Source organism: Callospermophilus lateralis, chromosome 7 (genome assembly GCF_048772815.1).
Source record: "Callospermophilus lateralis isolate mCalLat2 chromosome 7, mCalLat2.hap1, whole genome shotgun sequence".
Lineage (NCBI taxonomy): Eukaryota > Metazoa > Chordata > Mammalia > Rodentia > Sciuridae > Callospermophilus > Callospermophilus lateralis.
In genome coordinates, this window is record NC_135311.1 from 5,980,711 (window position 1) to 6,122,678 (window position 141,968).

The following is a 141,968-nucleotide window of genomic DNA, read 5'->3' on the forward strand; positions in this document are numbered from 1 at the left end:
AAGCCGTGCAGGGGCACTGGGGACCTGCCTGTGACCTTCAGGAAAGCTCTTTGGGTCGGGTGGGAACAGAAGCCAGACTGCGGCCATGGGGGGAGGGAGTAGGCGGGGAGGAAATGGAGGCATTAGGTGGAGACAGTTCTTTCTACAAGTTTGGCAGAAAAAAGAAAAAATAGGGCGTAACTCAAAAGGGCAGTTGTGTGTGTGTGTGTGTGTGTGTGTGTGTGTGTGTGTACAGAGGGACCCAAGTGAGCAGAGCAGGTTGGGAAGGAGTGAGGGTGGACAATGTCCAGAGACTGGGGAGGTGACCATATCCCTGGGCAGTGGAGGAGGAGGAGGAGGAGGAGGAGACCATATCCCTGGGCATGAAGGAGGAGGAGGAGGAGGAGGAGGAGGAGGAGGAGGAGGAGGAGGAGAGCACAGCCCTGGGCAGTGGAGGCCAGGCGATTGCAGAGAGCACGGGAAGGGCAGCCTTGCAGAGGTGTGGAAGTCACTTCCTCCTGGGGGCCCACCCTGACTACCTCTTTCTCTCCAAATCCGGGGTCAGTATCCATCCTCCGTGCTCCCATAATTGTCTGTACTTCCTCAATGAACTTGAATGAAATGGCCGCCAACGAAACCGTCTGTTCATTGGCCCCCTCTCTGCATCCCTGCTTGGCTGCTGAGCGTCCCTGAAGGCAGGACTTGGATCTTGGCCTGTTGCTATCTTTAAGCACTTAGCACAAAACCTGGCACATGCCGCACATGAACATGGAGATGAGAGTCAGTCAGGGTCCTTGTTAAGCATGCGTTAGATTGAGTGCAGATTAGCTGGTTCAGGATCCCAGACTTCAGGAACTGGTTGTGTCACCTGGTCTCTTTCTCTTTTAAACCTGCTGGCGAAGGAGGAAATTCTAGAGGACCACATGGCTCTCCTGTCCGCAGAGTCCAGCATGGCTGCCAATGGTGACGGCTGTTCTTCCTCTGTTTTCTTTGGGAAGCAACTCCTTTCCTCTCTGTCCATTTTGCTGATGTCCTGAAGTTGCAGACTAGCCCAGCCACTCCCAGACCCACACCTACTGGGATCTGGCATAGTGACAGCCGGGAAACCCCCTTTCCATATTTAATGCTCTGGCTCGGCACCAATGCCATCTTGTCCATGCAGCCTTGGTTTAGAAGTTCTGAGCCCTGGGTTTAGTTTGGCTTATGCCCTTCTCTGTGTTCTGACTAAAGTAAGTGATTCTGCCACCCTCAGATTTGATTGCCTCTGAAAACCAAACTACTCATACCTCCTCTTCCTCCTCCTCTCTCCCCTCCTCCTCCTCCTCTCCCCCTCCTCCTCCTCCTCCTCTCCCTCCTCCTCCTCTCCCTCCTCCTCCTCCTCCTCCTCCTCCTCCTCCCCCTCCTCCTCCCCCTCCTCCTCCCTCACCTCCTCCCCCTCCTCCCCCTCCTTCCCCTCCTCCTCCTCCTCCTCCTCCTCCTCCTCCAGTATTGGGGATTGAACCCGGGGATGCTCTACCGCCCCTTTTAGATTTTATTCTGAGACAGGGCCCTGTGGTTGCCAGGCTGCCCTTGAACTCACCATCCTCCCAGGAGCCGGGACCCCAGCTTCCTTTCCAGGCAGTAAAAATGCTTTGGACTCTTGGGGGCAGGTGTGTGAAAGAAACCCAAAGTCAACTCCTTTCCTCCAGTCCCCAGAGGCCCAGGACAGTCCCCCACGTTGCCCAGCCAAGTCCCGAGTCACTCCAGAGTGACTCTGGCTGTGCCTGTGAAGTGGCCCTTCTCCTGTGATGGACAGGCGACCCTCCCGCAGCTGCTCCCGAGCGCCCCCTGGAGACGCCCTCGCCCACCTTTCTTCGCACCTTCACGTTGGTGGACCTGGGCTCCGTGCAGAAAGCTGGCTCTGACCTGGGGTCTCCGGCAGCCGCTGTCCCTTCAGGTGGGCAGCTGAAGATCCGCCGAGGACCTGGGATGGACTCCTAGATTTCCGGGACTTCTCTGTGGCCCTCCCTCTCGGGTTCTCTTTTCCCCAAGTGCCTCTCTCTCCTTCTCTGGTGTTTCTGGCTGCCCCTGCGCATCGTCCACTCTCTTGGCTTCTGCTTCCCCTGGCTGAGGTGTGGAAAAGCAAGGGTGCTCCCGAGGCCACGCAACCTTGGTGCCAAGCCTGACGAGGAGCGCTCGGGACCCCGCTGCGCCCTCCGGAACGCACAGCGACGTCCCTGCGCCGCACACCGCAGGGTGAGAGGGCGTGACAAGTTGGACTTTTCCCCCAAAACGGCAGTGATTTAATATTAGAAAAACTACAAATGACTCTCACCAACAGATTAGAGGGTAAACGCCACAGGATCATCTTAAACAGAAGCAGCAAAAACTTTTGATAAAATCCAACACAAATTTATGCTTTAACATGAAACATCCTTAGTAGCTAGGGATATAAGGTCATTATTATTATGACAAAGGACAATCTATGAGGAACCTGCAGAAAACAATATCTTAATGGAGAAACATTATTATTAGAAGCATTGATTTTAAATACAGGAGGAAAACAAGGATGCCCACTTCTCAATATGTATTGGAGGTTCTAGCTTGTCCAGTGAGACAAGAAAAGTAAAGGCACATATTTTATTTTTTAAAATGTTTTATTTTTTTAGGAGGGCATACCAGGGATTGAACTCAGGGACACTCAACCACTGAGCCACATCCCCAGCCCTATTTTGTATTTTATTTAGAGACAGGGTCTCACTGAGTTGCTTAGGGCCTCTCTAGGCTGGCTTTGAACTTTGAATCCTCCTGCCTCAGCCTCCTGAGCTGCTGGGGTTACAGGCATGCACCACCGCACCCAGCACAATGTTTCTTTACATAGGAAAAAAAAAAAAAAAAAAAAAGAAAGAATGTATAAATTATTGGAAATACCTATCACAATGAAGGTAGCTGGATGTATAAAAAGCAAGTATACCAGAATAAATGGCATTTCTGTTTTCTGTGAACAAACAACAAAAGTAATTTTAAAATATACCATTTACAAGAGCAGTTGTGGCTCAGTGGCCGAGCGCTTGCTTTGCAGGTGTGAGGCACCGAGTTCAATCCTCAGCAACACATAAAAATAAATAAAGGTATTATGTCCATCTATAACTAAAAATATGTGTATAAAAATAAAATATCTAGTAATAAGCCCAACAAATAAAAAGCTTAGTTTGTATTGGCGGAAGTAATTGAACCTTATTGTAACTTTGTCTTTTTGTTTGTTTGTTTGTTGTGCCACCAGGGATTGAACCCAGGAACACTCTACCACCGAGTTACATCCAACTCTTTTTATTTTTTACTTTCAGACAGGGCCTCCCTAAGTTCCCAGTCTGGCTTTGGACTTGCAATCCTCCCCGAACAGCCTCCTGAGTAGCTGGGATTTCAGGCACAGCCATCATGCCTGGCAGAACCTTATTGAAACTCTTTAAGGAACATCTAAAATGAACAGGAAAAGTGCCATGTTCATGGATAGGAAGATGTAATAAAAAGAGAGTCATTTGTCTCAAAATTGACCTCGTAATTGTGGAACAGTTCCAATTAGAATTCCCACAGGTCTTGACAGGCACAGGGCAGGCTGGACCCAAGATTTTTTTTTTTTTTAATTTTTAAATTTTTAATTTATTTTTTATTTATATATTCTTTATTTCTTACATACATGACAATAGTGGAATGCATTACAATCATAATTATCCATTCACAACACAATTTTTTGTAACTCTATTATAAAGTATGTTCATGCCAAATTCTGCCATTATCCAAGATTTATAAAGAAGAAAAGCTAAAAAAGGAAAGTGAGAAGTGTTGCATTAGTAGAAAACATGTAGCACTGGCCTAGGGATAGACAATTTGACCAATAAAATACAATCAAGACCTCAAAAAAGAAGCTGGTGCACATGCAAATGCCGCAGTCTCTGGCTGGGCACAAATCACGAGTCTCCACACAGCTTGTAGATTCAAACAGCAATTCTTTATTCCCGAACTCACACCGGCCGTCTACAAACACGTTCTGGGGGAATCCAGGTTCTCTGCCCAAATCCAATCCGCCCAAATCCACTCCTGCCTAAATCCACCCCGCATGGGCTTCTGTCTCTCAAAATATACTGTCTGACCTTAAGCACTCAAGAGGAACTCAGCAGCAGGATACGCCCTATTCCAAAAGAGGAACACCCTAATCTCCTATTACTAAACCACCCTATTCTAAAGGGGAAACACCCTACTCTCCTATTATGCTAAACTGCCCTATTCTAAAGGGGGAACACCCTAAACACGGATCCTGCCCTGGTCCTTGAGCAAGGTCACCTTTCAGAAGTCCTTCCACTAGACAGCATGGGAGTAAGCTGGCAAGGAATTTGTCATACCTACTTGGCTGATGGCTCCCAGCATCTCCCCCCTTCTGATTAATTAAACAACAAGTAATGTGGCTTAAGGACCGTGCCTGGTAGGTTGTCCAGTTCAACATATGGCTCTTACCCGTCATTGGAAAACTGACCTTTAGGCGTCAGCCTCCTGTCTTAGGTTGATACCAATGCAACTGGATCATACCCGTCACTGACTACCGGTCCAGCATACAGCCATACTTGTGGATAGGTCTATGCACCAGTGGGGGGGTGAGGTTCTTTGCCTCACCTCTGTTGGCCCCCAAATTTGGCCTTGGTGCCAGTGGGGGAGTGAGGTTAATGTGGCTTAAGGACCGCGCCTGGTAGGTTGTCCAATTCAACATATGGTTCTTACCCGTCATGGGAAAACTGACCTTTAGGCAACTGACCTTTAGGCGTCAGCCTCCTGTCTTAGGATGATACCATTGCAATTGGATCATACCCGTCACTGACTGCCGGTCCAGCATATAGCCATTGGCCCCCAAATTTAGACCATCACTAGCAGAAGGGAGGAGGATACAGAAATGCCACGACACCAAGCCAATTGACAGTTCCTTTGGAAAAATTGCATCATTGGTGACACCATCAGCAAAGATCACTGGTGACACCATCAGCAAAGATATGCCAGCATTACCACAATTTGCTGCACTAAACGTAGTTACATAGTCCAAGCAAGTTCTGTAAGCAGTTCAAAGGGGAGGAATCTATCAATCTGTCCGTCTCCTCCCAAAGTCCGTTTCCTCCCAAAGTAAGTTGACTCCTTGATTGAGCATACTTGTTGAGTTATATTTATTGGGATGAAGATAGGAATTCTGGCAATGATGCTAAAAAGACATTAACCTGAAAAGAATTATTAAATATAATGAAAAGGAAAGGTGAAAGTAAACAAACAGATCTGTTAACCTACTTAAAAAACAATCCTTAACAGCTGTTTACCTAATTTAAATTAAGCCATTTAAATCACGTGAATAAAAAAAAAATAATAATAATTTGGATCCATTTTCTCATGAGCGCTCCTCATATATGAAATACGCACACACAGACATACAACACAAAACACAAATGTGCAAACAAACGTACAACACATAAGATAATAATAAAGGCCTTGTAGCTTTACCTAGGTGAAATCTCCATTGCAATGTTTAAAAACTCTATAGTCAAAAAAAAATAAAACTGATCAGAAAAACATTAACCTAGGTTTGTGTGAGCTCAAAAAATAAAAATAGAACCTTATGATGTGGGAAAAATGCAATAATAAAATAGATATTGAAAAAAGCATCCTTGTTAATCACTGTTGCAGATGTAAGAATGGCCAAGCTGGAGTTCTGGATATCAGCTGTTATGGATTTGAGTCAAATCATCTTCTTTTCGATTCGTAGAAATTGCTTTTGTTAGTCTTTCTGGAATCCAAATCGGCTGCTGTTCTCCCTGTGGAAACACACAAACAGAGCCCCGACTCCAGACAATCACTGGGTCTGGACCTTTCCATTGTCCTGTTAGAATATCTTTCCAAAGAACTTTAGGCTTATGCACATTTTTTGGATACATATGCCTTTCCGCAGCACTAAGTCCTGATGAATCCAAATTTAAAAAGTTTAGAGTAAAAAGCGTTATTTTAAGTTTATCTTTGGGGGATATATACCCCTTTCCAATTCCCTCTTTTTGTTTTAGTAAGTACGTTTTAATAGTTTGATGAGCTCTTTCAACTATGCCTTGTCCCTGTGGATTGTATGGAATTCCTGTTATATGAGTAATACCAAATGATGAGCAAAATTGTTTAAAAGAGGTAGAGGTATAGCCAGGACCGTTATCGGTTTTTAACTGTTTAGGAACACCCACAGTGGCAAAATTTTGTAAGCAATGAGCTATAACATCTTTAGTTTTTTCTCCGGCATGAAGGGAGCCCATCAAAAATCCGGAAGAAGTATCAATTGTAACATGTAAATATTTTAATTTTCCAAATTCTGGCAAGTGTGTGACGTCCATCTGCCAAATATGGTTAGGTATCAGTCCTCTAGGATTGACTCCAAGATTAACTTGTGGTAAAAAGGTCACACAATTTTGACATTGTTTTATTATATGTCTGGCTTGTTCCTTAGTTATTTTAAAACGCTTTTGTAAAGTATTAGCATTAACATGGAATTTTTTATGAACATTCGTAGCTTCTTCTAGTGTAGAGAAAATATGTATGTCATGTGTAGTTTTATCTGCTAAATCATTGCCCAAACTAAGGGCTCCAGGCAATCCTGTATGTGCTCTAATATGTCCTATAAAGAATGGATCTTTTGTGTCCCAGATTAGACTTTGTATAGTGGAAAACAAAGAGAAAACAGTAGAAGAAGGGGAAATCCTACCAGCATCTTCAAGAGATACTATAGCATTAACTACATACTGACTATCAGAAAATAAATTAAATACAGAATCTTTAAACATTAAAAAGGCTTGTAATACTGCATTAAGCTCTACCTTTTGAGCTGATTGTTTGGGTACTAAAAATGTAAAAGTTTGATCAGGGGTAACTACTGCTGTTGTACCATTATTTGACCCATCAGTGAATATATTTGGAGCATTCATGATAGGGGTTTTTCTTGTCATTTTTGGAAAAACTACAGGATGCTTAGACCAAAAAGACAACAAAGGATTAGATGGTAAGTGATTATCAAATGAAACATTAGATTTACACATGATTATTGCCCAAGTATTTAACTCATTAGCTAACTCATCAATTTGATCCATAGTATATGGAGTAATAATTTTATTGGGAGAAATTCCAAACACTCCCTTCGCTGCTTTTATTCCTTTGAGTATTAATTGTCCTACAGCCTCAGGATACCTAGTAAGAATAGTGTTAGGAGAATAAGATAAATGTATCCACAATAATGGACCTTCTTGCCAAAATACTCCTGTAGGAATATTTTTTGTTGGTAGTACAATAAATAATAAAGGCAAACTTATATCAATTCTATCCAAATGTATATTTTCCATATATGTTTCAATAATTTTCAATGCCTTTCTTGATTCAGGAGTTAACATGCGAGGTGAGTTTGGATCTGATGGACCTTTTAGAATATCAAATAAAGGTCCCAACTCTCCTGTTGGTATGCCTAGATAAGGCCTTATCCAATTTATGTCTCCCAATAACTTTTGAAAGTCGTTAAGTGACTTGAGTTGATCTACTCGTATTTGAATTTTTGGTGGACGGACCATGGTTGAGGATAATAGAACTCCTAAATAATTAATTGGAAAATTTAATTGTACTTTATCTATTGCTATCTCTAGATTATAATTTTTTAATAAGTTTGTAAGTGTGGCATAACATTCCAGCAATATGTTTTTATCTTTATGTGCCAATAATACATCATCCATATAGTGAAATATTTGTAGTTCAGGATTTTGATTTCTAAGTGGCTGGATTGCTTTATTAACATATATTTGACACATAGTTGGACTGTTAGCCATCCCTTGAGGGAGTACTTTCCATTCATATCTCTGATCAGGACCTTCATGATTTAATGCAGGGATAGTAAATGCAAAACGTGGACTATCCTCGGGATGAATTGGAATTGAAAAAAAACAATCTTTAATATCTATGGCTAAAACATGCCAGGTTTTTGGCAAAGCAGACAATTGAGGAATCCCTGATTGAGCAGGTCCCATAATAACCATCTCATTATTAATGGCTCTTAAATCTTGCAATAATCTCCATTTACCAGATTTCTTTTTAATGACAAAAATGGGAGTATTATGGGGAGATATGGAAGGTTGTATATGTCCTTCCGCTAATTGTTGTTTGACCAGATCATGGGCTACTTGTATCTTTTCTTTAGTCAGGGGCCACTGAGGAACCCACACTGGTCTTTCTGATTTCCAAGTAATTTTGATTGTCTCAGTGGCCCTTTCTGAAAATCCAACCCATGTCTGTCTGTTCCTTGATCTATTTGAATTGGTGCTGCTATACCTTGTCCTTGTTTTCCTAATCTTTTTTCTTTCCTAAAACCTTGTCTAGCCCTAGTAGTGGGCGCATTAGGATTGATGTTATTTGTTAACGTCAAACCTAATTGATCTAGGACATCTCGTCCCCATAAATTTATAGGAAGATGATCCAATACATAGGGCTGTATAGTTCCCTCACAACCTTCAGGATCCTTCCAATCTAATATCATTGCACTTCTATGGGGATTAGTCGCCACTCCTAGGCCTCGAAGCGTTTGAGTGGCTTGTTGTAATGGCCAATGTTTTGGCCATTCCTTACTAGATATGATGCTAAGGTCTGCACCTGTGTCCAGTAGCCCATTAAAGTCGTGTCCTTGAATATTTAGTTTTAACATTGGGCGAGAATCTAAATTTAAAGACAACATAGCCCAATCTACACCTGTGGAGCCTAATCCCCTGGAACCTCTTTTTACACTATGACTAGGAAATTTATTATGTAGGCTGGGTATTATTAACAACTGTGCTATTCTGTCTCCAGGTGAAATTACTGATATACCTCTTGGAGAACTAGCTATAATTTTTATTTCACCTACATAATCGGGATCAATTACCCCGGGACTTATCATAAGTCCTTTTAATGTAGATGAACTACGTCCCAATAATAAGCCTACTGTCCCTTGGGGAAGAGGTCCTTTTATTCCTGTGGGAATGATTTGAATTCCCATCTCTGGAGTTAGTACTGCTCTGGCAGAGGCGCAGATGTCCAACCCTGCGCTCCCTCGGGTTTGTCTGATGAGGGATTTAATGGACAATGTGTCCTGGGCACTACTCTGATGGTGTTGCTGGGTTCCTCCACTGCCCCGTATATTTGTGGTTGTGGGCCCCGGAGCATTGGGCCCGGCTGTCCGTTTTTTGGCAACGGAGCCTGATGCCTTTCTCCACGGTATCGTGGGTAAATACCTGGTCCTTTTCCGTTTTTTGGTAAGGGAGTACCCTCTATGGTAGTTTGAGAACGGCATTCATTAGCCCAATGTCTCCCTCTACGGCATCGTGGGCAAATACCCGGTATTCTATTTCTTTGATACCTAGTTTTGTTAAATCCTCCTCCTATGGGGCAACTCCTTTTAAAATGTCCTGTTTGTTCACAATCATAGCATGTTTTTGGCCTGGTATCTAAAGCCTGTTGTACTGCAGCTGCCAAGACTTGCCCTTGTTCATTAATATCTCTACATAATTTAATATATGTGTTTAAATCTTCATGTCTCCATGGTCTAATAACCTCTCTGCAGCAACGATTTGCTTGGTCATAAGCCAGTTGTTTTATTAATGGCATTGCTTGTTCCGTATCCCCAAAAATTTTGGCAGCCGTTTGAATTAGCCTATCTACAAAGTCAGCGTAAGGTTCATTAGCTCTCTGTATTACCTTAGATAGCTGACCTTGTAAATCTCCATGTCCTTGTAAAGTCTTCCATGCCCTAACTGCCATTTATTTTTAGGACAGAGTTGGGGAAGGATGAACATTTCAATAAATTGAACTGGGACAATTGTGTATTCGTATAGAAAAATAGAAAATTCTATCTCTACCTTAGTTCATGTGCAAAAATGAATTCTAAATGGATTGTAGACTTGAATGTGAAAGGCAAATCTTCAAAACTTTTAGAAAAAACAAGCCAGGTGCAGTGGCACACGCCTGTAATCCCAGCAGCTCAGGAGGCTGAGACAGGAGGATCTCAAGTTCAAAGCCAGCCTCAGCAATGGTGAGGCACTAAAGAGTGAGACCCTGTCTCTAAATAAAATACAAAATAGGGCTGGGGATGTGGTTCAGTGGTTGAGTGCCCCTTGAGTTCAATCCCCAGCACCCAAACCATCAAGCCCCGAACCAAAAAAAAAAAAACTTTTAGAAAAGACAGAAGAATGGCGCTAGGGTTGTGGCTCAGTGGAGCTAGCACCTGTGATTCTCAACACCACATAAAATTTAAAAAAAGTATTGAGTCCAAATGCAACTAAAAAATAAATATTAAAAAAAAAGACAGAAGAATGTTGGTGATTTCAGAGGAGCATAAGGTTCGCTAAGGGAAAAAGTGTTAGCTGAGAAAGAAAAGATTGAATTAAAACGACCCTCTCTTTGAATATTTATATAAAGGAAAATAAATTCAAATCTATTCAAAAACCGGGAGAAGATATTTGCAATAATAGAACTAACAAAAGATCAGGAAAGGGGGCAATAACTTTGGACAGTGGTTCCATCCAGCCCACCACCCATTTTCACACTGCTGCAAGCTACGAAGGCTGTATTTTGAGATAGTTATAGACTCACCTGCGGACGGTAGGGAACAGCGCAGAGATGCCAGGGACACTCCGTTCCCCTTGTGGTAACATTTTGCAAAATAGTATCACAGCTAAAAGATCGATGTGGATACAGTTAAGATACAGACATGTTATTTTATATCTTCTGTTTTTCTCAGACCCACAGGAACATTTTTTTATAATTCCATTTTTATTTATCTGTAATGGTTTGAAGCATGTCTTCGTACACCTTTTAAGTGGTTGCTGTAAATGTCACGTGATACAGGCTGAATCTTGCTGATTTTACAGTTTGAATCATAGAGACCTCACGTCCCTTTTGGTCCCGTTACCTTTCCCTGTTTGTAATTGATATTAAATATTTCCTTATGTATGTTTAGAATCACATCAGAAATGATTCTTGCATCAACTGTGAAACGGAATCTAGAGAGCTCAAGAGGAGCAGGAGAGCTCATTGTCTGCCCGTTTTTCCCCTGGTGCTTTCGGAGGCTGGTGCTTTCGGAGGCTCCCCCGTGTCATTTCCTGGTTGGAGAACTTCCTTTGGCCATTCTTCTGGGTTGTTCTGCCGGTGACAGGTTCTTGTTTTCCTTCATCACAGAATGTCTTGATTTCCCCTTAATTCCTAGGGGAGGTTTGCACTCCATTTACAGGGCTCTTTCAACACTGGAGACATTCTGCTCCGTTTCCGCCCAGCCCGCCCTGGTTTACCATGAGACCTCACCGCCACTCAAGTCGTTTCCTCTTCTAGGTAAGGAGTTGTTGGTCTCTGACTGTGTTCAAGGGTCCCCCCACCCCCGCCTGGTCCTTGGTATTCAGAAATGTGATCATGAATGGCCTCGGGCTGTTGGGTGCACTACCTCTAAAGACTCTGAGCCACTCAGGTTGTGGCTTCTCTTCTCCTGTTCCACTTTGCAGTGGTGACCGGTTCTTTCGTCTGCCCTCTCCATTCTGCGGTCAAATTTATCAACTGAGCTTTTCCTTTTGGCTCTCGTGGGTTTCAATTTGAAAATATCCATTTTTAGGGGCTGGGGAGGTGGCTCAAGCGGTAGCGCGCTCGCCTGGCCTGCGTGCGGCCCGGGTTCGATCCTCAGCACCACATACAAACAGAGATGTTGTGTCCACCGAGAACTAGAAAATAAATATTTAAAATAAAATAAAATAAAAAGGGCCTTGACAACTTGAGAGAGGAAAAGAAAATCCCAGGAACATCAAGCCCTATTAAAAAAAAAATATCCATTTTTAAAATAATCTTTTTTTTTTTTTTTTTTTGGCTGAGACTCTGTGTCTCTGCCAAGTGTCCCCATTTTCCGTTTGAGGGTGCAGTGATTGCTCACTGAGGCGTGTCCTCACGGCAGCCCTGAGATCCTTGTCAGTTCATCTGACGTCCGTGTCATCTTGGCTTTGGCCGGGATCGACTGTCGCTTCCCATTCCGTGGAGCCTTCCCTGTTCTGGGTGTGATGGGAGTGTCAGTGGGGGTCTGGACTTTCTCTTGGGAGATTCTGTCCCCGCTGGCTTTCTGGACACTGCCCCTGGGGGAGGACAGAGGCACTGTCACCTAGCTGCCAGGGGAAGACCCAAGTCCGGCCCCTGCTTAGTCTCCCAAGGAGGGGGGGGCTCCTTGCCCCTCTGGCTCTGGCCTCCATCACACCCTGGCTGGTGTCTTGCTGTCCCTGGGGAAAGCCGTGACTCTTCGCTGGGCTCCCAGTGGGGAGGGGCCGGGTTCTCATTCCCGCTAGGCTGGGTGGACGCGCAGGCCTCCCAGGGGTCTTCGCCCCCAGGCAGGATGGTGGTGGGACAGTCCTGAGGGGAAGAGATGCCCGGCTGGCTTCTTGGCCTTGTGACACCAGAATTGAGGATGGGATGTTGGAGTGACTCGTCTAGACTAGGAGGGCAGAAGTCGAGGCTCCCCACCCTGTTCGTGCCAGCCTGTGTGGAGACGGAGGTCACTGTGTGTGGGCGGTGGTGGTGGGGATCCTGGGGATTGAAACTCAGGGGCGCTCGCCCACTGAGCTACATCCCCACCCCTTCCTTTTAAAATTTATTTTGAGATGGCCCTAAGTGGCCCGGGCTGGCTTCCAACTTGCAATCCTTCTGCCTCTGCCTCCCCAGTTGTCAGGATCACAGGCCTGTGCTGTTGTCCATCGTGAAGTTCTCTGTCTTGCTGGGCTGTGTCTTTCTGGTCCTTTGGATAGTGAAAGCAGACTTTTGTTGTGGTCGTCTTTGCCTGTCCGTGTTTCTCGGCTGCCAGTTCTGAGTCTGGGATTTATAGGAAACTGCAGGGAGCTCATCTCGACATTGTACTTTAGTCCCAAGGTCTCTTAGCAGGTCTGCCTCCTTGGCCTCTCAGAGTGTTATGATTTACACGCAACATCCAGTGTTTTTAGTTGTATTCATCAGAATGAATAGAAAAAAATCACATCTATTCCGTCTTCCCAGAGTAGAACTTCTCAGAACGATTTTTACAAAGTGGTTAAAAAAGTAGCAAAGACTGGGAATGTAGCTCAGTGGTAAGAGTGTTGGCTTAACATGCACGAAGCCCTGGATTTGATCACCAGGAAAAAATATAATTATGGCCAGGTGGCATGGTGCATATCTATCATCTCAGCTGCTCAGGAGGCTGAGGCAGGAAGATCACAAGGTTGAGGTGAGCCTGAGCAACTTAGTGAGTCTCTATCTCAAAATAAGATATGGAAAGGGCTGGGCGTGTAGCTCTGTGATAGAGTGCCCTGGGCTGAATCCCCAGTTCTGGAAAAGAAGGGGAAGGAGAGGAAGAAGGGGAGTGGAGGAGGAGGAGGAGGAGGAGGAGGGGGAGGACTAGGACGGGAAGGAAGGGGAGGAGGAGAAGAAAAGACTATTTCATGGCACATGATAATCATGACATTGAAATTTCAGTACCCTTGAGGCCTTTTGGCACAGCCTTACCTTGGTCACACACTGCCAGTGGCTGCTTTCGGACTGTAACAGCAGAATGAAGTCGCTTCCTGGCCCTTCTAGAAATTTGCCAGTGCCTGGCTTATGATCTAGGATATTTTTTTAAAAAAGGAAACAAGGACAAAAAAAAAAAAAAAAAAAAAAAACCTCCTGAAAATCATGGAGAAAAGAGACCACTTGGTAGAAAGATTGGCAAGAGCTAGAAACAGTCTTGTTGTAGATGAGGATGCATGACAGCCCTGGATCCTTGGGCTGTGACCTCTCCCGTTGCTTATGGTGGGGTGGCTATTAGTGACACCTGCAGTTTTGCCCCATCTGTTTCCAGTCCCGTCGGCCACCCCTCTCTACTGACTATCAGGGCCTTGCCCACCCTACTAGAACACTCAGCCACAGGCTGAAAGGCCACAGATACACTGTCTGTCCAGCTGCGTTGCTATAACAAAATGCCTTAGACTGGGTGGTTTGTTTTTAGTTGTATTTATCAGAATGAATAGAAAAAATCATATCATCTCTCCAGTTGTGGAGTCTGGGACAATCAAGGACACGAGCCAGCAGACTGGGTTTCTGGCGAGGGCCTGTCCCATTCAAGTGCCTCCCACATGGCAAAAGGACTAACAGACCCCCTCAAGCCCTTGTATACAGAGCTGAGCCCATTTGTCAATAGTCGCCCCTCTTAGCCCCCTTGCACTGTAGCTGAGTTTCAACCTGAGTTGGGGGACACAGACACTCGCAGTGCTATTACCCAAGCATGAGTAGTTTTGTTTTTAATAGGGCCCCTCAACTTGTTGTATGCCTTTGATCAATTTCCAGAGCCCTGAAATGATTGTTTTTGACAATTTTGTCAAGTTTTATCATTGTTTTATGGGGAGGGATTTGATATATTTTATAGTAAGTTTTTTTTTTTTTTTTTTTTTTGGCAGGGGGTAATGGGGATTAAATCCATGGGCTTTTAACTACTGACCCACATACACAGACCACCACCCCCATTTTAAAAAATATTTTATTTAGAGACAGTTTCTTGCTAAATGGCTTAGGGCTTCGCTACGTTGCTGAAGCTGGCTTTGAACTTGTGGTCCTCCTGCCTCAGCCTCCTGAGTTACTGGGATCAACGCGGTGCGCCCCTGTGCCCAGCTCCCAGCCCTTTTAATTTTTATTTTGAAACAGTGTCTCACTAAATGGTCCAGGTTGACTTCAAACTTGTGGTCCTCCTGCCTCAGCCTCCCAAGCCGTTGAGATTACAGGCGTGGGCCACCATGTGGCTAGATTGAAGGGTTAAAGGAAACTTCTAGAAGCAGACAGGAAGCAGGAAGCGCTGTCCTGGGTGGTCCAGGTGTGAGAAGATAATGTCCCTCACACCTTCTCCGGGGCCGTCCCAAGCATGCCCAGCACACCCTCAGTGCCGGACCCTGGACCTGCTGCCCTCGGCTGGGGGCCTCTTCTCCCAGGTGCCTCCTGGGCTTGCTCTCTCACTTCCTGTGGGCTCTGTTCAACTGTCACCGCCTCAGGACTGTCCCTGAGGCAGCACCCACCTTGGGCACTCTGCATCTTTCTCCTTGTCGTGTGTTGCCACCCGATGTCATTAATGCCCCTCTGCTTAGTGAGCCGAGGGACACCTGTGTCTGTTAGCATTTGTGGGGCCAGTGAACGTGGGCCTCCTGACCCACAGGGGAAGTACAGGGGTCTGACCTGGATGGCAGAAGCAGGAGGGGGAAGCAGATGAGGGTCCAACTGTCACCGCTAAATGCTCAGGACGCTGCTCCCCGATGATGTTTCTGCAGGTCAGGTGGGCAGGGGTCAGGTGGGCAGGGGTCAGGGTGGGCAGGGTCAGGGTGTCGGCAGTGAGCAGACTCCAGGCTTCCCGCTAGGAGGCTGCCACTGTTGGTGGGCACTGGTGAGGCAGAACTTCTCCCGCTGGGTGCAGGGGGACTAGAGGGGTCCTCCCCAAGGCCTCTGGCCACTGACCTTCACACGTCCTTGTCTTCTGTCTGCAGGTGATTCTGGGGCAGGCACAGCTCCTAGAGCACTGGATCAGCTGGTGGAAATGTCCCAGAACAAAGGAACGGGGTAATTAGCAGCTGTTGATTGATCTGGGCATGAGGGTGACCGTGCTTGTAGTGACAATAGAAGTTAATTAAAATCGGCTGGTTTGGCAGCTATTGAGATCCGCCTTGATCTCTGATGCTCCATGTGGCCTCCTGTGCTACCAACAGGGCCTGAAATTCGAGGCTTGTTTTTGGGCGGTGGGATGATGATTATGTCGATTTCCCTCTGAAACTTATTTTCACAAACTGTCAGAATGGGCTTGTTATATTTATCCCTTAAATCATTAGGGAGTAATAATTAGACCAAAAATGGTCTTGAGTGTTTCTGTACTACTAATTATTTTTAGCTTGAAGCCGCTGCTGATCATTGGTTTTGGGGGGTCAGGATGTAGAGCTGTCTTAGGAGATTCTAAATAAAAGGGCGCCTTATGTGCTTGGCCAGAGGAGGAGGATTTTCAGCGCGTGGCTGAGGCTGGTGGCAGGTTAGCAGGGAGGTAGGATGCAGGGGAGCAGGGAGATTTGCTTTGGGTCTCACTGGCTGGCAACAGTAGCTATCTTCCATCTGAGGCTCCTTTTCATTGTTTCACTGTGTGAACTTATTTAATCCCTGCAGCAGGTTCCATTGCCCTTCTCCCCTGCAGACGGGCCCATCAGGCAGCTCACCCAAAGTTAAATAGCCAGTCAGTTCTAGAACAGGACTGGAGGCTGTGCAGGACTCTAGAACCCACGTTTTGAACCACTCTCCATACTGCTTCTGTTTCTTAAGCGTCTACTATGCTCTGTCCAAACAGATACTTGCCCAACAAAATCCTTACTTCAAGGCAGGTGCCATCATGACACAGAAGGGGACACAAAGCCCAGAGAGTTTTGGATTTGCTCCGTGTCTTTCCTTGGACCACTCACTCGGCGTAGGTTTACTGAGAGCTTCGTCTGTTCCAGGCCTTTCTTAGGCTGGTGCTGCCAGCCGTGGAGGTGATTGTTAGAAGACAAATGCCGCTCTGGTTCTGATGTGTGTATTTTGGGAAGAGACCTACAAGAAAAACGAAAATATCAGATGTTGTCAGAATTAAAATAAGATGGTGTCATGGGGACTAAGGAGGCCCTTCTTTCGATAGTACTTAGGGAGGGCCCCTCGGTAGGGAAAAGTCGGAGCCAGCCATGGAAAGCCAAGAGGAAGGCGAGAGCATGCAGAGGGGAGGCCAGTGGGGAGGAGGATGGGGCAGAGTGGAGGGCCACGCTGGAGGCCGAGGTCTATTTCTAAGTATAATGGACAGATGCTGAGAAATGAACTGAGGGGTGCGTTGTGCTCTGAATTTTGCTTGTAAAAGACTGTGTTTGCTGATAACTATATTGTGGGGCGAGCGGAGGGCAGCGGGGGCCATGTTTGGAGCCTGTGGCTATCATCCTGATAAAGATGGCGGTGGCTAGTCCACAGGATGGTGGGCAGGGACGGAGAGTGTGTGGCTCCCGGTGGCCCTGGGGAGGAGCTGGCTGGGCTGCTGGTGACTTGCTGTGAAGAGGTGGGAGGGGATGGACGTGTCCTGAAGGACTCAGGAGGGAGCGGACACCAGGACCTGGCAGCTTGGGGTGGGTCCGTTTGGGACATGCCACGCGCGTGTGCGCTGCTTCTCCTGTGCAGTGGCCGTCTCCACATGGGAACAGAAGGGATTCGGGGAATGATGAGGCTGGAGCTCCAACTTTGAGGGTCCATGGTGAGTCCTTGGTACCCAAGGTCATGGAACTGGGACCCCCAGGAGAGAAGGGATATGGGGAAGAGACCACGTCTTGGGAAGTGCCAGTCTTTTGTAACAAAATGCCTGAGAAAATCAACTTAGAGGAGGGAAAATTTATTTTGGCTCCTGGTTTCAGAGATTTCAGGCCGCGTTGGCTTGCTAGAGTCCTGTACCGAGACAGAGCATCATGGCAGAGCCGCTTACCTCATGGTGGGGAGGGAGGGAGGGAGGGAGGGAGAGAAGGAGGGAGAGAGGGAGAGAGAGAGAAAGAGATGGGATGTCCCCAAAGGCACATGTACTTAAGGCCCTGTCCCCAGAGGCGGTTTACAGGGCTCACAGGGCTCTGACCTCATCAGCGGGTGGGACCTTTGGTGCCTTCATCATTGGATGACTGTTGGGAGGGAGGACTAGTTGGAGGAAGTCGGTCCCTGGAGGTGTGCCTGGAGGGTTTATCTCATCTTTGTCCCTTCCCCTCTTTCTGCTTTCCAGCCGAGGAGAGCTGTCCGCTTTCCTCCCAGTCCCTTCCACCGTGATGATCTGCCTGGCTTCAGGTCCAGAGCCAGGGAGCTGCCCGCCAGGGACTAAAACCTCTGTAACAGTGACCACAATGAACCCCTCCTTCTCCACGTGGTGTCAGGTACTTTGGTAACGGGGACAAAAAGATGGCTTACCGGGCTAGATGGAATACTGCCACTAAATCCAGATCGCAGAAGTGACCCCTGGGTCCTGTGACATGGGCAGTAGTAGAGAGAGATGTGGCGTCCAGTTAGGGGCTTTTGAAGCACAGATAACAGAGCACTTTTGTTTCCAGGTGAAAAAGGACCCGGAGAGAGAGACGAGAATGGACGAGAGGGAGGGCGGCCTGCAAAGGGGATGTCCTTGGCAAGGCAGGATGCGGGGCCAGAGCTGCTGCAGGAGCAGGTCCAGGGTGGCCAGGGGCAGGCAGGCTGGCCAGGAGGGCATGTGGGGGCTTGGCGTTAGGGAGGCTAAGACGGGAGGGACGACCTTGGCTGCAAGTCCCCCCCCCCAGGCTGAGTGGGGAGGATGGCAGGAGAGGAGGGGGTGAGAAACGTGCACTTGGTGAGAGAGAGAGAGAGGGAGAGAGAGAGAGAGAGAGAGAGAGAGAGAGAGAGACAGGGGGAGAGAGAGACAGGGGGAGAGAGAGACAGAGGGAGAGACAGGGGGAGAGAGAGGGAGAGAGAGAGGGAGAGAGAGAGGGAGAGAGAGAGAGGGAGAGAGAGAGAGACAGAGGGAGAGACAGGGGGAGAGAGAGGGAGAGAGACAGGGGAGAGAGAGGGAGAGAGAGAGGGAGAGGGAGAAGGAGAGAGAGAGGGAAGGAGGCAGAGGGGGAGAGGGAGAGGGAGAAGGTAGGCTCAGCGGGGCCTTCATGGGTGTGTGGTGGGAGTGTCCCTGGCTGAGGGAAAAGGGGGCGGCAGGTTGGGTTGAACCAGGGGTGGGGGGGTTACCCGGTGGAGAACAACAGAGAGAAGAAATCCAGGATTTTGTTGCTCAGGGGTGTGGCGGCCGCTGGCCTCTAGGCTTTTCTGTTTCCGCCCTGAGGAGCCATTCCTCTCTCTCTCCCCCTTCCTTTCTCTGAGAGTGGTGGCAGGGTCCCTCCAGTCACCTTGTTTGGGGAGAGCTGCGGAGGGGCCTGGCAGCAGACCTGGCACCCCCTCCCTGTTTCTGAGCATCCTTTCCTCGTCTTGGCCTGGCGCCCTTCGAGGACCGAGTGGCAGGTGCAACTTCTCAAAAGCCAGCTAAGGTCCAGGTCAGCACAGGGGCTGGGGCTGCTCTGTCTCCCTCAGGGCGCTTCCTCTCTCCCTCCCAGGCTTCGGGAGTCTTCTGGGGGAGAGACTGCCTGCCGTGACCCCATGACCTCCTCTACTCCCGGCCCACTCAGGGTCACCCCCCTCCCGGCCTTATCCCCTGCTGACCCTTTTCTCTTCCTCTAGGCACTTGCTTCCAAATGAGGACCCAGAGGCTGAGAAGTGACAGGAGTATTTTCTGGGCCCATCTTGGGCTACCTGAGGCCAGGCGCGTGGTCCTCCTTCTAGGGCTTGATCTTCGCTTCCAGCCAGGACACAGCTCGTCCCTTGAGACCGAGGGCAGCCCTCCCTTCAGGTCCCGGGGAAAGGAGGTGAGCAAACTATAGAAGGGCCATCGGGCAAATGGCCTTTGGGCAAGTGACCCAAACATCATTTGGGTCCCCAGAGGGTGGAGCCTGGATGCCGTTTGGTGTGGGGTGAGGTTTTCAGGACCCCTGCATAGACCGTGGTGGAAGGCTGCAAGCCGCCCTGGTCAACAGTGGATTTCCAGTGTGACGTAGAGGCCATGAGGTCATCGTGCCTCTGCTGTCTGCTTCGTTTTTACAGTGACACCACTTTCAGGCCAGAGTAACCTGTACTCTGACGAGCCGAGGACTCGCGGTTTGGCTTTGTGTTGGGAGACAGCAGGTCTACGGACCACCTGTGACAAGGGCTCAAGTGGCAGGGTGGAGGTTGGAGTGACATGCGACGTCAACCCAGGGAGGAGCCGCCTGGGGACTGGAAGTGCACCCTGCACTGTGGACAGTCTGCACTTGGGTCGTCTAGAGATTCCTCAGTCACCTCAGGCTCGAAGTGCACTCAGCCAGGGCTCCTGTGCCCGGCGCTGGGTGCCCCACCCCCTCTCTCCCTCCTACTGGCCGGGTGCTGAGGATTGGACCAGGTGGGCTTCTGGGCTGTGCTCATGTTCGTTGATTTTGGCCCAGTCGGCCACTGTCCCTGTGCAGTCCTGTGTAGCCTGGATGACCTCTGACCTAGCCCTTCATTCTGGAGAAAGGTGAGACGTCTCTCACCCTGCAGGCATCAGAGACAGGAGATTCCTGTCTTGCAGCCTCTGGGACCTCTGCAGAGAGTGGCCTGGTCGGCTCCCTCCAGTCTCGGGCTTTCAGTCTAAGCCCTTTTCTGCATCTGCCCTGAGTAAAGCCATGGCTTGAGCATTGTTTTCACAATCAGGTTCTGGACCCCCAGGATCCCAAGAGGGACGTCAACTGCTGCCCTAAGGCTGAGTTCTCTGGGGTGGGGGTGGGGGGGCAGGATTCCCTTTCCTGCTCATGCCAGAGCCCCTCAGCTACCGTCAGTTTCATGTGCTTTGAGCTTTGTTTAATATTTTGTTGGAAAAGGGTTCTGCAATAAAAGCAAACCAGAATAGTGATGAAGGTCAGAGCACCGGACTCAGGCCCTTGTGGTGTACTGTTCCTGTAAATCCGGACATCTCTTGGGGCCTGGAAATGAAGAGGTGCCTTCTTTGCCCTACCCCTTCTCAAGATGGGGGTTAGGTGAAAGGATGCTTTGGGGGTTCAGGAGAAGTAGAAATGAAGACCTGAAAAGGTGGAGTGAGAGGCCCCTTACACACACACACACACACACACGCACACACACACACACTTTGGGAGATGCTTTTCCAAGAAAAGTGCAGGGCCCAGTGGTGAGGGAGCGCCCCCCTGAGGGCGCTTAGGTCACTGCAGGAAGAGGCCGCTGCTCGCCTGGGGAGGAGCAGCCAGGGGTCAGGAGCTTCCAACTAGGGTTATTGGAAGGCAGCCCCCCAAGAAGATGAGCCCCTGTCCCAGAAAGCAGCCCAGTCGACCAGGGGGGCCTGAGTGTGCCCCTCTGTGGCCACTGGCAGGGGATGCTTACCATTTGGGTGGACTTTGAGAAAGCCCAAGAAGTGACTCAGAAAAGTGGGTGATTTCCCTCCCTTTGTGAATGAGAAAAGCAAGGCTCAGGAGGTGGGAGGACCCTCCTTCATTTCATAGCAGGGAGACAGCGTCGCTGTGGACAGAACCCAGGAGGACTTGGTGGGAGAACATTTAATGTCTGCAAGCAATCCAGGGTCTGAGCGCCGAACAGGACGGCAGGAGCCGACCCAGGGAAACGCCAGAGAAGTGGGGTTTGACAGGCTGCCCTGCCCTACCCTGCCCTGCCCTGCTCTGCCGGGACTTTTTTTTTTTTTTTTTTTTTTTTGTGTGTGTGTGTGTGTGTGGTCATTGTTTTCTTTTGTTTTTGATACCAGGGATGGAACCCAGGGGCACTTAACCACTGAGCCACATCCCCAACTTTTTTTTTAAAAAAAAATTTTATTCCCTTTAAAAAGCATTTTTTTAGGGACAGGGAGGGTCTCACTGAGTTGCTTAAGTTGTTGAGGCTGGCCTCAAACTTGTGGTACTCCTGCCTCAGCCTCTGGAATCCCTGGGATTACAGGCGTGTGCCTTTGTCCTCGGCTCCCCGTCTGCGTCTTAACCTCCGTCTCTCTAACTGAAATTCCCAAGAGTCAAGTGAACACAATTTTCTATCCCCAATAGAATTTCCCATTAGAGGATGTAAAATCCCAGTAATTATTTTAACAACAAAAATAAGGCCTCCTCCTTGCTCTTGCTTTGCCTCCCCCTTTCCCACCTGACCATCTCTTCTTTTCCGGAGGCAGGGGATTAGCAGGAACTAGCAGACTTATTGGGGAGCTGGTCTGCAGCCGAGGGCTTTCCCTGTGACCCCAGCTCCTTGCCTCCCTCCTTTGTGCTACCGGGAGCCACTAAGGTTTCATTTTTTTTTGAGACGTGGGGGATGAGGATGGGACCCAGGGGCTCCTAACCACCGAGCCACATCCTTAACCATCTGGTGTCTCATTTTTATAAAGGGTCTCACTGAGTTGCTTAGGGCCGTGCTCAGTTGCTGAGGCTGGTGATCCTCCTGCGCCACTGGGATCACAGGTGTGTGCCACTGTGGCCGGCTTGTTGTGTTTTGCAGACATTTCAAGTGCATGTCAAGGGGTTCACTGACTCCTCAGAGGGGTCACTGGTGCTTAGAATTCAGTGGTAGCTGCCTCATATCTACTCCCACCCTTGGGGTCCTGGCATGGCCACTTCCTGGGCCTGGATTCAGTGGGCCTAGCATCCCTTTAGATGAAACACACCAGAGTTACCCAAGGGATTGGGTAGCCGGCTGAGGGTCCAATTCTATTCCAATCCCACATCCTTAAGTTTGAAGAATGTAAGTACCGGGGTACACCCAGCACGATCCCTCTCCCGTCTGCCTGCCCTCACGTCCCTCAGTGGACAAGGCCTGTGTGTGCCCAGCGTTGACGAGATTCCCATTTTGCCTTTACTTCCAGCTCACCTCTCAAAACGAGTAGAAATTCCTTGGTCACGTCTTCAGTTCTCCAAGTTGGCGTGAACGTTTTAATGGAACACAGGGAGCTCCCATTAGGTTGGAAACCTGAGGAAGCCTGTGTACCTTTTCCTGTCTCTTCCTTTCACCATAGGAGCCGCCCTAACAGATTCTGGAGGATGAAAGGGCCCAAGGCCTCGTTTTCCAGATGTTCCATAGAGAATCAGATAAAAAACATTGAGCTAGTGAGCTTCCATCTTGGCAAGTAAACACTGACATGTTTCACGCTTTGGGGGCGATGGACACTTTTTTCTGTTTACACCACCCCACCCCTCCCTGCCCTCTAACACTGCCGCAGTGAGATTGAGAAACCGAGTCCACGGGCTCTGGGCCATACAAACCCTGTTCAGGACATACGTGTGTACATTCAAGAAGAGTGTTTTGTTTCTCCTGCCTTCCTACTACAGAGAAGAAAGTCCTTTTTTCTATGATATGGCCTTTTTAAGGTCATAAAAGGAATATATTAGGTTTGCCAAGAAAAATGGAAGATTCTCATAGGGCTGGTGTCTCACGATCCACAGTAGCTGGACACATCTACTTGATGTCAAGTGAACATGAACCCATTATGTCTTTAAATAAGTTTATTAGAGCCAAACTATTTAAATAATTTTATTTGTTTCATCCTTTGGTAGATGAGAAAAATACATTACAAAATACATTATACAGAGGACAGCTCACAGTACACATTACTAAAAACACAATCTACATTCCAGCCAGGGCTGGTAATAAATTCAGAAGAAAGCCACGGAGGCCCTGAAAACCAGATTTCAGCTCTATGGAATGAATTTTCCCCTTAGGTCCCCTCTTTATCTCAACCTCAGCATGTATTAGCACCCCTAATCAGGTGGGTGTGGGCAGAGTTGGAGCAGCATTGAATGGGATTGGTGGACTCTCCATCCACCTAAAGCAGCAAGACATTAGAATCCCTGGGGATGGAGTGGGGGAGGGGAGAAGGGCCCAGTTAAAACTGCTGTGTCTGAAAGCATCACAGGACTCCTCGGCCTCCTACAGGTTCCCAGGCAGCCGTCCCAGATCTGGGTTTCCTCAGACCTGGGTCTTTCTTAGCTGTTTCTGGCCTCTGTTGTTTCAATCTTTACCCACTCTGTGGGCACAGTCAGCCCCCAAAAGCTGCCTCTGCCCCAAAGCAAGCTTCCTGACAGGGAGACACAGGCAGCACCCGCCATATGCAAAGTCATGTCCAAACTCTTACAACAGCAGTACATACAGCACAGCACCACCTGCTCCAGCCCCGCGGACTCCCCCCACCTTCCTCCTGGCCCAGCAGTTCCTCACGCCTGGGGTAAGGACACAGGTCATGGAACAACACACCTCAGAGCTAACCATTTCTAGTAGGACCAGCATCTTACAAGAATGACTTGAAGGGGTCCACAATTCTCCAAGTCAGCCAAACTTACTTCAAGAGCCATCTCTCTTCTACACCCCCAAAGCAAGCAGGAGACAGGAGGAAGGTGAGCAGAGCTTACCACTGATCACAATCCAGGGCCAGTCAGAAGCCACCTTCTGGGAGGGAGAGGAGCCAAAGCACACTGCAGAGTCGTAGCTAGACAGCGACTGGCTGTGACTAGAAAAGACCACGTACACACGAGGGCCTGCGCCCCAGCCCACTCAGCTCTCATAAAGGGTTTCTATGAAGCAGCCTCTTGAGCCTCCACATTTTCTGTTTCTTAGAAATCTGAAAAGTCTCTGAAACGAATCAGGTTCATCATGCCAGCCTGCTACACTGTAAGTCAGCAGAGGCCTTCGGGAAACCTAGGGGTGGGCCAGGTGGGGCTTCAGCACAGCCTCATGGCTACCAAAGCACAGTGGACCTGGCACCCCTCCCCCACCTCCCAAGCAGTTAGGGGATGGGGGTGGGGTGGGATGTGGGAACAAAAATAAAGATGAGTCAAGACCAGCATCTTCAAATTAACAAACTGTAATTGTTTTCCCAAAGATACATTTTTTTTCATACACATCCATCATACACTGTAACCAAAAAAAGCAGTGTACATGAAATAAGAGAAAATAAATTAAAAATCCATAGCATAGGTAAGGAGGCTCTAGTCTGGAGCACAGCTGAGTTTCCAGCAATGTAAGGAGGCTCGAGAGTTTCTTTATAAGAATGCCTGCTAGCAAGGGTTCCAGCAAGGTGGTTGTTGGTCTGTAGTCAGTCTTGAGTACTTGAAACAGTTCTGTTTGTTTTTTTGTTTTTTTCCTTAGCGTTTAGAATAGCCATCATTGTCCTGCAATAGGCAGAGCTATCACGTCCAGGAAAAATGAGGGAGGGAACCACAGAGGCAGCGTGAGATCCAAATACAGCATTCAAAGGTATTGGTCCAGTGGTGCCTGGGGGAGGAGGAGGGGTGACTCCAGGGTTAGCCATCTTCCTTTGGGGGTGTGTACCAGCCTGCAAAGAAACACACCAGGTCAGCGAGGCCCAGGCCCGGAGCGCCCTCCCTATCCCAGTCACCGTGGACATCTGCAGCGTCTCCAGGCAAGAAGGTCCTAGGGAGGCTGCCAGGTGCGAGAACAGAGGTGCAGGGAAGCGGAGGCTGCCTACCTGGAGGTTGTAAGGAAAGGGAGAGTGAAGAGCCCAACCTGAGTGGTGAAGAGTCTTTCAAAGGGTGGTCAGGAAGAGGGCAGCACCAAGACTGCCCACGACACCACCTCCAGGCCTTCTCTGGAGAGCGGGCAGGTGTGGGTGAGTGGGTGAAAGGCTCAGAAACCCAGAGGGACCTTGCTACGGGCCGAGTGAGAACCTGGGGTTGCCCAGCATCAGAGCTCCGGTTCCGGCTCTGGCCTCACCGTTTTTTTCGTGGATCTGCACCAAGGACTTGTAGGACTGCTGTGCTCTCGTCAGACTGTACTGAGACTGGGGAGAGAAGCCACCCGATCAGGCCACGCCAGCAGTGGCTCACTGCCCCTCCCCTTCCACAGGCGGCCACCCGAGGCCCAAGAAGCCCGGCTGCCAGCGCGGTACCCTGGTAGCATGCTAAGGACCTCTGTCTGAGAGGTCCCTTGGGGACACAATCCCACAGCCTTCCCTTTCCTGACCTGAGCCCCCAAACCCTGAGGACACCCCTCAGCTAAGGCCCTGCTCTGTTCCCATTGTGGCCACCCCAGGCCCTCTCCTCCAACATGGCAGCCCAGGGACTGTGTCCCCTTTGCCCTCAGCCTTGGCCACGATGCACTCGGCCCCAGCCAGCCTGCCAGCCCAGGCCCCTTACTTTGTTGGCTCCAAACTGCACTCGCGCTTTCCCCTTCACCAGTGTGGCACTGATCTGCATGATCACTGACTCTATGGAGTAGGCACTGCTCCAGCCCTGGGGACAGGAGGGACAAAGCGAGCGAGTCAGGACAGGGCTCCTGGAGATACCTTCCACTTCTTCTCCAGGCAGTAGTGCCTCTCTACGGAAGTGCCCGTGCCCTTCCCTCCCAGGACAGCCACTACCGGGCAGGGTAACAGGGCCACAGACGCCTGTGCCCAGGCCGGGATGGGGAGGAAGCTCAGCTGTCGGGCCCCACCCAGGCTCTTGGGCCAACAGTGAAAGGGCCTCACCTGCTTGGTGAGAAGTTCCATGCAGATGGCACCTCCGCCCAGAACATACCTGCATGAGAAAGGTCGGTCAGTCAGGCCTGGCAAGAGCTTCCAGTCCCTGCTTCACCCTCTGCCTCGGGAGCTGCCCTCTCCCTGACCCAGCCACTCACCCTCCAGAGAGGACTGGAGACACAACCCTGACGAACGGTGGGTCAAAGGGAAAGTTATCCTGAGAAAGACAGAGGCAGTGTTCAGGGAAGGAGACCGGCATCCTCACAAGACTTAGGCAGACAGGGAACTCAGGCCAGGGAGGGAGAGCTGGGGGAAGGCTTACCTTAAAGGAAAAATTAAGTAGGATGAAATCAGCTCCTTCCTTCTCTTTGAGGATTTGGAGATCATTGTGCAAAGCGCTGTCCTGGTCAACTCTGCGAAACAAGTCTGGGCTCAAACCCTTGTCCCAGTGCAGAGCCTCACAAGGGCTCCCCACCAACCCCCTCCTCTCCTGCTCCCCGGCCGGCCCCAGATACACATACCACTGCCCACACCCACTTCTGGGGACCCTGCAACCAACATGCTGGTGGGACTGCCCAGACATCACCAGGTGTTCCACCCACCCCGCTCCCGACTCCCCAGTCCCCACTCACTTGAGGAGTTTGACATTCCAATCGTATAGACTGTCATTCACGAGTTCAACTGCATAGTTTCCTAGAAAAGGGGAAGGGAAGTGTCAGTAGGACAGTACAGGTGGGGAGGGGTCCCTCAGATTGCTCCCTCTCACAAACCGAGGGAAAAAGACCAAAGGTCCAGGTCTGCTCTAGATGAATGCACACCCAAGCCAAGCCACTGGTTTTGAGGCGCTCCGTTCCTGACCGCAAGTTTGTCAATACTATGTACCCCAGAACCTTGGGGCTTTCTGCACCATATCATATCATATCCCATATCCACCCTGAGGAGAAACTCCCGTGCAAGCCCCTCTCTGGAGCAAACTCACCGCCTTTGAAACTCTGTGATCGGTATATATCCCTGAGCTCCTTCATCAGCCGGTCAGTGGCCTGCACCGAGCCAGACACTGCACCCTGTGAGGGAGAAACAACAGGATATTCTCTGGTCCCACAGTCTGGAAACACACGTTACACCTCCACTGCTTGCCCAGGGCTTGGAGGACGATTAGATGCGAGCAGCTCCCTGTGCTGTGAGCTGCGGCCTACCACTCCCCAGGTAGTGCCCACCTCCCTCGTGCCCCGCCGCTCCCTACAAGGCACGTACATTTAAGTAATCTTGCCTCTGGTTCTTTTTGATCTTCTCTAGGATGGCCAGGTTTTCTTTTCCGATGCCATCGTCTTCGGATTTCTTGCCCTCAGCTGGCTCTTCCTCTTTCATTTCATAGTGATCTAGGTCTTCCGTGTCCTGGGCAGAGTGGGAGGGAGGGGAACAGAGGGGAAAGGGAGAAGGCTGTGAATGAGGACTGTCACCTTCCCAGTCCCACCACTCAACACCCCCCTCGCTTCCGGAACAGTTCCCAGCCCTACCCCTCCACCCTGTGAAGGACAGAAAATTTTTTCTCTTCTCCAGTTCTACAGCCACAGAGCTAAGGTAAGGACCTACGAAGACTTGACTTTTGCTCCCCAGGACAACCCTGCTTGACCTGCCCCAAAACTTCCCCCTGAAGGCAGAATCTCGTTCCCAATTCCTAGCAGAATGACTTTGGCCCGACACTGTCACTGAAAGTTCATGATTCATCAGGTGAACTGATGTACCCAGGAGTCCTTAGGGCCTCAGGTCCAGAGGAGAATCTGGGATTTTTTCTCCTCCTCTCCCTATAAATGTAGGGCTTGAGTCAGGTTTGCAGAGGCACCTACTAACAAGATGGAAATGAGAAAGGGGGTCCGGAGAGGAAGGCGGCTGAAGTCAAGAACAGAATCAGCTCTTTATTCAACCTATTCTAAGTGAACAAGTAGTTCACTATTCACAGGGGGAGGAGGCCAGGAGTTAGCCTTTCAGTCAGGTGTTCAGGGTGTGGTACACAGGGCTGTCCACCGTCTGGGAAGAGTAAATTTCATGTGTCACTAGCTATCTGTCAGTCTTAAGACCCTTACAACTCACAGAACTTGGGACATTAAGCCAATGCTCTGAAACAAAGTGATCAGTGTCTTACCTGGCAGAACATACTGACCTCCTGATTATTACAGTACCAGCTAACATCTACTTAATGCTTATTTCACACCAGATCATTTCATCCTCACAACCATTATTGAACGTTATTCAATCGCTGTCTCCATTTTACAAATGAGGAGGCTTAAGTCTAGTAAGATATTAATTCTCATGCCCAAAGTCATAGAACTCTTGGCAGAGCTAAGCATTAGATCAAGTTCTATCTGGATCTGAAACTCAAATTCTTAACCATTATGCTGTATTCTGCAAAAGCATCCATGTTTTTAAAGAATATATTAGGTAAGTTACTTAGTACTTACCATATACTTTATATGCAATATTTTACTTAATCTTAAGACAATCATATGCAGTATGTTTTATAATCCCATCTAGCTTGGTGAGATTAGGTGTACCTCCCTAGTTAGGACAGCCAGGATGCAGCTCAGTCTGTCAGCCTCCAACGCCATCTGAAATTAACTTGAGTATTTATCTGCACCTGATTGCCTTCTGAGGGGGGATACGGTGCCTGTTTCCTCTACTACACTGGTCATTCCCCCTGGTCAGTACATTGTTTCTCTCTCCCTAGTTCTAGACTGGAGCTCTGTTTATGGTGGATGATGAGTGCTGCTGACAGCAACAGCTTCCTGCCAACACCACCTCAGGTTGCAAGCCTACCTCAGGCATCTCCTCGTCTTCATCTTCTGAAGATACTTCTTCCTGTGTGCACTGCAGTGGGGAGGGGAGGGAGATGAGATCAGAGCCCCAGTGACTGTGGAGTGCAGCCTCTGACCTACTCCCCTAAGCCTCCCGGTCTGGAAGCTATACACTCGCCCCGTCTCTCCAACAGCCAGAGTCAGTGGAAGCAAGAGCCGGGATGACTTCCCTATCAGCCCATCATTTTCCTCCTACCATATGCCAAGGAATAAAAAAAAGAAAAATGGCTCTTCTTGTCACCCACCTTGCAAACCCCACTTAATTTTCCTAAGAACCCTGCTTTTATTTGATCTTTTCTAGACTGATACTGCATTCTTGGCTTGAAAGAAAGGGCCTGGGTCCCCAGTGGCCACCAACTGCTACTTCTAAGGTAATGGTAAAATTCCCACTCCTTCTCAACCTCAGGGATGGCAACAGATGCCAGAGAGGGGGGTTCGATAGGAGAGATGAAGCTACTAGTGTTCCACTCAGCTAGATTCCCATCTAGAGAAAAAAAGAGGCTGAAAGTCACATGTGTGTGTATTTGGGGGTGGGTGGGGATGGGGAGAGGCTACTGCAGATCCGTCTCAGTTAACATGGACTTATTGAGTGCTCTCTGTGGCACAACTCTGTACAACAGCCTAAAGCCCTTTAGCTGCTCACCTGCTCTGCTGGCAAGGGCTGATCCAGCATCTCCACATCAGGATGCTGAGGGAGGTTGTAAAGTTTACACAGGTCGGAGATGATCCTCTTCAGATGCTGCAAGAGCTGGGTTGGGGACCACAGAGATATCAAACACTTCTTTCCCACTCTAATATGGACAGCTACACTGATAAACTTGTAGCTCACATCCCAAACCGGCACCTAGCTCTCTAAACCCGATGGACCACAGGCTGTGGGAATGGCTCCTGGTCCACCAATCCTGCAGAGGATGGCCTCTACTGGGATTCACCTCTGGCTTCAGACAACTCCCCTAGCAAGTCTGCCCCACCATGTTCGGCCACTTTTCATATACAGCGCCCTTTCGCCGGGGACTTTATGACACAGGCTTCACAGACATATGTGTGCTCCTACCCCATGGCCCCCTCACCAGAGTATTCCCTTTCTTTATGTCCACCAGCCTCTCCAAGACAGCAGCCAAGTTAGGGTCATCAGATTCCACCGACCAGATGGGGGGCACAGCAGGGTATGACTCCTAAGGGGAAAGAGTAGGAAGAGCAGTCACAATGGGCAACCCTGGGAGGTGCCAGACTTTGCCTGCACTCTGACCCCCAAGATTTCTGGTCCCTTTGCTTGCCCACCTCAAGCACTATACAGTAATAAAAGCCAGCTCAGCAGATCAGTATCTAACCAAGCAGCTTCCCAACAAAGCCAAGACTGGGAGAAAAACAGTCCCTCAGAAGACTTTTCAAAGAAGCAACCTGGAACTTTTTCTTTCCACCACAGCAAAAACCAGGGAAAACAGGACAGCCATACTGCTAACAGTGAGGGACTCCTGATCTTCTGTCCTGCCTCTCCAAGTTCCAGACTTGGAGTTCTCCCACACCCAAGTCAGAGTCCTCCCAAATCCTTCTGCTTTCCAAACTCCAGCAAAGGGAGGAGGGATCAACCTCATCACAATCACACTGCTGTGAAAAACGCAAAGACCACAGCTCACCAGGGAGGGAGGGACAAAAATAAAACTACATATTCAGAAGCTGAAAGAATATCGGCAAGAATCTCCCCACCCCATTCCCAAGAGAACCCCTCAAAGACCAGTTCTCCCCACCTCTCCCTTGGGAAACTGCCACCTTCTCTGTCCAGGCGTGGGCTGTGGGACTCCACATGGCAGGCTGGGAGAAAGAGGCCTACGCTGCTGACATTCCCAGCATTCCTGAGCCACGTTGCCAAACGCCTGACCAGACTCCCCTCTACCCAAACCAAAAGGGCTAGTTCAGGCCAAGTCTCCTTTATAGGGGCCACAGGGAGTCTAGTTGAGGAACCCCTAAATTAACTCCCAACCAAGGACAAAGATAGGAGATGGCCTCTAGCGAGTAAAAGGGTAGGTAGATGGGGCCAAACCTACCCGTTAAGGAACCAGAAGCTTAACTTCACAACAAAATTAAACCTGGAGGCTTCCACATGCCCAGGAAACCTTACCCACTCCTAGGAGCTTAGCTCTGCCACAGCTCCAACCCTCAGTGCTGGAGGGGAAAATATACACCAAAGACACTCAAGTCTTCACCTGACTAAGCCACTTCTGGTCTTTCAATGGTAACTTTTGGGGGGAGGATGGGAAAAGAGAGAAATAGGACACATGAGTTTTGGTGGGGCACCATCCAACCCAAGCTGAGGCTTACCTCACCAAACCTTGACCTGGTTTGACTGAGGAAAAGGAAAGAAAACACCGTGTCAACTGGATTCAGGCCCCCAAGCACACAGAATTAGCAAGTCCCCAGGCTACTCCTATTCACAGACTGCCTGCCTGGATACAGGACTGTCCACCAGCTCCCCAGCTACTGCTTCAGCAGGGGGAAGACCACAACAGGGAATTCCAACCAGTGGAAGTGTTACCCCAGGTGGGACCACACATTACAAGTTATCAGATAGCTAATCTCCTCAAGGAATGTTTGAGGGCAGAATAAGGCAGGACACATGCAAGGCGTCTCCCAGCCTAGAATACTTAGAATGAAACAATGCCCACTGGGGAGAATAGAACAGTGTGCTCAGAATAAATGGGGTACCTTATGCACATCACAATGCCGTCACTACCAAGAAAGGAACCGACCTAAGGCAAATGGACATATCCACAGGGAACAGGGAGAGTGGAAGATCTGCTACCAGCTGAGGCAAAAGGGGAGTGTTAGAGATTACACCAAAATAAATGGGTATTCAAAGGAGTAAAGGAAGGGGAATCAATGTACTGCAAACTATCACTTGGTGAAATTCAGAGAGCAAAGAGGGTCTGCAAGAGGGATGCCTGGACAGGGATCCCACAGGTGGCAAACATCCTGAGTCAAAGGAACTACTGAGAGGGGTCATCACTGACATGTGCAGAGTTCCAAGCGAGGTCTTTCCAGCTGGGGTCAGTGCAGAGGCCTGGAACCTAGTAATCAGAATGGGGAGGGGGGGAAGGGGCATTCCCAGGTGAAAGGTAAAGTTGTAGAGGAGTAGCCAAAAAGAGCCCAAATCTTGAACCTTGGGATGTGGGTGGGTTCGTGGAAGGGGGGAGTCCAGGCGCCATATGTCGAGGTGTCCCTTGCTATCAGGGATCATTAGTAGAGGTCTGAGTGCCTAGAAGAACCTCAAGCTGCAGAAACAAGTGTAAACTAGAGAGAACAGAGACTCGAGAAGGGGCTTCGGCCTCCCAGGTCCTTCGAGAGCAAAAAGCTGTGTGGGGTGATCCTGAGTCCTGACCAGGGGCCCCCGAGAGGCGCACGCGAGAGGGTCCTCACCGTGATGTTGCAGTGGATGCGGACGGGATCCCCGGGCACCGACCCCCGTGGGGGTAGATGCGGTCCGGGCGCGGCCCCCGCCCCGGCCCCTCCGGCCCCAGCCAGCAGGAACTCGCAGCTCAGCTCGTCCAGGCAGGCGCTGGCAATGCGGAAGCGTTCGTGGCCGCGGTGGAAGATGGACTCTAGCAGCTTCAGCTCCCGCCTCAGGCAGGGCCCCGGCCCCGGGCCCCCCCCTGGGCCGCCCCCGGCCCCCGGCGCCGCCCCCTGGCCCCCCAGCTGCTGCCCCGGCCCCGGCTGCTGCTGCCCCTGCGGCTGCGGCTGCTGCATCCTCCGCTCCGCTCCGCTCCGGGGCCGGCGGGCCGGGAGCCTCCGGCCTCCGCTCCGGGCTCCGCCGCCGCCGCCGCCGCGGTCCGCACTTCCTGATCCCCCCTTCGCCAAGATGGCGCCGCCGCCACCTCCGGGACAGGGCCCCCCCCTCCGCTCGCTGGCCCCCCCGGCCGCCGGAAGCCGCGCGCCCCTCCTCCTCCTCTTCCTCGGCGGCCCCGCCTCTGCCCCCCTCACGTGACCTCCCCGCTCTGGCCCTCCGCACGTGATCTCTCCGTCTTTCCCGCCCCCTTATTCTCTCCTGTCACCCTCCACATGTGACCCTGGGCTGCGGGCTCGCCTCTTTGAGCGCCGCGGTGCGTGTTTACGTACGTCGTGCGTGCATGCGCGCGACGGCCCTGCGCCGGCGCTCCCTTCTCACGTGACCCGGCGCCGCGTGCTCCCAGGGGCTCCCCGCGCGGGACCCTGTTTCCTGCTCGGGGTCCTGTTTCCCCGCCCCCGAGCGGCGGCGAGCCTGCGGGCGCTCCGTGGGCAGAGAAGAAAGGAGCGCGGTCACCGCCGAACGGCGCTGGGCTGCCCCGCGCTGGCCCTCCGCCGGCGTCCCTAACTTCTGGCCCCGGGGGGCGGGCGTGCTGTGTGCACACTCACTGGGGGCGTGGGGTCGGGAAGGAGCTGGGGACGGCGCGCAGGGGGCTCGGATTCCCGTCCGGCCCCTGCCCGTGACCCGTTGGGTGACCTTGGGTTAACCACGGTCCTGCTGAGCTTGCTTCCCCGTCCACACAGAAACTCCGAAGAGGATTGACGCTGCTTTGGCTTCTTACTGTCAAGGATTCAGGGCGAGGAGCCCTGAAGTGGGAAGCGATAGGCTCCTGGTGGGTTGTGTTTGAGGGGTAGGCAGCAGCTGACCTTTGGCGCTTTTCAGATCCCTAAATGTGGACGAGGTTGGGAGAGGGACTGCATGGGTTTCCTCCACAGAATTATTGAGGGAGTGCATGGCTGGTCCAAACCCTTAGCCTGTAAGTAGAACGGAAAGAGGCAGACCCATCCCCAGCCCTAAGCCTAAATAGCTCACACCTTGTCGCAGTCAATGGTCCTGGCAGCTGGCCGGGAATAAGTGGCAGTGCCTCCAGGTTCTCGCTAGGTGGCACTGTCACAAAGGACAAAGCTGGCTGAGGTTCCAGAAATGAAGAGACTGTAGTTCTGCCAAGGGCAGGTGTCAGCTTGTGGTAGGGCCTGGTGAATTCTGTTGGGCCAACTCAGCGCTTGCGCCACTGAGCGTATCACCACCTTTCTTTTTCATTTTGGGCTAAAATGCTCTTTTTAGAAGCTAATGGTGTAACTTGGTGATCTGTAGTGGTCTGTTACTCATTTAATAGCGTTTGCAGAAAACCTTCATCGGCCAAGTTCATCTTTGGATATTTAGAAATTGTGTGGCCTTCCTGGGGGTGGAGTATTTATCTTGTTTGAGAATCCTGAACATTTAGCTGCATATCACTTTCATGTCTGGGTACCAGCAGGTAGCATAAGAATCTGTGATAAAATTTCCCATTTATTGAGCACTCCCTGAACCAGGGTATTTTGTAAATATTTCTAAACCTCCCTACTATATTTTGCAAGGCAAACATTTTTATCCGTGTTGTACCAGTGAGGGAGAAAGAGCTGCCCAGGGTATACAGCCAGAAAGCAGAATTCTTAGCTCTGTCCCCAAAGTCCCTGCCCTTCTACCTCACTCTTGCTTTCCAGAAGAGCTTTTCACGTGTCACTTGATGCTAACCCTTCCCCAAGAAACCCACTCATGTAGCCATTTAGAAGATCCTGTATTCTAAGGGGTTTAATTAGAAAAGAAACATGAGAATACCACAATGTTGCGCAGACCTCCAAGTCCCTTGGTAAGGAAACAAAACATGGTCACTGGGATAAGGTTTGCTGTCTCTTGTGGGTCTGTTCAGCATCTCAGCTGTCTGGCTGGGAGAGCCCTCTGGCACCTAGAAACCTCATGTGGAGTCTCTGAAATGACCCAACATCAGCACGGTGTCTAGCTGAAATATAGAGTGCATAAATGGAAAGGAAATGATGGATGGGCTCATTTAATAAATATGTGGGTGCTAGGGAAACAGCAGTTGACTAAAACAAAATCTCCAGCCCTCGTGGAGCTTACATTCTGTTCAGGGAAATAGATGTGATAAAGCCAATTGTCTTGCTAAATGCTGGAGAAGGTAAATAAGTATTTACTGAGCATCTCCTATGTGAGAGGCACTGGAGATGCAGCATTGAATGAGATGGACCCAGTCCTCACATTCTCTTTTGTGTTCAGCTGTTAGAAAGTCAGACATTTCATGCATTGTTACATACTCAATCACTTAACTGAGGTGTGGCAGGTGCCTCAAAGGAGAACAATGTGGTTGGGGAATGTGTTCCTAAATTCTAAAGGGCAAGTAGAATTACCAGCAGGAAGAGAAAGGGCAGACAGTATTGCAGACAGAAAGAATGGAATATGCAAGGTTTTGAGGTAGGACCATGACGAAATGAAGGAGCCGAAAGAAATTCAACACCTAGAATAAGACAGTGATGCAGGTTAAGCAGGCAAGGGCTAGACCTTGGCAGATATTCAGAGCTATGTTTAAGAATTTGAGCTTGGGCTGGGGATGTGGCTCAAGTGGTAGCGCGCTCGCCTGGCATGCATGCGGCCCGGGTTCGATTCTCAGCACCACATACAAACAAAGATGTTGAGTCCGCCGATAACTAAAAATAAATAAATAAATATTAAAAAAAAAAAAAAAAAGAATTTGAGCTCACCCCCGCCCCAGCTACTGGGGTTTGAATACTGAGCTAAGTCCCCAGCCCTTTTTATTCTTTGTCTTTCTGAGTTGCCCAAGCTGGCCCTGAACTTGTGATTCTCCTACCTCAGCCTCCTGAGCTGCTGGGATTACAGGTCTGTGCCACTGTGCCTGGCTAATTTGGACTTATTTTAAGATCAAAGAAGATCAAAAGATCACTAGAGTTTTGAGAAAATTTGGAAACCTAGGCAACTAGTAGCAATAGCACTCTCAGTGAGACCTCTTAAAGGAGAGCTGAGTTTTGTGGGAAAGTGAGAGTTGGTTTATGGACATACTAAGTGTATAAAGGGAGGGAGTGATGTGACCCATCCCCTTGGGATGTGGTAGGGTGTGGGTTCTGAGTACAGAAGAGAGGGCAGAGCCATAAATGTTAATCTCAGAGACTGCTTCGGCCCTCTGAACCGCAGGGTGGGAAGAGAGATTAGGGAACAGACCAACTGGACTTGGATTTGAGCTTTTCTGCTTTGCAAACTATGTGACCTGGGCAAGTTACTTAATTTCTGAAAACTTCAACTTCCTTATCTATAAGAAGAGCATAATAGTCTGCCTGACCATTGTGCCAGTTTAGATGAAATGAGATGTGTAAAATGATGAACACAGTGATGGGAACTTGGTTCATTGCACAACAAATGCTAATCCTATTATTGCTATGATCACCAGTACTACTAAAAAGCCAAGAAGTGCTCATCATTCAGTAAATATTTATGGGCTTTTTCCATGTGCCAGACATGAGTCTAGGTATTGTTATATAGCACTAGACAAGATGGACAAGATCCCTGCTCTTGTGGCACTTCCGTTCTAGTGCAAGGATTAAGGACTATCAGACTGTGCAAATAGATGTGAGGAATCAAAGTAGGGTTATGGGGAGAGGGTGACTGGGGTCACTTTATAAGTTCAGCAGACGGGGAAGGTCTCCCTAGTGGGGTGGAGTTTGAGCTGAGATCTGAGAGAAAAGAAGGGAGACTGGGAGGGGATGGGAGGACCATTCTAAGCAGAGAGAGAACAAAGGCCGAGTGAGCAAGGCAGCTGTGTCTAGAAGTAGGGTGCCAATGGTACACTGGCTGAGAAGATGGCCTTTGAGTGCCCCTTTACCAGTTCTTAATGGCGAGACATTGGGCAGGTTACTCAGCCTCAGTGTCCACACCCTAACCCTAACCCTACCTCCCGAGGCTGTTGGGAGGGTAACATGAAAACATGTAAAGCATACAGAATGGTGCACATAATAAGAACTCAGTAAGTGTTTTTAAATCCACCCAGTTTGAGTCTAGTGAAAGTAGAGAGAGAAGGAAGGAGGTGAAGCAGGGAGGAAGGCAGGGCTGGATTATGGAGACCACAGTAAGTTATTTGGGCTTTATTCAAAGTTCAGTGGGAAACCACTGGAGGACGCTAAGCAGAGAGCAGCATGATCTAATTTAAAATTTTAAAAGATCAACTCTGGCCGTTCTGTGGGAAATGGATTGTAGGGATTTTCTTTCTCTCCAAAAGGTCATGTGTTATGAGAGTGAGCAGGTGTGCTTGTGTGAAGCAGGGTGAGCAGCCTTCTTGGACTCGCTCCTTGAAGCCTAGGATTTTGTCATTGGCTCAACAAATACATCCTGAGCATATGCTCTTTCCCAGGAACTAGATATGTACTGGGGATGCAGTCACACGTGACATTCAGACCTTTGGGGAGCACCTGGCATGGTATGTGGCTCACAGGAGGGGCTCCTTACATGACAGCTCCAGCTAGTCTTTTTTTTTTTTTTTTTTTGTCATATTTCTTGTTCCTGTACTCAAGAGCACATGGTAATGGATGAAATGGAGCCAGACATGATCAACTATAATACACAATAACAGAGATCACCTGGGAAACATAGCAAGCCCTATCTCAAAAAAAAAAAAAAAAAAAAAAAAAGTTTCCAAAGAACACTACTTGGTATGAGAGATGTTTGAGAAAGAGTAAATGAAAAGGGAAGGTTACAAAGCTATGTCACAGTACGCACCTTTTAAAAACATAACAAAAATGTTTGATTTAGTTATATACCCGTCAGGATTGAATATGTTCACACACCAAGAACATGAACAAGAATATTCATAGCAGTATTATTTTTAATGGTACCAAATAGAAAACAATCCAAATATCCATTATTAGTGGAATGGATAAGACACAATATACAATATTCCATCATAATGAAGATGAATGAGCTACAACTACACTCAAAAATGCCCATAATTCTTACTAACACTGCTAAAAAAAAAAGCAGACTCAAAAGATTATGATTCAATTTGTATAAAGTTCAGCAGGCAAAGCTGACATATGCTAATAGAAGTCAGAATGGTGGTTAATTAAAAAAAAACACTTTTAGTCATTTAAAAAATTTAAATACACATAAAATTTACATGGTAATGGATGAAATGGAGCCAGACATGATCAACTATAATACACAATAACAGGAATCACCTGGGCAATTTTTACGTGGTAATTCAGTGGCATTCAGCACATTCACAATATTGTGTAACCATTAGAATGATCTGGTTCTGTAACTCTTTAAATTTTTTTTTAGTTGTCTATGGACCTTTATTTTATCTATTTAATATGCAGGGCTCAGAATCCAACCCACTGCTGTAACTTTTAAGTAGTCACTCCCCATTCCTCCCTTCCCCCATGATGATACTTTTGAAAAGGAGGGGGAAATGACTGACAGGGGTATAATGGATACTGGTAATGTTTATTCCTTTTCAAAAAATATACCAGTAGATGTTGTATGGTTGTGTTTTTGTTGCAAACATTTATCTAGCTATACATTTATAATGTCTATACTTTTTGTATGAATGTTATATCTGAGTAGATATAGACATATAAATGTGCTAACAGTGATTTTCTCCCCTGGGAAAAATTACAAGTCCATCACTTTGATTTGTTAACTTGTGTTTTACAGTTGGTCTTCATGAACACTGGTAATAAAATTTAAAACATCTTAAAGGAGAAAACATTAATTTTAATGTCTTTCAAAATAAAATGTTCCTAGCCAGGCATAGTAGCTTAGCAAGCCTATAATCCTACCTACTCGGGAGGCTGAGGCAGGAGGATCACAAATTCGAGATCAGTCTCAAAATAAAAAATTAAAAGGGTTAGAGATATGGCTCAGTGGTAAAACTCCTCTGGGTTCAATCCGCAGTCCAAAAAAAAAAAAAAGTCCTTAGTAGAGGCAAAGGGAGTGTCTTCTACCAAAATTCGCCTCAGAATTGATGTTTTTATATTTATCCATTGCCCTGTGTGGCTCTGGACCTGTGCTCTCTCCCAGGCTGCCTTTCTTCCTGATGGATATGGAAAGAGTACGTGGGGGAGAGATGAAAAGGAGTGCGTCCCGGCTCTCCTTGGTCACTGGGTGGTTTTGCTCAGAGGATTCACTCCTTGCCTGGCTGGAAGTAAACTCCAAGTAAAAGCTGGGAAATCTGATAAGGACACATAAGAGATTGAGATGAACAGGCTGCTTGTCCTGGCCTGAAAGGGGCACCAGGGTGCAGCCAAAGGCTTCAAGTAAGTAAGTGACCCTCTCCATCTGCCATCCCAGACACAAGCAGCCACTCTAGACAGAGATCTTCTTAAGAGAAGACATTGACAGCCTTCCTCCGTCCACCACAGCTCTTTCTCCCTTTCAGGGGTTTGGAATGCCCTTAGCAACCTTTGCTTTATAGACTTTCATATCTTTCAAAACTCAGTTTTCATCTCTCTTCCTTCCACGCTCCTCTGGCACCATTAATCTTTCCCTCTTCTGTGCTTCTGTAGGACCTCATTTATACCTATCCTAGAACAGCCACTTTATTGTGAAATAATTTCCTGTCAAATTACGATCTCTTTAGTAGCTGAAACTAAATCTTTTATTTTAATCACTGCATCCTCAATACCTGCACAATTCCTGGTAAACAGTAGATACTCAAGAAATGCTCATTTAAATAGCTGAAGGTAGCTCATCTTTTTTCACCTTGATGCTTTCCCTAAGTGGAGTGAATGCACACATTCCCTTCCTTTTCCTCAAGGCTTTAGTTCTCCAATCCTTTCCTTTCTCAAGATTGATCAATTGCTTGCTTGATTTTTTTTTTTTTTTTTTTTAATCTTGAGATAGGATCTCACTAAGTTGCTGAGGCTGGCCTCAAATTTGTGATTCTCTTTCTTTAGCCTCCCAAGATGCTGGGATTATAGGAATGTGCCACCGGCCTGGCCAGATTTCTTTCTTAAGAGATTATTATGTACTTCTACATGTACATGCCCTGGAAACAGTGGTACAGATTCATACTCACTTCAGTGTGCATCGTGGGACCTGCAGTCATCCCACATCCTCCCCAGCCCTTGGAACTTGTCCTGCTTCATCCCCTCAATTTTAAAAACTGGGAACATGTTAAATAAGTTCCTTCTATATGAGCTTTTAGAGAGGGATTCTCTTCCTAAACATTAAAAATGTCAGTTTTTAGTCCCCAGCACTGAAAAGAAAAAAAAAAAAAGTTGTTTCTATCTGTACTAGTACTTTTACTTACCTGTTAAAGATTTACAACATGCCAGACACTGTCCTGGTTGGTAATGTGATTGGAGAGGCAGGCAGACATCAGCTTTCATTGGACGTGCTCTGGGAACATGTAACAGAGGGTGCCTAATAGGGATCTTGGTCAGGCACAACTCGCTTGAGGAACTGAAATTCCTGCCAAATACTCAAATTTAAGTAGAAGGTAATTAGGTGAAAATGGGTGATAAAAGAGCCAAACTACAGTTTAAAAGTCCCTGAGGTGTGGGGGATGGGAAGGATCAAATGTTCAAAGATCTTCAAGACGCTGCCAAGAGCCGGAGTGTGGAGTGGCCAAGGTGAGACTGGGGAACGTGGATGAGACAGACAGAGCCTTGCTGGATAAGTCGGCTTTAGTCAGGAACCTTTTGGTTAAAAGTGACAACAAACCCACTTAGAAAAAAAAGGGGGCCTTTATTGGCTCAGCAGCTAAAAGTTCAGGGCTTTCAAGATAAAAGATGTCATTGAGTTTTGACACCTCTCTCATCTTTGCTCTCCTTTGTGTTAGCTTCCTTCATTCTTTCTTTGTGAAATTGTCCCCTGATCTCCCCAGCCACAAAGACAAAGCCTGGAGTGGAGGCAAACTGGGGGTGAAAAAGGACCATTCCTAAGGGCTGCTGATCCTTTTATTCTTCCAGACCTGCGAGGGTACCTTCTTTTCAGATGAATCTTAGACCTCTTCTCTTAGGCCCCCCGTGGAAAGGGCAGGATCCTGGCCTTTTAGGAAGTTTATGGAGGTAAAGAAAGGGAGAGGGGAGGGGACTCTATTCCCGAGGCCAGAGCTATTTGCTTTCTTAAGACAGCAAATCCACCTCTCCCCGTCTCTTTCTCTAATGGCCTAAAATGCATTTTCTCTGCTGCAGCCCAGCCTTCCTGGGGAGCAGGACCGCTGGTTTCGGTAGGAGGAAAGGAGGGCAGGAGCCCAGAACCCCTCGGTCTCCGCCCCGTCCCCTGCTCCCCCGCTCCCACTCCAGCCGCGCTAAGAGGGCCCTGACCTACTTGCCTCACTCCTTCCCTCCGCCTCCAGGCCCCTCAAGCCTCTGCAGGTCCTGACCCGACTCCGGGGCTTCAGGCTCCTCCACCGCCCGGTGGGACCCTCTCCCAGCTCCCGCACACCCCGCCCAGGCCGGGCCGTCCGCACCGCCCACCCAGGACCCCCTTTTCCCTGGGATCTGGCGCTTCCGCCTCCGGGGCAGAGGCTCCTCCCCTCGCGGTGCCAATTGTGTTCCCGGGAAGAGCGGCCGGAAGGGCTCGGGGCCGGGCCGGGCCAGCGGGAGCGGCCCTCGTCCTCCGGGAGCCGGCGCGCCCCGCCGGGGCCCAGCGGCGGGCGGCGCGGGCGGCGCGGACGCGGCTTCAGCACCGCGGACAGCGCCCCGCCCGGGGCCCTGCCGCCGGCCGCGCGCTCCAGCTGCTGCAGGCGAGGCGGCGAGGTATGCCCGCGGCATGGCCCGGCGCTGCAGCCCCGCGGCGCTGCTCTGGAGCCTCGGCCTCCTCGGGCTGTGCTCAGGTAAGACGCAGACCCCAGCCAACGACCCGGACGTCGCAGGTCTCCCGCTCGGGGGCCTGGAAGGCGGGAGGGGGCCCCTGGAGGTGCAGAGCCTGCTGATCCTTAGGGGAGAGCCCCCTGGTGCTGCGGGAGCACTTGAAAGACCGAACGGAAAGGGGTATCCACCGAAGGCGTAAGAGATCGAGGAAGAAACGGACACCTGGCCAGTGGGTGGGGGCAGGGAGGCAGGTGCAAGGGTCTCTCCCCAGCTTTCTGGGTGGGAGAGGGGCTGACAGTGGCTGAGATGCCGTTTGACTTTGTGTGAAACATTGCCTCAGAATTCTGCCGGGTCTAGGACCTCTCCCTTGGCTTCCCATCACTTCCCAATGTGTCTCCCCGTTGGGCTCCTGATTTGGGTCACTCCCCAGGGTCAGTCCTGGAAGGGAAGAGGACTGAAGGCTTACTTGTCTTGTGGGATGAGACTGGAAGTTGGAAAGGAGGAAGCTGCCAGGCTAAAGATGGAGGAGTTCTCTGAGGGGCTGGGGAGCAGTGGGCTGTCACAGAGCTAAAGAGGGGATAGAGAGTGTGGAGGGGAAAGTACAAAGGGAATGTGGGGTGGAATGAGCTTGCTACCCTGCGAGCCAACTCACGGGGTGGACCTCTGTATTATGGGGCTTAGGATTCAATGTACATCCTGATGCACAGGGTAGGTCGTCCTAGAGTCCCACGCCAACCCAGTGCCTGCAAGGGAGCGGGATGGTATCGTGACCACGGTCCCATGTGCAGACACTTACGATATTTGCCCACACTGATCAACAATGGAGGGTGTGTGGAAGAACACATAATTGTTCCCCTTTCACTACCCTCCAAACGGGCCATGAACTGTAGGTATTTCTTGGGAAAGCCATGGAAGCAGAAACTCAAGTATTTTGAAACCCCCTCTGAGACTTTGAGGGAAGAGCAGGTTTCCACTAGTCCTTGAGGAGTGGGTTCTTAGTATGGACATCTCCGTTGGGACTCTTTGGTCAGTGGTCTCAGTGAGGGGCTTCTCTATGAGGGTCTTGATCTGGGCCTCACAGAGTAACCTAAACATTTTTCAGTGTCCTTAGGGATGGGGCAGTAGGAAGCTATAGCCTTCTGGTTGGGCCTACTAGATTGTCCCACATATCGACACATAGTGTCCCACCATGTCCCACATGGGTAGACCCCATCTTTCAAATTAATTAATTAAAATGAAATGAAAAATCACAGCAACATCAACTCTGTGCCTGCATTTCCAAGAGTAAGATAAGGATATGTTAACTCACTTCCTGCCCCCACCTTGTCCAGGGGTATGGGGTACAGACACAGAGGAGCGACTGGTGGAACATCTCCTGGATCCTTCCCGCTATAACAAGCTTATCCGCCCAGCCACCAATGGCTCTGAACTGGTGACAGTACAGCTCATGGTATCACTGGCCCAGCTCATCAGTGTGGTGAGTGATGGTCCCAAACTCTCTGCCCATTACTGAAGTCAACCCAGCTAGAATGTGTTAGTGTTAGCGTTTACTCTCTGGTGTCCAATGTGGGAGGGATCATGGGTCGAGGCGGTAGGACTACAGTTGGTTTGAGGCTGGGGGCAGAGGGTTTCTCATCAGCAACTATATTTCCTTGCAGCATGAGCGGGAGCAGATCATGACCACCAATGTCTGGTTGACCCAGGTTAGTGGTCTTCCCACCCCATCCTCCTTCTTTGAAAGGTACAGATTTCGGAGTCTTAAATAATTGGATTTGAATCTCAGTTTGGCCACTCACCAGCTCTGGGATTTTAATTAGACTCCAAGATTCACTTTCTCATTGGTAAAATGTAGATTGTACTACATTGGCTTAGTTGTGCAAATGAAATGAGAAGGTGTCATATGAGCTACCCTTGTTGGGCAGAGAAGTCACAGTGGAGGGAGCTGACTTTTAAAAAGCTTCTTCAGGCCATATGGGATCCCTCTTGTCTTCTGCCTTGACCTTGGGTCCCTCCCTCTCTCCCTTTCCTAGGAGTGGGAGGACTACCGCCTCACCTGGAAGCCTGAGGAGTTCGACAATATGAAGAAAGTTCGACTCCCTTCCAAACACATCTGGCTCCCAGATGTGGTCCTGTACAACAAGTAGGTGACTCTGGAGGAATAGGAAGGTTGAGGGGGACCGTTGGAGTGCTCAGTGAAGGAGGAAGGCTTGTAAAAATAAGAGAAATAAGCTTATGCGGTGAGAAAAGGGACTTTTCGTTGCTAGATATGCAGACAGCAGTAGCCAAGGAGACAGACCCAGGAAGTGAGGTCCGGGGTGGACAGCCACGGGGACTTGGACCACGATCAGCCCCTTCTCAGTCAATCAGGACTGCCAGTGTTAGGGGCTTTGGTGGGGATTTAAAAAGTTGAAGCCCCCAGTGCCTAAACTGATTCAAGAATATGTTTTTCTGGAAGCCTGGGAAGAGAACCTTAAGGTCCCAGTTTCTCCTCCAGGTTCTCAGGTTCTGTCCTGTCTCCTGCAGCAATCCCTCCAACCTCTAAGGTACAAATGACTTTCCTCAACTGATGGGACCGTACTTTACTCCTAGCTTCCCCTATCCTTCTTCACTGCTTAGGGATCCCCACTCTGGTCTCCCTACCTTCCCCAACATCTCCACCCTCATGAGAAACAACCAACCTGCACAATATGTGACAAGTAATGGATGTGCCCCTCCCCCGCCTCACTACCTATCGTACCACCAGCATCCCCTTCTTGCTCAACCCTGGCTCTGCTTCTTCAGACTCCTGGAGGGTTACTCTCAGACTTGAATGCCCCTCCTCCTACCTTCCTCTGGCTCTCCTCTCCTCCCACTCAGGGGTCGATGGGTGGGGACAGGGAAATGCTTAGGCCAGGACTGACCGTGCCTGTCCCTCGGCAGTGCGGATGGCATGTATGAGGTGTCCTTCTATTCCAACGCGGTGGTCTCCTACGACGGTAGCATTTTCTGGCTGCCACCTGCCATCTACAAGAGCGCCTGCAAGATCGAAGTGAAGCACTTCCCATTCGACCAGCAGAACTGCACCATGAAGTTCCGCTCCTGGACCTACGACCGCACGGAGATCGACCTGGTGCTCAAGAGCGATGTGGCCAGCCTGGACGACTTCACGCCCAGTGGGGAGTGGGACATTGTGGCCCTCCCGGGCCGGCGCAACGAGAACCCCGACGACTCCACGTACGTGGACATCACCTACGACTTCATCATCCGCCGCAAGCCGCTCTTCTACACCATCAACCTCATCATCCCGTGCGTGCTCATCACCTCGCTGGCCATCCTGGTCTTCTACCTGCCCTCGGACTGCGGCGAGAAGATGACCCTGTGCATCTCCGTGCTGCTGGCGCTCACCGTCTTCCTGCTGCTCATCTCCAAGATCGTGCCGCCCACCTCCCTGGACGTGCCGCTCGTGGGCAAGTACCTCATGTTCACCATGGTGCTTGTCACCTTCTCCATCGTCACCAGCGTGTGTGTGCTCAACGTGCACCACCGCTCTCCCACCACGCACACCATGGCGCCCTGGGTCAAGGTCGTCTTCCTGGAGAAGCTGCCCACTTTGCTCTTCATGCAGCAGCCGCGCCACCATTGTGCCCGCCAGCGCCTCCGCATGCGGCGTCGCCAGCGAGAGCGCGAGGGCGCCGGGGCCCTCTTCTTCCGCGAAGCCCCCGGGGCCGACTCCTGCACCTGCTTCGTCAACCGCGCCTCTGTGCAAGGCTTGGCCGGGGCTTTCGGGTCGGAGCCTGCGCCCGTGGCCGGCTCGGGCCGTTCTGCAGGACCCTGTGGCTGTGGCCTCCGGGAAGCGGTGGACGGCGTTCGCTTCATTGCGGACCACATGCGGAGTGAGGACGACGACCAGAGCGTGAGTGCAGCGCCGAGACACCGAGGGGTCGTGAGATGGGACTCCCCAGGGATGGGATGGGGCGCGGGGATCAGGGGTCGGGGTACCCAGAAAGCAGGGTGCTGCACAGACACGGAAAGCTGAGCACAGGGTGAAGGAAGCCTGCACCAGGCCTGTGCTGGGGGCCAGGCGCTGCCCTGGGCCCTTCTGGGTTGCTTACCAGAGCTGCACGGCCTGAATCACAGGTCGGCTCAGATGACCTTGCCTCTGCCTGAGGACTAGCCTCCAGGGGAAATGCCTCAGCTGGAGCATCTTTAGTGTCCAGAGGGCAGCCTGGAATGGAAAGGAGGCCCTTCTGGTTGGCAGCTGGCCTGTGGCTGTCACCGAGTCCTTCCCTGCAGCTCACATTACCACCTCCAATTGCTAATCTGCAGCTCCTGCACAAATGGATATGAGTCCTTCATGCGCCCCTGGGGGAGCCAAATTGAGGACAGTAGGGATGTGTACGTGGGCGGTGTCAGGCGGGGGCAGGGTTAGGAGGTTCCATGGACCTGCTCCCCACGAAGAGGAGTCCCAAGTCAATCTCTCTTTTCTATTCTTCTGGGTTCCTGGGAACAGTCTTGTGAAATAGTTTTGGAGACAGAGGTGGCTGGAAAGGGGGGCTCGCAGCCTCCCTCACCCCCTACAACACACACTCCTTCTGTGCCTTTGGCTTTTGGCCCTTTCTGCAGCCGCTCCCCGAAAGGCATTGCTTGAGACTGAGCCAGGTGCTGGGGGAAGCTGGTGGGTGACATCCCGCAGCCTTTTGGGCAGCATCTGGCCCTCCCTGTAGTCGTTCTCCAGGTAGCTGGTTGGTTCCAGGCCAAGGCTCAGCTGTTGCCATGATAACTGGCCAGGCTTCCTGGGCGACTCTACCATTCCTATTGGGGGAGGAGATGGTGCCACCGTTGGTGTGGGTGGGTTGGGGGTTTCATAGGTATTTCATATTCCCTTGGATGGCAGGAAATTGGGCTGGAGCTATGGGTTAGGGAGCATCTTATAGCTTAGAGTGTTGAAGAGGGGCCTGAGACTGGAGAAGATGGGGTGGGAGACTGAGAACAGCTGAGGCCAAGTGGGAGAAGCTGGGGTGCAGGGCTGAGCAGCTGCTGTGTCATGGCCTCCGCCCTCCTGCCGCAGTCCACTGCCGTGTGCATTTAGTGTGCACTTACTGAGTTGGGTGCTGGGGTGCTGTGACCTACTTGGATGACTCACAGGCGTCTCCAACTCAACACATCAAGACAGAGTGCATGGTCCCACCACCAGCTTTCTCCCAGCATCAACATCTTTTATCAACAGCATCACGGTTGATCCAGTGGTAGACCCTGCACTGGAGATATCTCTCACTCCTGTCTTTCTCACCTCCGCCACCATCCAAGTCATCGGAAGTCCTGTACTGCGAGCACCACCTCCAAAATAATCCTCAACTTCATCCTTTTCCCACCACCCTGGCTCTAGGCCACCTCAATTCTTGCCTGGACCAGAGAAGAATCTCCTAACAGTCCCCCTGATTCAGCACCCGTGCTCCTGTGGCCAGACAGACAAGACTCTCCTCAGCTTGTGTCTTTTCCTCCTTCTCCTCAGCTGGTTGGCTTCTCTGGCTGCCCTTAGAACCTTTGCATATATAGGTCTCTCCCTGGAATGCCTTTCTTTTTTCTCTCTAAAAATCATCACTGTTAGACGCAGTGGTAAATCCTCAAAATCCCAGTGACTCAGGAGACCGAGGCAGGAAGATGGCCACGTTCAGGCCAGTCTGGGCAGCTCAGTGAGACCCTGTCTCAACATGAAAAATAAAAAGGGCAGGAGGTGTAGCTCAGTGTAGAGCACCCCTGGGTTCCATCTCCAGGACTGCAAAACAACATAGCCCAAATCCCAAAAAAGTCATTGCTGTTGTTAGTTTTTGCTCTATTATTTGAAAATAAGTTTCAGACACCGTGACCCTTTATCCCAAATACTTCAGTGTGTTCCTCCTAAGAACAAGGACACTCTCTCACATAACCCAGGCTCAGAACTGGGGGTGCAGCTCAGTGGCAGATCAGTGCTCACCATGTGTGGGACCCTGGGTTCCATCTCTAGCACCACAAACAAATAACAAACAAAAAACCCAAACAACAGCAGCAGCAAAAAACCCCAGGTTCAGTGATTAAATTCAGGAATTTTACCACCAATACCTTTATCTAATATAAAGTATCCATTCAGATTTTTCCAGTTGGCCCTGCACATCCTTCATAGGATCACCTTCCACCCCCACCACAATCCAAGGTCTCAAGTTGCGCTTGGTTGTTGCTTTAGTTTCCTTCAATCTGGTCTCTCAGGGCACAGACATTTTCAAAGTGCACAGGCCGGGTGAGTTCCCTCTGCTTGGGTTTGACTGTTTTTCATCCACGTATCCCCCAAACAGCTGGCTCTCTCTTGCTCAGCAGATCTTAATTTAAATGTCACCTCCTCAAAGAGACTATCCTAGGCCACGTGCTGAATTAGATCCTCCTCCATTTCCCTACCTCAGTCCTTCCTATCCCATAAAGTGTGAAGTTTCCTATTCTGACTTATTTTTGTCCCCGCTCCCATCGTAGACTCTCGCTGCAGTAAGCATCCGTGGGGCCCAGCATGGCACCAGGTGTGTAGGAGGCACGACTGTGATGCGGATGAGTGATGATTTAGCTGCTGGGCCCCAGAGAAACATGCGCAGAGGCCCAGACTCAGGCCACCAGGAGTAGCCCCAGAGGGAGGCTGGCCCCACCTGCAAGCCCCGAGGCAGCTGACTCTCAAGCCCCAGAGAGCATTCTTTTTCACTTACAGGTTTACATCTCAGACCTGGTGGTGACCTTCTGGGCCTCTGTGCTTCCGGTGGTGCTTTGCAGGGCTCCCCATGCAGTCATAAAGGAGCGCAGCCCGAGAGGCAGCCCTCCACTCACCCATTCAGCACCTGCTGACTGGATTCTGTTTCAGAAACGGGGGTTACAAAGTGGAATCAGGCAGGGTTCCTGTGGCTTAGGACCTTGTAGCTGAGTGGGAAGACACACCTACAAGTCGAAGCAATAACAGTGCGTACAGTGAAAATGTGGGGATGGAGATGGTAACGTAGTGCCCAGGGAAGAAGATGATATTTCATTTGGGCTTTGAAGGATGTATAGGAGTTCACCAGGAGAGAAAGGTCAGGATTTTCTTTTTCTTTATTTTTGAAAATTTTTAATTTGTTCTTTATAGTTACACCTGACAGTAGAACATATTTTGACATATCATACATACATGGACTATAACTTCCCATTTTTGTGGTTGTACATGATGAGTACATATGTACTCATACATGAACATAGGAAAGTTATGTCTGATTCATTCTACAGTCTTTCCCATTCCCATCCTCCCTTTCTCCCCCCACTACCCCTCCTCCCTCTTCTCCACCCATTGTGAGTCAGCATCCACATATCAGAGAGAACATTTGGCCTTTGGGTTTTGGGGATTGCCTTATTTCACTTGGCATGATAGCCTCCAGTTCATCGGTTTCCCAGCAAATGCTATGATTTCATCCTTCTTTATGGCTGAGTAATATTTCATGGTGTATATGTACCAACTTTTCTTTATCCATTCAGCTGTTTCAGGGCCCCTAGGTTGCTTCGTAGCTTAGCTATTGTGAACTGAGCTGCTATAAACATTGATGTGGCCGTGTCACTGTAGCACGCTGATTTCAAGTCCTTTGGGTAAGGGTCAGGATTTTCAAGACACAAAGGAAAATGAAGGGCATGGTGAGAGAACGTGTTGGGGTTTGGTAAACTTGGACTGTGGGGTGGAAGAAGAATAGAAGATAGGCTTCTCCTTATGACGGGTAGATCTTGATTCTAGACCTGGGGGTTGGGCCCGAGGACAGTGGGGTGGGGGCACTGAAGGCTTTTAGTCAGTCAAGACCAGGGCCGTGCTTTATGTAGAAAGGCCACTCTGGGGTCTCTGGAGGAGAGGCGTGCAGTGGGCGTAGGGGTGGTGGGACCTCCACCCAATCTGTTAGGGTGAGATTGCAGTAAATCCCTGAGTCGATCCTAAAGCGGGAGACAGAACCGTCTTTATTCCCCAGCTGGTGGGCCAAGGGCAGGCTGCAAGTCTGCACCCTCCGACCCCCTCTGTGGGTTTGAGTGCACCCTCCATACCATAAGGAAAGCATGTCAGTGCGCTACTCCTAAGTGGCTGCTGTAGGATTCAAGACCACAAACAAACATCTTGACATCTAAAACCATAAGCAGAAGGGGAAGGGGGTCAAAACGTCCCTAGTTGAATACAAGTTAAAGAACGGTCACTAACGTAGACGGTCATTCTCTGACAGGGTGCATTGGTCCAAGAAAAACGGGAACCAAAGAGAACTACTTTACTTGTGTAAGAGTTGCCATGTGTGTTGCCAAACATGCTGTCTAAGCAACTGCTGGTGGGCACGGAGGCGGGCTGTCCCACGGGAGAAGCAGTTCTTGCATGACCTGGAGTCTCCGGGAAAATGGAGTCTGTTTGGTCGTTGCCCACTTAGCCTGGCCCGTAGCAGTCCCACCCATCCCGCGTCCTGTGACTGACGCCTGGCTCTCCTCCCCGCCCATCCAGGTGAGTGAGGACTGGAAGTACGTGGCCATGGTGATCGACCGTCTGTTCCTCTGGATCTTCGTCTTCGTCTGTGTCTTTGGCACCATCGGGATGTTCCTGCAGCCTCTCTTCCAGAACTACACCAGCACCACCCTGCTCCACGCGGACCACGCGGCTCCCAGCTCCAAGTGAGCGGTGCGCAGCCCCCTCCTCCTCCAGCCCTTGACCCTGGTGTACGGTAGCCGTGGTTGGAGGATGGATGGGTGAGCTTCCAGGAAGAGGGTGCTGTCCCCCAGAGCCGTCCTCCTGTGGGGCCCCGACACTCCGTCTCCACGTCTGGCCTGCAGCACAGTGACGTCAATGTGGAGGGCCGGGGTATATGGAGGACGGAGAGGCCAGAGCCCTCCCCGCCGAGGAGGAGGACAGGGAAGGGCCAGTAGGGGACAGAGTCACCCAAGTCCTGGGAGAGGGGCCATATGGCAGGAGGGGCAGTGGCACAGGAGCTCGGAGGGAGGAGTAGAGCAGAGAGTAGAGCCTGGTGTGACCTGATGTCCACCCCTGTGTCAGTGGACAGCAGCCCGGCTGGGTAGGCCTCCTGGCATCTGAGGTTCCTGCACCGAGGGCTTAGCCCGGGGGAGGCCTCCAGCTCAGTCCACAGCCAGTGCCCCTGGGGCTCCAGAGTCCATCCAGTGAAGGGTCCCCGCCCCTCCTGGCCTTCCCTTTCCTGCTCAGGCGCAGGGTGACATGGGCAGAGCCAGGTGTCGGGGAGCTCTGAGCTCTGGATCTTTGGGTGCTTGGAGTCTGAGGCCCAAGCGATTGAACTGTGTGAGAAATGCAGGTTCATAAGCTCTGGGAGCTGGAAGAACCTTTTACCGTCCCGGATCCCAACAGAGGCCATGTTCTAGATGGACAAACAGAACCAGAGGTGGGGTAAGCTTGGGAGATCTCTGGCCCTTCCTCCCTCCCCGAGGCCCATCCGACTGTGGGCTGCGTGAAGAGAGGGATGTGAGGACCTTAGCCCGCCGGAGCTGAGCTGGTAGGAGAGCTGCCTGGGGAAGCCACCTGGGCAGGACGGCCAGGTCAGCACTGTACCTGCGGAGTCTCCTTCCCTTCCCCCTCTTCACTGACCCCAGTAGGTTGACACAGAAGTGCAGGAGGTCAGGTGTGCTGCTTCCAGTGTCCCCTCCCGCAGGAAGCAGGACTTCTGCGGCCCATCCTGGGTCCCTGCAGGCTGCCTTCTGGCACTGGAGGCCACCTGACCCATTAGCCCAGGAAGCAGATCTATTAAGGGGCCTCCCGTCCCTGCCCCCACCGTGTGGGGCTCGGATCTGGGGTCCCAGTCTGTGTTTGGTGCTGGGTCAGCAGGTGGCAGGTCATAGAGACGTCAATCTGCCATTGCTCCCCAGGGATCGGGCCTGACCTGGGCCCAGTGGGATCTGCTGCTTCTCCAGGCACAGGGGTCATGGGAGGCTGTGCTGATGCATGAGTGGGAGGGGACACTGCACAAAGAGCGCTGGACAGGGATTCCGGAAGCGGAGTTCTAGGCTCCGCTCTGGTACGTACTCATTGAGCCATCCCCAACAAGCCCCTTTGCCCATGTGGGCTCTGCCTCCTTGTCTAGAACTGCAGGGTCGCTGTGAGGGTGAAGGGTGCAGCGTGCTGCGTGCTGCGTCTGCGGGGCCACCGGAGCCTGCGGGTGGGCCGCCTTGTGGCATGCCAGCCTTCCTCCCAGACCCGTGCTTGCCCTGGCTCCTCCTTGGGCAACCCACGTCTCCCTAGCCGGGCTTGCTCAGAGGATATGGGAGGGGCGTGGAGGCTGCTGGGGAGCACCGCCCCGGAATCGTTGAGTGAGTCCAATGGTGAGGGCTTCTCTCTGGAGTGTCCGCAGCCAAGCTTCGTTCCTTCCCCCCCGGCCGATTGCTGGCCTGGCCCGGCCTCCCTTAAAGGTCAGCTCCTCCTGATGCAGGTGTAAGCTCAGGGACAGCTGACCTAGTCCCAGAGGTGGAGGAGCATCCTGGGACCTGACATCAGCGGCACAGTTCTCCACCTGTCAGATTGTGCCCCTGGACCTCGCTCCTCCTGGAGGCAGGGAGGTTCCTGAATCCTGACGAGGCCCCTCTTCTAGAACAGACCACAGGAGGGTCGCCTGGTTATGCCCAGACCACTCCAGACGCAGAGCCCTGGGAGGTATCCTAAAACAGCTATTGGAAGGGAGCTCCCCCACTCCCCAGCGAGTAGGGTGCCAGCTTGTGGGGGCCCTGCCAGCTGCTGCTGGGGTCATGTGTACCTATTTTGTGGCTCTGCGGATCCAACGCAGGCCTCACGCATTCTAGGCGGGTGGTCTATCACTGAAATGCAGCCCCACCCTTTAATGCTTCTGAGCGGCTGTGGTCCAGGTTAGTGACCAGACTGTGCTCGAGGGGGTGTCAGTGAGTAGTCTGACTCCTCTCTGTGTCCCATTTGTCACACTGGGAAACTGAGGCCCAGAGGTCATTTGCTGTCTGGTCTCACGTAGGCACCTCTCTCTGAACTTGCTGTTCTGCGTGTGTACGGCAGGATGGCAGCGGGCAGGGGCTGGAGAGGGGAGGAAGGAGGTCCGTGTACGGGACTCTGTCCACTTTTGGGGTAGCCCCCTTTGGGGACCATTGCAGTAGGGAGAAGCGGGGGCAGAGGTGGTGAAGGAGGGCCCCACTGCCCGGGCAAGGAAAAACCACATGTCGGTTCCGTGGGAGCGCTCAAGGACATTGGCAAGTTTGGGGACCACAGTTCCTCTTCCTCGGGTCCCACACCCTCTTCCCTTGGTGATGCCAGGGAGCCCCTGTCTCCTTTCCATGGTGGGGCTGCACCTGGGCACAAGGCTCAGCGCTAGGCAAGGATGAGCAGGCCCTGGAGCTGAGGAGGGGGTAGACAAACTGCATGGGGACCTGGGACACGGACTTGGGAGGAGGCAGTGAGAGAGGAGGTGGGATCACTCATCAGAGGTGACCTGGTCACAGTGATTTGGTGGCCATCTTTGGGAAGAAGGTGTGCACAGGCTTTGCCTCGCTTGGCCGCCCTGGCAGCGAGGTATGCGATCCTCCAACAGCTGGTGCCAGGTTATTGAAAGTTAAAAGCAAACAAGATGCAGGCGTCTCCCCAGATGGCATGTTCCGCAGGAGGGCATCTGCGGAGGAAGGGCAGGGCCATTCCCTCCAAGGAAATAGGATGACTGGGGCTTAGACCCCTGTTTCCGCCTTCCAAATCCCAGGGTCTGTTCTGGGCCAGTCCCTTTAGATGCACTGTCTTTACTCCTCAAAATAGTCCTGTGGGGAGGGCCCTACTTGGCAGAAGAGACCAAGTGACAGCGGATGGGTAGTGTTGGCCCCTCAACCCAAGAATGCCCCAATGTCCAGGCATGTGCTATGGCCCTTGAGGTGGGTAGAAGAGGAAGGGGGGCATCCAGAGCCTTCTCTGAATCACTCCCCAAGCCAGAGTGACTTGGTTCCTGTTGTCACCCTCTGCTTCTAGGCAGCAGTGATTGTAGCATTCCTCACAGCGCAAAGAGCACCGGCCAGCCTCCTGTCCACTCACCCTGACCAGACAGGACAGTCACCTTTTAATAGTTATCCCAGGTCTAAAAGGTGCGTGCGATAGTCACATTGTTCCTGAGGGACTTTAGCTCTAGAAATCTGTAGGACACCTCACTCACCCCCACCCCGCTGCCCGCCTCCCCACGCCGCCCTTGGCCTCCTCTGTCTGCGCTCCTGGAGTATCTGCACTGGTCTGGCCCGCCCCTGGCTGGACTCACTAGGAACTCAAGATTCTCATAAAGAAAGTAGTTTCCAAAGACACCTTGGCCTCCTGTTCTGTTTGGGGCTGTGTGGGGTGGCTGGGCATCCTCAAGGCCCCGGCTGGCGAACGTGGGAAGGGGAGGGTGCTGGAGAAATGGAACTCGGGGTCAGAGACGTGACGCGGTCCAAGAACAGGGGACGGGAACAGTCTGCTGCTTTACAAGCCCACTATCAACTGGGAAGGGCACAACGGTCGAGCTGGAAGTGGCCAGAGCCCAGAAGTGGCCCTTGGGGGGGACCTTTTTTGAGGACTAGTCTTTTGGAGGCACCTGGATGAAATGCTGTGTGGGTCACAGTGAGGGAGAGCTGAACAACTCTGCTGCTGGGTTTCCACAGAGCAGTCCTGCCTCCTCGCACACGGTGCTGAGGCTGCGAGGGCCCTGGCCTCAGGCTTCAAGGAAATTATCCGATTTCCTTTGTAAGGTTGGCTTTGAACTCAGGCTCACACCTTAAGCACCTGCTCTACCATGGAGTTATACCCCCAGCCCAGGAAACGGTTTGGGGGTTGAACCCAGGAATGCTCTCACACGGAGCTGCATCTCCAGCCTTTTTTTAATTTTTTGAAACAAGTTTTCACTAAGTTGCTGAGGCTGGCCTCAAAGTTGTGAACCTCCTGCCTCAGGCTCCTCAGTTGCTGATATTACAGGCGTGTGCCACTGTGCCCAGGGAACGTATCCACTTTCTAAAAGACATGGGTCTTTCCCTTCTAGTGGAACCAGGAGCTGCCCGGGTCAGAGGCACTCTACACCATTGGAGACATCATCCTGTACTCTCTTTAAAGGAAAGTTGTTCCGTTCTAGCAATAAATCTCAGCAACTGTTAGTGACACTATGCAGAGTTCTTGTCTTTGTGTGTTGTGTCCTAATACACTGAAGGCTCCCTGGGCTCAGATCCAGCCGTACCGAGGATGAGGAACGAGGTTTTGTGGCGACCTAACTAAGCTCCCTGTTAGGTGCTTTATGCCCTCTGACGTGATGTCATTGTTAAAAAGTCAAGGATGCGGCGGCTTGGGAGGCCGAGGCAGGATCTTGAGTTCAAAGCCATCCTCAGCAACTTAGTGAGGGCTTAAGCAGCTTGGCAAGACCCTGTTTCAAAAACATGAAAAGGGTGGGATGTGGCTCAGTAGGTAAGTGTCCCTGGGTTCAATCTCTGGTACCAAAAAAGAAAAAAGAAAAAAAAGTCAAGGATGGGTCTTCTAGAAATTCGGGAGTAAGTTACAATGTGGGAAGAGGTGAATGTCCTTGAAATTCAAGATGGAGAGATTTTGGATGCCTTGTCTGCTGAGAAAGGCAAATGTCTCCTCCTAAGACTGCAGCTAAGCCTGCTCGGCTCCCCAGCTGCAGCTCAGCTCCAAAGTGGCAGCAGCTGGGAGGGGGGAGTGTGGGGGAGGAACACCCTCAGGGAGAGCAGAACTGTGAATCTGTCACATAGCCTCTCCAGGGGTGTCTCCTCCTGGGCCTTGGAGTCCCGCGTGGCCACCTCCCTGAGGACAGCACAGTTAGTGGTGGCTCTCATGGTGTGGAGCCGGGCAGCACTTTGGAGGTGCCTGACGTACCCCCCCAGTGGAGGCTTCTTTCCCCAGGCTGAGGGACTGAGGGACAGCCTCTCCCCAGGTTCTGTCTGATGCAACTGGTGCTGTTACCAGAAATCCCGGGACACAGGTCCCTCTGTTCCCACCTCCCCTCCCCGAAGAGACCCAGACATGAAGCTTTCTAAGGATTCAGACTGTTCACTGTTTTTATTTCGGAGGAATGTATGCTGTGAGTCACTTGAAGGTAGACACAAAGCAGAATCATAAAACTGGACTGCAGCCTCCCTGGCACCCAGGCTAGGCCTGGGCTCTTCCCCACTCTGCTCTTGGAGTCACTGCCAAGACCCCAGAGCCAACAGCGTCCTTCAAGTTGAGTAAAGGAAATAGCTTCAAGCATCAACAATTTTTACAAGTGATTATTCAAAGATAATGCACAATAGCCACAGTTCAGACAAATCAGCTACAAAAACCATTAAAGAAAGGAGGGAGGGGTCTTGCTTATTAAAACAAAGACTGGACAGAAGTGAACACAGGGGGACGCTCTGCCCAGGGTCCTGTGACTCCGGGGGGCGGGGCCTGACACGGCTCAATTCCAGCAGGGCGTGGAGGGCAGGGGTGCTTCTGGCTTTCTTCTTACAGCAGAAACTGAATATGACAAGTTTGCTAGATAAGATCCTGGGGGCGAGTGGGGCTCTGATCTCTTGGGAGCCCCTGTGCCCCCAGTGATGGGGTGGGGACCGCTGAGTCAGATCCCTGCCAGAGATTCTAATGCCCGAGGCAGACCGAAGCTGCCAGACATCCTGAGGAACTGGCAGGTAGTCATCCTCCAGCCGGAGGACCTGTCCTGGAGCCACAAGATGACCTGCCCCCACACAGTGAGCACTGTCACTCCGCAGGTCAGCACTGGAGTCACATGCCTTCGGCTCATACTCCAAGCTTGGCAACGTTCACAAAGCCCCGGCCCCTCTCCCCACCAGTTCCCTTGGGATGCTTCAGTGTCCCACAAAGACATCCTTAGTGTCTTTTTAAAAACCTGCATCATTATTTCGTTCAGTTTTTGGTCACAGGTACAGAAAGTAGCCAGAGAGATCAAAGTGCAAACACAGACATATCCACTACTGAAGAGGTGGGCCAGACCAGGTGGGGGACCAGTCAGCAGTTTGCGGGTGGGAGGCGGAGTGTGGGAAATCATCTGCGGGCACTGGCTCAGCCCGTCCCTGGTGAAGACTTCTCTTCCAAAGGAAAGGGGCAGGCTCCTTCCTGAGGGGGCAGATCCTTGGTGGTCCTCTGGAGCAGACCCTTGGCTGACTGGGCCCCAGAGCCACCTGGAGGCCAAAGGCCCTGGCTGCACCAGTGTCAGGCGGAGGTGTAGACCAAGGAGTCCGCCCCAGTGTTTGAACAACTCGTTCTATGACCACTGTCTTGTATGTCAACCCCGTCAAGACTCCTGACCTGGGAGGAGGACCTCAGGCCTGTGGACCCGAGGACCTCCGGAGCCATCTGACAAGCTGAGGCCCTGGGATGGATGGGAAAGGAGAACCAACGTCTCTGGCATCCTTTAAAAGAGCCCTAATTCTACTGGGTTTAGTCAACTTCCCTTGGATCAGTGCTGAGAAATATTGTACTGCACGGAACAACGTTTGTCCAGACATGATTTTTGCTTTATTCTTGCTAAGTCCTAACTATCTGAGCAGACGATTTACCCTCTAAGAACTGTCCTGAAGTTTTTCATACTAGTTTACTGGGATCTATGGGCTTATGGGCAGATGGGAGCTTGGCAATAGCCCAAGGAACGCCTGTCTGTGCCCCTGGGAGTGGTCTGTGTCACTCTGCAGGGGGGACCGGCTGCGGCGTGGGTGACTTCCTAGCCCGCTTGCTGGTTCTCAACTTCCTGCTGCCCTGGGAAGGGATGCGCTTCGAGAGCAGCAGCTTTTTCCTGGCTGCAGTGCAAGTTGCCACTGCTGAGCAGGGTTTGCAGATTCCAATCCCACTCCCATTGGCACTGGAAGTTAATCAACCGTAGTCTTCAATTCCTGCCCTTGTAAATATTCCACCTAATTCCTGAAGTCCACCTCTTTACCGTCCGGGTGGGAGGAGAAACTCAGTGATCACAGGTAAGAATCTCAGAAGCCAGGGGTGGGGAAATAGAGGGGCCTGTGGGATCCATAAACGAGATCCTTGGTCCCCGACCTGGTTTCACAGAGAACTGACTGGAACCTGACCAAGTCCACGAGAGGTCAGTGTAGAAACACACCCACAAAAAGGAAACGGGAAAACAAAGCTCAGGAGGAGACGGGCCACAGGGGCTGGGTGACTGCTTATGCTGTGGGTGGAAAGGTCAGCCCCTTCTCTGCCTGTAGGTCTCTGCCTCTCACGTGAAGTCAGAGAAGGGGCCTGGCCAGATTCTGCCTAGAAACCCCAAAGAAAGCAGGATAAAGGGAACCCACAGTTCTCAGTATCTCTAATTATGGTTCCATTAAAAAAAAAAAAGGGTGGGGGTTAACCCCCCCACCCTCAGCTAATGTGATGAGGAATGCCAGGACCCCCCCTCCCCGCCAACCCCCAGCCTCAGTCGTTGGGTACGGGGCAGAGATAGAAGTTCTTCTCCTCCTGGGGTTTGCTTATCCAGTTCCCGTAACCCATGTCCTTGAGGCTCTTTTTGAAGTAGTTCTTGTTTATCTCATAGTCGCGGGCGGCTTTCTTGGCCTCACCATAGGAGAGTTTCAGTAAGTCCCTGCGGTACCGGAAGGAGCAGAGCTTCTTAAACTGAAGAAAGATGTTCTTTTTCGATACCCGCGACAATTCATTTCGTGGCCTGGGGAAACAAAGGCACTGGTTATTCACCTGGGACGGGGGAGTGGAGCCACAGGGGACACCCGTGGTAGGACGCGGCCCCTAGCTCTGGAGAGGATCCTGCTTGCCCTGCACCCTCCCACTTCCTTACCCGTCCACGGTGCCCCTGGTACCATCCAGGATCTCCAGGTCGAAGCCGTCAGCCAAACACCAGTTGACGCTCGTCTCCTTAGTCTTCCCGGATTGCCTCTTGGAGTCATATACACTGACTCGGCCAACCTAGGAGTCCCAGGAGTGAAGAGAGAAAGGTGGACACCATTCAGGGCTAAGTTCTGGGAGCAGGGCCCCCGAATCATGGGAAGAGGGAGGTGGGACACGGTCTCCCCTTGATTTAACATGGCGTGGTCACACCGGAGCACACTCTAGCAGTACTCTCCACCTCGATTCAGATCGTGTCAGGGTAGAGGAGGAAAGCCCTTGGCCTCCAGAGGACCCCACCACGGCTCCCTTGACCATATTTTTGCTCTGCTGATGGGAATGCTTGAAAAGGGGAACAGGACAGGGGCACAGACCTTTGGGTGGTTGACAATAAAGGGGTATCGTAATCCAGCCTCAAACGCACTCCCGTCTCTTGTCACCCGACAGCAGATAGCCCGGGTCAGATGTCCTTGGCTGAAAAGGTACCCTGGGTATAAAAAAAGAAAGTAAAAACAGAAACAAAAACCCATACATCTGTGTTTTCACCAAAGCTGTGGAGAGCTGAGGCCCCCAGGGATTGGAAGGCATAAGGCAGAATTGTCAGGACAGACAGCCCGACAGGCAGGGTCTCTAACTGTGGCAGCACAGGACACCCAGGACCATCAAATATTTAAGCACAAAACAGAATGCTCCGGGTAAGGCCAAGGACTGAGGAGAACAAGGAAAACCAGATGCTGCTGCTGCCATCTGCCGCGCTTCTCTGACCCGTCTTGGAGACTGGCCTGGTCCCCCTCCTCGGCCGCCTGGCCACCCTCCCACCTGTGCAGGCCGGCACCCCCTGCTGACGACAGAGCTGAGCTCACTGTGGAAAGTGGCTGACTGAAGCATGAAGCTTTCTGGGATTGGGGTGGAGAAGGACAGGGGGTTCCAACTCCCAAGGCAGGTCCCTTACCCAGTGTGACAGATTTGAGATACACAGGGTGTAGGAAGTGGGTCAGCAATGCCCCTTGCAGGCCCAGCACGTTCCAGCGTAGGATTTTGTCACTACAGGACATGGTGCGGAGTCGCTCCCCAAGCCGGATGCCATCCCACGTGGGCACAATGTCACTGGACTCCACAGGGATCGTGCCTTCCCCTGTGTAAGAGACTCGGGTCAGATCCACAGAGGCCACCGAACCACCCCCTAGCACAGGACTTGAGCTCCTGAGGCCGGGCCACGGGCAGCTCGGCCCTCCATTCTTCATGTGGCTCACAGTCCTGGAGGACACGGCGGTCACTGTGCTAGGAGCTGGGAAACACTGGGGAGCAAACCTCAGTGAGGCCCGTGCTGTCCCGCGGTGTTCACGGGGTGAGGGACAGAAAGGGAAAGGAGTGCACTAAGCAGATGCACCATGAGCAGGTGGGAATCCAGATGCTGACAGCGTTGGGAAGGCCTGTGGGAGAGCAGGGAGGACGGCACCGCGCAGCTCCTGGGTGCAGGAGGCAGGGAGCAGCTGGGGGGAGAAGACTCCTGACCCATTCAGACAGAGAGCGAGAGGGGCAGAAGCCACGGCCTGAGGCAGCCAGGGTTTCGGTGTTTCAGGGGCTGACGAAAGTGCAAGGCACCAGAGAATCACCAAGGAGAAGACTGGGCAGGCTGAGGCCGGGAGGTGGACTTTAAGTAGAGACAGGGTCTCACTGAGTTGCTCAGGGCCTCGCTAAGGCTGGCTTTGAACTTGTGATCCTCCTGCCTCAGCCTCCGGAGCTGCTGGGATTGCAGGCATGGGCCACTGCGCCTGGCTCAGGTTCTGCCTTCGTATCAAGGGCAGTGGGAGACCCTACATGGTGCTTGCTTTTTTTTTTTTAAATACCAGCTTTACTGAGATACAAGTCATACCACAACTCGCCATTGAAGCATGCTGTTCAGTGATTTTTGGCATTTCTGAGGTTATGGACCATGGGATTATACATCAGCACGATTTTAGAATGTTGTCAACCCCAACCCGACCTCAGCTGGCTCTCACTCATCCGGGCAGCCTCTCAGGCACTTCCTGTCTTTAGAACTCATTTATTCTGGATATTTCATAGAAATGGAATCAGACAACGTGGTCTTTTGTGACGGGCTTTTTTCGCTTAGCGTGACGTTTTCAGGGTGACCTCACTGTGGCTGGGTCAATGCTTGCTTCATGTCATGGCCAAGGACAGTCCCTCGCATGGATGTGGCGGTTTTACTTTTCTGTCATGGAGGGGAGGGCGCTGGCCATGTCCCCTGCCCAGCTGCTGTGAAGGCGCCCGAACTAGCTCTGTGTGGACCTGGGCTTTCACTTCTCCTGGGGATAGCCCAGGAGGGACTGCTGGACCACGCGGTGCTGTTCAGACTTCAGGGTGGCTAGCAGGGAACTGACGTGACCTGACTTGGGCTTGACAGTGACGCAGATGACTGCTGAAGCATGAAGGGAGCAGGGGTGACTGAAGGAGACACTGGGGAAGGAGACGCTGGGGGACAGGGGGAAGGAGACACAGGGGGACAGGGGGAAGGAGACGCTGGGGGACAGGGGGAAGGAGACACAGGGGGACAGGGGGAAGGAGACGCTGGGGGACAGGGGGAAGGAGACGCTGGGGGACAGGGGGAAGGAGACGCAGGGGGACAGGGGGAAGGAGACGCTGGGGGACAGGGGGAAGGAGACACAGGGGGACAGGGGGAAGGAGACGCAGGGGGACGGGGGAAGGAGATGCTGGGGGACAGGGGGAAGGAGACACAGGGGGACAGGGGGAAGGAGACACAGGGGGACAGGGGGAAGGAGATGCTGGGGGACAGGCGGGGAGGAGACGCTGAGGGACAGGCAGGAAGGCGCGAGGGGGCAGGAGGCCAGGTCCGAGGCCACCAGACGGAGGGCCCGACTTTTCACTGCGGCCGCCCTCCCCCAGCACTCTGCCTGTGCCGGCCGTGGAGACCCCAGGAGGACACGCTCTGTCCTTTCTTCCCCGCCAGGCTCTCGTCACCTACAAATTCAGAATGGAACTTCCCCTTCCTACAGTCCTCCCCCGTGACGAGTGGCGCACACGGGGGTCTCGCAGAGCCTGTGTGGCACTCACCATTCTCCACCTTGGTGCGCAGCTTGCCTTGTTTGGGGTTCTCAAAGACAGGGTAGTGGCGGGAGTCTGTGCTTTCCAGGGCGCGGTCACTGCAGGACTTGTCGAAGAGGGCGCCGTCTCCACACGGGGCAGTGCTGCAACACAGGGTGTCCGTCACTCACCTGCGCAGATCTCCCTCCAACTTCCCGGGGTCCCTAGTCTGCTGTGGCTGGCGCTGGGATGTTTCCTGGCGCCCACCAGGATGCTGGAGGGGGGATGCTGGAGGGGGCAGCTGTGTCCAGGACAGTCATCCTCCACTGGGGAGTGCACCTCATGGCACCTCAGTGGAGCGTGCGGCCTGTGGTGTGGGGTCAGATTTAGGGGCCGGCAGAGCAGGTGGAAGCCCATCCTGGGAGCCCGGCAGGGTACAGACCTGATGTACAGGTGGAACGAAACAGTCTTTTTTATCTGGAGCTTCTCTCCTCCCCTGGCAAGCTCAAATATACTGTCCTTCGCAGTCTGGGGGTTGTATTTCATCAACTCACTGTAAAGGAACCTGTAAAAGACGTGCAGTTAGGCGGCAGGTTGGATTCTGGCGAGAGCAGATGGTGCTTGGAGCTGACCACTATCTGAGCCCCAAGTGGGGACAAGTTTCCTGGTGCAGATCTTCTAGCTTCTCAGGTAGGAAAGCTTCCCAGAGAGACCTCAGCATTTCATAAAGCACAGTGAGCCTTTCGGGTCGGTTTCATTTCTGCCAAAGGCCCCTTGCCGTGGCGGCTGCAGGGACTCCAGGGCAGAAGGAACTGGCTCAAGGCTTCGGGAGGCAGCTGCCTCTTCCCCCCTCCCTTCACAAATGAGAGAAAAGGTGAACCAGAGGAGAAAGCCGCAGCCACACGAGGTGCTGATAGGGCCTCAAATGGAGATGGAGGCCGCCTCATCCCCAAGGCCCCGAGGCCCCCGGGTCACTTTGTTTTGAGGAACAGAAGACAGCAGAGTTGGCAGAAAAGGGACTTAGGACCAGGCTGGGGGGGGAGGCAGAGGGTCACGGAGGGGACTGGCTCTACGAGGGCTCAGATCACAGGCTAAACACGAAGGCCACCCCTGCTGGCTCAGGGACCTGCCGTCTGCCGGGGTGTCAGGAAGGCCTGTGCCCGAGCCACCGTGCCCAGGTGGGCAGGGGCAGCCCCGGCAGGTGTCGCTCACCTGATGAAGCCTCTCCGGGAGATGATCTCCGCGTGACAGTCATTGACGGTCTCTCCCTTGAGGCTGAGGGAGTCTCCTTTCACACAGCGATTCCCTGGCAAGGATTGGGAGCAAAAAGGGGAGGGTCAAAGGAGAAGGAGGGTGGAGTGGGTGGGGCAGTCTGTCTTCAGGCTTGGGGAGAACAGCCTCGACAGCCGGCTGCTGGCTCCCGCAGCCTCTTACCTAGGGAGAAGGAGCCCACCCCCACCCTGAGCTGACTGTAGCTAAATGACACGCAGGTGTGTTCTTTACCCAAGTGCTCAGGACCAGAGTGTTTCAGAGTCTGGAGTTTTTCGGATTTTGGAATATTTGCAGAGTCTGCTAGTTGAGCATCCCTAATTTGGAAATCCGAAGTGTTCCAAAATGCAAAGCTTTTTTTGGGGGGTGTACTGGGGATTGAACCTGTGGGCACTTAGCCCCTGAGCCACATGCCCAGCCCTTGGCAGTACTTTTTTAGAGGCAGGGTCTTGCTGTTGCTTAGGTCTGGCTCAGTTGCTGAGGCTGGCTCTGAATTCTCCATCACCCTGCCGCAGCCTCCTGAGTGGGTGGCATTAAAGGCACCCTGGCACCTGGCCAAAATCCAGAGCTTTTTAAGATCCATGTCAGGACAAGGGGACGCGCGGCCTGTCCCCGGCTTTGGACTTGCTCACATGGACTCAGGGGAGGGTGAGGAAGACCTGCTTCCAGTCACTGAGAGGCTGGTGGCTCGGGAGACCCTCTCTCACCTGTCCCCAAGCTGACCACGACACCCATGTCCTCAGGGTCTTTCTTCATAATGATGGCGGCTAGGATCTTGCGGCCGAGCAGGGAGGGCTGGAAACTGTTTGTGAGGGTGTTGAAGCACCGGTGGCTCAGCATCGCTATCTGGTCGTGGAAGGTACTGCCAGTGAGAGGGAGCTGTGGGGACAGGGGGCTGTGAGGGTCATGCAGCCACACCCGCGTCCACCATGCTTCACAGTGGGCAGGGGGTCACGTGCACCACCTTTCTTTCCCCTTTCAAATCTAGTGTCCCAGTTAGATGCTCTATTGAGGCTAGTAGCATAGCCAAGGGACAATTCACATGACAGCTAGTGACAAGCCAGCTCCACCCCCAAAACAAAAAGATAGCACCAAAAGTAGACGTCTTAACTGTCTTTGGCTGTGCTTCTGGGGACCTGGAGAGGAGGAGCATAGTTCTTCTGAGACTGGCCCCTGTCACTGGGGTTACCTCTGTGAAACCCATGCGCTCTGCCTTCTCGCTCTCCCCAATCAGGACTCGGAGGGCCGCGTCGGCCGCTTCCTGCTTGCCTTGCTTCTTGCTGTGCGCGCAGACGGCTGGAAACCAGCGGCCCCCGACTTTCGCTTGGTAAATGAACCTTTGGGACGAGAAGCGGGACAAAGACAAACCAAGACTTGGACGCTGTTGCAGAAAGGGCTGGGCTGGCTTTCAGCGTGGCCCGTCTCGCAGACATATGGACCTGTCCATTCTGACAGATGTTACTAAGGCAGCATTTCCCGGAGTTTGGTTGTTCATGAATCGCAACATGATTTTTGCTAGCTCCAGATGTCCTGTGGACGACCATGAGTGTTTTCTCTACACTGATTCTTTAAAAATGCACACACATTGTGTGTATGTGTGTGTGTATATATATATAAAGATGTTATCTTTTAGGGGCTGGGACTGTGGCTCAGCGGTACAGCGCTCGCCTAGCACGGGTGGGACCCGGTTCAATCCTCAGCACCACATAAAAATAAAGGCATTGTGTTGTGTCCATCTACACCTAAAAAATAAATATTAAAAAAAATACACACACTTTTTTTTTTTTTTTGCGGGGGGCGGGGTGCTGGTGGTATTGGGGATCGATCGAACCCAGGGCCACTCCACCACTGAACTACATCCTAGTCTGTTCTACTTTTTATTTTGAGCTAAGCTGCCCAGGCTGGCTTTGAACTTGCGATCCTTTAGCCTCAGCCTCCTGAGTAGATGGGATTACGTGTGCCATTGTGCTCGACACACTTAAAAAGGAAATTTCACAGTGCTCAAAGGGAACACCAGTGCCATTTGCCATAAATTGAAGATGGCTATAAAGCCGAATGTGATAAAATCATAAAACTAATTCCGACTAGATACTGTACTATTATCTGCAAAGACTCTAGCCAGGCCTGTCTTTACTAGAAAGGAAGATTAGGGAGTAATAAGAGGGTTTAAAGAACTACTAACACGAAATTTAGACTTTCTTCTTAAGCAGAAATGAGAAGCAAAGATCTCTCTCCCCACATGAATCACTTACTTAAAACTGTCTGATTTTAAAGTACCCAATCCCACTGTCCCCTCCATTCCTGACCACCTCACAAGGGTCAGCCTGGAGAGAGCATGTTCACAAGCACAGCATTAGGCTGGGGAGCCAAGCTTTCTGGGGGAGTCATCTGTGGATTTCTGCTTGGCCCAAGATGAACAGTGGGGCAGGGACGTGGACCTGGGCTGGGCCCTGGGCTCTGACGACAGAGGAGGCAGGAGCCCAGCAGGCAGCGGCCCCCACCCTTCCTGGGGATTTCCGCGATCCCAGAGGGAGGGCATGACAGAGCAGAGCAGCCTGGGAACCCAGCAGACAAGTGTCAAGAGCCAGCCTTCAACCAGATCTGAATCCACCACTTGGAAACAGGACTCGGCAGCACGGAGGCTGCGGCTCTGCATGCCTCGGCTCCAGCTGTAGGAGAAGCTGGTCTCCATGTTCGAGCACACGAGAGTCCCACTCTTCTGTGTTGTCCTGAGCAGCTGGTCCCTCCTGGCCGGCGGGCCAAGTTCAGAATGAGAGAGACTGAGGCATGAAGAGAGGTTGGGGAGTAGGGAACGAACTGCCAGGGGTCCAGGAGGATCTCATGACTGTTCTGCCTTTGAAAAGAATATGAACTCAGGCTGGGGCTGGGGCTCAGCGGTAGAGCGCTCGCCTAGCACGTGTGAGGCCCTGGGGTCGATCCTCAGCACCACGTAAAAATAAATAAAATAAAGGTATGGTGTCTGACTACTTCTAAAAAATACGAACTCTTAGACATAGTTTTATATGTGTGACACCTGCATACATACATGCACACGTGTATATACACATACATGTACATGTCTATGCACACACACACATGAGAATGACTGAGTTTGTTGATTATGTAATCTGAATCCTTTGGAGTTGGCTATCCACTATGGTAGCCACACGAGGCTATTAATCAAAATTAAATACAATAATTCAGTCCCTCGATCAAGCTTGCCACATTTAAGTGCTCAGTAACCTCATGTGGCTGGTGGTTAGCCTTTTCAGCATGGGTGACTGTCCTGAGAGGCCTGGCTGTGAAGGAGCGGAGACCCAGGGTACTTCTGGAGGGAGGCCCGGGTCAAGGGAAGGTGTCCACAGGACGGCCGTGTCTCCAGGCTGATGGCAAGGACCACTGATGACAGGGGAGATGACGGAAGCAGGAAGCCCCAGAACAGACACGAGGGAGGGCAGGCAGGACCCGGGGGAAGGCAGAAGGCGCTTCCCTTGTGCCTAGGGGCAGAGCGAAGTTCGGGGGAGGGAGGGAGGTCAGGGGATTAAGACAGGCCTCTCTCACATGGTTTTCCTGAAGTGGGATGTAAGAGTATCAGCTCGGAGCGAGGACGGGGTGTTGGTGGGACTCAGAGATTATGGTCCCAAGTGGTCCTCTCAGAGTGGGACAGGAAATCTGGTAGACAAAAGCTGGGAAAGCAGGCCAAAGTGTGGGACAGAGAAAGTGACCCTCGAGACCTGCAGTGGCCCTCCAGGGCTCCTGTGGTAAAGGCACTGACCTCAAGGCCAGCCCTAGGGGCCATCAGAGGGCTCTCTCCCCGTCCACACCGGGCTTCCCTCCTGCCCTCTGCTCACCGCTGGCCCTCCCGTCTCTGTACCAGCTCTGCTCTCCTCCTACCACAGGACGGGTGAGACAGCCACCTCCAGTGTCCACGGGGCACTGGCCCAGGACCTCTGCAGAACCGAGATCTGAGGCTGCTCAAGTCCCTGGGCGTCCTCCCAGGTCACCTACCCCAGCTGACACAATGTAAGTGCTGTGGGAGCAGGTGCTACACTGCCCAGTGCAGGGAGGGTGACAGGAAGTGGAAGTCTGGCTGTGGTTAGCACAGAGACAGACTCGAATTACATAATCAACAAATTTAAAAACATTTCATTCCACACTTGGTTGAACAGATGCGTGCAGAACCCGGGGATACGGAAAGCCAACTGTACTGTATGCTTTGCCTAGAACCTTCTTCTGGGTTACCCTTAGGGTCTCAGCTCAGGGATCATTTCTTTGGGGGCCTTCCCGCTCCCTAAATCTAGTCCTACCTCCACAGATCCTCACTGCCCTCTGAACTCCAGCTCTCTGTGACCCCCTAGGACACAAGATCTCATACTTCCTTAGGTGACTGCTGGTCACCATCTGGCTCCTATTCTAGCAGAAGGACCTCTGTAGGTATGTGTTGAGTGAATATCGCAGAGAGACCAGATGTGATCCAGGTGACAGAATATCACAGTGGCTGGGGCTGGAATGCTACACTAGAAGTAGGAAGAAGAGCAGGAGACTTGGGATAGAAGTCAAAGGATAATCTGGTTGAAGGAGGTGAAGGGCACAGAGGAAAAGGTGATCCTGGGGTTTTGGGCTTGAACAGCTGGACTGATATTTACTAAGACGGGAAAGGCTGGAGGGAAGGAGGTTAAGAAAGCAAAAATCGACATCTGTGCTTTGAACATGTCATGTCGAGGAGGCCGATCCAAGTCGAAGGGACATGTGAACAGCTGGATGGAGGGATCTGGGGTGTGAGAAGGTCTGGGCTAGTGTGTGTAGTGCTCTAGGGCATTTAGATACTAGAGCTGGCTGAGGTCATCAAGAGAGAAAGGAAACGGAGGACCCAGCTCAATTCGTATGAGAAGGAAGCAAAGTATATTACTGCATGAGATGCTGAGAAAACGTGGCTACTATATTAGCGTTTCCTGTCCTCTAAGCCACCTGCCTTGATTTCTCAGGAGGAGCTGGCAGCGATATCCTGTGTCCCCACGGCACATTGCATGTCCCTCCATACGGCACATTCCAACTCTGTGTTACGGTCACACATCCTGCACACTTGGGGCAGCAATTCTTCACATTCTCAATTTAGTTGATAATAAGTCCTTGTGTTTTGAATGAATGAGCAACGGAGTTTCAGAAAGGATTTCACAGAAGATAAAGAGGAAAAGCCAGGCATGGTAGTGCATGCACGTAATCCCAGTGTCTCAGGAGGCTGAGGCAGGAGGATCACAAGTGCAAAGCCAGCCTCAGAAACTTAGGGAGGCCCTGAGCAACTCAGTGAGACCCTGTCTCTAAATAAGAAAATAATAATAATAATAAAGTTCTAGGGATGTGGCTCAGTGATTGAGAAAAAAAAAGAAAAGAAGGAAAAACACTGAACCTATTACATAAAGGAATTAAAGGCATGAATTTAAAGGAAATGAGTTTTGCTGGGCGTGGTGCTGTACACCTATAATTCTAGTGACTCAAGAGGCTGAGGCAGAAGATCACAAGTTTGAGGCCAGCCTCAGCAATTTAGTGAGACCCTGTCTCAAAATAAAAAATAAACAGTGCTGGGGATGTGGCTCAGTGGTAGAGTGCCCCTGGGTTAAATCCCCAGAAGTGGGGTGGAAGGCGCTGGGGGTTTGCTCAGACTGAAGGGCATGAACCAGTAAAGAGCTGGAGGGAGGCTGATCTTCCCTTCCAGAAGCCACAAGGGGGCAGTGGAGAGCCTTTGCTGCCCTCCTAGCCTGGGGGCTCTGTTGGGTTAGGCTGGTCAAGGGTTAAGGTTTCTTATTATGTTAAAAGCTCTAACTTGCTAATGAAGAGTAATGATCAAAAGAAAACTGGATAAGGACAGAAAAGGTATTTCACATAAAAGTAAATGCAAATCACATGTAAACACTAATAAATGAATGTTGTTATTCTAAAGACAAAATGTATAACAAGGTGCCATTTTCATGAGCTTTTCTCCTTGATGTTTTTTATATATTTACTTTTCATTGGAGGTGGACACAACACCTTTACTTTATTTACTTATTTTTATGTGGTGCTGAGGATCGAACCCAGGGCCTCCCGTGTGCAAGGGAGAGCTCTCTCTACTACTGAGCTACAACCCCAGGCCAATGGCTTTTTTTTAATTTGAAAAGTTAGATACCACACCAGTAAAAATTCCAACCGCTCAGAGTATACAATGAAATGTGTCCTTCCTTCTCCAGATGCAGTGCAGTTACCAGCTACCAGACTGTCGTAATCCTTCCAGAAAATACTCTGCGGGTGTTCACACACACACACACACACACACACACACACACACTACGTCTCTCCCCTGCCATCCACAGTGCCTTCCACTCTGCTGCACAGGTTTCAGAGATGGTTTCACACAGACACGCTGTGCTTTACATGGTTGTTCAGCACTCTTTAGCGGAGATGCACCACGGCTGACTTAACCAGTGTGCAAATGATGGTGCTTGAGACTACGTCCAGCCTCTTGCTGCTGTGAACAATGCTGCATGAAGACCTCTGCACAAACGCCGTGCAGAGGAGTTCAGAGTGGCACCGCTGGGCTGGAGGCACTGTTCTCACACTCAGCTGTAATGCACAGGCTAAACTGCACCGCTGTTTTGTAGGTATGCTGTCAAAGCGGTCAATTTAATTTACAAAATGCGGTCGTGCACCTTTCTGTTTACTGACAATTCATTGTACTTCTTTTCCTTTCTCTTTTGGTACCAGGGACTGAACCCAGGAGCACTTTACCACTGAGACGTATTCCTGGCCCTTTTTATTTTGAGACAGGGTCTCACTGAGTTGGTTAAGGCCTCACTAAGTTGCTGAGGCTGGCTTTGAACCTGTGATCCTCCTGCCTCAGCCTCCTGAGCTGCTGGGATTACAGGCTACAGGCGTGCCACCACCTGGCAATTCACTGTATTTCTTTTTCTATGAATGTACAGCTCACATACTTTAGTTTTCTCCTAAGGTTTTCCATTGGGATTTCTGTAGAACCCCTAATGTATCAAAGAAATCAGCCCTCGGGCTGCTGGGCACGTGGTGTTTTTCTTAGGTGGTCTTTTGACTACGCACCATTTTTTTCTTACCATTAACATTTCTGGGCTTTTTACCTCATGACTTTATGTTTTGTGTCTTTGATTGGAAAGGCTTTGCTGCTTGAAGATTCTAGAAACATCCCTCCTCCTTTCCATCTAGTGATCTGATTTCATTTATTTTACATTTAAACCTTGGATCTGTAGGGGTCTGGGAGTCGGGAAGGGGGCAGACAAACAGCTCTGGTTTTGTTTTCAGGATGGAGAGCTGGCAGCCCCACTACCTCCATTTCCCCACTTATTTGGAGCCTTATGTTTACAATATACAAAAATACCATTCATATGGCTCTCGACCTTTTGGGTGCTCCCGTCTGATCCCCGGAAGCACTTTTCTAGCTATGTACAACACAACACTATTTTAAAATCTGGTAGGGGCTGGGGTTGTAGCTCAGCGGTAGAGTGCTTGCCAGTCACGGGTGAGGCACCGGGTTCAACCCTCGGCAGCAGGTAAAAAACAAATAAATTTAAAAAACAAAGGTTAAATTCTAAAAAAAAAAAAAAAAAATCTGGTAGGATCAGTCCTTTTTCCCCTGAATTTCCTAGCTATTTTTATGTATTTGTTTTTCATATGAAATTCAGAATCAAGTTTTCTACTTCCAAAATAAATTCTATTGATGTTTTTATTGGGACCGTATTAAGTGTGAAGATTAATCTGGGGACAGCTGCTATCTTTAAAATACTTGGCCTGGGGTGTAGCTCAGTGGTAGAATATATACCTAGCACATGTGAGGTTCTCAGTTGATCCCCAGACCACAAAAAACCAAAACACAAAAACCTTTACTGTCTAATAACAGATTCTTCCTCTCATTTAATCAAGTCTTCCTTCATATCTTTCATTACCATTTTTCTTAACGTTCTTCCTACATAGTTCCTATTAGGACTGTGCCTAGGTAGTTTATCTTTTTATTTATTTTTTTTCCTGTGGTGCTGGGGATTGAACCCAGGGCCTTGTGCGTGCAAGGCAAGCACCCTACCAACTGAGCTATACCCCAACCTGGTAGTTCATCTTTTTAGCTGCTGTTGTAATAGGGTAATTTCTTCCACTGCATTTCCCAATTGCTCATTCCTGCATACAGATAAGCTCTTTTTTAAAATTATTTTATTTGTTTATATATTTATTTTTCATGTGGTGGTAAGGATGGAACCCAGTGCTAGGTGAGCGCTCCTCCACTGAGCCACAGCCCAGCCCACAGGCAAGCTCTGGATTCTTATGCATTACACTGCGATTTCCGACTTTTCTCAATTCTCTGCCTATGCATTTCTTTAGTTTTCAGATAAGTATTACAGGTATACAATCAAGTCATCTGCAAATAATGATTAACTAACTACCTCTTTCTTCTTTGTACACTTGGTTTTCTTTCTTTGTTTTTGGTACTTGGAATTGAACCCAGGGGTGCTTTACCACCAGCTATATCTGCAGCTCTTTTAGTTTTTGCTATTTTGAGATAGGATCTCACTAAGTTGCTTGGGACTTGTTAAGTTGCTGAGGCTGGCCTTAAAGTTGTACTGAGTACATGAACAGTACGTGCTTAAAAATTCTATCAATGCCGGGCATGGTGGCACACGTCTGTAATCTCAAGACTCAGGAGACTGAGAGAGGAGGATCTCAGTGCAGCCTCCTGAGTCCCCGGGATTACAGGTGTGCACCACACGCTTGGCATATACACTTATTTCTTTCTCTTGACTGGCATTGGCTAGAATTCCAGAATAATGTCTAATAATGATGACAACTATGTCTCCCTCCTGACTTTAATGGGAACAGTTCTAGGTTCATCATTAAATAAGCTGCTGGCTTTTGACTTCCAATGTATTTTTATCATGGTAAGGAGGTATTCAATCATCTTAATTTTACTGACAGCATGTTTTGTTAATCTGAATGGATGCTGAGTTTTATAGATGCCTTTTCAGAATCTCTGGAGATAATTATGTGGTTTCTCTCCTGTGATCTATTAATGTGGTAAATAGTAATAATAAATATCCTAACAGATTAATCTTTGTAATACAGCAAAATACTGTTTTTTTTCCATTTTAGAATGGCAAAGATAAGATTTTTAAAAAATGTTTTTTGTAGTTGTAGATAGACAGCATGCCTTAGTTTATTTTTGTGTGGTGCTGAGGATCGAACCCAGTGCCTCACAGGTGCTAGGTAAGTGCTCTGCCCCTAAGCCACATCCCCAGCCCCCCAAAGATAACAATTTTGATGATATCATATTAGCCTGAGTGGAGCTGGGGAAAAGTCATTCTTGCATATTGTTGGTAGAAGCATAAGATGGTGTGATCTCATTGGAGGAAAATCACTCATTTACATAAATTTACATATTAAAATTTGAATGCTCATAAACAGGCTATACTATTGTTCATAACAGCAGAATTCTGGAAACAATCTACATTCTCCAAGAGGAGCTGGTTAACTAAATCACGTGCACTTTGCAGCATCATTAAAAAAATATAGGGATATATAATGCTATTTTATTGTTGTATAAGATCAAGTTATAGATCAATGCTTATATGAAACCAATAGGGGAGATGCAATTGCCTGTATTTACACAAACACACTCAAGAGACACATATTATAATGCAAAATCATTAAATGTTGTGGGGGTTGGGTTGTGGATAGGAGATGAGCGCTAGGCCCAAGAGAGACTGAGAATGAACTTCTTATATTTTTCTGAATTTTTGAAAAAGTTTTGAGTAGTCTATTACCTACACTAAAATTTTTAAACCTTAAAAAAAAACATATCGCTCATGGCCCCAAAATTTCACTCCTAAAAATACTATTGATAGGGGCTGGGGTTGTGGCTCAAAGGTAGAGCGCTCGCTTACCATGCGTGAGGCACCGGGTTCAATCCTCAGCCCCACATAAAAATAAAATAAAGATATTGTGTCCACCTATAACTAAAAAATAAATATTTAAAAAAATTACTACTGACAGTTTTGCTAATGAAAGCAAAAGCATACAGTATGAGGAAATTCAACTGGAGTGTTTCTAGTAGTGTGACCAAAGCAACCTAAATGTCACTGGAAGTGGTTTAAACAAATTATGCCAAGTTGGGGTGGGGTGTTCCCAAGTATTAGCAACATTTTATTTTCTTAAACTAGGTGGTGGTGCATCAGTATCTATTTTAACAAAGGTCTGTCATATCTCTTATTTAATAGGTAATTTTAAAATTGCAAGTATTTAGTCAATGAAATATCACTCAGTTGTGCAAGAGACCTTGGTAGAGCTGTATATTCTGATTTGTATTTATCTCTGAGACACACTGGCACAAGGTGTTGAACAGAAAGCATGCTCTATGCTTATTTTTGTTTAAAAAAAAAAGAAAAAAAGAAAGGAAACTGTGCTAATTATGCATAGAAATTTCCAGAAGGAAATTCAAGTTGATAGCATGAGGATCTTAGGAGAGAAGTCTGGGATAGAAATAAGACTTTTCACTATAGACTTATTTGATCAGTTTGAATGATTTTCTATGTGTGTATATAAATATATTCTTTCAGAAATAAAAAAAGTAAAAAAAAATGTATATATATTGTTAAGGTCTGTAAACAAGTCTGGATGGCGCCTGACAAAATGCCAGAGGGAGTGGTTTGTGAAGTAACAAAAGCGAGCCATTAAGTGTGGAGATTCCTTATTGGTTGACTGCTGTATCTATTTAATGCTAATTAGATAAGCTGTGTAAAATGTATAAATACCGCTCTTATTCTACAATAAACGGCTTCCATTCCTGCTGCATCAATCTACACAAGTAATTCGTCACCCCCCGGATACTTTGCTGCAGCCGGACTGCGGCAATATATATATATAAGGCTCACTGTCACTGAAGAGTAGCTGTACCCTCAAGATGGAAGACTAACTTCATCCAAGAGGCCGTGGAGAGAGGGCTGGCTTGTTTCATCACCCGCCTTCCCTGTCCTTCACAGCCGGTGCACATTCTTTCTCTCCCTGGAGGACACACCACCCCTACCTGATGACACCCAGCTGGAGCTGCGCCTGGAACACTCACTTGGGCTCATGAGGGGGTCCAGACTGGTCCACCAACTTGAACTCAGCAGCAAAGCCATGGGAGCGGGCGTATTCTAACAAGCCGCCCACGGGGTTGGTGTTCAGGTATCTGACGAGCTCACCGATCCTCCTGATCCTGTTGGGCATCCCAGAGTCCAGGTTGTCAAGTGATTCTGAGTTGGCACCTCCAGACTAAAGGAGAATCAGCCAAACAAAAAGGAGCCATGAACACTCAAAGAAACGTGGGCCACCCTGACCTGCTCCGTTGCTAGATCGCCCCGTGGTGTTTCAGCAGGAGAAACGCCCACCTGGTCATCAACCGAGTTGGTGGCCTCCTCGTGCAGGGCCTTCATGGCCTCCTCTGCGGCCATCTGCTTTGCCACTTTCTTGCTGGGGGCACTCACGGTAGGGAAGGTTTGCGCTCCCACCGCCACACAGTACTGGAACCTGACCGAGAGGAGGAAGGTTGCGATTGCAGAGACAGGCCCAACTTGCTAACGTTCTTTACTACACGCGATTTCTCGTGCACGTCACCTTCTATAGTCACTTCTGCCTTGCACAGCCGCTGCCCCTCACCCACCTGCTGCCCAGGTGTCTCAGCCTGGCCCCCCACTTTCAACATGCAAAACTTTCCCCTCCTCCAGAGCCCTCCTCTCGGGCATGTGGGTCCACAGACCCTCAGAGAGCTGCTCAGGCCCACAAACCCTGGACCTTTCTGTCCCACCAATAGTGACCCCCATGCTACCAACCCCTCCTTGCCCTTGGTCCCTCTGAACTCCTGATTCCAGCTTCTCTGCTTTCCAAGCAGCAACCAGGTCCTGAAGGCCCCTTCCACATGAAGCAGAAGAAACTGCTCAGAGACAATAAGCTGCCGTCTCTGAGGAGGAAGACGGGCCTGTCTCTGAGAAAGCCTCGCGGAGACACCGTCCCCCGACGTACTTGGGGTCGTGGGCAGGGCCTTCTTTGGACAGGAGCCGGAATTCACAGGAGTTGCCCAGTTTGTGCATACACTCCAGCAAAGTAGTGACGGGGCTCTTCCCAGAAAACAGGGACGAGGTTGAGGTGGAGGTGGGCTGGGGCTCCGCTGCCTGCAGAAAGTGAGACAAGAAGACAGAACAGAGCACGAGAAGTGAGACAAGGCCAGCTGCTCCGCCTCCGCAGAAGGGACGGACGGGAGACTCTCGGATACGGCCTTCCAAGGCAGAGCTGCTGGGGACTTCCCGGGCATGGCAGGAGAGAGTAAGTTATCTGCCCAAAGTGGAGACGGAGCACCGTACTGCTTCAGCCTCTACCAGGTTTGACATTCTGCACCTCCAGCTAGGTTCAAGGGGGGCAGGAGAGGGGCTGGGAAGGAGAGGTGAGTGGGTTGGAGGAGGGCAGAGGAGGCAGGAAGCTGTCTTGGGACGAGAGACCAGGGCTTTTAGACCAGGATTGCTTCCAGGGGCCAGTTAAGATGCTACCCCTTGAGACCTGAGAGACGAGACCCACCTTGGGAAGGCCCCTACCTCCTCTGGCTCCTTTTCTGTGGAATAGCAGGACAAGTCCTCTGGCTTCCCACTGTCCTTGGCTTTGGCCTCCCGAAGTAGGATCGTCATGGCTTTCAGAGCTGCATCCTGCTTGGCCACCTTCTTGCTGCCAGCTTCCGCCGGGGGGAACTCTCGGCCACTGATGACAACCTGGAACTTAAACCTTGGCGGGAAGCAGTCAGACATGAGAAGCCAAGCTGGGCCACCTCTCTGCTCTTTCCAAAGACACCTCCCTCCCGCGTGTCCCACCCCACTGAGCGGACTTGGAGGGTAGGCCAGGAACTTCTGTCCCTTTGGAGGCTTGGCCTGTCCCTTCATTTTTTTTTTTTGGTACCAGGGACTGAATCAGGGACACTCAACTACTGAGCCACATCCTCAGCCCTTTTTTGCATTTTATTTAGAGACAGGTCTGGCTGAGTTGGTCAGGGCCTCACTAAGTTGCTGAGGCTGGCTTTGAACTCTCAGTCCGCCTGCCTTGGCTTCCCAAGATGTGCACCACGGCACCTGGCAGCTTGTCCGTTCTTTTAGGGAACAGAGCAGCCAGTGACTCTGTCCCCATAGGTCAGTGAAGCATGCACAGCCACCACAGTGGGTGATAGGAACCTTGCTCACAGGAGACCCCCCATGCCTTAAATATAATAAGTCGTGTGCAATAAGCAACGGGCTAAAATCACCATTATAGTCTCGACAGCAACCCAAAAGCCTTCATCCTAAAGCAAACGAGGTGGACTGGCCTCCTCAGGAAGGTCCTAAAAAATAGGGAAGGCCTGGGGGTGTGTGGCATTAGAGGCTCAGTGGCATTAGAGCCTGGGTTCGATCCCCAGCACTGCAAAAGGAAAGAAAGAAGAAAGAGAGCAAAGGTGGATCCATATCAGTCTCCTGCTCTCCACACACTGCCGCTCATTGGGGCCCCATTGGGTGGAGGGAGAAGGGAAGGATGTGGGAGGACAAGGGGCAGGCTGGGGAAGGGGGCAGAGGAGGACGGGGCAGCCTCCAGGGCTGTTTGTCCCTAAGTTACCCCCAAAGATAATTCACTCTTAAAACGTGTGTTAAGTCATGCTAGACCTCTCAATTTCCTCCGAGCCTGAGGTGGAGGAATTTCCCTTGTTATAAAGAAAACCAAAAGCATTTGTTACGGGCTGCTAGACCCAGCCTAGGCCTGTTGTAGTCAAGCTTCTATATTTTCCTTGGCTCTTCGCTCAATCTGGGGTTTCATTTAGAAAAGGAGGTCAGATTTCTTGTCTCCCAGGTCTTCTGAAGTACTTAAGACGGCATCGACGCTCCTATAGCTGAAGGTCAAAAAATTATTTAACCACAAAACTCCTGGCTGTCCCCAACTCTGGCGAAGGGGGCTGGTGGGAAAAGGAGGACAGCCACTCAGCCTCTGTCACAAACAGAGACAAAACCGTCACGGCCCTGCCAGCTTCTGGACAGACACACCCTCTTCCTAACAGCTCCCCTGTAACGCCAACTTGGGACCATTAAGACGGTCAGAGGAGGACCAAGGGCCAAGGGGGATGCTCAGTCTGGAAAGCAGCCGTGCCACGCCACGGGGACGTTTGGGCCGATGATGGACACGTAACACAACAGTGGGCCCACAGGTAATACTGCCCAGTGACCTGTGGCTGTCGTAGGTTTGTGTAAGCACACTCTACGTTGGTACAGTGACAAAATCACCTGACAGGACATTGCTCAGGACGTGGCCCTGCACCTGACACGTAACTATACAAGTTGGTGGCATGTTTCCCATTCTCTCTGGTTCTGCCCAGCAGCGGCTTGCAGCCACTTGGACTTGAGTCAATGGCTCCAGGTCCTTTCTGGGCCCACCTGTCTCAGTCTGTCCTGGCCTATGGGGCCAAGAGTGTAAGCCCCAGCTGTCTGAAGGAGCCTCAGGTGCTTCTCAGCAGTGCCAGCCCGCCTCTCTGTGCAGAGGAGGTGTTTAAAGTTAGACTACCACCCTCAGCAGGCAGAGTGGTGCACCTGGGCTCTCTGCACACACCCTTATCCTTGTGTGGCCCACCCTTGGCGGTCCTGTTCCTGTACCTCGTCCAGGAACCCACCTCGAGGGGGAGGTGGGGAGGGAGTTATGTCCTGGCCTAGGGCCTCAGGGGCAGGCGAGACCCGGTGCCTGAAAGCCCTGATTTCTAAGGAAGCCTCATTTCAGCCAAGAGTCCCCCCCCACCCTTGGCTCCGCCAGGATTCTGGTGGCTCAGGCCCATCGCCCAGAGAATGGGCCAAAGGAGGATGATTCAGCCAAAGGCCAAAAAGGAAGAGGGGGACAGGGCCACCGAAGGGCACCGCTCACAATCGGCCGAGGCTTGTTGGTCCGGCCCTAGGCGCGTCCGGCGGGGGCTCACCGGGGCTCGTGGGGGGGCCCGCTCTGCTCGATGAGGTGGAACTCGCAGGTCTGGCTGGCAAACTGCGCGTACTCCAGCAGCCCGCTGACGGGGTTCTTCAGCTGGCACTCGGTCAGCTTCTTGTAGGGCGAGCACCGGGGCAAGCCGTGGCTGTAGAAGGAGGGCATCTCCATGATGGCTCGGAACTCCCCCGGTGCCGCGTGGATGCTATTCAAGTCATCCGGGATGTCATCTGTGGCCCACTGGCCATTTTCAAAGTCAACATACCCTGCTTTTGAGGGGCCATTGTGATAGACAGGTGGCCTCAGTTTCATGGGCCCCGGTCTGGGCTCCTGTCTACTTTCTAACCTTATGAGCGGGTCCTGCCCATTCTCCGCTTTTTCTGTGGTCATCGTATTGTTTGGGGCGTTGGATGGGGGGAGGTGATAGGTGGGGAATGCCGCGTTCCTGCTGGTGGCAGGGACAGCACCCTGGGTGGCCGTGGGAGCACTCTGTGTGTTCCTCTTGATCTGCATCCTCTCTCGCTTCTTGTCTGTCAGGTACCAGGTGGGGATGGCCCCTTGCCGGTAGACGTCGCCCTGCTTTTCCATGTCGCACAGCACTGCGTTCACATCTCGGGCTCTGGTGAAGCCGATGTTCTTAGCCAGACTCAGGGCGGAGCAGTTAGACACGTTGAACAGGTAGTCACAGATCTTCTCCTTGATCTCAGCCATGTCCAAAGGCTCAGGAGGATCTTCTGAGTCAGATGTGGGGAGACTTTCTTCAGATTCCAAGTTGGGCTCTGGGCTTGGGGCTCCCTGGCTCTGAAGGTCAGGCTGTACAAGTGTGCCGGGCTGGCTCCGGGCCGGAACGGAGGCCGCAGCGCTCCACAAAGGGGGTGTCCCCTGCTGCCTGTGCAGCTGACCCTTCTTTGCCAGGGAGTACAAAGCTTGATTGACCTCTCTCTTGGGGACCCTGAGCTTCCTGGCCAGCTCCCGCGCTGTGGTGTCCTTCCCTTCCCCGAGCTCCTTTAGTAACTCTAAGACCCTTTCCTCCTGGCCCTGACTGATGCTCAGTCCCTGGAAGTGGGAGGAAAGCCGGTCAGCACCTCTCCACGGCAGGCCCCTGCCACCTGGCAGGGGAAGCTGGGGCACTGTCTGCAGCCCCTGACCTCTCAGAGGCACGCCGCTGCAGACCCCCCAGATCTCAGGCTGCCTGGCTCTAACAGGTGGTCCCAGAAACCTGGGCCAGAGTCCTGGGGGGACCACTGGTGGTGGCAGGGACGGTGCCTGCGTTCCAGTCAGGGGCACTTCTAGGAGCCGCCCCTTGAGAAACTCTATTTGCTGGAGCCGGAAGCTATCGGTGCGCGATTCCTGCCACGGCCGCTGCTGTCTGGCCTTGCTGTGCTCATAGCCGTGGCCAGGGCGGGGGCGGTGTCCGTTGAAGAAACACCCCTGTGGACAGAGGGAGCAGAGGGAGTGAACCAGGCTGCAGTGAGGCCGCGGAGTCCCCTCCTGACCCTGCCCGGGAAGACGCTCCAGTTTCTAACAGGCTGTAAAGGTGACTTACGACCTAGCTAGGGTGACTTAGCCACCTCTTAAGTACTGCCTGGGGCCACCAATGGCACACAGGGGACAGGAGGCGAAGCACAGGGGCACCCAGCAGGGGTTCGAGTGCCCCAGCCTCTCCAGAGACCTAACTAGTCTCCCTTTCCACAGCGTTTTGGAGAGTGGACAGGAACCTTCCCACCAACGCCAAGAGACCCTCCAGAACCAGAAAACAAATTGCATTTTGTCTTAAAACCAAAACCAGAACCCTGAAAAAGGAAGGGCGTGAGGGGGCTGGGGATGGACCAGGGCTCCCCCCCTTGAGCCAGGCTCCCCACGTGTCAGCCCTGGCTGTCAAATGGAGAGGGACTGCAGCGGGCCCCCTGCTTGTCACTGCCCTCCCATGAGGCTCACAGTGTGGTTTTAGGGAAGCTGGAAGGTGTCCTTACAGAACTGGCACACTGTCCTTGCTCCTCAGCAAGGTGGCCAGGCCTGGGATTGGGAGGGACACCTGGCACTTCTCCCAAGCACCCGGGCAGGGTCCCCTCCTTACCCTCAGCCTCCTCCCCTCCCAGCTACCTCCCGAGGGTTGCTTCCACGGCCCCCCCTTCTGAGCTCTGCTGTGTGAGCACAAGAGACCCCACATTCTCCTGTCGCCGTATGTGCACTGCAGTGGAGCAGCGGTGGCCCATCCCACAAGGGCCCTCCATCTGGGGCTCGTCCTCTCCCTGGTGCCGCGCACTGAGTGTGCAGCAGGCAGGAGGTGCTCATGGGGCTGGGGTGGCAGGAGGCACTCTGCTTCCTTTGCCCAGGGCTGCAGACTTGGGAGGGGCTGCACATTGTGTTTATGTCCCCTCCTCTGGTCCTCCTGAGGGCTCCAGGGGCAGCTGCGCCCCTTTCTTCAACACTGTGCTTTCTACTCCCCACAAGTAGGGGACGTTGGCATTCTTGCAGATGGCTCTCATGGGATTCTGGTGGTAGGGTTCCTTGATCTCTATGACAGTGACCTCCCGCTCCTCTGTCAACCACATGTCTGGCTTATCCAGCTGCCCCTCTGATATCACCATTAATGCCAACCCAGGCCACGGCTGACCCCTCAAACCCTGGAACTCTTCTCCAGTGGCTGGGGTCTTTTTTCTGGAAAGGGCCAGAGAGCTGTGCCACCATAGCACAAAGCAGCCACTCACAGCATGTCAACGGTTATGGACGATTTCTTTACCGGGATCTCCATTCCCCAAAACAGGGGTCAGCTGTGGGCTGCGCTGGCCGACCCCTGCTCCTTTCTGGGGGCAGCTTCCCCACGTCTCTGAACGTTCCCTCACTCTGCCTGGATCTGTGGTCAGTTTGCCTCTCTACCCAGCACCCACTGGGCGCTGTCTCTTCACCCAAGCTTCCGTGGAACTGAAGGACAATGACTGTGCTAACAGGTCATACACGTCCCTGCTCTTGAGCCGTGGCTGGGTCTCCACTGTTGGTCACCCAGTTCCACAAACTGCACGGGCTCACCACAGATGAAGCTGCTCCTTCACAAAACTCTCCTCCCAGGACCTGGTGACACAGCATCAGAGATCATCTCTGTCCCCTTCTCCTGTCCTTTCTATACCCTCAGTCCCCATGGCTTGTCTAAGGAGTTTATATTTTGTCCACTAGGTTGACGTCACCCACTCCGCCAACCCAAGCCAGCCCCCTGAAGCAACTCGCGTCTAGCCAGCTGCCACTTCGCACCAACTACCTAGATATCTGTGCACTCAAGTAACCCGCCATTACCTCAAATGCCACATATTCTGGACCAAATTTTTCATTTCCCTCAAAGCCACCCTCCTCTCCTGTTGTCACTGTTCACGGCATCCTCCTCACAGGTCACTCAGGCCAGGGACCTGACTGTCTGCCCTCCTTCCTCACGGCCCCCCTAAGCTGGCGGCTGCCCTGTCCTGTCTGGCCCACCACCTCTGGAGGAAATGTGTCCCATTCGGGTTGCAGGCCCTCGTCACCGCCTCTTACTCAGACTACACCGAAGCCTCAAGTCCTTCTGCTCCTCTGCCGCCACACCAGCGTGCACCTCGGCCCTCCATGGCCACCTGCCACGACTGGCCCTTTCCTCACAAATCTCCTAAAGGCCACTTTCTTCAGGAGGCTCCTGACTCCCACCTCCCTCACCCCAGAGTCCCCTCCTGGAACTCCACCCACTCAGCACCTGCTGTGCCACTGGCTTCATCTTGGCTTTAGATTTATTAATCATGGCAGAGATACAGTGTATCTGAAAGGCCCAGAAATCACACCTCCACTCCCACACAGTGCCCATGGGGGCTGTGGCTGACTCCACAGAGAACTCTTGAGGGACAAGGACTAGGCTACGGTCACCTTTGTCTCCCCAGCACCTGGCACAAAATTAAAACCACCGAGCAACACACATGAATGCGTGAACAAGGCACCCAAGCAATGGTACCCCCTTCCTCACTCCTCCTTTATGGGGTGGGGGATTCACTGAGCCCAGGGATGCTTTACCACTGATATACATCCCCAGTCCTTTTTTAAAAAATTTGAGACAGGTTCTATTTATTTATTTACTTATTTGTAAAGGGACCTTTATTTTCTTTATTTACATACGGTGCTGAGAATCGAACCCAGGGCCCCCCACATGCTACGCAAATGCTCTTCCACTGAGCAGCAACCCCAGCCCTCGCTCCTCTATTGTATCTCTGTCCCCCCATATTGCTAGGGGCAGAGCTGGATTCTGGGGATTTTTTAGGGGTTTTCTGATTAGCTCTTTGAGTACCTTTCAGAAAAGAAACTTTGTTCTGAACTGGCTGAAGTCAGTTTCTACCAGGTGCTTTCTAGAGTCAAACTGCTACTCTCAATCGAAATCTGGCAAATATTTGAGTACCCACCTAACCTAAACAAAAAAAAAAGGGTTGAATAAATGATGAAACACTCATGCTGTGGAACAGTATTCACACAGGGCTTAAAAATATGGCCAGGGGGGTGGCACACACCTGTAATTCCAGTGACTCAAGAGCCTGAGGCACGAGGATTACAAGTTTGAGGCCAGCCTCAGCAACTTAGTGACACCCTGTATTAACAACAACAACAAAAAAAAAAGGACTGGGGCTCAGTAGTAAACTGCTCCTGGGTTCAATCCCCAGTGAGTGTGTGTTTGTGTGCGTGTGTGTGTATGTGTTTTAGATCTATTTGTATTCACCTAGAGAAAATTTAGGAATATATTGACTAAAACAACAACATAAAAGCAAGCTGCAGAATACATATACATTATTTTTTCTCTTTTTTTTATAAATAAGGAAAAACTCACATGTATACATATACATATATTACATATATAAATGAACATGTGCATAAGCTAGAATGAATTCAGAGGAAAAAAAAGAAATGAATTTTTTAACAGTTATTTTGGGGAAGTTGTGTTAGAGGGGGAGGGAGGGAGGGTCATTGTCTTCTTACCCCTTTCAGCACCCTAAAAACCAAGTCCCACTTTAGAACAGCCATGCAGATAACCACCAATGGTGTGGGGGTCCTTCCTAAACCCCCACCCCACTTCTCTCCCACTTCATGTCTCTTTACTGAGCAAACTGCGTAACAAGTCATCTGACATTCACTGCCTCCTGGAATTCATTTTAACTTGGCCTCTTATATTTAGAATCAAGAGACTAAAGCCCCCCACCTTTACCACATGGCTCCACAGCGCCACACTCTGGTATGTCTGAAGAAATACTTCTTCAAGTCAGGTCTCCCTAATCCTTTAAAGAAGGGCCTTATTTATTTTTTGGTGCTGGGGCTTGAACCCAGGGCCTGCACATGCTAGGTGAGTGCTCCTATCACTGAGGTCATCCCCAGCCCTCAAGAAGGGATTTAAAAATATGCATGCATACATTAATCATATGTATACATAACAACTTTTTAAAAATGGAGGCATAATTTGCATATAGTAAAATTTAAACTTTTTAGTGTACAATTCTGTGAATTTTAACAAGTACCAGTACAATCAAGACACAGAACACTTCAAAGCTGGGAGCAGCGGCACGTACCTGTAGTCCCAACTATTCCAGGGGTTACAGCAAAAGGACTGGAAGTTCAAGACCAGCCTGGGCAATTTACAGAGACCCTGACTCAAAATAAAATTTAAAAGGCTGGGATGCAGCTCAGTGAGACAGTTGCTTGTCTACCACGTGTGAGGTCCTGGGTTCACGCCTCGGTTTCGACAAAAATAAAATAAAATAAAATAAAATAAAAAAATACATACATACATACACACATACACACATACATAAAGAATAGCCGGACATAGAGCACTAAGTGTCCTCAAGCTGCTCTGCTGTCAACCTCTTCCCCGGCACGGATTTAGTTTTTCCAGAATGCCAGGGACCTGGGCCGAGAGACGCCACATCTGTGTGCTAAGAGCTGCAGGAACGTGCAGTTCCTGACTAACTGCCGAACCGCACTCCACTGCAGGGACCTACGGGCTTCCTATCAACCTGTGGCAGGACGTGGGAGTTTTTCCAGTTTTCAGCTGCGGTGCACAAGCGGCCACAGACTTCCCCGACGGGTCCTCAAGGGCTACTTTCAGTCTCGCTAAGGCCTCCCCTGGGGGTGCAAGGGGTGCGGGGAGGAGGGCTGCTAAAGTCGGGAAAGTCGTTGGAGTGGGGCTGGAGTGCGGCTGGGGGCTGCGGCGGAACGCTGGCGGGGAGCGGCCCCGGGCTGGGGTGCTGCTGCTCGGGGTGCCCCTTCTCCCGGATCCCTGCCCCGCGCGCCGCTGGGGCCGCACCGGGAAGGGACGTGCGCCCGGCTCGGCCTCGGAAACCGGCTCCCGCAGCCACGCCGCACCAGGAGGGCGCCGTCGCAGCGCACCCCGCCGACGGCTTACCTGCCGAGGATCCATGGCGCCCCTCGGGCATCGCCCCGCCGGCGTGCCCGCCCGCACCCGAGGCCCCCCGGGACGCGAACCCCGCGCCAGTGCGCCGGGCGCAAGATGGCTCCGGGTCAACTTCACTTTCGTTTCTTTGGAAGGACGGCCCCCTCCGAGGGCTGGGCGGGGTAGGGCTCGGGCAGCCTAGCGACCGCGCCGGGCCGGGCGCCGACTGCCCCTCTAGTGCCTTCCCGGCCTCGGACCGGAGGTGGCCTTTCTTTAGGAAGTCGGAGAACCTGCCGCGCCCCTGACCGCCCCTGACCCTCCCGGGGCCTCGGAGGAACGCGCGGCGCTGGGGAAGCGGCCTGAACTGGACTCCGTGGGTCTCTGGCGGGGGGTCCCTCCAAGCGACTGACGCCCGCACTGTGGGCTGTCTGTCCATGTCCCCTCCGCGTCGGCGACCCGCCCCTTCCCAGGCCGGGTGAGTACCTTCGAGTCAGCTCTGGGGCGGACACTGGCCACGCGCAGGGGTTGAAGCCGGGCTTACTGTGGCCTCGGGTCAGCCGCTGGACGGGGTCTGGTTACGAAAGCTCACACTCGGTCACTACTGGCTCACACCACTACCTGGTTATCCAGAAGGAAAACACCTACGGATTCCATGGTCAAGCTTACCTAACTGCTTGCCCTTGCATCTAACCCTAGCAGAAGACCAGATGCGCCCCGGGGCTCAGCAGCTCCTTCCCCCCACTCCGGGAGAAGTGCCTTTATCCTTTTTTAAAAAAAATATTGTTTTGTTTATTTATTTATTTATTGGTACCAGGAATTGAACCCAGAGATGCTTAACTGCTGAGCTATATTCCCAGCCCCAGAAATTCCCTTTTCTATGTTTGATTTTTTCCCCACCGCTTGAGATTTATGTCCCTTCCAGCTGATGCCCTGTCACCACTGTCCTCTCGTTCATCCGACCTGTCAGTCAGTCACACTAAATTTCATTCTCTTGTAGGCAAGTGATCTTTCTTCCTTCTGTGTCTTTGCACATTCTGTTCCTTGACCTAGAATGCACTTCTTCTGTTGAAGTAGTTTTTCAAAATCAGCTTCAAATATTGCAGGAGAGAGTGGTCCCTCACTCCAGGAGGGGGATGGGTGAGGCAGCGGGTTCAATTCTTGGTTCCTGGTTCTGTGCTTGCCCCTTATTCAGCATTTACCCCTTGTTCCTCTGAAAATCCTTCAGTCATTTAACATCACTTTACTAGACACCTAATATGTGCCAGTGTGTGAAGCACAAATAAGAGCCCCTTCCTGCAGCTGTCAGTCAGTGGCAGGGGTGGGTGTGCCAGGAGGATGGATGCCTCAACAATCATCCCAGTGTTAGGCATTACTTGTTAATATAGTCTTCTGGGGGCAGAGAACATGTTTTATACACCCCTGTACTGCTGGTTAGTTGAAATGAATGAGAGAGCACTCAGCAGGTAAAATAATGGGCAAGAACATTGGGTAACTTCACAGGATGAAATTAAAAGTATCAATAACTATATGAAAAGATACTGGATCTCATTACATCAGGGAGATGCTGGGTAAAGCTGCAGTGATTACTTCCCATCCACTCAGTAGGCACCATTAACCACTGGATCAGACCACGTAGGAGCAAGGACAAAGAGCAGCTTGTCAACTCAGGAAGCCAGTTTGCTTTCACCGAGGAAAGATGTGAACACACTCCACAATTCAGCCACTCCACTCCTACTGGAGGACACACATACAAGAAGTCCGTAGATGCATTATTTGTAATAGCCCCCAAACTTCTGGAAACAACTCAAATGTCCATCAAAGTAAAATGGATAAATAAATGGTGGTATATGCCTATGATGGAATATTGTATAGCAACACAAGAGAAATACTACAACTGCAAACAACAAGGTGGGTAATTATCTAAATGAAATTGAGAGGAGCCATATACACATTGTATATGATTTCATTTATGTAAAATCCCCAATCAGACAAAACTAAACTATGATACACCCTGCATAAAGATAGGATGGTTTACCTTTAAGGAGGAAAGCGGGGGGTTGAGTGGGAAGGAATATTCTGGGTGCTGGGGATGTTCTAGTTCTTGAACGGGTGGTAGCTAGATAAGTTTGCTTTCCAATAATTCATTAAGTTAAACATTTATATTTTATTCACATTTGGTGTGTACATGAGTGTATTTCACAATTTTAAAAGGTTAAAAAAGAGCAAATCTTCCTGCAGCGACTCCAGCCCATTCCCCCGTGTTCTTTTCTCCACTGAAGCAACATGAGTCAGGTCTTACCTCGCTTCCTTGTCTTCTGGATAAATAATCTCAAAGTCTTTACCCTTCTTCAGGAATGATCCAGAGCGCTCCGGCTGCTTCCCATCCCTTTTAGTCTAACATAGCATGGAGCGCTGAAGCTGAAAGGAGAAATGTCTTTTCTAAAGACGGTCAGTTTGTGCGTGGAAAGAACTGCTGCTGTCATTTAATCTTAGCAGCTCAGGTGACTACAGGAGTCTTGTTCATCTCCTCCTCCTCAGTAATTGTTTTAATTCCCCGGGGCTGGGAGGTGGTGACTGAGATCTTTGTGCTGTTCTATTGTAGGGAGATGGAGCTGGAGGAGTTGGGTGAAGCTCTTTTAAAAATTAACCAAAAGTGGGCTGGGGCTGGGGCTCAGCGGTAGAGCGCTTCCCTAGCAGGGGCACGGCCCTGGGTTCCATCCTCAGCATCACATAGAAATAAGTAAATAAAATAAAGGTATTGTGTCCAACTACAACTAAAAAAAATATTTAAAAAACCAAAAGTAATATCTGATTATTGCATAAATTTTCAGAGAATATAGACAAGTAAAATAATGAAAATCATCTTTAATCTTCCGTTTCTAACTCTTTGGTGTCCACCCTTCCAGGGTTTTCCCTGTGCATGGAGATACCAGGGACAACAGGTGACTGGTCCTCTCCCAAGGTGTTGAACCTCCCCAGGGGCTGCGAAGTGACCCCAAGTGCAATGCCACTTAGGACTACTTATCAATGATTGCCTAAATGATTAAGAGTTATATCTCTATAAACAACGTGTCTCCGGAGGCCCCTTACTCTTCAGGCCTGCAGGTGCAACTCCATGTGGGCCTCCAGGAGGCTGGACCTCCCCCATCAGGGGGAGGGTACTTCATCGTCATTGCTTGCTGTTTCAATGATAGATAATGGTCTGGTTTTGTAATTATCAATCTGGTTTGCTGTGGACTTTTCTGTTTAACCTCACTGCGTGCAGGGACGCATATTTACAACAACAGCTTTGAGTCTGTCATCTCCTATAACCAGGCTCTAGTACACACATGGTTATATCCAGCTGGATCATTCATCTCCAAAGAGTGAAAAGTCTGCAAATTCCCACAACAGGTACTTATAGTCTTGCTGGTTGTGCTCCCTAGACAACTTGTAACATATTATCAGAGAAAGTAATAAAGTGCTGAGTTATTTTTTAAGTCCTAGGGCATTATTTTTAAAGAGGGTATGTACATAAATAGTTTTCTAAGAGGTAGAACAAAAACAGAAGTCTAAGAGCATTTCATAGAATTGGTTGGCACAAATTACTGGCTGCTGCTGCTTCTTTTTTTTTTGTTGTTTTGTACAGGGATTGGACCCAGGGACACACTACCACTGAGCTACACCCCATCCCCTTTTTATTTTGAGACCAATTCTCTTGATAAATGTTCCAGGCTGGCCTTGAACTTGTGATCCTCCTGCCTCACTCAGCCTTCCTAAGGCAGGACTGGGATCCCAAATGGGGGCCACCACACCAGCTGTTTCTCTTCACTGTTTACCACTCTACCCTGGCAACAGTAATTTTCAGAATTCACGGGGTCTCCCATGTTATCCACTTGCTTTCATAACCTATAGGGGTTTCAGGAGACAGAATAGTGAGCTGCCCAACTGGCTAGAGGTGTTCCACAGCTATATTTATATTATATACTATTGATGTTGGTGACTAGAACTGGCTTTTGAAGCTCCAAGAAATTAAGAAAAAGTTAGCCCCCAAAGAAACAGAGGTCTCCAAAAGCGGTTAAGTGCTCAGGCCCCAAGTTAACCAATAAATGAAAGAAAAGGAGTGGTATTTACCTAGTATCTGTATGGGCTGGGCACTGCGGTTAGTAGATACTGTTATAAATAAAGCTACAGAATCAGTAATAATGTCAAAACAAGACTAAACCCCATGGCTACCAGGCCTCTGTAGAATGTTCTACATGTCTGTATAACCACTTAATATACATTTAGACTCATAACCACCCACAAGGTGACCTCTATGCAGCCTGTGATTTTATGCATTAAATCTGGACACTTAAGCTGCCTGTCCTCTGCTAGCTCAGTCTTTGAGTGCAGCCTGCCTGAGACTGGCCTAGCTCTTGGCCTGCTCTGAGATCCCACCAAGTTGGGACCCAAAGAGTAGACTGAGGTCTACTCTCACTTTTTCTTCCTCCTCTTCCCAGCCTATGAGTGGAGAGGCTTAGTCCCAGTTGCAAGGACAGTGTCTCAATCACCACAGCTCATAGAAAGCAACTTTGCAGGCTTGAAGGCAGCCTGGGCCAGACTGCTGCAGTTTTTTTCAGGAGAAGCAGGTCGAGGTGGATTTCCTAAGAGCCAATCTGCAGAAAGCCAGTTTGTCAAATGGCCAACTCATAGAGTTGGTAGAGTTGTAAATTGAAGGACCAATTTACAAAACAACCAATTACTTTTTTTCCTCCTTGGTCTTAACTGACCAGTGTTTATCCTGTCTTTACAATAGAATTTGGAAGAAAGGTACCTTGCTTTCTCTCTTCTGCCCTGGAGCTACAACTGAGGAGAAGGGCTGAGATCCAGCAGCTTTTGTAGAACTTTCCTCAGAGTGACTTTCTGGGAATTGACAGAGGGCCCATTCTAAGTGTCTACCATCTTCTTTCCAAAGGGAATTAGTAAAGCTTTGCCATTTAGTTTTTTTCTTTCTTTTTCTTTTGGTATTTGGGTTTAAACCCAGGAGCTATACCACTGAGTTACATCCTAAACCCTTTATAATGTTAAGTCAGAGACTTGCTAAATTGCCCAGGTTGGCCTTGAACTTGAGAGCCTCCTACCTCAGCCTCCCAAACTGCTGGGGTTACAGGCATGTGCTGCTGCATCCAGCTAGACCTTGCCATTTCTAATTTGTCTTTGACAAGTCAGTATTGACAAGTTCACAAAAATCTCCATCTGTTCACACAGAGGAGAAAGCCCTGAGGGTCAGATTTGGAGATGCTGGCCTAAAAGATTGTAGGGATGTGGTCTCAAGTCAAGCCATGCCAGTGGCCACCAGGAGCTGGAGGTTCAAGAAGCAGTTTCAACCCCAGAACCTCTGGAGGGAGAGCAGCCCTGTCCAGACCTCAGCTTCAGTCCAGTGACACTACTTTCAGACTTCTAGCCTCCAGAGAGAGTAAACTTTTGCTGTGTTAAGCTACCAGTTGGGGTAATTTGTTACAGCAACTGTAGGAAGCCAACACAGATTCTTGCCAGTAGGACAAACCACAGAGCTAAGTTGGGGACAGCCTTAGGCCTCGCTGGGCCACCAGCCAGGGTTCTGCATTTGGGGATATCAGATGGAAAGGCAGAAACAGACTGGCTCTCACACACAGCAGAGTACAAGCCACAGTGCCTGCTTTTAATTAACCCCAAACAATATAGCCTTCTCATTACTGCCCAACAAAATTACAGTTTTCTGATTTTATTTTTTTCCAGGAAGGTGCCATTCATTCATTAATTAACTTATTTATTGTGGTACTGGGAACTGAACCCAGGCCCTCATGCATACTAGGCAAGTACATCCCCACCCCAACTTATATTTTGAAATGAATGCCCCGTGTGGGAGGCTGAGGCTGGAGGATCACTTGGGCCCTGGAGTTCCAGACCAGCCTGGGCAACCTAGCAAGACTCTGGGTCAAAAAGGAAAAAGAAAATTTTTTTTTATGAAGATGAAAATAAATCCCGTATGAAATAAAAAAAAAATCCCAAGGAAATAATATAAAATGTAGGCAAATTTCTGATATGATTGTGTGGGGTTTTGTTTCGTTTTGTTTTTTTGTACTAGGAATTGAACCCAGGGGCACTCCACCACTGAGCCACACCCCCAGCCCTTTTTTTGTATTATAGACACAGGGTCTCACTGAGTTGCTTAGGGACTCGCTAAGTTGCTGAGGCTGGCTTTGAACTCTCGGTCCTCCTGCCTCAGCCTCCCCAGACGCTGGGATACAGATGTGCTGGCTGTGGCTCCTGGCTGTGACTGTGTTTTATGCAATTGTAACTCCCTCCCTCATGCCTCTGTCCAGTCTTCCCCACACAGCCAGAGTGATTTGTGAAAAACGCAATCTGATCATGTCATGAAATTTAAGAAAATTATAAACTATCGGTTAATGGGAGGAGAGACAGGGAGACGGAATCCAGGAAGGGGCCAAGGAGGCTTCAGCCATGCAAACAGGGCTCTGGTTGAGAAAGCACATTGGATCCATGGGTGCTACAGCGTAGATCTGGGGTGTCCCCCAAAGTCTCATATTGAAAGCATGATTCCCAGTGCAGCAGGGTTCAGAGGGGAGGCTTCTAGGCAAGGACTGTATCATGAGGGCTGTGCCCTCATCAGTGAGTAACCCACCAAATGGTCTCATCAAACGGATATCACATCTGTAAGCCCAGGGACTAGGGAGGCTAAGGCAGGAAGACTGCAAATTTGAGGCCAACCTAAGCAACTCAGCATTGCCCTAAGCAACCTAGCAAGACCCTGTCTCCAAGTAAAAAATAAAACAGGCTGCACTGAACCTCTGGGTTCAATCCTTGGTACCAAAAAATAAATAAATTGACAGCTGAATGGACTATTGGGAGGTAGGACCTACTTGGAAAAAGTGGGTCACTGCAGGCATAACCTGGAGGCGTTGGTCTCTACCCGGGTCCCTTCCCCTCTCTGTTCCCAGGCTGCCATGGACTGGGCCACTCTCCTCCACCAAGCCCTTCTGTGAAGAAGCTTCTGCATTGGAGGCAGCTAGCGCGGACTGAAAGCTGTTAAACCATGAGCCAAAATAAACCTTCCCCCTCCAGGTTGATCATGTCAGGTATTTTGGTCACAGTGAGGAGAAGCCAACTAACACGCTGAATATTTGGTTCACTGTCATATTTCAGTGACTTACACGTCGTTGCATACATGTGCTTTATACATTTCAAATATCTACACCATCAATAACAACAACAAAACGACCTGACGGCTTCCTAACGATCCTAAGGTAAGGCAGACAGGCAGAAATCTTGACGTGACGGGTGCGGCCTCCCCTGCCTGGACCTGCGGTCCTCTCCTCTCGCCCTCCAGTCCCTGCTTCTCAGCCTCCCCAGCCTCCTCTTCCCTTCCTCCAGGCTGCCAGGCTGCCAGGCTCCCTGCTGGCCGGCTCTGGCCTGTTCCCCCTGCTCTCACCTCAGTTAGGATTGTCCTTCAGAAGGTCAGGGAGCACCAACCCTGCCCCTCCCCATCCTGTGCGCTGCAGCTCCCCAACCTCTCTTTTGCAGCAAGTTCACACCTGTGGTTTATGTTTCTTTGTTGGTTTCTGGGTTAGTGTCAGTCTCTCTAACCTCAGGTTCCATGAGGCCAGAGCTACACCTGGCGCTTCACAGAACATGGTAGGCCACCCAAAGTATTATTGAAAAACGAAACATGTACATTTTCCTTGAAAGACAGGCATAGCTGTGAGACACAAACCAGAGTCCTCCCACAGGAAGGTTACGGGTCTCGTTCTAAACTGTCCTTCCCACTGCACACTCCAACTCTGTCTGACCCGGCCCATGCCCTGTCTCTCTGGAGTTCCAGGCTGAAGTTCCAATATGGAGTGAGTGCGCTAATAAATTAACCCACAAAGCAACAAATTCCGACAGCTGCCTGGGCTGCACTACCCGGGCACTAAGCCCTGATGCACACACAGAAGGGCCCACTTATCAGAAACCTCCACAAACCTCTGTCCTGCCCACTGCTAAAGACCAAGTTCCCAATCCAGATAACACCAGCCAGCAAGCAGTATTTGGAGACTTGATAAAGACAGAGGCTGTGAGTAGGCTCTAAAAGGCTACCTCGTGAGACTCCTCTCCCACCGCCTAAATTTTAAACTAGACTGGCTTTGCCTTTGCTAGGCAGGAAAACTCCCACTGCGCACTCCGTCTTTGATGGCAGAGTCTGTATTTTCTGCTTAACAAAGAAGGCTCAAGGGGCTGGGGGTGTAGCTCAGTTGCCAGAGTGCTTTTCTTGCATCCACAAGGCCCTGGGTTCAATCCCCAGAACCATCCCACACACAAAAAAAGAAAAAAAAAGAAAGAAAAGAAAGAAAGAAAGCTCAAGGAAGGCAGGACTTCAGCAGAGATGAGACCCTGTTAGTCTCCACCCCTGCACCCCAAGCTGATGAACCTTTTCTTACTAGCCGCTGCCCACCTGAATCAGTCTCCTTGTCTGGGAAGTTCCAGGCTTGTGGGGTGGCTGTAGGGGTGGGTGGGGGGAAGGATTCTTATTTAATACAACAAAGAGTCAACATTGTACTTTGGAATAGTTAGATATTGCCATTAAAATGAAAAATAAAATAAGGAGGGCTATAGTTACCATTCCTTTTTTAAAGAATTTAACCTTTACTTTTTATTTATCTGTTTTTTTTACGTAGTGCTGAGGATGGAACCCAGTGCCTCACCCTTGCTCGGCAAGCGCTCTACCACAGACCCACAGCCCAGCCCAATACAGTTACCATTTTTATCTTATTAAATCTAAGAGGCACTGTCTTCATACCTTAGTATTTCTGATATTGGAATACGAATTGCATTATAATGCATTCTCAGTATAGTGCCCTCCATTTGATATTAAATCAAGAGCATGTTCTTATGCTCAATGGTCTTAGAAAAAAAATTCACATCCCTACACATGAATATTCTGGCATATTCTACATCACAAAAAGAAATAAGCAATAAACTATAGTTTTGTTCAGATGTGAGGTGTTCCCCAAAAGTTCATGCGCCAGATAATGCAAGAATGTTCAGGGGTGAATGATCAGATTAAGAGAGTCACAATCCAGTCAGTGGTCAACCCCCTGGTGTGGATTCACTGGAGGTAACCAGGCAGGTGGCTTGTGGCTGGAGGAAGGACTGAGGTGTGCCTTTGTCCTCAGTGAGCCTCTTTCCCGCTTCCTGGTTGCCGCATCCTGAGCTGCTCCCCTCTGCCACGCCTTCCACCATACTGTTCACGGCAGGCCCAGAGCCATGGGGTCAGCTGGCTGTGAACTGAGTCCCTGAAACCATGAGCCAAAATAGACATTTCCTTTTTCTAGGTTGGTCTTGTCTGGTCTTTTGGTCACGGCAACACAAAGCTAACTAAAATAACTATTAAAAAGGAAAGAAAGGGGCTGGGCTTGTGGCTCAGCAGTAGAGCGCTCGCCTAGCACAGGCGATCCTCAACAAACACCACACTGAAATAAAGGCATTGTGTTGTGTCCATGTACACCTAAAAAATAATTTTTTTTTTTAAAAAAAGGAAAGAAAATGGATTATGTGAAGATGATACTATCAAAACCCTAGTTGAGCCAAGAGGTTCAACTGACAAACTCTTAGAATGAATATCTGTCAAGGAATATGGCTAGATATAAGAAAAATATACAAAACACAACAATTTCCTTATACTTAGGGGAAATATTCTATTTAATAGCAAGCAAAACATAAAAAGAAATATCTAGGAATAATTTTAAGAAATATGTAGAGCTTGCATGCAGCAAGTTATAAAAATTTGAGTATATGTCCTAAATAGAAAGATATACTAACCCCTATAAATGCTAATTCCTGCCAAATTTTAAAACAATTTACTACAAACTCTATGAGGCTGGGGGATAGGGAGTGGGTGCCACATTCCCTCAAACCAACCCTACAGTGTGTAGAATCCAGTGCATAATAAAGATTCAAAAGCCATAGCCCCGAGGGACGGGCTGTGGCTCCCGTGGTAGAGCACTTGCCTGGCACGTGTGAGGCACTGGGATTGATCCTCAGCACCACATATAAAATAAAGGTATCGTGTCCAGCTACAGCTAAAAAAAAAAAAAAAAGCTGTAGCAATGAGAAGATGGGTAATTCAATAGATGGAGCTGGGCCAACTGGTTGGCTATTTGAAAGAAAAAACAAAAATCTAGAATCTTGCTTTATATTAATAGACCCAATTTCAATTGTAATAAAAGATTAAATATAGAAAACCCTTAAGTAAAAATGAATTTTAAAAAGGCTGTGTGTATTATTTGATCTGTTTCACAGCAGAATCACAAAGGAGAAGACTGATATCAGTTCACTGCAAATAAGTTTTGTATTTAAGAAAAACAACATGATGTTTGAAAATGTTCACAGTAAAAAGTTTTAAAATATATAAACCAATACACAAATAAAAACACAGACATTACCGTCCCCACGCTGCGCAAGACAGTTAATATGTACACGTGTGTGTGACGCTCTCGCACCTGGAACAGAGAGTGAACGCCCAGCAGCTCTCAGGTGGCAGCACTGAGATTATCTTTTCATTCCCACGACCATCTTGTGCGCTCACTGCCTCCGTTTTACAGAAGGGGAAGCTGGGGGAACACAGTCCGAGAGGTTCCAAGAGTATGCAGTCAATGCCAGGCACTCAGACCTGGGCATCTTGGCTCCAGAGTGGGTGCTCCTGGCCATGAAGCTATGTTATCCCCACTAAAACAAAGCGCAAGTGCTTGTCAGACATTCAGGAAAATATTCAAACTAACAGAGACATGAAAATGAGTCAGCAGTTAACAACTGAGATGACTCAGCGCTGGTGGGACCATGGCTACCTTCATGATCTAATCCTGGATTCTTGGAATCCATCTTGGCCTCTTTGAAAAGTTCTCAAATCTGATTCAGGTCCCTGCCACCTCTGTTCTATAAGCCCATCTCTCCTAGGATAAAGGCCCCAGAGTGAAACAAGATCTGCACGAGGTCCCCACCCCTGGTCTAGCCCACTCTCAGCAGACATCAAGAAGAGCACCTTCTGTCCTACTGCCCAGTAGCCACAGAACTCTCCTGCAGTCTTGAAAACGCCAAACCACAGACTCTTTTCTCTTCTGGTCTTGTTCTGATACCAGAGGGCATATAAAGTTCGCAGTCCCCAGAACGCTAGGTAGCTTTCTTTGTAATCTTACATAGTTGTGGTTCTACGTTCCTGAGATCATTTGATGAATCACATCTGTCTGTCCTGTGTAGAAAGTCTGTGCTTCCATGAGCCACCACAGTGCCTCATCTAAAGACGGTGCTCAGGAACTATTTCCCAAATGAATGTCACGTACTGAGCAAATGAAAGAAAGGGGGAAGAAGAGGAAAAAATAACGAGGTAAGGAGGAGACTCAGGCACTTTCCTGTGCCAGCAGTAAGGCTACCCGATGGGTTCAACTTCTTCACCAAGTGATAGGTTAACGTGTGTTGAAAGCCTTTAGTACGTTTAGAACTTCAGTTAATAATGATTATGTGTACGTAATATATTATTTCATCATTATTCATTAAACAGTGTCATAATTCATAAAAATCAATCTTGAGGAAGAGAATTTGAAACTTAGCATGAACATCTATGTTCACATGAACAAACAGCAGGGTTTAAAATAGCAAAAAACGGAAACGAGCTTTGATATTTAAAGCTGTAGACCTGCTCCAGTGGATCATGACAAAGATGATACTTACAGACAACGGGAGAGGTTAATTTTCTAAACAAAACCCCAAACCGTAAACCTAGCACAGGTGCAGCTTTGAAGACTCATGTGCCCAAGAGGCGAACACTGCTGACCAGCTGCCCGCCCCAGCATGGAGCCTTCCTTTCTGGGAACCCGGATCTTTGTCCACTTCCCTCGGAGGGGATCAGCTCTCTCTGAGACCCAGAGGGAGGGGACCTTGATGGTCTTGGCATTCCGCTCCCTCGCGTGGGCAGTGATACATGGGATAATTGTGGCCAGCAAACCACCCAAAGAAGTCTGTGGGGGAAGGGTTTCTGGGGCAAGGGTCCCTTGCTGTGAGTAGGTGACATCTGAAGATGGTGGAGTGAAGGGCTGGACACTGTTGAGTTGCTGAGTCAACCAGCACAGCAATGCATGAAACACCCAAATATTAATGGTGACGTCTGAGAGGCGGGACTTCAGACAACTCATAAAGATCAAGAAAAGTTGTCCTGCATCCATTACACTTAGGATGTGGTCTTATTTACATTTTGATAGCTTTCTATAATCTTCAGTTTTGCTTTTAATAAAACACAAAATAAGATAAAAAATAAAAAGTGTGTATCACCCTTAAAATGGGGAGGGGGTTAACTAGTATGTGTGGGGGCCTGGGTTCAATCCCCAGCCCCCACACAAAAAAGGTTAAAAACAAAAAGACAATACTGACAAAGCTCACAGTCTAGTGATGGGGAACCCATGTAAATAATAAAGAAATGACTGAAATGTGAGACAAAAGCACAGTGGAATACCTTTTCACAGCTACCAGAGCGGCTAGGATAAAAGGTTCACAATACCTAGGCCAGGAAGCAGCTAGAATCCTGTGGGTGGGAATGTAGAGTGGCACAACCGTCTGGGAAAACTGTCGAGGCTGAACCCAGCGACAGCAGTCCTGGGCACTTAGTCCCCACAATGAAAGAGATGTCTACGAAAAGACTGTACAGGAATCTCACGAACCAAGGGCTGAGGGAGGGGGAAAGGAGTTAGGTTCAATGGGAACAGAGTTCTGTTTGCAAGACCAAAGTGTTCTGGATTTGTGTTGCAAAACAATGTAAATATACTTAATATTACTGAACCTTTAAAAATGGTTTAAGATGGTAAATTTTACATTATGTTGTTTGTTTGTTTAATTACCACAATAGAAAAATGGGGAAAAATGTTGATGAGGTTTTACTCTTATTAGCCCCTAACTGGAACAACCCGACTGTCTATAAACAGCTTGATGTGTATTCACACAGTGGATATGGATCCAGACAACTTTGTTGCACCTCACTGGAAGAAGCCATGCACAAAAGCACGTATTGCATAATTCTACTCGTATGAAATTTAAATGACAAAATGAATCTGTGGTCCTAGACATCAGAACAGAAGTGGTCTTTGGGAGTAGTAGTGACTACAAAGGGGTACAGGGGCTGGGTGTGGTGGCACATGCCTGTAACCCCAGAGACTCCGGAGGCTGAGGCAGGAGGATCACAAGTTCCAGGCCAGCCTGGGCAACTTAATGAGACTGTTTCAAATTAAAAGGAAAAGGGCTGTGGAGGTAGCTCAGTGGTAGAGCACCTCCAAAAAAGAAAGGGGCACAGGGAAGCTTCCTAGGGCAATGGGAAGATTTATTTCTCCATCTGGGTAGCAATTAAAATATATGAAAAGAACACATAGGTCACACATAGCTACATCCCAATAAAAAGGTCTTAGGACAAAGTGAGGAAGGGGAATCCATCAGCACCTCCTACTGAGAAGCTGCTTGCTGATGCTGAGTGCCTCTTTAAACCCGATAGCTCCAGATCAATATCATTTCCTACGGCAAATTATGGAAATGCTAGGCACACCAAAATTATAAGAAATAGTGCCCCCTGACTTATGATGGGGCCACAGCCCAATAAGCCATCGCAGGTTGAAAACAGAACAAGGAGAGAGAGTGCTTACACACCTAACCCATGAACATCACAGCTTAGCAGCAACTGGAGCGCTGTGGTCTCCCCTCCTCTCTGTGTGGCTGACCTGGGACTGAATGTGTATGGCTTCGGAGCCATTATAAACTGGAAAGTCGTAAGTCAGATCATTCTACTTAGGGAACCACCTCCGTTTGAATGGGTTTGTGGGAGCAAGCTTTGCTATTCTGATAAATTATTTTAAAAGGGGAAAATATGTAAGTACAGTAATGTAAACATCTTTAAAATAAAACATAGACCTTTATCTAATGAAAACTGCTTTTATTTAAAGTGTCACACATTTTCATCAAGTATCCTCCTAAAATCTGAAATAAAACTGAATATTAGCTTTTGAAAGTCATGTCAAAACTAGAATACAGAATGAAGAAGAAACTTTGAAATTTACAAGCAAAGAGAGCAATCAAAAAGGATTAAAATTTGTCTATATAAGAATGAAAAATAGGTTTTACATGTTTAACAATAAAGCCAAAATTGGGTGAAGAATGATAAAATGGGAAAATGTTGAGAGCAAGTTAACTTTTTTCTTTTGCAATGAGCAAGTACTCATGTTTTTGGAGCATTTGTATAATCTGTTAAAACCACTTGAGCATAATAAATTAATAAACAAAATATTATTTGAGAATTTGGAAAATAGAAATAAAAGTAGTAAGATAAGCAAAAAATGTTCACTTACAAATTACAATGAAATACCATTTTCATGAGTTAGGTTTTCCTTTTTTTAGTTAAAATGGCCAGTTTCAGAGAGGGCAGGTGGGAGATACACATCCAGTGCTCAGGCATCGCCGACGGCAGTGGGAACTGGAACAGGCTGAGCATCCTTCTCTGATAATCAGAAATCCAACATGCTCCAAAATATGAAACTTTTCAGCTCTGATACGATGCCATAAATGGAAAATTCCATACCATGAAATGCTATTCCATGCAAAATTATTTTAAAAAATTGTATAAAAGTACATTTGGGCTGTTATGGTTTGGATGTGAAGTGTCTCCCAAAAGCTCAAGTGTGAGCCAATGCAAGAGGGTTCACAGGGGAAATGATTTAGGTGTGAGAGCCTTAAGTAATCAACAAAATAACCCCTAATGGGATTAACCGAGAGGTAACTAGTGTGGTGGGGTGTGGCTGGAGGAGGTGGGTCACTGAGGGCGTGGGTTTGGGGTATATGTTTGTTTTTGGCAAGTGGAGATCTCTCTGCTTCCTGATGATCAGTGAGCTGCTTCCCTCCACCACACTCTTCCACCACCATGTCCTTCCTCACCTTGAGCCCTGAGGAATGGAATGTACTGGTTGGGCCTTTTAGTCACAGCAGGGAAAAAGCTGACTAAAACAGGCCAGGCATATATGAAATGTAGATGAAATTTCATGTTTAGTGTTGGGTCCCATCCTAAGGATGTGTAGGCATCTATTCCAAAATCTGATATCTGAAACACTTCTGGTCCCAAACGTTTTAGACAAGGGACACTCAATCTGTACTTGCTTTTTAGGAAGCAATCAGGACCAAGCGCTCTAATGAGTACTGCAGCTGGCCTGGAACTGGAGCTTGGAGATGCGGGGTTAAGTGTGGACTTAAACAAGAATCCTCTCACCTTAAGTCTGTATCTGCATGAGAATTACTTTTCTGTTATTGTTAAAAAGAAAGACAGGGGTATTTTCCCTTTGTCTGTGGTATGGGAGGTGGGCAGGGACTGGGTAGGATTCCCCAAGTTAAGGCATAGCACTAACCCAGGCAGATGGTGTGCTGTGGAGGAGTGGGGGTGTGGATTTGGGCTCCCCCTAAGAGAGGGCTGAAGTCAGATGCTTGAGCGTCACTGCCACCGGTCCCCCACAGGCTCACACATCCCAGGGCAAGGAGGCTCTGGACAATGGCAGTGGGTGCCACTGATGTCACACTGATGTCAGCAATGGCAAAGGCCAGGTGCAGGTCAGCGTGCATGCTGAAGATGCAGTAACTTGTACTTACTACCATGAGTGTAAAGACCTACGGAAAGGGCTGCAGACACCCAGCTGTTATTGGTGGCTCTATTTCTGGGGGACAGGATGAACCCGATGGAGAGACCTTACTTCTTTCATAATTTTAAAATGGGAATGTTTTACTTCCTTTAGTCCTTTCATGAGTGTCTTGATATTAAGTTCATAACCCTTGACCCCAAAACCTCAGCCTAGGAATGAGTTGCTATTTATAAAGAGCTTAGAACAGTGCCTGGCACATTGTAGGTGCCCAAGGAAATGTTTTAAAAATAAATACTCCTGACAGGTGCAGTGGGACATGCCTGTATCCCAGCTACCTGGGAGGCTGAGGCAGGAGGATTGCAAATTTGAGCCAGCCTTAGCACTTAGAGAGACCCTATCTCAAAAAAAAAAAAAAAAAAAAAAGGCTGGGGATTATAGTACCATGGTACAGTGCCCTGGGCTCAATCCCTATCACTGCAAAAATAAATATCCAAGGAAAAAGCTTTAGGATATGAAAAAACCCTTAATAAACAACCTATCAAAGTTCAGAAAGGAGCTGGGTGTGGTGGCATGTGCATGTAGTCCCAGGTACTTGGGACACTGCCCAAGGAGGCTCATCACTTGAGCCCAGAAGTTCAAGGCCAGCCTAAACATAGGGAAACCCCATCTCAAAAACAAAACAAAAACAAAAAAAAACAGAGAGACTCAGAAGTGTTTGAGAGTGAATCAGGTCTATGTCCACACAGGGTGGAATTCCCAGTGGGCTTCTCCTTGGGCCTAATCTCTGCAGGTTCAAACCCACATGGAGAGCAAGGTTCTGCCTTCTGGGGATGATCTCAATACTCAGTGTCAGACTTTTACAATGAGACTCCATCTATCATGCTGACTGGAATCCTCAGTAACATGATGTTAGCATTTTCTTCCTCTGGGCAAATTTTCATTCATTCATTTACTAAACATTAACTGAGCACCTACTATGTGCTGGGCACCATCCTAGGCACTAGGGATATAAACAAGGCAATGTTCCTTTCCTGGTTGTTCTCATGAAGCTGATGTTCCAAAGAGCAGAGAAAAATAATAAACAAATAAATATAGAAAGCCAAATGATTGTGTGTGCTCTGAAGAAAAATAATGCTAGCTAAGAGTAGGAGGTAAGGAATACAAAAAAGGGGTTCTGCTTAGTGGAGAACAGAATGGTAAACAGTTACCAAACAGAAATAAAAATCTACTATAGGGTGTGCTAAGAGAGAGGGGGTATCTAACTCAATGAAGGGGTCCGAAGGCTTCTGGAAGAAGCATGACTTGGTCCAAAAGATAGCCAGAGGAAGCAGAGGGCAAGGGCAGCCCAAAAGGAAGATGCAGAGGCATGGCAGGAGTGCAGAGCACTGTGGGTGCCGCGCCACCCAGAAAACAGCGCGTGACGGACAAGCAAGACCAGTGGATTCATTACAGTTGGAAGGTTCTGGAAGGGCCTTTAAGAAGTGAGATATGAGCACATATGCAAGCACATGTGCCTGTGCACAGATGCACACCTCTGGTAGTCGTCTGGCATTTCTGCCTGTGTAGCCCTCTGCACTTGCCCACCCTGTGGTCAGGGCGGAGCTGGGCATGCAGCTCAGTCTGCGGGGGTGGCCCAGCATGCTCAAGGCAGCAGCCGGTGGGGAAGTCCATGAGTTGACGGAGGGACAGTTTACTTCTCCATCCCAGGTGTGGGCCTGAGACAGAGACCTGCTCAATTGTGAAATCCCTAGCCCTAACCCTGTCATAGTGATTAGCTGAGATGCTAGAAGGTCATAAATTTGAGACTGCCAAGAATCAAGTTTTTCAGCACATAGAAAAAGCAAAAAACCCAAAAGGAACAGAGAAAGACAGGGCTAAGAGAGCCTTTATGATATCATTTTAGCCCCAGAATCTAGTCATGCCTGAAGCTCACCTTTGACTTTCTAGTTAAATAATCAAAATGGGAAAAAACTTTTTTTTTTCTTAAGTTGGTTCATTTTGGATTTCTTCCATTTGCAAGGTAGATTAATGTGTATGGGGGTGACACTTTTGGTGTGTGGTCGGGAATGGTACAAAGGGGAAGGAAGAGAGATGTCAGAGGGTCGGTCTCATGGAGTCTGATAAAAATGGTGAAACAGGTGGCCTCAGGGCATCTGTCAGAAACAGAACCAGAGCTTCTTGGGTAGAGGAACTGCAGCATGTGTGTGTAGATCAGTTTATGTGGATGGGTTATATAAACCTCGCATGTTCCTAATGGTTCACTATCTGGACCTAAGTCATCTTTAAAGAAAGAAATGACACAGAATAGAGAAATGACACAAAAACACCATGAATGCCATCTGTTTAAAACTAGTTTACTGGGTTGAAGTAGTAGCTCAGTGGTAGAGCGCTTGCCGGGCATGCATGAGGCCCCTGGGTTCAATCCCCAGTACTGCAAAATAAGTAAATAAATAAATAAATGAACAAATGAATAAAACTGGTTTACTATTCCCACATTAATCCACATCAGTCACAGATCTTTCTCAAAAACTTAAATTTGAAAGAAACTTAATATTTTGAACTCTTTATTCTGGATGCCAAACAATCATCTGGTGCTCTCCAGAAAACTTAACTCAAGCAGTTGTACCCATTAAAGTCCAAGTTGAACAGATGTTAGAGCAAAACAAATTGGTATATCTCAAGAGATCACTACAAAAGCCCAAAGGCTCAGATTCCATTGTTCGCATACTTAAAAACTCTAATCAGTTAGTCACAGATAATAACACCAATCTTGGTCTGAAAGAGTTTCAGATCTTTAAATCCATGAATCAGATGCTTATGTTACAATGTGTTGTATATAAAAATAGCTTAAGGGGACTTGGTGGCATTAAGCATAGGGCCTCCTTCTGGCAAGAATGACAATGCCTCAAGATTTGTTCTTTTCATAAGCATTTACCAAATACCTACTGTGTGCCCACGATCTCAGCACTGTGTGCCCATGCCCATGAGCCTTCCCTTTTCTCTTGGTGAAAAGGCCAAATCTTGGTTCACATCTGGACAATGCTGGGTAAAATGTAAAATAAAAAAACAAGGAATCATTGGAACAATGTGAGATGCTATTTTTGCAGCCAATGCTGGCTCTCCCTTCCCCCACACACCACCTTCACATTGCTGGAACACTAGAAAGAATAAGACCCAAACCACCGAGCCTGTTGGCTCAAGTTCCAGTTCTGCCATTAACTAGTAGTGTCAGGACCTAGGCCAAGACTCACCTTCTGCATCTGTAAAATGGGGATGATATTTACTCCTTGCATTAAGTTGCTGGAGAGATTACATAAATTAGTATATGTAAGTTTTTCACATGGTGACAGGTATGAAATAAACATTAAAGAGAAGCTATAATTAATAAAGTGAGATCTTAACCTCTTTCCAGATCTAGCATTTTACATGATCTACAGTAGAGAGATTATGGGTTTTGATACTCCTCCCCAACCCCCTCATCAAACACACACACACACACACACACACACTCACACCAGTCTGCTTTATCATATCTGGCAGAATAGCAAACATCCAAAATAGCAGAAAGATCCCCTGTCTGTCAAGCAGCTGTACCAATAAAAAAATCTTCAGTATTGACAAGTTCAAGTGCCTGGGTACTAGGCCCTTACTAATAATAGCTAAACACTTCAAATTTGACAACCCTGCAAGGTAGGTATAATTATCTGCATTTTGTAGATAAGCCCAAGTAGGAGTAGAGGTTAAATAACTCACTCAATGTCACACTGCTGCTAAGTTTATGCCCCTTTCCACTCCATTTCTCTGCCTCCCCTACAGCAAGCACTTTTCTCTTTGTAAATAATGAACAAGATATTTCAGGATCTTTAAGGCAACAGAAATGAGCCCTTTGGTAGAGAAACAAGTTGGTATTATCACCCAGCGCTTGGCGACATTTTGAAGCTCCCGTGTTCTGTGCCCCCAATGACCTGCTCTAGCATCCCTGCCTCCCACTCCAGCGACCGGCCACCAGCCGGTGGTGTAGGCCTCTGTGTGTGTCCTCCCGCTGCAGCTTACTCTGCGCCTGAGCTAACTGCGCGCTGGCACTGCCCTCCCTGCCCACGGCACTCAAAATCCCATGACAGGTATCCCTTTGGGGAGGCAAGTTCCCCAAACGCTGACACCACCTCGGAACACCTCGGGCCGGCTTACCCTCTAGTGGGGCCCAGGAATCAAGCCAAACAGATGAAGGAAAGGGAGGTGACGCAACTAGGCCTCCTGCACCAGAGCCAGACGGAGGCTGTGCGCAGCGGCCGTGACCCCGCAGTGGGCTCTCCGCGGTGGCCTCCCACGCCGTCACTGAGCGAGACACGCGCGGGCAGCGGGTATTATCCCCGGGGTGAGCTGCTGGTCCAGTGCATTTGGGGGAGAAGGCGCTGGAAGGCGCGTCCCAGGAGCCGCGCTCTCCAGTCCTTCTCCGAGGCGGGGGCAGCGACAGAGGACCCGGGGCCCCGGTACCCAGCCGCTCGGCTCCGGCCGGCAGAGCATCCGTGCGCAGCCTCGGCCGCCCACACCCGCGTGCACACGGCTGCACACACACGCACCCGAGGCACGGGCCCCGCGCCCGCTCCCGGAAGGCTGCGGGGCCCCGCCGCTGTCCCCAGCAGCCGCGGCGTCCCCTGGCTGCCCCTGCGGCCACCTTCAGCGCCCCCCACGACATACCCCGCGTTTCCCCTTCCCACAGCCCCCGAGGCTGCAGAGGCCACGCAAGCCAGGCCCGGGCAGGTGAGGGCGGAGAAGGGGACAGCCACTTACCGCGTCCGGGAATTCCTCGGGACGCAGCCCGCGCCGGGTGGCCGCCGCCGCCGGACCCTCCCCCCGCCCTCCCCCACCACGTCGCCCGCGCTACCTTCAGCGGGGAATCAATGGCCGGGCGCGGGCCGTGACGTCACCGGCGCGCCGGCGTGGGAGGCGCCCACGTGACGCGGGCTCTTTTGTTTGTGCCCCGGGAGAGCTGGGTTTGGTGGCCCGGTCGGGGCTGGCTTGAGGGTCTGTCCGCGGCGGGGGTGCGGCCGCGAGGGGAGGAGGCGCTTCGGGGAGGGGACGCACCCCTGCGCTCGGCCTCGTGGGGTCCTCCGTCACCCACGGTGGCCGGCCGGGGGACTGCAGAGGGACCGCCATCAGCCCTCTCCGAAGATGGACTCGACGTTGCAGAATTAGTGCCTGGTGCGCTCCCATCAGCAGCCCTTGGAGGGCCCTAGGCCCAACAGAACCGATGTTTAAAACGACACCATGCACGCCTTCTTTGACACCCTGGAACTGAAGTGTCCCCAGTGAGGGCTGGGGATGCCAGCTCGGTGGTGGAGCTTGCCTAGGTCCGCCAGGCCGGCCGTCCCCGGCCTCCAGGGAGTGCAGAGTCCCCGGGGAACTTGACCTCAGCTGTACCGGGGCTGATGTGGCCGGTCTCCTACTGCTGCTTTCCCGAACTTGCACTTACACAACTATTGCAGTGCTTTGGTTTCTTTTCACATGTATTATTAAGAAATGTATTTTCATTAGTTTTGTGTGTGTTTTCAAACTTTGAGCTAGTGTCCTGGGACTTTTATTTTCACAGAAGGTTAAGATTCATCATTCATTTGAGATTGAAGATTCATTCATTCATGGGCCTGGGGTTAAGGCTCAGTGGTAGAGCGCTAGCCTAGCGTTCGACCCTCAGTACCACAAAAAATAAATAAATAAAATGAAGGTATTGTGGCCATCTACATATACATATATGAATGTGTGTGTGTGTGTGGTGTGTGTGTGTGTATATTTCCTTGAATGCCTACTAATGTATGTGTGTATATATGTAAAACATGCCCATATATATGCATTTGTAAGATCATCATTGATGAGTAAAATTGTGTTTTGTTCATTTCCGCTGCTACTGTTCATGAACCATCCAAAAGGCAAGGAAGGCAAGGATACATAATAATCAATTATGTACCATTATTTATCCATTCTCCAGTTGCCAACCACTTACACAATTTCCAGTCTTTTGCTATTTCCAATAGTGCTGTTATGAGCATTACCTTCTGGTGCCCCTGCACAAAAATTTCTCTTGGGTATATTTACCTAGGGGTAGAAAGGACAGGTTTTTCGTATGCCAGTATTTCATTTTATATGACAGTGCCAAAATTTTTATCCAAAGTGTTTGTACCACTTTACACTCCTACTGTCACTGAAGGGGGTTCAGGGAAGTCCTACAGAGGAAGACCCAACTCAGGACATCAGGGTCTTTGACAACTTTGCAGAAAGGAATTTCAGGATATGTCAGAAGCACAGATTTATTTAGGAAAGCAGAGCAGGCATTCAAGGGACAATGTGGTCTATGAGTGAGATATGCTGTTGGGGTTCTCAAGCACTTCTTTAAAAGGAAACTTGGTGAGGGGTGGGCACAGGAAGGTATGTGGGGATGACATCAGTCTGATGATCATGCGATGGTTTAGAGTAGTTTGGCAATTCTCAGGATCCTTAGGTTGTCTTCTTATCCATTATCTGATCAACTTAGGGAAATTACCCTATATTATGGGCTTTGTATCTTTCTTTGCTCAATCTGTTCTAAAAATACATATATTGGTGAGCTAATTAACAGGACATGGACAATTTTCATAAGTGGGTGAATTTCTAGTGACCTTAAGATTGTAAGTGAAGATTTGTGGATTTCCTAGAAATTTGAGAGTGACAGGCCAGAGAGAGAGAACCAGCTTGGAAGTGGGGGTGGCTAGACAGTAAGAGAAACTTCAGTACAAGTCTTTGAGATTGAAGTTATAGTCTCCTTTTGTTACCGCTGTTGACTGGTGACGAGTCCTTGCTTCCCTAATGTTGAAGAATAACACCAGAGAAGCACGCCGAGGCAAGGTCAGAGTAGAAATTAGAAGTTTATTAAAGGACAGCAGAAAAGACTTCTCCCGGAGGAAGAAGGGGACCCAAGAGGTGGAATCCCTGGAAGTGCGGTTGTTTCTCCTTTTTATAGTTTTCAGTGATGGAATATAGGTGGGAAGGCCCCAAGGGTTGGGACACAGGTGGGCCAAAGAAGTAATCTGGGCACTTCAGAGAGTCAGCATCTTTAAGTCTGCTGTTCATTAACATTTCTTTGGGATGGGCTATCTTCAAATCTGTTGGGGCTGTTTCCTGGACTTCATTAACATTCAGAGAGTTGCTCAAACTTTCCAGGAATTCATTCTCAACATGGCCTCCATTTTAGATCTCACTCAATATTAGACCCGATTTACCTAACTACACTGACTACCTAGTTTTAAATCTGGCTTCACTTTTCCTTCCTCTTGTCTCTTTTTTTGCCCATCTTTTAAATATTTCTTCTATCCTACCTCACCACCAGCAATGATATCTTCTCGGACATCTCAGATTTCTTGATTTTTGTCATTGAGATGAGTTAAGTGGCATCTCATCCTGGCTTTCTTGGCCTATCTCTGAGGTTTAGCATCTCTTTTACATATATTTTGGCCATCTTAGTTCCTCTGCTGAGAAATTTTAGGGGGCTTACGGTATTTTAGGGCTGAAAAAGGAAAAAAAAAAAAGAAGACCAGGATGTGGATAGCCCACACAGGCTTTCCCTGGACCAGCATTGATGGGTTGGAATGAAGCCAGATTTAAAGTCAGGCAGTCAGTGTAGTTAGGTGAATCGGGTCTAATATCGAGTGAGATCTAAAATGGAGGCCATGTTGAATGAATTCCAGGACAACTCATGGAATATTATTGAAGTCCCGGAAAAGCCCCTAGGCCCAAAGTCCATCCCAAAGAAATGTTAATGAACAGCCCCAGCAGATTTGAAGATAGCCCATCCCAAAGAAGTGATAATGAAGTCCTTCCTGCCCAGATTACTTCTTTGGCCCACCTGTGTCCCACCCCTCAGGCCTTCCCACCTACATTCCATCACCAAAACTACAAAAAGGGGAAACAACCGCACGTCCGCACCTCTTGGGTCCCCTTCTTCCTCTGGGAGAAGTCTTTTCTGCTGTCCTTTAATAAACTTCTAATTTCTACTCTGCCCTGGCCTCGGCGTGCTCTCTGGTGTTATTCTTCAACATCGGGGAAGCAAGGACTCGTCACCGGCCAACAGCGGTAACAGGTATGCAAGGGAGTTCTTCACAACAAATGAAGATGCAGGGAAGGGAGGAACTAACTCCAAAAGGGAAGAAGGGCAAGGAAACCCCCAGAGGAGAGGGAGCTTGCTGTGCTGTTGTTCACAGCCTTGGAAAGTCTCTGGGCCAGAAAGCTCCCAAGGCAGCAGCCAGTCACTGGACTTTATAACTGGAGTGTTTATCTTATCTGTGGCTAACAGATGGTGGGCACAGTTTCATAAGCTTCAGGCAAGCATCTCCAAGTGGCTAACAATCCGCTTTGGTGATGTTTAAAACACTTGGGTGTGTACTTGAAAGGTGGTGGCAAGAGGTTTGCTTGAACCCAGGAGTTCAGGGCCAGCCTGGGTAACACTGCAAGACCCCTTCCCTAGGAAAAACAACGCTTACAAAAACCTTCTTGGATGTGTAAATATTTGAGTTTGGTGCTACCAACTGGCTTTTGGGCTAATCCATCCCACCCTGTTTTGAAGAAATGAACAAGTTAGGGGCCAGTCTACCAAGGCTATCTTCGTCTCATGTATGTAATGGTCATTTAGTGTCTTTTGCCCATTGATTTAGTGAATTATTTGCCAAATTCTTTATATACTCCAGACACTAATTTTTTGTCAGTAACACATGTTGCAAATTTATTCTTCCATTTGTGCTTTTTCTTTGGATTTTCTATTTTGAGAAGTAGATGTTCTTAACTTTGAATTTGTAAATATTTATCCTGTTTCACCCCACATATATATTAATCTACTCTTTCTTCTAAAAATATTTATTTTTGCTTTTGACATTTACAACTGACTTTCCTCCTTTGGCTTTGTTCATTGACTAGCCCCACCTTTCTTTGTCATATACCAACTTTCCAGTTATGAATAGGTCTATTTTTGAGTTTTCTATTCTGTTCTACCAGAAATTTTGTCTATCTTGATGTCAAGTGCCACACTAGTTATCATTGCTTTATCAAAAGTCTTTGATATTTAGTAGTGCAAAATCTTCCTCTTTTTTCCTTTTTCATCTCTGATTGGCTATCCTTGGTCTTTGTTTTTTCATATTTTAAAACAAGCCTCTCAGGTTGGGCATACACACACAACAACAATGCGACCTGTTGGCATTGCATATAATATATAGGTAAATTTGGAGAGTATTGATTGACATTTTATGATTCTGAGTCTTCCAAAAGAGAGTAACTCTCTTCTAAAATTAGGTTTCTATTTTAGTCAGCTTTTTCGTTGCTGTGACTAAAGGACCCAACCAGCACAATTATAGAGGAGGAAGAGTTTATGTGAGGGTTCACGATTTCAGAGGTCTAAGTCCATAGAAGGTTAGCTGCATTTCTTGGTGCTTGGAGGTGAGGATGCACATGGTGGAAGAGTGTGGCAGAGGGAAGCAGCTCACCTCATGGTGATCAGAAGCAGAGACAGAGGGACTGGGATTGTGGTTCAGTGGTAGAGAGCCCGCCTAGCACATGTGAAGTCCTGGGTTGGATCCTCAGTGCCATATAAAAATAAATAAATAAATCAAAGGCATTGTGTCCATGTACAACTTAAAAAAATTTTTAAAAAAGAAAGCAGAGACAGAGACTCCACTCTTCAGATAGAAATAGACACCCAAAACCAGTTCTCAATTCCACCTCCTCTACCACACCCTACCACTTCAGTTAATCCCATGAAGGTCGACTCACCTTCTTGCACTGTCTATGTGAGCTTTTGGGGGACCTCACATCCAAACCATAACAGTTTTTTGAATGTCTTTCAGTAGAGTTTGTTATTCTCTGTGCCCAGATCTTGCACATCTTTTGTTGGGTTTATTCCTAGGTGCCTTGTCATGTGAGTTGCTATTATAAATGACATCCTTTAAAATTATGCTTTCTGCTGATTTGATATAGAAATATTTGATTTTTGAATATTGATATAGCATGCAGCCATCTTGTTCAACTTTTCTTTCTGATAATTTGTCCATTGATTCTTCTGGATTATATTTGTCTGTTGCTTTTCTTTTTAGTCTTGTGACAGAGTCTTTCACACTGCAGAAAAATTTGATTTTAATGAAATCCATCTTATCAATTCTCCCTTTCATGGATTGTGCCTTTGGTGCCATATCTAAAGTATCATCACCAGATCCTACAGTACCAAAAATTTCTCCTATGTTATCTTCTAGAAATTTTATAGTTTTACATATTACATTTAGATCTGTGGTCCAATTTGAATAAATTTTTGTTTTAGGTATAAATGTGTATATATAATGTATATTACACACACACACACACACACACACACGTGCATACAAACATACATACACACATAGGCCTATTTCTGGGCTTTCTTGTTCCATTGATCTATTTGTTCTTTTCTTTCTGTCTGTCAGTACCACACTGTCTCAATTATTGCAGTTTTGTAGTAAGTCTTAAAGTCTGGTAACGTCAGTCCTACAACTTTGAACTTCTTATTCAATATTGCTTTGGCTATTCTGATTCTTTTGCTTTTCCATATACATTTTAGATTTAGTTTGTCAATATTCACAAACTAACTTGCTAAGATTTGGGCTGGCACTCTCTATAGATTAAGGCTGCCTTTGTTTTTGATTTTACTCACCTACCTTATTGAATTATCTTATTGTAATTTTCAGTGGATTCTCTTGGAGTTTCTATGTAGACAGTGTTGTATAGAAAAAGTGATTATTTTGTCTTTCCCATTTTCTCTTCCCTCTCATTCTTTCTTGGTTTCAGGGTGTGGGCCCAGGATCAACAGTACAACTTAATAGTGACATCCTTACCTCCTTTACTCATTATATCAACCCCAAAGGAAGCACCATACTTTTTAGTGGTCATTCCTTATTCTCACCAAGCCAACCCTTTCCCTGTCTTAGGTGACCACTAATATAGTTTCTGTCTCTATGGGTTTGCTTATTCCGCATATTTCAAATAAATGGAGTCATATAAGATGAAGTCTTTTAAGATGGTTTCTTTGATATAAAATGATGTTGAGGTTCAATACTGTAGTATACATCAGTATTTCATTCCTTTGTATTCCTTAACAGTATTCCATTGTGAGATATGCCACATTTTTTTATCCATTCATCTTTTCATAGAAATTTTAGGTGTTTTCACTTTTTGGTTATTATGGATAACCCTGCTATGAACATTTATGTACAACTTTTTACATTAAAAAGTCTTAATTTCTTTGCATGGACAGGTTTTTACACCTGTGGAGGCAGAAATCTGCCTCAGTCTGGCTGGGCACAAATCATGAGCCACTGAAGCAGGAACAAACTTTATTTCTGAACTCCACCAGCACACTCCACACATGCTCCCGGGAACTCCTTCTGCACGCCACGCGGCTCGTCCAGGAACCAGCAGCCGGAAATATCCTCCGGAAATCCCTCCTCCTTCACTTCCCCAACCAATGGGAACTCTCCGGGAATCCCCGGGAATCTCCATGAGAACTCCAAAGTAGCATGAGAACTGCAAAGTAGAGGCCGAGGTGGATAGTAATGCCTCGCCTGTCGATCAATACTATTGGCAAAATGCCAGGGGCCATTCCGACCCAGCTGTGGCTCTCAGCATCTCCCCCCTTCTGTTTAATTAAACAACAAGCAATGTGGCTTAGTGACCGTGCCTGTTAGGCTGTCCAATACAACATATGGTCCTTACCTGTCATTGGATGAGCTTACCTCTAGGCATCAGCCTCCTGTCTTAGGTTGGTACCACTGCAATTGGATCATACCCATCACTGACTACTGGTCCAGCATACAGCCATACTTGTGGATAGGCCTTTGCACCAGTGGGGGGGTGAGGTTCTTTGCCTCACCTCTGTTGGCCCCCAAATTTTAGATCATCACTAGCAGAAGGGAGGAGGATTCAGAAATGCCACAACACTAAGCCAATTGATGGCTCCTTTGAAAAATTGTACCACCGGTGACACCATCAGCAAAGATACTCCAGCATTACCACAATTCGCTGCACCAACAGATAGTTCACAATATACACAAGTGATACATAGTCCAGACAAGTTCTGCAAGCAGTTCAAAGCAGAGGAATCTGTCAATATGTCCATTTCCTCCCAAAGTAAATTGACTCCTTGATTGAGCATAACTTGTTGAGTTATTATTCATTGATGCATCTGTTTATACAGTTTACTGTGATAGCTATCAAAGAAGCTGTAGTTTGGTTTTATCTTTGTCTTCACCGGCACTAGGATGAAGATAAGAATTCTGACAATGATGGCTAAAAAAAAATTATGTAACATTCTAACAGGCACTAAGAAAACAATTTTCTGAAAAATTTACATTATCCTGAACAGAATTATTAAATATAATGAAAAGGAAAGGTGAAAGTAAACAAACAGATCTGTAAACCTCCTTATTTGTTCACATATTAAAACAATCCTCAACAGCTGTTTACCCAACTTAAATTAAACCATTTAAATCACGTGAATAAAAAAAATTAGGATCCATTTTTTCATGAGCGCTCCTCATATATGAATATATGAACACACGCACATACAGACATACAACACAAGACAGAAGTGTGCACACATAACATAATATATACAACACATAACATAATAGTAAAGGCCTTGTAGTTTTTCACAGGTGAAATCTCCATTGCAATGTTTAAAAACTCCACAGTCAAAAAATAAAACCGATCAGAAAAACATTAACCTAGGTCTGTATGAGCTCAAGAAATAAAATAGAACTTTAAGATGTGGGAAAAGGCAATAATAAAATAGATATTGACAAAAGCATCCTGGTTAATCACTGTCGCAGATGTAAGAATAGTCAAGCTGGAGCTCTGGATATCAGCTGTTATGGATTTGAGTCAAATCATCTTCTTTTTGGTCTTTAGAAATCGCTTTGGTTATCTCTCTGGAATCCAAATCGGCTGCTGTTCTCCCTGTGGAAACACACAAACAGAACCCCGACTCCAGATAATCACTGGGTCAGGACCTTTCCATTGTCCTGTTAGAATATCCTTCCACAGTACATTAGGCTTATGTACATTTTTTGGACACATATGCCTTTCCACAGCACTATGCCCTGATGAATCCAAATTTTAAAAGTTTAGAGTAGAAAGGGTTATTTTAAGTTTATCTTTGGGGGATATATACCCCTTTCCAATTCCCTCTTTTTGCTTTAATAAGTACATTTTAATAGTTTGATGAGCTCTTCCAACTATGCCTTGTCCCTGTGGATTGTATGGGATTCCTGTTATGTGAGTAATGCCAAATGATGAGCAAAATTGTTTAAAAGATGTAGAGGTATATCCAGGACCGTTATCTGTTTTTAACTGTTTTGGAACGCCCACAGTGGCAAAATTTTGTAAGCAATGAGCTATAACATCTTTAGTTTTTTTCTCCGGCATGAAGGTAGCCCATCAAAAATCCGGAAGAAGTATCAACTGTAACATGCAAATATTTTAACTTTCCAAATTCTGGCAAGTGTGTGACGTCCATCTGCCAAATATGGTTAGGTATCAGTCCTCTAGGATTGACTCCAAGATTAACTTGTGGTAAAAAGGTCACACAATTTTGACATTGTCTTATTATTTGTCTAGCTTGTTCCTTAGTTATTTTAAAACAATTTTGTAAAGTATTAGCATTGACATGAAGCCTTTTATGAAATTTGTTGCTTCTTCTAGTGTAGAGAAAATATGTATGTCATGTGCAGTTTTATCTGCTAAATCGTTGCCCAAACTAAGGGCTCCTGGCAATCCTGTATGTGCTCTGATATGTCCTATAAAGAATGAATCTTTTCTGTCCCAGATTAAACTTTGTATAGTGGAAAACAAAGAGAAAACAGTAGAGGAAGGGGAAATCCTACCAGCATCTTCAAGGGATACTATAGCATTAACTATATACTGACTATCGGAAAATAAATTAAATACAGAATCTTTATTTTTTTATTTATTTATTTTTAAAGTAAAGTAAATCTGTAATTATTTTTTTTAATTTTTTTTTTTTTAGAGAGAGTCAGAGAGGAGAGAGAGAGAGAAATTTATTATTTATTTTTTAGTTATCAGCAGACACAACATCTTTGTTTGTATGTGGTGCTGAGGATCGAACCCGGGCCGCACGCATGCCAGGCGAGCGCGCTACCACTTGAGCCATATCCCCAGCCCAATACAGAATCTTTAAACATACAAAATCTTGTAAAACTGCATTAAGCTCTACCTTTTGAGCTGATTGTTTGGGTACTAAAAATGTAAGAGTTTGATCAGGGGTAACTACTGCTACTGTACCATTATTTGACCCATCAGAGAATACATTTGGAGCATTCATGATAGGGGTTTTTCTTGTCACTTTTGGAAAAACTACAGGATGCGAAGACCAAAAAGACAACAAAGGATTAGATGGTAAGTGATTATCAAATGAAACTTTAGATTTACACATGATTATTGCCCAAGTATTTAACTCACTAGCTAACTCATCAATTTGATCCATAGTATATGGAGTAATAATTTTATTGGGAGAAATTCCAAACACTCCCTTTGCTGCTTTTATTCCTTTGAGTATTAATTGTCCTACAGCCTCAGGATACCTAGTAAGAATAGTGTTAGGAGAATAAGATAAATATATCCACAATAATGGACCTTCTTGTCAAAATACTCCTGTAGGAATATTTTTTGTTGGTATTACAATAAATAATAAAGGCAAACTTATATCAATTCTATCCAAATGCATATTTTCCATATATGTTTCAATAATTTTTAATGCCTTTCTTGCTTCAGGCGTTAACATGCGGGGTGAATTTGGATCTGATGGACCTTTTAGAATATCAAATAAAGGTCCCAACTCTCCTGTTGGCATGCCTAGATAAGGCCTTATCCAATTTATGTCTCCTAATAACTTTTGAAAGTCGTTAAGTGATTTGAGTTGATCTACTCGAATTTGAATTTTTGGTGGACGGACCATGGTTGAGGATAATAGAACTCCTAAATAATTAATTGGAAAATTTAATTGTACTTTATCTATTGCTATCTCTAGATTATAATTTTTTTTATAAGTTTGTAAGTGTGGCATAACATTCTAGCAATGTGTTTTTATCTTTGTGTGCTAATAATACATCATCCATATAGTGAAATATTTGTAGTTCAGGATTTTGATTTGTAAGTGGCTGGATTGCTTTGTTAACATAAATTTGACACATAGTTGGGCTGTTAGCCATCTCTTGAGGGAGTACTTTCCATTCATATCTCTGATCAGGACCTTCATGATTCAGTGCAGGGATAGTAAATGCAAAACGTGGACTATTCTCAGGATGAATTGGAATTGAAAAAAAACAATCTTTAATATCTATAGCTAAAATGTACCAGGTTTTTGGCAAAGCAGACAATTGAGGAATCCCTTGCTGGGAGCCATCAGCCAAGTAGGTACGACAATCTCCTTGCCAGCTTACTCCCATGCTGTCTAGTAGAAGGACTTCTGAAAGGTGACCTTGCTCAAGGACCAGGGCAGGATCCGTGTTTAGGGTGTTCCCCCTTTAGAATAGGGCGGTTTAGCATAATAGGAGATTAGGGTGTTCCCCCTTTAGAATAGGGCAGTTTAGCAAAATAGGAGATTAGGGTGTTCCCCCTTTAGAATAGGGCGTATCCTGCTACCTGAGTTCCTCTTGAGTTCTTAGGGTCAGACAGTATATTTTGGGAGACAGAAGCCCATGCGGAGTGGATTTTGGGCAGAGAGTGGATTTGGGCAGAGAGTGGATTTGGGCAGAGAACGTGGATTCCCCCAGAACATGTTTGTAGACAGCCGGTGTGAGATCGGGAATAAAGAATTGCTGTTTGAATCTACAAGCTGTGTGGAGACTCGTGATTTGTGCCCAGCCAGAGACTGCGGCAATCCCTGATGGAGCAGGTTTCATAATAACCATCTCATTATTAATGGCTCTTAAATCTTGCAATAATCTCCATTTACCAGATTTCTTTTTAATGACAAAAATGGGAGTATTATAGGGAGATACGGAAGGTTGTATATATCCCTCCGCCAATTGTTGTTTGACCAGGTCATGGGCTGCTTGTATCTTTTCTTTAGTCAGGGGCCACTGAGGAACCCATACTGGTCTTTCTGATTTCCAAGTAATTTTTATTGCCTCAGTGACCCCTTCTGAAAACCCAATCCATGTCTATTTATTCCTTGATCTATTTGAATTGGTGCTGCTATACCTTGTTCTTGTTCTCCTAATCTTTTTTCTTTCCTGAAACCTTGTCTAGCCCTAATAGTGGGCGCATTTGGATTGATGTTATTTGTTAATGTCAAACCTAATTGATCTAGGACATCTCGTCTCCATAAATTTATAGGAAGATGATCCAATACATATGGCTGTATAGTTCCTTCACATCCTTCAGGATCCTTCCAATCTAATACCATTGCACTTCTATGGGGATTAGTCGCCACTCCTAGGCCTCAAAGCGTTTGAGTGGCTTATTGTAATGGCCAATGTTTTGGCCATTCTTGACGAGATATGATGCTAAGGTCTGCACCTGTATCCAGTAGCCCATTAAATTCATGTCCTTGAATATTTAGTTTTAGCATTGGGCGAGAATCTAAATTTAAAGACAGCATAGTCCAATCTACACCTGTGGAGCCTAATCCCCTGGAACCTCTTTCTATACTACTACTGGAAAATTTATCATGTAGGCTGGGTATTATTAATAACTGTGCTATTTTATCTCCTGGTGAAATTACAGATATACCCTTTGGAGAACCAGCTATAATTTTTATTTCACCTTCATAATCAGGATCAATTACCCCAGGACTTATCATAAGTCCTTTTAGAGTAGAAGAACTGCGTCCTAACAATAAGCCTACTGTTCCTTGGGGAAGAGGCCCTTTTACTCCTGTGGGAATGATTTGAACTCCCATCTCTGGAGTTAGTACTGCTCTGGCAGAGGTGCAGATGTCCAACCCTGCACTCCCTCTGGTTTGTCTGATGAGGGATTTAATGGACAATGTGTCCTGGGCACTAACCTGATGGTGTTTCTGGGTTCCTCCAGTGCCCCATATATTTGTGGTTGTGGGCCCTGGAGCATTGGGCCCCCCTGTCCATTTTTTGGCAATGGAGCCCAATGCCTTTCTCCACGATATCGTGGGTAAACACCTGGTCCTTGTCTGTTTTTTGATAACCGAGTACCCTCTATGGTGGTTTGAGAATGGCATTCATTAGCCCAATGTCTCCCTCTACGGTATCGTGGGCAAATACCTGGTATTCTACTCCTTTGATACCTAGCTTTGTTAAACCCTCCTCCTATGGGGCAATTCCTTTTAAAATGTCCTGTTTGTTCACAATTGTAGCATGTTTTTGGCCTGGCATCTAAAGCCTGTTGTACTGCACCTGCCAAGACTTGCCCTTGTTCATTAATGTCTCTACATAATTTAATATATGTGTTTAAATCTCCATGTTTCCATGGTCTAATGACCTCTCTGCACCAACGATTTTCTTGGTCATAAGCCAGTTGTTTAATTAATGGCATTGCTTGTTCTGCATCCCTAAAAACTCTGGTAGCTGTTTGAATAAGCCTATCTACAAATTCAGCAGAAGGTTCATTAGCTCCCTGTATTACCTTAGATAATTGACCTTGTAAATCTCCATGTCCTTGTAAAGTCTTCCATGCCCTAACTTCGTCTGCAGCAATTTGTGCATATATAGCAGGATCATATTCAAATTGTTGCTGTTGACCCTCATAAGGTCCTTTTCCTAACAACATATCTAGATTTCTTTGAGGGTAACCGGCTGCTGCATTTCGCCTAGCCGTCTCCATGCAAAATTCCTCACTGGCAACCTTCCATAACAAATATTGTCCTCCATTTAGCACAGATTTACACATGCTAGCCCAATCTGCTGGCATCATGTCCAAGTTGGTAATGGATTCGACCATGCTTACAGTGAAGGGTGCTTGAGGACCATAGGTTGTTACAGCCTCCTTTAACTGCTTCACTGTTTTGAAATCTAAAACACGGTGAATTCGCTGCCCTCCTGCCTGTTCAAGTACAGGGCACGCTAATCTTTGAGGTCCTGTCTCAGGATCCCATCTATCAACTACGGGGGTTGAGGGCCACTCAGCTGTCTCTATAGGTGGAGCTGTTGGTTGAATTATGCCCTCTGGTGATAGAATGGTATTAGCAGCAGCCTCCTGTTGTAGCTTTTTCCCTAATAGCTGTTTCTCCTCTAAGCTTTCTTCCTTTAAATTTTCTTCCTCTATCTGACTAGCTCGAGAGACCTTCTCTTTTACTTGATCTAAAAAGTCTTTCTCCATGGTCTAAACCTCTAACAATTTACTTAACACTCTTTTGGTTTGTTTTTTACTAATTTCTAATCTACTATAAAGATAACACAACCCAATAAGATAACACAAAACAACACCGAAACAGAATGAAACAAAAATGGAACAAAAAATCATTGATTCAATTTTTCTATTTTCCTGACATGTGCATTTGTGGCTTATTTCTATCTCTTCCTCAGGGGCGAACAACTTCAAACCTTGAGCCAACCATTTTTCCCAGTTTGCCTGAGAAAATTCCAGGGATAGGCAGCTTGAAACAAAAACAAAACAAATCAAAACATGAACACATTGTTTTTTTTAAATGGTCACCCATTCTCTCGCCTTCCCTTAGGGGCGAGCAATTTCACTTACCCCCGAGCTTCAGGCGTTCCCCGCACGGGCTGCCAAATGCCGCAGTCTGGCTGGGCACAAATCACGAGCCACTGAAGCAGGAACAAACTTTATTTCTGAACTCCCCCAGCATGCTCCACACACGCTCCTGGGAACTCCTCCCGCACGCCACGCGGCTCGTCCAGGAACCAGCAGCCGGAAATATCCTCCGGAAATCCCTCCTCCTTCACTTCCCCAACCAATGGGAACTCTCCGGGAATCCCTGGGAATCCCCACGAGAACTCCAAAGTAGCGTGGGAACTGCAAAGTAGAGGCCAAGGCGGATAGTAATGCCTTGCCTGTCAATCAATACTATTGGCAAAATGCCATGGGCCATTCCAACTCAGCTGTGGCTCTGAGCAGAAATCCAGGAGTAGAATTTCTGAAATATATATAATCCTATGTTTAACATTTGAGGAACTGTCAAAGTATTTCCCAAAGTATTGCAACATTGTACATTCCTGTCAGCAACACACAAGTGTACTAATTTGTCCACATCCTTGCCAACACTTGTAATTGTCTTTTTTTATTATAACCTTCTGTTCCTAGACAATTTAGTGCTGGTGTATGAGAATTAGCTGCAAGGTGCTTTAAGATCAAAGAAAGAAACAGACAGATCCTGCATGGTGCCGCAGTCTGGGTGGGCACAAAATCACGAGCCACTCACAGCCTTATAGATTCAAATAGCAATTCTTTATTCCCAAACTCTCACCGGCACTCTACACGCACGTTCTGGGGAAAATCCACACCTTCACCGGACTCTGCATCCCAAATACTCTCTGAATCCCGTGAGAACTCAAGGGGAACTCAAGGAGCGGGCGCCTGAGGCAGCAGGGTAAGCTCTATTCCCAGCAGGATCCACCTTAAACCTGGAACCGCCCTATTCCCAGCAGGATCCATACCCTAAACCTGGAACCGCCCTAAACTCGGATCCGCCCTGGTCCTTGAGCAGGGTCACCTTTCTCAAACATTCATGCAATGTCACTGCAAATGACCTGGGTCCAAGGCAAGCCCATTTCCACAATGGAGAGTCCTCCCTCTAAGCAACATTGGGTAGGCTGACAAGGAAATTGCCATGCGTCATTCCTACTTGGCTATGGCTCTCAGCAGCATGGCAGAGAATACAGCTTATTGGAGACTTACTGACAGATGTATGGATAAGGGTTACAGCAAGACTGGTGGATCCTTCTGAACTGGGTCAGAGAGACAGGACTTATGTAATGATCAGGAGAAAAGCAACTTTCATCCAAGCAGAATGTACAGTTATGACCAGGGTCTGATCATAAGACTCCACATACTACACTATGGTTTTGTTTATTTATAGTCTGATGGAAACTATGTGGAGTGTGTATGGGGGTGCAGGGGGGCAAGATTACTTGGGGTAGTCTTGGTGGTTACAACTCAAGATGTCTGCAGTCAGGTCAAGTTGGACCTCTATACCATCTCAGTGGGTATCAAGTGGTACCTCACTATGTGTTTTGCATTTCTGTAATGACTATTGGACATTTATAGTTCTTCTTTGGAGAAACGTCTTCAAATCCTTTGCTCATTATTTTAGAATAGCACTATATAGTGCTATCTTTAAACTTTATTGTTAAACTTTAAGAGTTCTTTAATATTATAGATACAAATCCCTTATGAGATAAATGATTTGCTAATATTATCTCCATATTTGTGGGCTGTCTTTTCACTTTCTTGGGCTCAAAAGATTTAATTTTTGATGAAGCCTAATTTATAATTTTTTTCTATTGTCTTTTTATTTTGGCTGTCATAGCTAAGCAATCATTGCCTAACCAAAGACCTTTTGGTTCTATAATTTCTTCTAAATGTTTTATGGATTTAGCTCTTATTTTAGGTCTCTGATTCATTTTGAGTTAGCTTTTGTGTATGGAGTTGTGAGAAATGAAGAGTCCAGTGGTCCATTTAAAAGTAAAATTACTTGGGACCCAAGAAAGGCAACTGGAGGGGAGATAAAAATGCAAAGTTAAAAGCAGTTGACATTGGACTGTGACAAATTCACAGCCTCTTGACAAACAGGAGGTGAAGGGGAAGAGGCTGGCCTGACCAACAGAGAAATTTCAGTAAGTGCTAAAATGCACTCACCGCCCCCCTGCACACCCCAAAGGCCTTCCCAATGCAAGAGAACAAAGTGGGGTGGAGACAACTAAAAGTACATTTCTTTAAATAACCCAATGGGAGACAGTAAAACCTAGGCACCTGTGGGAAGACTGGACACCCATAGAACTCAGCCAATGAGGAACCAGAGGAGGGACTTGCACATTAGGGTGTAACATGCTGATTCTAAGGGCTCTGGGTGTGCCAGCTCATCTAGACACCCTGATCTTGCAAGACTGTTATTAAAAGTCTGTCTTCTCTATACCTTTGTCACATTCTTTGGGTTTAGACAGGTGTTTCCCACAGTGCGAAGTAGGGAGTCCAGCTTCATCTTTTGCCTGTTAATATCCACTCATTTCAGCACCATTTGTTGAAAAGACAATTTTTCTTCATTGAATTATCTCCACACCTTTATCAAAAATCGACCATATTCCCAGGTGCCTCTATCAGTCAGGAAATGCTGAGACACAACAACTGGAAAAAGTTGACTTCTCTCTCATGCAGCAGGTCCATAGCAAGCCAGGGGACTCTGTTCCACATGGTCATCATCCTCACGTTGGGACTTAGGCTGAAAAGGAAGTAACTGCACACTGCTGGTGAGGGCAGAGGGGACAGATAACATGGGGAAGCATGCCCTGGCTCATTCTAAGCTTCTGGCTAGAAGTTTGTCACTTCTGCTCATTTTTTATTGGCTAAAGCAAGTCACATGGTCACCTCAGCTCCTGTTTCTCTCAGCAAGTTTTCCCAGAAGTCTCTCAACTTTGAATTTTAGTTTTGCTGTTCTGTTTTCCAGCTCGTCACTTTCTCTGTTCATGGTTATTATTTTCTTCCTGCTATTTTCCTGATGATTATTCTGTTGTTATTTTTTCTGATTTCTTCAGTTGAAGATTTATCATATTATTTTTATCCTTTCTCTTTTTCTAATGAAATGCATTTAAAGCATTTCAGTCTTTTAGGTTTTTAAAATTTCAACTCCCAGGGATTTTAATTTTTATTTCTAGAATTTCTGTTAAGTACTTTTTTCCTATCAAGATCATTTTTAGAGTCTTTTGACTCTAAAAATTGTCAATTCCATATCTTGCCTCTTCTCATGAGTTAAAGTCTTAAAAAAAAACATATCTATCACTTCTATTTTTTAATAAGATCATTTCAATGGTGAAGTGTGTCTGTGTTTGATTTTGCTGATGGTTTTTCTCATGCCTTCTTTCTTGTGTATCTTATGATTTTTATTGTGACCTCATGTTATTGAAACTGCACCTGTGAGTAAATAGTTGAACCTAGAATCAAGGCACTTGCCTTTGAGGAGGATTTGTTTTTGATGCAGCAGGAAACTTCAAACTTATACTGATTGTACAAATTAATGGGCTTCACTGTGACGTCCCATTCAAGCATGGATCATTCATTGACGGGTCCAGCCCCCTTCATCTTCTCCTGCCCTCCTCTCCTCCTCCCTCTCCCCAGCCTCTTTTCCAGACCCTAAAAGTCCCTCTTCTACTTTCAACTCTTTTATTTTTGCATCATTTTGGTGTTTAGTTTCCACACAGGAGAGCAAACACATGATACTTGTCTTTCTGTGAATGGCTTATTTTGCCTAACACAAAATCCTCCTGTTACATCCATTTTCATTTTCCTGCAAATGACAGAATTTCACTCTTTTTTTGTGGCTGAATAAACACACTATTGTGTATATACACCATTCATCTGTTGATGGGTGCCTAGGCCAATTCCATATCTTGCCTCTTGTGGATAGTGCTGCAATAAACCTGGGTATGCAGGTGACTCTTGCCTATGCGGACTTAATTTCCTTTGGAGATATATATATATTAGTACAGCTGGATCTTTTTTTTTTTTTTAAGAGAGAGAGAGAGAGAGAGAGAGAGAGAGTTTTTTTTTTAAATATTTATTTTTTAGTTTTCAGCAGGCACAACATCTTTGTTTGTATGTGGTGCTGAGGATCGAACCCGGGCCGCACGCATGCCAGGCGAGCGCGCTACGGCTTGAGCCACATCCCCAGCCCAGTACAGCTGGATCTTAAGGTAGATCTGTTTTTAGCTTTTTTGAGGCAGTTTCTACTGTTTTCCATTGGCTATACAAATTCACACTCCTACTAACAGTGTGTAAGTGTTCCTTTTTTGCCACATTTTGTTGTTATTATTCTTTTTATATTTTTGTTAATAGTCATCCTAACTGGATCGGGATGGAATCTCATTGTCATTGATTTGCATTTCCCTGATAGATAAAGATAACGAGTATTTTTTCATCTATTTATTAATCATTGTAATACTTTTGAGAAGTGTCTGCTGAAGTCATTTGCCCATGTTTTGGTTGGATCATTGCTTTTTTGTTAAGTTTTTTGAGTTCTTTATATACTCTGGATATTAATCCTCTGTCAGATAGCTGGCAAAGATTTCTCTCCCATCTGTAAGCTGTCTCTTCACTTCATTATGCAGAAGCTTTTTAATTTGATGAGATCCCATTTTTCAATTCTTGCTTTTGCTTCCTGAGATTTTGGAATTCTATCCAGGAAATCTCTGCTTGTGCCAGTATCTTGAAGTGCTTCCCCTGTGGCCTTCTACTTGTTTGAGAGTTTTAGTCTTACAATATTTAAATCTTTGATCCATTTCGGGTTGATTTTTGCAAAGGGTGAGACAGGGGTCTAGTTTCAGTCTTCTACATGTGAATACCCAGTTTTCCCAGCACCATTTGTTGAAGAGGCTGTCCTTTCTCCAGTGTACGTTTTTGGCACCTTTGTTGAGAATCAGTTGGCTGTAGGCTCATGGATTCTCTATTCTGTTTCACGGGTCTGTGTGTCTATTTTTAATGCCAATATCATGCTGTTTTTGTTACTCTGGCTCAGTGGTATATTTTGAAATCAAGCCTTGTGCGACCTCCAGCCTTGTTCTTTTTTTGCTCAGGATTGCTTTCAATATTCAAGTCTTTTTAGGAATACTTTAATTTTTTTTTGTAGTTACAGATGGACAGAATGCCTTCATTTTATTTGTACATTTTTATTTTCCTGAGGATTGAACCCAGTGCCTCACGAATGCTAGGCAAGTGCACTGCCTCTGAGCCCCAGCCCCTGCCCTAGGATTTTCTTTTTTAGTTCTGTGAATGATATCATTGTCATTTTGATGGGAATTGCACTGAGTCTGTAGATTGCATCGGGTAGTCTGGCAATATTTTTGCAACATTAATTCTCCCACTCCATGAACATGGGAGATCTTTCCACCTTCAGTATATTCTTCAATTTCTTAGTGTTTTGTAATTTTCAGTGTAGGGGCACTTCACATCCTTAGTTAGGTTTATTCCCAAGTATTTTGTAATTTTTTTTGTGTGTGTGGCTATTGTGAATGGGATTATGTTCCTGATTTCTTTCTCAGTGAGTTCATTATTGGTATAAAGAAAACTTACTGATTTTCAGTATGAAAATTTCTCAAAAGACTGGGAATGGGGCTGGGGATGTGGCTAAAGCAGTAGCGCGCTCACCTGGCATGCGTGCGGCCCAGGTTCGAGCCTCAGCACCACATACAAACAAAGATGTTGTGTCCACCGAAAACTGAAAAATAAATACTAAAAAAAATTCTCTCTCTCTCTCTAAAAAAAAAAAAAAAGACTAGGAATGGAACCACCACATAATCCTATGACCCAGGTACTTATCCTAAAGAATTGAAGTCAGCATATCATAGTGATCCATGCACACCCATGTTTATAGCAGCACTATTCACAATAGCCAAATTATGGAGCCAGCCTAGTGTTCATCAATGAATGAAGGGATAAAGAAAATGTGGCATATATACATTAAAGAGCTTTACTTTAAAAAGAATAAAATTATGTCATTTGCTGGTAAATATATGGAATTAGAGAATATTGCTAAGTCAAATAAGCCAAACTCAGAAAGCCAAGGGTCATTTGTTTCCTCTCATAGTAGAAGCTAGAGAGAGAGAGAGGGAGAGAGAGAGAGAGAGAGAGAGGTGTGAAGGGGAATCTCATGGAAATAAAAGGGAAGCCAGTCCAGTGGAACAGGGGGAGGGGGAGGGGAGGGAAAGGGAGGTACCAGGGAAGGAAATTGACCAAATTATATGGTTACATTGTGTGCATGTATGAACAGGTAACAAAGAATACCACCGTTATGTACAATTATAATGCACCCATAAAAATGAAAATGACATTTAATTTTAAAAAAGAAAGACTATTGGTTTTTGTACGTTGATTTTGTATCCTGCTACTTTACTGAGTGTATTAGTTCTGTCTATAGATCATATTGTCAGCAAGCAGAGGTAATTTCACTTTCTCCTTTCCTATTTGTATGCCTTTTTTTTCTTTCTTTCTTTCTTTCTTTCTCTTGCCTAATTGCTCTGGCTAAAGTTTTTAGTACTGTATTGAATAAGAGTGCTGAGAGTGGACACTTGAGTCTTGTCCCTGATCTTAGAGGAGAGGTTTTCAGTGTCTCCCCACTCCGTATGATGTTGGCTACAGGTGTGTCATATCTAGCCTTTATTATGTTGATCCTTCTATACCCAATTTACTCAGGGCTTTTACCAAGAAGTGCTGTTGAATTTTAGTAAAGATCTGTCTCCATCTATTGAGATGAGTTATGGCGTGGTTGGTGAAACCAAGGTTGTGACTTATTTCCTTTAGTAACGTATCCAGAGGAAAGCGCTGGACTAATTGCTTATTCACCCTCTGAACTTATACTTTTGACCTATTTTGGCTTCTGAGGAATTTGCTTACTTTACTGCCATCTTAGCTATGCATACTAAGAGATTTTATTCTTTTTTTTTTTTTAAAGGAAATACATTTAGTAGGAAGATTTTTCGTTGTGTTTGTTTATTATTTTGTGGAACTGAGCATTGAACCAACATGCACTTTACCACTGAGCTATATCACCATCCCCTTTAATTTTTTTTTCTTTAATTTTGAGACAGGATCTTGTTAAGTTACTCAGGCTTGCCTCCAACTTGCAATCCTTCTGCCTCAGCCTCCTTTGTCTCTGGGAGGTGTATACTACTATGCCTGGCTGTTATGTTTTTAATGATAACTTTATCTTTTTTTTGTGGCCAGCATGGAAGTCCCATTCATTCTGCAACCCAGGCTAGTTTCTATCTCTATTAATTCATCCAAACTATTCTTGTTAAAGCCATCAATCACGTCCGTGCTGCCATATTCAAGCACCCTTTGGTGTTCTTTTCTTACATTGCCTAACAGCAATTTTTACCACATGGCCTTTCTTGAAACAGTCAAAAAGTAGATTCAAGTGATATTAAAATTCTCTTTCTGGCTTCTGAACTTATTATTTGTGCTACTTACAGCATGGTACCTCAACAGTGGAGCTGAAATATATAATTTGATAGTACTGGAATGAATATAATTCATGGTAAAAGTATTTTCAAAATCTCTGGGCTCCTTATATGACAAGTGATGTTTACTCAAAAAAATGAAATTAAGGCAATATGTTGAGGTTAGAATAAATACATGACCAATTTTTAATTTTATATGAGAATATTATTTGTGCATTATGATGTAAACTTTTCCTTACAGATATAATCACCCCAGAGCCATCAGTAAGTCACAATAAGGAGAGGTTATTGAATGAATATGGCTAGTCGCTGCAGAGAATAAACATTCCCCACTTTGGCATTCAGTTCCCAACTTATCCCCACAGCTGCATTTCTCCCAAGGAAAGCTCACCTTCCCCAACTAGTCCTACTCTGAACATGCTTCTTTACTTTTCCACCTGTGTGCCTTCTTTATCTCTGTACTCCCCTTTGTATTTCCCCTACTTCCTCTCATCTTGCCCAATTTTTCATTCTTTCAAGCTGGACCTGTTAAGACCCTTCTCCAGGAAACCTCACAGGCTACTGCAGGGGTCATAGGAAGCTACCCACCTGGCTCCCAGAGGTCCTATTTCTGGAGTTAATAATCTTTGTACAATTGTCTGCCCCTGAGTGTGGGCTGGACTTAGTGATACACTTCTTTAAAAAAAAATGCAGGAGGGGCTGGGGTTGTGGTTCGGTGTGGCATGTGTGAGGCCCTGGGTTTGACCCTCAGCATCACATAAAAAACAAACAAACAAATAAAGGTATTAAAAATGCAGGAAAATTAATGAGACATCTTTCCCTGACTTTTGTCTTGCTGTACTCTCTTGGTCCTTCACTTGCTCACCCCAAATCACGAGCTGCTTTATCAAGGGGCTTACATGACAAGCGACTGCGGGAGACCTTGGTGTAACAACAAATGAGGAACTAAATCGTGCCAACCATCATGTGGAGGAGCTTGAAAATAGATCCTTTCCAGTTGAGTTTTCAGATGAGATTACAGCACCACACAATGCCCCAGTTCACAGCCTTGGGAACTACTCTGAAGCGGAGGCCCCTGTCCACTCAAGCCTGAATTCCAGACCCACAGAAAAAGCAGATAGTAAGTATGCACTATTTTTAGTCAATAAGTTGTGGGGCAGGGAGGGTTTCAAGATGGCAGAACGGAGAAGGAGGCTTTCCTGGCTACTACGCAGCATGAAACCAAGAAAGCAGGTGGCAGCTTCCCAGCAAGGTGGGTGAACCAAAAAGTCGCGGGTCAATCTGCTACACAGCAATAGGTAACTAAAACACCAAACTATATTGATCCTTCCTTCTTTTGAACTCCATGTACTTAATTTGCATACTGTTTATTTAATATGAAAGACATACCTGTGCATGGTGAGAAATTCGACAGTATAAGTGGTCTAAAGTGAAAAAAGTCTGTCCTCACCTTTTTCCTGCTCTCCCTGGTCTAGGGCAGACATTATCAGTTATTTCTTATACGTCATTCAGAAGTGTTTTAACAGAAATGGCATCACATATCCTACAGTTGATCTTATTTCACTTAACAATTTATCTTTCTATATAGTGCTATAATGCTTTTTGAAATACAAAGTACAATTCATGGCTTTTTTTTTTCTGTTGAAAAAACAAAAATAACACAGTTTTAGTTGAAAATTCCACATAAAGAGAGAAGCATAAAAAAAAAAATCCATCTCCTTCCACCATTCAGAGAGCCCCTTTAGAAGTACAGAATTGAGCGTGGATTTGGTCTCTCCCACGCCCCTCAGGCCACACTCTTCTTTGTGAGAAATGTGTTCAAATCAGGCTCCTCTCTCCAGGGTGGTCCCATGACCTTGATTTAGCCAATTAGAACCCTCCTCCATTCTTCTGCGACTCAGATTGGTTCAGGGCATGTACCATGGACCAATCAGATCCTACCTAGCTTTTGAAGGGTGGAGCTAATGATAAACCGCTCAATTTGTGGAGTCAGGAGATTCTCTTTTACTCCCGAAGAGGGTGCATCTAAGGGAGTCTGAGCTAATCCAGGCTTTATATCGAACTTTATCTAAATCTAATAGAAACAAAGTCCACTGAAGTGAAAGTGAAAGAATGGAATATTTGAGATAAAACTTGCTTTGAAACAACAAAAGCTAGTTTCTGAAAGACCCTTAAAGAAAACATGATGTGAAACCCTTCAGAGGTGGAAGTAATGACGTCTGTAGTTTCATTTGAAATTTCTTAATGAGCACAACTTTTCAGTTTCTAGAACAATTTAGAGGAAACTTAGTTTTTACTTCGTCTCCAAAACTAAAAGCCACCTCTGATGTGTACCCAGTTAACCAATCAACTGGACATAGCCCTGAACTTTTTTTTTTTTTAAAGGAAATAGACATCTTTTAAAATGCAAACCCTAAGCTTACGTTTAGATTCATTCTTTACTAGGGGAAAAATTAAGAGGGAAGGTTGATCTGGAACCTAAATATCCTTTTATGTGAAATAACCCCCACAAAATACTTTTCAGAAAAAAACCAAAATCTTCATACAAAACAGGAAAAATAATGATAAATAACGGATTTGACATGACCTTACTTAGTCCAAGTGGTTCCAATGTAGCATTCAAATTATCCCACTCTTGTACTTAGCCAGTGTAGACGAAACCAGTTATGACTGTGACCTACAGGGCCTGGTGACCTCACATCAGGTCTTTGCATTCTGGCTCTCCCCTGTGAGAGCCTCCTGGATGGAGTCCTGAAATCACCTGAGCCTCCATTTCCACATCTAAATTTATGGAACTTTATTGAATGACAATTTAAAAACAAGAACTTAAAAAGAAGAAAAAAGCCAGTAACAGCCTTCTTGCTTACTCCATAGAATTGTGAAGATCAAATGAAATGGATAGAAAAAGGCTTTGGAGGGCTGGGGTTGTGGCTCAGTGGTAGAGCGCTCGCCTAGCGTGTGCGAGGCCCTGGGTTCCATCCTCAGAACCACATAAAAATAAATAAAAATAAAAGTATTATGTTCAACTACAACTAAAAAATAAATAAATAAATAAATAAATAAAATAAAATAAAAAGGCTTTGGAAAGAAACAAGGTGTGACAAAAGGTTCCTTATTGTCCACATAGTATGCTGAACCATTTCTGGAAAATTACTTCCTTTCTCAGAACGGATACACTTATACCATTTGTCCAAGGCTGAATCACTTCTATGCAAATTTCACAGGGCAGCTTCCTTACACTAAGAAACCAAGAGCAGCATTTAGTAGGATGAATAAAGGTGCGATTTTAGGTATCTAAGGTAATGAGTTTCCTGTGTGCTGTGAAACGTGGGGATAAGCCAAGGGCTTCCCAATTGTCTGCTAACAAGAAGTCGACTTCTAACAAACCACAGTCCACATCCTGGAGAGAGATCTCTCAGGGCTCTGCTCTTTGGCACTTTTTCTCTGTCTGCCTGGAGGGTTGGTGGCGCTCAGGGGGCCCCCATGTACTCAATTACGGCTTTAGCGTTGGTGAGGGCTGGCACTGTGGTCTCGCTATCTTTGAAGAAAGGAGACAGGGAACCGGCTCAATTTGCAATTCTGACAGCTGGCTGCCACCCTGGATGGTGTGATTTTTTTTTTTTTTTTCCTTTAAATGCTGGAGTCCCAAAGTGGCTGGGCATTTGGCCCAACGATAAAGCAGGGCATTTTGTTAATAGCTACCTTTCAGCCCATCAGTTTGAGAAGCAGGATCAAGGCTTTAAGATACCACTTACAATAGCAAACTAATATTAGTTATTTATAGGGATAAAGAGATCTCAGTCCTGGACCAAGAAATTTATGGAACTTTATTGAATGACAATTTAAAGACAAGAACTTAAAAAAAAACTAAAATACGTTCGTGGACAGGATGACTCGCTCTCATGTCAGTTGCAATTTCAATAAAATTCCCTCTTCTTCTCCTGGCCCCCTACTTCCTGCTCAAAACCCTAAGTCCTGTAGGTTCTGCGTCCTTGTCTTCCATCTACCCACTTCTCTGTTTCTGCCAGTTCTTACCTATTTCAAGTCTCTCTGAATGACCAATTATTGTTCTACCCTAATCCGTCTTCCCACGACTGCAGCTCATTTTAATTTTCAAAAATGACCACCTTCAGTGACTTGCTGTCACTCTTGAAAAAGAGCCCAAACTCCACAGCCAGGTGTTGTTAGTTCTTCCCCTTTTCTTTTGTCACCTGATGGGCTTCGACTAACTGTTCAGAACCGAGCTTGGCTCCTTTGAGAGGTTTTCCTTGATTTGTCGAGGTTCAGGTAGTCGTTTTTCCTAAGTGCCACAAGCCTCAGAGATGGAGATGACATGCCCACACTACATGGCTTTAGCACCTTTAGTGCCTACCTAGTGGTAGGTAGGATGACCAAACATCCCGACTTAGGCCTGTCGTGCCTGGCGTGTGTCAGCTGAAAATGGACTCTGAAGCCACACACTGTGGTAAGGTTAAGAACAAGGACTGTGTTAACACGACTTGAATTCCAGGAAGACTCAGCAGGTCCTCGTCAGACAGCCGGCCCTTTCTTTCCCAGAGCTGGAGACCATTTAACCACCTGGCTTCTCAAATGCTGCTTACTCCCCAAGGCTGGCTCAAATTCTTCTCCTCCCTGCATCCACCAATCCTAAGTAGGTATTATTCCTTGAAGTTTGCACGGTTATCCCCCTGCCAGGTCCCTGCATCGAAAGACCTTGAAAGACCCACCCTAAACCATGCCCCTAAACCATAACCACAACTGATGCTGAGATCCCCAGCTGCGATCTCCGCTTTCTGAGACACTACTAAGGCCCTGGACTCCCTTGCTGCATGAAGCAATGGATTCAGCTTTGCTGATAAGCAGGTTTTTTTTTTTTTTTAAGTTGTAGATGGACACAATACCATTGATTAATTAACTTAATTAATTAATTAAGGGTACCAGAGATTGAACTCAGGGGCACTCAAACACTAAGCCACATCCCAGTGGGCCACCGGGCCTGGCTGTTTATTTATTTTTATGAGGTGCTGAGGATCCAACCCAGTGTCTCACAGGTGCCAGGCAAGCGCTCTATCACTGAACCCCAGCCCCAGCCCCAAGCAGGTTGTTTTGATGACTCCCTTTGGAGAGTTAGCAATCAGCTGACACCCTTTGAGTTTTTAAAAGTATCCTAGTTTAGATGATAAATTAAGGGATTCCTATTATTGTAAATTGTGGTTACTCTATTGACATGTCATTTTTGTTCTCATTTAATCCTCATAATAACCCTATGAAGTAGGTATTCTATTAATATTTGGGCTCAGAAAACAACACCCCAAAGACTGGCACTTGGACAGGCTGACTCACTTTCAAACTGTCCTGTGACCGTGCTGTTTCCCCCTCCCTCAAGTGCAGGCAGCGGCTCTCTCTCCGCAGTAAGACCAGACCATGTGGCTGCCTTCCATTCCCACCCGTCTGGATGGACTGTCCCTTGGGCCGATTCAGATTCCAAAGAGAACCATTTGACAAGCTAGTTTCTGTCTTCAGGGCCATTCATGCCCTTACTACTTATTTATGACCCCCTTAAAGTTGTCTAAGTTCCTGATTCCCACGTACTCTACAGAAAAAGGCTTGGTAATTTCTGAATCATATTGGGCTAGTGAGTAATCACAATCCTGTGATTCTCCCTCTTTTTGAACATTAATAAATTTGTGTGCTTTTTCTCCTATTTAGTCTGTCAATTGCCAGTTCATCTCTATGACCCTCCAGAGGGTGGAGAGCAGCTTCACGTTGTCAAACATTGTACAGATATAAAAGTTAAGGCACAGGGGTTGTGGCTCAGCGGTAGCACACTTGCCTGGCATGGGTGAGGCACTGGGTTCGATTCTCAGCACCACATATAAATAAATAAATAAAATAGAGATCTGTCAACAATTAAAAAAAATTAAGGCACAGGGGATGGGGTTGTGGCTCAGTGGTAGAGCACTTGCCTAGCATGTATGAGGCACTGGGCTTGATGCTCAGCACCACATATAAAAAGTGAATAGAATAAAGGTCCATTAACATCTAAATTTTTAAATTTTTTTAAATTAAGGCTCAGAGAAGTCAAGAAAGCAGCCCAAGATCGTACGCTACTAAGGTCAAGAGACAGAATGCTAAGAATCTGACTTTGGAGTTTGTATTCTTGTTCAAATAATTGGTTTTATTGATAATTTTAAAATCACAAATTTACAGAACAGTTACAAAGACCCACCCTACTCCGTTAGAGAATAAGTTGTCAACCTGATGCCCTAGCACCCCCAAATATTTTAGTGTGTAATTCCTAAAAGGACATTCTCCTATATATTAAGTCATCAACATTAGGGAAATCAGTGTTGAAGTGTAGCTGCCATCTAACCCCCAGACCCTGTTCAGGTGCCGCCAGATGTCCAGGTCGTGATCTTTACAATCAAGAATCCAGTGTCATCACCTGTGGCCGTAGTCCTCAGGCTTTTCCTTCCCTCCGACAAACAGTTCTTCAGGTTTCCCTCGACTTACGACCTGGGCACTTTTAAAGGCCACAGGTTATTTTGCACAACATCCCTCATTTTGAGTCCACGTGTTTCCTTGTGAATAGATTCAGCTCATGTGTCTTTGGGAAGGACATTATGCTGTGCCCCGTTGTACCCTATCAGGTTACCAGATGGAACAAGATTCCGACTTGTCCCATTATTGGTAATGTTCATTTTGATCCTTTGTTTTAGATGATTGTCTGCCAGGTCTTTTCACTATAATGGTAATTTCCCCCTGTGTAATTTGCACTTTGTGGAGCAGTATTTTAAAGCTATGTAAAAAAATCACATTCCTTAAAGAAAGTGTAGTACATATACACCATGGAATATTACTCAGCCATAAAGAAGAATGAAATTATGGCCTTTGCTGAATGGAACTGGAGATCATCATGCTAAGTGAAATACGCCAGTCCCCCAAACCAAAGGCTGAATGTTCTCTGTGATACGTGGATGCTGACTCACAAGAAGGGGTGGAGGGAAGAATAGAAGTTCATTGGATTAGACAAAGGGGAAGAAGGGAAGGAACGGAGGATGGGAATAAGAAAGACAGTAGAATGAATCGGACATAACTTTCCTGTGTTCATATGTGAATACATGACCAGTGTGACTCCACATCATGTTCAGCCACAAAAATGGGATCCTAATTAGAATAAGTTACACTCCATGTATGTATAATATGTCAAAATACATTCTACTATCATGTACGTCTAAAAAGAACAGATAAAAAATGTTAAAAATTATCTCTTCATCGAACTTCCTACTTATTCAATGTGCAAAGGCTTGTACTCCTACTTCCTTATTTATTCATATGAATTTTTAATGTTTTAAACTTCTTTTTAATTAGTGCATTACAGTCATAATGGTGACACTCTTGAACATGCCCATAATGTCATCTGGTTAATTTCATTCCCATGTTTATGCTGATGTCCTGATTCTAGATCTGGCCGTGGGGAGTGCCTTCCTGCCTTTCTTACCTGATCTTCATTGACTGTTTTTTCAAGTCTACAATTGGGGATACCCGGTATGTAGAATAGAGATACCCCCTGTAGCTTTCTGACATGCTCCATTGTTTACAATTTCTTGTTTGGGCAGACGGTAAATAGTGTCTACTTCTCTGAAGGTTGAATTAGGTGTAGAATTCAGTTAATTGCATTTGCTCAAAGGGTGGTATTTCCTGTTAAAATTGAGTATCCTCCCAGAATATTAAATCAGGGCATGAGTGGATATAAATGAGAACCGCGATTTATCAATGGGAGCTTTCACAGAGCGTCTGTTACATCAAGAGAAATGAGTCTGTTCCATGTTTTATCCATTAGGAGACTATAATTAGAAACGGAGCCTTTGCATAGCACTTTTTAGTCACTCTTGATGTTCAGATTCTCATTAAAAGTAATTCATATTTTTGTTGTTCTGTGAGATTTTATTAATAGTTCTGCAAATTCTCTGCTGTCTTCAGGAAACAGATTGTATATTTAAAATATCTTTTCAGGCCCGGGAGCCTCGGGGCTCTGCACTCAGCACATACTCACCTGCACTTTCTTGTAGTGAGCTCCTCAGGGCTGTCCTGCACGTCTGTCCGGCCTGGCCCCTCCCAGGCTCCTGAGCTGCAGATGCCCAGGGAGTGCTGGTTGGAGGGACCTGGTGGTCCTGCATGGTGTCTCGCTTCTGCCCACAGGATGGCAGCATTTAGTCAAGACTCCAGCCCCGCTAGGCCCCGGCTCTGCTTGGAAATTGGGGAGACTGGTTTCCTGCAAAAGGAAAACAGTGCTTCAGCGCCCCCACTCTGAGCACACCGTGTGAGCTTCCCACCTGTCTATAAAGGGTTTCCTGGAGGACGACATCTTTGGGGTGAACTAGGTGATGTTAACGGACTGCAGCACCATCCCTGCTGGGCTCTGAGGTCCAGACTGCAGCCCCTTCAGTGAACAACCAGGCTGAACTCACCTGCTCATTTCATGCCCAATTCATTGGATGCAAAGGGTTATAATGTTACTCAAAGAGAAAAGAGCCAGACGCAGTGGTGCCTGCCTGTAATCCCAGTGGCTTGGGAGGCTGAGGCAGGAGGATCACAAGTTCAAAGCTAGTTTCAGCAACTTAGTGAGATCCTAAGCAACTCAGTGAGACCCTGTCTCATATGAAATGGGCTGGGGACGTGGCTCAGTGGTTAAGTGCCCCTGGGTTCAATCCCCGGTACCAAAAAAATAAAATAAAATAAAAAATTAAATTAAAATTAAAAATTAAAAAAATAAAAATAAAGAGGAAGAAGAAACTATTGCGGCCCTGCTGTTTGCTATGTACTTAGACAGAGGTACTCAAACTTGAGCAGACATCAGAATCACTGGCGGGACTGGTTAAAACACAGATTGTGGACCCCAGCCCTGAAGTTTAGGGGCCTGGGCTGGGGCCTGTTTGTTTGTGTAAGCTTTTAGATGTTGCTGATGCTGCTTTAAACAATCACATGTAATCCTTAGTGGTGCTTTGACAGTATGATTGTCCCCACTCTGTAGATGAGAAAGCTGAGGTTTAAAAACTTAAAAAAACTTGGGGCTGGGGTACGTCAAGGTGGTCAAGCAGTTGCCCAGCACACTAAGTCTCTGAGTTCAATGCCCAGTACTGCAAAAACCCCAAACCAAACAAACAAAAACCTGAATAACCCTGGTCAGTCTGACTCCAAAACTTTCCTCCACCTACTGTTCTGTTAGAAAAAGGGAACAAATCGAATCTTTATGTTGGAGGTTTCTTTGGATCATCTGGCTCAATAATACCCAGCACCACTGTGATGCTTCTATTTTTTTTTTTTTTTTAATACTGGGGATTGAACCAGGGGCACTTGACACTGAGCCACACCCCAGCCCTATTTTGCATTTTATTTAGAGACAGGGTCTCACCGAGTTGCTTAGTGCCTCACTGTTGCTGAGCCTGGCTTTGGACTTGGCAATTCGCCTGTCTCCGCCTCCTGAGCCCCTGGGATTATAGGCACGCATCACCATGCTCAGCGCTATGATGCTTTTAATTTTTAAGAGTTGAGCAATAATGATTCATCTTTACAATTTCCCTGATTCAAAAGTAATAAAAACTGCAGAACTGGAATAAACAGGTGCCTGTGTAGGGGGGACAGGAAGGTCTGCACTCTTCATTTAAAACTGAAATGTCTTTGGAAATGAAATGTTGATGGTGTAGGCATTTCAATTACCAAACTCCAACTTTGAAACGAGTATACGACATGAAAATAAAGTCTAAATAAGTAATCACAAAATCCATTAGCTTGCCCATGGAGAGGACACAGTTTGTCTATGGAAATAAATAAGGAAGTCCACGCTGGTGGGCTTTCACCAGCAGTGAGTCAGCGCGGGAATGACGGGCGGCAGGTGCAGCAGTTGCTGAGCCCCTGGTGCCTAAGCCTGGGATTGCTGAGAACCTGGCCCAACTCCCCTCCCACATCCCACCCTCATTTGATGTAAGATACCTGGTCTCTTACAGGCATGGAGAGATTTGGTTCTAATTCTTGTGGAAATGGAGCAGGACATGGAGGAGAATGGAAAGACAGAGACAGGCCCTCTGCTACCCAGAGGGGCCCTCGCCAAAGAAAAACCTGGTGGTCACATCCTGTGTGATCTGAATTCCCAGAGCTGACCGGGACCTGCGGGTTCTTGAGTATCACTTCTTTGCCTTCTTCCAAGACACCTCTGTCTCGGGGCAGGGCGGACCCTGAGCAGTTCTTGCCTGACCGGGCACTGGGAATAGGAGTGTTGTCAGGGTCTGGATGTGAGGTGGGAGACGGTGCCAGGAGGTCAGAGGAGGAATGATTGGGTTGTGAGAGTCTTAACCCAATCGGTGGATTAATCCCTGATGGGATTAGCCAGGTGCGGCTAGAGGAGGTGGGAACTGGGTGTAGTTTTGGGTGTGTCTCCGGCTGGCGAGTGGAGTCTCTCTGTGGCTTCCCTTCACCATGATGCTCTGCTGCACCTGGAGCCCTGAGGAATGGAGTCTGTCTCAATCTGTGGATTGAGACTTCAAGTAACCTTTCCCTCCTCTACAATCACTCTGGTCAGACCTTTTAGTCACAGCAACAAAAAAGCTGACTAAAGCGATTGTGGAGCCAGACTGGGCTCCAGGACCTGAGAACATCAGCGACCTGCCCGGCCCATCCTCTGCTGCCCAGCTCACTAAGGGGCTAGAGATCCAGGGCTGGCATTTAGCCCCTTCACTCTTAGAATGTGTACGTTCCACTCCCCACGGGGACAGTGCTCACAGGGAAAAATAGAGGCGTTGGGGGAATAGAATATTCTCAAAGAAAAGACCTGAAACTAAAAGGCTGATAGCAGATGTACTCGTCAGCTTTGTATCACTGTGACAAAACACCTGAGATAATCAACTTGAAAGGAGGAAAGGTTTACTTTGGCTCACAGTTTCAGAAGTTTCATTCCATGGTCACTTGGCCCTATTGCTTTGGGCCCGTAGAGTTTCAGGACATCATGGCAGGGTGAGTGGTGGGGAGGACTTTTTACCTCAGGGTAGCCATGAAACAAAGAGAGAAATAAGGAGCCAGGGTCCCAATACCCCCTTTAAGGGCACACCCCAAGTGACCCAGTCCTCCCACTGTGGTTCTACGACTTCCCAGTAGCACCATGAATGGAGACCACGCCTTCAGCACATGGGTCTTTGGTGGACAGTCCTGATCCAGATTATGGCACCAGATACAGCAGAGTTCATATTTTTAAAATGTGCCATGCTGGTCTGGGGCTTGGAGGTCTGACAGTAGTGACCCTGACCTCTTTTCCCCAGCAGCTGAGCTCTGACTCAGGTTTCTGCAGCACAGACGTGCTGGGTGGTTAGGATGGGGGTCTTGGGCTCACTTCTAGTCCACGTGGAGGCCACTGCTGCTGTCCAGCCCCCTGGAGCTACAGTCACCTGAATCCCACCCTCCAGAGAATCAGTCTTCTCATTAATTGAGTTTCTGCTGCCCCGCTGCCTTGGTCAGCCGTTCAGTCCCCTGGAAGGGAAAGTGCCCATGGACTCCCCCATGTGCTCCTCCATGGATACCCGAGCTTTCAAACAAACAAACAAACAAACATATTCTTTATGCTTTCCCAAAGATGGACTCCAGGGTAATCTATTATGAACTTCTGTTAATTAGAAAGCATAAGCAAATAGGAGTTCCCGTTTCCACCAAGGAGGCAAATTGGAATAAAAACAAGATCAACAACTAACTTTGCTTGGTGACCTGTCTGCTGTGAACTGAATGTTCATGTCCCTCTCAACTCACGGGTTGAAGCTGTGGTCCCAGCAGGATGGTAGCTGGGGCGGGATCTTGGGAGGGAGTTAGAGGATGGAGCCCTCATGAATGGGATCAGTGCCCTTGTAAGAAGAGAGAGATGACCTCCCCCTCTGTCTTTCTCTGTCTCTCTTTTCTCCTCCATGTCAGGAAAAAGCAAAAGGGAGGTCATTTGCAAACCGGGAAGAGGGCCGAATCTTGGCTTTGTCAGCCTCCAGAACCAAGAGAGACAGATTTCTGTGTTTAAGCCATCTGTTCTTTTTAAAAAATTCATTCTTTTCAGTTATACATGACAATAGAATATATTTTGACATATTATACATACCAGGAGTATAACTTCCCAATCTTGTGGTTGTGCATGAGGTGGAGTCACACTGGCCACGTATTCATATATGAGCATAGCAACTTGGTGCCACCACTCTGGAAAGCAGTATGGAGACTCCTCAGAAACCTTGGAATGGAACCACCATTTGACCCAGCTATCCCACTCCTCACTATATACCCAAAGGACTTAAAATCAGCACACTATAGTAACAGTGCCACATCAATGTTTATAGCAGTTCTATTTACAATAGCTAAACTATGAAACCAGCCTAGGTGCCCTTCAACAGATGAATGATAAAGAAAATGTGGTATATATATATAAACAATGGAATATTACTCAGCCACAAAGAAAAATGAGACTATGGCATTTGCTGGTAAATGGATGGAACTGGAGACTATCTGCTAAGTGAAAGAAGCCACTTCCAAAAAATCATAGGCTGAATGTTCTCTCTGATAATCAGATGCTAACATACAATAAGGAGGGGAGGGAAGAACAGAAATACTCTGGATTAGGCAAAGGGGAATGAAGGGAAGGGAGGGGGGAGAGGAATAGAAGAGACAGTAGGATGAACTGGACTATGCTCACTCTGTGGTGACATTCTTGTTATAGAAGCTGAACTGAGACACTCTTTTCATAGATGATGATTTGGAATTGACATATTAAAAGACGCAGAGAATGGATATGTGTGTGTGTGTGTGTGTATAACATAACACACACACACACACACACACACACATATATAAAACATAAAATAAGAAAAATCAAGCAATTAACGAACACAACCCTTCTCTGCTGTCCTTTTCTTCACACTAGGTATAATGACATCCTTTCACAGGATTCCAGTGGGGTGTGAAGGAGGTACCATTTCTTCTTCGGTATTGGGGTTGAATCCAGGCCCCTCTGTTGATTTTGAGACAGGGCCTTGCTAAGTTGCTCAGACTCCCCTTGGACCTGTGATCCAGGTTCAGGCTTGTGCCAATGCCTGACTAGGAAATGGCCTCTGTGGAGATCTCCTCTAACCCTGGCGTATGGCACAGTGCCTGGCCACAGGAGCAGCTCACGTACTCTTGGAGCACTGCTGCTTAATTGGCTCCTTCTCGTCTCTGTACTTATGCATATTTCAGCCACCATTCTTGGAGGCTACTAGATGACGTTTGTGGGCTGCATGTTCAGGATACACCTGTCCAACACGTGGATTCCGCCCACCACTGGTGTCAAGTGGCCCACCCCAGAGATCAAGTCATCTCAGTGCGGTTCACCACCATGGTTTACTGGAATGATGCGGGCTCCGAGGTCCCGTAGACCTGGGTGAGTCCAAGTTGCTTTATCTTTGAGCCTCAGACCCTCCCAGTAAAAGCTGATGAATGACAGCTATCTTCTGGCCTCTGGTGAAGAGACGGGACAGGGTGCTGGAAAGACAGAATGAGGATAGTGCTGAGCGCTTGGCCTGTGCCAGGCACCATGCCTATTCTAATTTGTTTAAACCTTAGCGATAGCCTATGATCAGGTCCTACGGAGAAGCACAGAGATGGGAGAGACGGGAGCAAGGGCAGGGGAGCTGACGGCTGGTGGCAGAGCTGGGCTTCCCTTGGAGCGGCTGGCTGCCGTGCCTGCCATCTGAGTTGCCACCCCAGCTGGCGCAGTGAGAATGGAACAAGATAAGTGCTTCATTCCCACCTTGGGAGGTTCTGATTCAGTCGGTGTGGGACGTGGGACGAGACCCAGGAGTATGGAGACTTAGAGGGCTCCCAGGCGATCCCGTTGTGCAGGTTGAGATCCAGTGGGTGTGGGAATAACGGGGAGCTGCTACCGGCAGGGTGAGGGAGCTGGGAAGGGCTCGTGTTCGTGGGTCTTAAAGGAGGCAGGGGGGCTTTCTCGGCAACAGGTAGGTAAGCGCCCCCCAGGGAACAGCATGTGCAGAGCCACCAGCAACAAAGGTCCGTTGATGAATCAGGTTTATAAAGCCCAGCTGTGTGCATGTGCGACACAGGGGACCAAAGAGGGAGGGAGGGAGGGATGAGGAGAGGAAGATGGAGTAGGGGGAGAGAAGAAGAAGAAGGAGAGGAGGGGGAGGAGGGAGGGGGAGGGGGAGGGACCTGGGCAGATGGCTTGGGGCCACTGTGTGACAGGCTTAGAGATCAAGCTGAGACATCTGACTTTACGCTAGAGACAGGGAGAGCCCCTGAAGAATTTTCATGGCATGTTAGGACATAATCTGAGTTCTCGGTGGTCATCCTTTTTATTTCAATAATTGTGACATGTTGCAGATCGACAAATGAACAGAAATAGGGAAAGGAAGCCATTGGTGTGGCCAGGAGCCTCATGGTGCTTTTGATGAGAGAGGAGAGAAAACTGTTGGAATTCAGAGGCCCTCTGAGCTGCCATTGTTCCACCAACGGATCTTATCTGGGGAGAAAATGAAGAAAGCGCCTTCTCACAGCACAGGTAGAAAGGCACGGTTCTGGAGGGAGAGGTCACTGTGCTGTGGGGCGAAGGTGACAGAGGGACCTAATCAACTGCGGGTCAGTGTAGGGAGTTGGGAGTGTGGGGGCCACGGTGCTCTGGGGATTGGGGGGAGCAGGGTCTGCGGGAACAGGGCTGGGGCTCCCGGGGCTCTGTATTTTCTGGAATGTTCTTTGCTCCCCCTTCACACGCTGTTCTTTAAGAAATGCAGATCTCTGTGAAATTAGATCTGGAGGAAATATTTGTCAATTCTAAGGAGTCTGGGGTGATTGAGAGGATTGTCAAGCTGTACTTTGGAGGCAGTAAAGCCTCTTTTTAATCACGGTGCGGAGAGCCAGGCCAGCTGCGGTTTCTTTTTTTTTTTTTTCTTTCTTTTTTTTGGGTGGTACCAGGGATTGAACCCAGGTACCACCCAGCCGCATTCCTGAAGTGTGGCCCTTGGGACACTATGTTGGCATGTCCAGCCCTCTTTATGATGCTGATGGAGTCCGTTGAAGCCAAGGGTGGAAGAGGCTGGAAGCTAGGTCATCGGATGAGAAGAGGCTTTGGTGTGAGCTTCCTAACAGGAAGCCTGGACTTAAGCAAACCCATGCGGCTGGGCTAGCCACGTGCCCCAGGGGAGGGGACCTCACATATCAGGTATCCCATGTCATCTTCACAGCCAAAGGACTCTGATTATTTCAATTTTACAGATGGTGAAACTTAGAGTTTAAGTGACTTTCTCATAAATGGTTACGAGCTGGTAGGTACCTAAGTCAGGATAAGAATCTGGATTTGGTGGACTCAAAATACAGGTATTGGGGGCTGGGGTTGTGGCTCAGTGGTAGAGCGCTCGCCTAGCATGGGTGAGGCACTGGGTTCGATCCCCAGCTCCACATAAATGTAAAATAAAGATATTGTGTCCACCTAAAACTAAAATATTTTTTTAAAAATCTAGGTATTGAACACTTAGACTGCTCTTAATTTAGTAAGACCTTAACAGGGATCCCCCCTATCCAGTGCAGGGGATGGAACCCAGGGCCTTGTGCATGCTGGGCAAACGCTCTCCATCAAGCCACATCCCAGTACCAGGGCTCCTTTCTCTTTGGAAAGGCGTAAGGACCATGGTCTCCTATGTCTTCTTTGCCTTGATTCTCAGAATGTTCTGCCATGTGCTCAAGGTCAAAGTTTTTTAGAGGTGAACTCTGCTCCTACCTGAACTTGTCATTTTATGGGCATTGCTTTTGTATCCTAATGTCCAAAAATGGTGCCAAAGTGGCGGCCTTCCAGTCCTACCCCACTTCCCCAGGTGTGGGGTCATCCCTCCTAATTCCCTTAGATGCTTCTGCTGTATTCCAGGCTCACCAGCTGCATCAGACCAAAGGGAAAACTTGGCATCTTGGGGATGTTGCTTTATTAAGAACTTTTTAGAACACAAAAGAGTGCATAAGCACATCTTTGTACAGGTTGAAGAATGAAATGAAGATCTGGGTATTGTCTACCTGAATTGAGACCTAGAACATTGTCAGGAGCTTAGAATTCCCAGATATTTCCT

General features: G+C 48.0%; 3 protein-coding genes, 1 long non-coding RNA gene and 1 other non-coding gene across 7 annotated transcripts; 2 read left to right on the forward strand and 3 right to left on the reverse strand.

The window, feature by feature from the left end:
- Positions 1-11,182: 11,182 nt before the first annotated feature.
- Positions 11,183-16,553, forward strand: LOC143403881 (uncharacterized). Its single transcript, XR_013091902.1, has 3 exons — positions 11,183-11,361; positions 15,537-15,609; positions 16,379-16,553. It is a non-coding gene; the product is annotated as an uncharacterized LOC143403881 (long non-coding RNA).
- Positions 16,554-24,444: 7,891 nt separating this feature from the next.
- On the reverse strand, positions 24,445-32,788 carry Ube2q1 (ubiquitin conjugating enzyme E2 Q1). Its single transcript, XM_076862049.1, has 13 exons — positions 32,341-32,788; positions 29,997-30,101; positions 29,570-29,674; positions 28,889-28,939; positions 27,329-27,469; positions 27,054-27,138; positions 26,707-26,767; positions 26,397-26,487; positions 26,233-26,291; positions 26,084-26,132; positions 25,752-25,847; positions 25,330-25,396; positions 24,445-24,931 (listed from the first exon to the last, which is right to left on the reverse strand). Exons 1-13 carry the CDS (start codon positions 32,665-32,667, stop codon positions 24,900-24,902), a joined length of 1,269 nt encoding a protein of 422 aa, XP_076718164.1. The 5' UTR covers positions 32,668-32,788; the 3' UTR covers positions 24,445-24,899.
- Positions 32,789-41,482: 8,694 nt separating this feature from the next.
- On the forward strand, positions 41,483-50,179 carry Chrnb2 (cholinergic receptor nicotinic beta 2 subunit). The gene is made up of 6 exons (XM_076861899.1): positions 41,483-41,546; positions 42,855-43,000; positions 43,182-43,226; positions 43,554-43,663; positions 44,443-45,415; positions 50,009-50,179. The coding sequence occupies exons 1-6, from the start codon at positions 41,483-41,485 to the stop codon at positions 50,177-50,179; spliced, it is 1,509 nt and encodes a 502-aa protein (XP_076718014.1).
- Positions 50,180-55,749: 5,570 nt separating this feature from the next.
- Positions 55,750-104,565, reverse strand: Adar (adenosine deaminase RNA specific). Of its 3 annotated transcripts, none has more exons than XM_076862061.1 (15): positions 104,477-104,565; positions 77,643-79,075; positions 75,265-75,448; positions 74,699-74,847; positions 74,068-74,206; positions 73,761-73,951; positions 63,765-63,990; positions 63,361-63,532; positions 62,597-62,690; positions 61,827-61,949; positions 61,415-61,548; positions 59,292-59,474; positions 58,714-58,826; positions 58,293-58,420; positions 55,750-58,163 (listed from the first exon to the last, which is right to left on the reverse strand). In XM_076862061.1, exons 2-15 carry the CDS (start codon positions 78,353-78,355, stop codon positions 57,917-57,919), a joined length of 2,796 nt encoding a protein of 931 aa, XP_076718176.1. In that variant the 5' UTR covers positions 78,356-79,075; positions 104,477-104,565; the 3' UTR covers positions 55,750-57,916. The 3 variants fall into 3 exon arrangements, with proteins under 3 accessions (XP_076718176.1, XP_076718175.1, XP_076718174.1); XM_076862060.1 differs by lacking the exon at positions 104,477-104,565 and adding an exon at positions 84,045-84,153 and having other exon boundaries at positions 63,843-63,990; XM_076862059.1 differs by lacking the exon at positions 104,477-104,565 and adding an exon at positions 84,045-84,153.
- Trnaa-ugc (transfer RNA alanine (anticodon UGC)) lies at positions 70,679-70,751 on the reverse strand. The gene has a single exon. It is a non-coding gene; the product is annotated as a tRNA-Ala (tRNA).
- Positions 104,566-141,968: the final 37,403 nt, after the last annotated feature.

Excerpts from the sequence above, each read along its gene's own strand:
- Ube2q1 (XM_076862049.1), bottom strand. The coding sequence starts at position 32,667 with ATGCAGCAGCCGCAGCCGCAGGGGCAGCAGCAGCCGGGGCCGGGGCAG. Across the intron at positions 25,397-25,751 it reads TGCAGTTTGGAGCCAACAAA|TCTCAGTACAGTCTGACGAG; the intron begins GTAAGGGGCCTG and ends TTCTCTCCCCAG. Across the intron at positions 24,932-25,329 it reads GCAGATCCACGAAAAAAACG|GCTGGTACACACCCCCAAAG; the intron begins GTGAGGCCAGAG and ends GTTTCTTTGCAG.
- Chrnb2 (XM_076861899.1), top strand. The coding sequence starts at position 41,483 with ATGGCCCGGCGCTGCAGCCCCGCGGCGCTGCTCTGGAGCCTCGGCCTC. Across the intron at positions 43,001-43,181 it reads TGGCCCAGCTCATCAGTGTG|CATGAGCGGGAGCAGATCAT; the intron begins GTGAGTGATGGT and ends ATTTCCTTGCAG. Across the intron at positions 45,416-50,008 it reads GTGAGGACGACGACCAGAGC|GTGAGTGAGGACTGGAAGTA; the intron begins GTGAGTGCAGCG and ends CCGCCCATCCAG.
- Adar (XM_076862059.1), bottom strand. Across the intron at positions 61,950-62,596 it reads TCCCGGAGAGGCTTCATCAG|GTTCCTTTACAGTGAGTTGA; the intron begins GTGAGCGACACC and ends CGTCTTTTACAG. Across the intron at positions 61,549-61,826 it reads TCGTTCCACCTGTACATCAG|CACTGCCCCGTGTGGAGACG; the intron begins GTCTGTACCCTG and ends CCTGTGTTGCAG.